This window comes from Salvia splendens, chromosome 1 (genome assembly GCF_004379255.2).
Source record: "Salvia splendens isolate huo1 chromosome 1, SspV2, whole genome shotgun sequence".
NCBI lineage: Eukaryota > Viridiplantae > Streptophyta > Magnoliopsida > Lamiales > Lamiaceae > Salvia > Salvia splendens.
In genome coordinates this window covers 38147001-38291179 of record NC_056032.1, presented here as the reverse complement: position 1 = coordinate 38291179, position 144179 = coordinate 38147001, and the positions used below count along the sequence as shown (strand labels likewise).

Sequence of the window (144179 nt, the reverse complement as noted above, 5' to 3'; positions counted from 1 at the left end):
CGGCACCCAATTTGAGTATTGTGTCAATGTTGAAGATGACAATGGTGGAGAAAACGATAAAGAAGACAACATTAAAGTCATAACACTACAACAATATTCCCCACTCCATCTGACTTCATAGTTTCATTTTCTATATTTATCACTGAACTACCTAATTCAGTTTCAAAACAATATTGTCGATTTGTGCTTTATATTCATCCACAAAAATTATTTTTGGTTTTCCATTTTGAAAAAATAAATATTAGTCTCTATTTGTTTATATTGAAAACCAGCCTCTGTTTATTTATAGGAGTTTCTCTTTTGAGTCAATATTTCACTGTTAATATTGCAATAATTTTTTTAATACTTGTTTTTTTTTACTATTTTTTAATGAAAAGAAGTAAGAACGGCGCCACGACAACTTCTCTTCCTTTTAATCGATGCTATTCGATCCGATTCGATTCCCCGTCGCACTGATATATCCCACAATGGCATATTTTGTTTTCCTTTAGACACAATTGAACCATAGTTCCAATTTTATAAGGCCATTTCCAACCATTTACACTAAACTCAAACCTATTTTTCTAGTTTTATCACATTTAACAATAATTCTACTACAATCATTTACACTAAACCCAAACCGAAACCCAAACCGAAACCCAAAAGAATATTCCATATTCACCTACTTTTTTTACCTTTTCAATCTTACCCACATATTTATTTAAACTACACATTAACCTCATTGTCAATAATTTCCAAATATAATTAAATATTGTCCTATTATTTAATTTATTATATTATAATATTGAATATTATGTTATGTATAATATCACAAATCATACAAAACAAATAATTAATATAATAATTTATATAAAATAAAATAAATATAAATTAAACTTTTTAACTAAATAATTGATAAAATCGTCTATTTCCTAATGATAACATGATATAGAAATACATATTATGATACTCCAATGCCGCTATCTTCTTCCCCTTCTCTGGTTTTTCGTATATTTCCTAATGATAACATGATATAGAAATACATATTATGATACTCCAACGCCGCTATCTTCTTCCCCTTCTCTGGTTTTTCGTTCTCTCCGTGTCTCTGCATCTCAAAATTTTCTTCACAAGTTCTTCAACCATCAACAACTCTCCATAAATTTTGAAGAACTTGTGAAGAAAATACAAAAGCATGAAGGAGACAAGCGCAATTTTCAGAAACTTCAAAAAGAGAAATGTAGTAGCTATAGTGCTACTTACTGCTTCTTTGGTGCATTACAGTTCAAATAACCGGAAAAGGACAAGTTGGGATGCGATTTGCAGTATGGTTGGAGGTGAATTCTACCCAAAGATGGGTTTTGCGTCATCGTTGGAGATGCCATAAGGCGATCTCCAATCATTTACTCCAAACTCAAATCGTCACAAAAGCATGAAGGAGACAAGCGCAATTTTCAGAAACTTCAAAAAGAGAAATGTAGTAGCTATAGTGCTACTGCTTCTTTGGTGCATTACAGTTCAAATAACCGGAAAAGGACAAGTTGGGATGCGATTTGCAGTATGGTTGGAGGTGAATTCTACCCAAAGATGGGTTTTGCGTCAACGTTGGAGATGCCATAAGGCGATCTCCAATCATTTACTCCAAACTCAAATCGTCACATCAAACAGTAATTCTACTCCAACCATTTACATCAAACTCATACTCAAAAGAATTTTCAATATTCACCTACTTTTTTTTTTACTTTTTCAATCTTACCTAAATATTTATTTAAATTACACATTAACCCCTCAACACTTTATCAATAACTTTTCAAACACAATTAAATAATTTAAATACAATTGTTTATATTATGTGGAGTATTATCTAATTTATTTTCATATAATATTAAATATCATATTGTATATAATATCATAAATTATTATAGTATAATTTAAAATGAATATTAAATATTTTTTGACTAAATAATTGATAAAAAACTGCCTATATCCTAAAACAAGTACTAATAAACACTCCATATAACATAAACTTTCGCTATTTTAAATCCATCTACATTCCTATCTACAAATACATGGAGTATAAGAATTTTTATTTTATATTTCTCTCTATCCCCGAATAGGAGTCCCGTTTTTTCATTTTGGTCTGTCCGCGAATAAGAATCCCAGTTCATAATTACTATAAGACTATCTCCATCCGTGACACTCACTCAACCCAACCCCAATCAACCTTTTAATAAAATATTCATTTCTCTATCCTCCATATACACAACCTTCCCTCAATTCAACCCCCATCAACTTTTTTACTTCCATCAGTGACCCCAACCCAATTAAATATTTTTTTTTTCATATATTTTATATTAATATTTTGATTTATAATTAATTTAGATATTTTAAATAATGTCTAAAAACTGTAATAAAAAAGTATATGATTCAAATTTAAAACAGAAAATATTAGATATTCAAATAATTAAAGCACAATATAATAATAAATTACACACATTAAAACATACAAGGCGATAACAGAAATAAACAAACCAAAATACAAATGAAGAGTGAACAAAAAGCTAGCTTAAACAAGATAAACATTAGTACATATTTAATTGTTTGTGTCAAATTTAATCCAAATGTGCTCAATCAAATCTTCTCGAAGAGTAATATGAGCTTCTCTATTGCGGAGTTGAGCTCGATTAGTCATATATTGTCCAGCCCATGCGTTAGGACAATTTTTCCACTGCCAATACATGGAGTCTATACTCCCTATCATGCCTGGGAAACCACCTTGATCTGCTACATATAGAAGTTTAGCCATATCTTGTTCAGTAGGTCTTCTAAGATATGTGGCACCAAAACATGAAATAACACCATCAACAAAATGCATTAGAGAATCTCTTGTCGCCGTTGAACTCATCCGCAAATATTCATCGACGACATCGGATGATGTCCCATACGCCAACACCCGCATAGCTCATGTACCCTTCTGTAAAGAGGACAAACTTTGTCTCCCAACAGCATCGCGTCTCTCCTGAAAATACTCATCGTTAGCAGTTACAGCTTCTACTATCCGAAGGAATACGGATTTGTGCATGCGAAATCGGCGTAGGAACTCCTCTGGTCCGTACGTCGGGTTGGGACCAAAATAGTCATTGATCAAACGCTCATCACCAATCTCGCGTTGCCTTTCACAATACCTTTTTCTGACTCTAGAAGCTTGGACCCATGCAGTTAGATTGGTAATGTCAGATAACATATTCTTAACAATTGTATAAATTTGATGATTTTGTTGAGAAACTCGTTCTTCCCATTGATTGAGTGCAATGGTATTTGAATCATCAGAACTTGAATATGATGAAAGTGATGAGTTTTCACTGGAAGACATTTTTTGGAAGTGGAGTGAGTATTTGGTGTTATCTTCAAAAAGGATTCACAAGCTATTTAAAAACTAAATAGTGTTTACAAGTGGCACGGAATTCATATTTTCACCTAGACATGTGATAGACACACTTGCAGTAATGCATGTGACATATCAATCACTTTTGTCAGAAAGTGCATGTGATAAAGAAATTACGTTTGTGACATTTCAATTACTTTTGCCAGAAAATGCATGTGATAAAGAAATTATGCTTGTGACATTTCAATCACTTTTGCCAGAAAATGCATGTGACATATTGTTTCTGACATCCCACTTAATTTTGCATGTGATAGAGAAGTAATGTTCCTGACATCTTAATAATTATTTTTACTGGTAAATGCACAGATATCAAACTCATATCTGCAAATGCATGTGGTAAAAAATGATGTTTGTGACATCCCACTTACTTTTGCAGAAAATGCATGTGACACTAATTTATATTACATAAAGTGCAAACAAAGATCCAAATGAAGCAAATTAAGATCACACAAATCTAACATTACATAATTAAAAGCACACCATACAAATATTACTACAACTAAGATCACACCAAACTAATATTACATAACTTGTTCTCACACCAAACTCATCTCAAACTAAAAGCATTCATTTTCCAAACACAATCTCCGTTAGATTGCGTTTCATGTCTTGATCTTCTGGGGACAAGTGCTCTTTCTCCAACAACTTAAGCAACATTTTTTGGTACATCTTCATAGAGGGCTTATCCAGCTTTTCACGTTCTAGCTGCAGTCGAGCCCTTGATATTTCGTTTTCATTATCTTTAGCTAGCCTAAGTGCATGAAGATCTGCAGCGCATTGTGCATTAATAGAATCAGATTGTGTTACCTTGCCTTTTCCTTTTCTTTTTGCCTTGTCTCTCTCTGCCTATAGGTCGGGAACTAGTTGAATGTCCAGATGTGGGAGTTTCCGGATTTGAAGGGATAGTATACTCGTCGGTTTCAGAAGTCTTTGTCCTCTTTGAGTTGCTACCATCCTATTCATTAGCAAAATTTTCATTGTCAGGAAATACCTGTGTTACATCATGAACACTCCACTTCTCATGTTTACTCATAACTTCATTAAACACTATCAAATCTTGAAAGTCGTTGCTTCCGTCGCCTTTGTAGATGCTATGAGCTTCATTCTCAACATCCTGGTCGCTCATTCCACTCCTCTTTCGGGCATTGGCAGCTCTGCAAGCAGCCACCCATTTGTTGTCGTTTCCGTTAAGTCGTTTCCATCGACCCTTCAAAGAGTCCATATTTCTTTTGTTAATTTCATCTGGATTTTGTGCTTGGCATTCATGATACAATTTATGGACATTTAGCCATAAGGTATCTCCCTTCTGATTTTTAACACGCACACTATCTTCGCTTGCGTAGACCCAAGAAGACATAAGTGCTATATCTTCTTTCACACCCCAGCTTACATTTTTTGAGCTCCTCTGATTTTTGTTCGCTTGTTGGACATCTCCGAACAAATTGCGGGTGATATTTCCAGACGTGGGAATTTCAGTAGATGTAGGAATTTGGCTTAGATTTGGAGAAAATTCAAGGTTTTGTAAATACTCTGGATTTGCAGAAAATTGAGAGTTTGGATATTCTTATAATTGTTGATAATTTTGGAAATTTTGATGGTTTGGGAAACAAGGACGATAGTGTGGATCCATGAAACCAAATTTATCACAACAAGAATGAAAAGAAAGTTAGTTTGTTTGTGAAGAGTTTTGCATGCTTAGTGGGATATATATAAAAAAACGAAGCACATTAAAAAAGTAGCAAATAATAAAGAAATAATAAAAAATAATAATTAATCATAAATAAAATGAACTAGTTCACGTGAATTTTTCAGAAGAGGGGCTCACATGAATGTTTGGAAGAATAATTCACATGAGTTTTAAAATGATATATAAAGATAAAAATAATAATAATTAAATAAATTAAATTAATAACTAAAAGTAATAAAAATATCATAAATTCACAATGTTCAAAATATTCAAAATTTGATTATCTAAAATATTTAGATTTCATATTTATAGTATACAATTCTCAAGTACATAATTAAATAAAGTGGTATAAATCAATAATTAATAGTAAATAAAAAAAGCAAAAACAATAATGCATTGACCCAATAGAAAATGGACATGTGTCATTTGCCCTCCACTTTAGGTTGGGCCGGTTGACAAGACCACAAAATGGGCCGGCTGACAAGACCACATGCTTTATTTTTATTTCTCTCTAGTTTGTCTTATATGCTTGCCCCCCATCACAAAGTCACCGATGGGGGTGGTCTAAATAGTAAAGAGACCCCACATTCCGCCAACTCACTCCACTCACGTATCATTTAAAACTAATATATACAAGTGGGAACTTCTTCCACCCATTTTTCTTAACATTTCTTAAAACCCGTGCCGGATAGGAATGTGACTCATATTCGCAGACGGAGAGAGTATTTAGGCCATCCACAACGCTGTTCCTATACCGTTCCTATACCGTTCCTTAAACCACTATTTGAGGGCCCCACTGTACTTTTTTACTCCATTCCTTAACTAAGGAACGGAACCTGCAACCCTCCGTTCCTTAACCGTTCCTTAAATTACTATTCATTCAATTTCATTTTTTTTTTATTTCCAACCCAATTCAATTTAAATAAACACACTTTAAAAACAAACACACTTTATTAAAAAACACACAACATTAAAAAAAATTACAACTTAAACGTAAAAAAATAAAAAGCACACAATTAAAATCCTAAAAAAATAAAAGTACACAATTTTAATAATTTCATCCGCCAAAATTTGCCCAAATGTGCTCAATTAGATCATGTTGTAGTTGGGTGTGGGCACTAGAGTCGCGTGTCCTTGCACGAATAGATAACCGTTCTTGTATAGACGGATGCGCTCCACTTCAAGGCGGACTACTTGCGGTTGAGCTTCCGGGGGATTCGTCGTCGAACCAATTTCCCGCCTCGGGTCCTTCGTCTTGGACAATCATGTTGTGCAAGATTATGCACGTATACATGATGTCGACCATGTTTTCCATGAACCACGTACGAGCCGGGGCTTTGATGATGTTGAAGCGCGCTTGGAGAACCCCGAACGCCCTCTCCACATCCTTGCGAGCAGTCTCCTGCTTCTGCGCAAAAAGAGTCTGCTTTGGGTTCGCAGACCCACTGCACGTCTTCACGAAGGTAGGCCACTTCAGGTAGATGCCATCGGCGAGATAGTACCCCATTTTATAAAGCCGGTTGTTGGCGACGAAGTTGATGGCCGGCGCTTTACCATCCAAAACTTCGGTCAAGAGGTCGGACTGGTGGAGCACGTTTACGTCGTTGTTCGACCCGGGGACCCCGAAGTACGCGTGCCAGATCCAAAGGCGGTAGTCGGCAACGGCCTCAAGTATAACGATTGGGTGGGTGCCTTTGTGGCCGCTCGTGTAGGACCCCTTCCACGCCACCGGGCAATTCTTCCATTGCCAGTGCATGCAATCGACGCTGCCGAGCATCCCGGGGAATCTGTGCACTGTTTCGTGAAGGTTGAGCAGGAACTGACAATCGGTCGTGCTTGGCCTTCGGAGAAATTCGTCGGTGAAGGCTGCCCGGACGCCTTGGCAGAATTTGAGCAAGCACATTCGCCCAGTGCTGTCTCCGATGTGGAGGTATTCGTCGAACATGTCGGCCGTTTGTCCAGTCGCAAGCTGGCGGATTGCTGCAGTACATTTCTGCAGCGTCGTGTGGCTGGGACGGCCGACCGCGTCGAACCCTTCCTGGAAGAACTCTTCCCGGGCTGCCAAAGTATTCGCGATGTGGAGAAATAACGGTTTCCCCATGCGGAAACGGCGACGGAAGTACGTATCTCCCCAAACCGGGTTATCGCAGAAGTAGTCGCGTACTAACCTTGCGGCGGCTTCCTCCCGGTTACGATGGATGTACGTACGGGAGCGTCGTTGGGGCGGCGCGGCTTCTTCCGCCTCCCGTCGTCGATCTTCTTCAAGTGATTGTTCCAATATTTGACGCATTTGTTCATAAGGATCCATTAGTTTGATTAAATTTGGGAGAAGGAAAATATAGTTGATTTGAGATGAAAATTGGGGTGGAAATAGAGAGGAATAGATGTGTGTTTGTGATTGAAATAAGTATGAAATAGGAGTATTTATAGAGTAAATAAATAAAATAAAAATTAAAAATAAAAAATAAAAAACGGATATAAAAAAAAGGTCTCATTACCGTTGCAAATTTTTTTTTTTTTTTATTAAATTCGAATTTAAAAAAAATGAATTATTGCGTCACCGGACGAAGCCCACTCGCGGGGCAGCGAGTGGGCTTCACGCGTCGAATGGGAGGCCGCCACGTCGCCTCGGCGCGTGGCGGAACGTTCCGTTCCGCGTTCCTCCGGAACGGAACGCGGCACGGCATAGGAATGGCGACGGCACGGAACGGCGACGGAACGCACCCCGCAACGCGTGCCGCCGCGGAACCGTTCCGCTGGAACGGCATAGGAACCGCAACGGCACAGCGTTGCGGGTGCCCTTACTAAAATTAAGGGCACCCGCAACGCGTGCCGCCGGCGTTCCGCGTGCCGTTCCGCCGGAACGGTTTCGCCGCGGAACGCGTTGCGGCGCACCGTTCCGCTCCCATTCCGTTCCTATTCCGTTCCGCGTGCCGACGGCACGGAACGCGGCACGGCTTGTGCCGCCACGCGCTCGGGCGACGTGGCGCTCCCCGCTTCGTGCGTGCTTCCCACTCGCCGGCCCGCGAGTGGGACACGTCAGCGATGACGCAATAATTAAATTTTTTTACAAAAATATATTTTTATAAATTTTTTTTAAACGGTCATATTACCGTTTTTTTAACTTTTTTTTAATTTTTTAATTTTTATTTTTATTTTCTTATTCTATAAATACACCTAATTTATTACATTTCACACACAACTACACATCTACTCTTCCTAAACCAACATCAATTCCTCTCCAATTTTCTATTTCAATCTCCTTCACAAAATGTCCGGCGACGGGAATTACGGCGGTGGCGGCTCCGGTGGGTGGGATCTCAACGCGTTCGGCGATTGGGAGACCATGTACAACACACTAGGTGGCACCCAGGGGTCGGCGACGCCGGGTGGGTACCAACCACCCACTTTCGATGTGGATGCCTACGCTCGACCACCCGGCTCGCGGCTTTCTCAGGGTTTGTCCCAGATTCGGGAGGATATCCCCGTAGAACCCACCCAGGGAGGAGGAGGAGGAACTGGAGGATCTGGGCCGGCATCCGTACAACAACGAAGAAACTAAGGCGGTGTACACCGCCTGGCTCACCGTCTCGTACGATCCCATCATCGGGAACCAACAAGCCGCCAAGTGCTTCTGGGAAAAGGTCCGTGATGTCTACCACCAGACTAAGCCGAAAGGCCCGGAAGCGCAAATATACAATGCTCCGTGCTCACTTTGGCCGAGTCGACGCACAGGTCAAAAAATTTTGCGGCATCTACGCGGCCGAAGCGGCGAACTACCAAAGCGGAGCTTCGGGCGCCGACATTCTGAGGGCGGCTTTGCGCGTCTTCTACCAGGACACCGGCCTACAGTTCAAATATGTTGATATTTGGCAGCTCGTCAAGGACGAGGAAAGGTGGGCCGGCGGTGTCCGCTCGAGCTCGGGCTCAACCTCAAAGCGCACGAAGCACACGGCGAGCGGCCGCTACTCATCTGGTGACACCGGTGAGGCCAGCGAGGGTACACCGCAGGTGTTTGGGGGTACGGGGGATCCAATGCCCGACGAATATGGGGGATCCAGCCGTGGGCGCCGTCGGCCGCAAGGGACGAAGGCGGCGAAGACGGCTAGAGCGAGGAAGGGCCGAGGCGAATCAAGCCAGTCGGCCTCGGGATCGGGCTCGCGGGGAGGCTCGGACACACTTATGGTGGCGTACATGACCGCCACAATGACGGACACTTCCCGCTTCTCGTACGCCCAATTCACGGCCTGGTGGAACGGAATTGTGTATATGGCATCACAACTTGGCCTTCCGACTCCCCCTCAACCTCGACCGCCTCCGGAGGATGATTCGCCGGCGGAGTAGTTTTTTTATTTTCCCACGTTTAATTGTGTGTTTTTTATGTTTTTAGGATTTTAATTGTGTGCTTTTTTTTATTTTTTTTAAGTTTAAGTTGAATTTTTTTTAATGTTGTGTGTTTTTTAATAAAGTGTGTTTGTTTTTTTATTAAAGTGTGTTTATTTAAATTGAATTGGGTTGGAAATAAAAAAAAATGAAATTGAATGAATAGTAATTTAAGGAACGGTTAAGGAACGAAGGGTTGCAGGTTCAGTTTCTTAGTTAAGGAATGGAGTAAAAAAGTACAGTGGGGCCCTCAAATAGTGGTTTAAGGAACGGTATAGGAACGGTATAGGAACAGCGTTGTGGATGGCCTAAGAGCCCAAAGCCCATTTGACCACCTATAAATGAAAACCTAAAAAAGCAGAGTCTTTTTCGCGTAAATGTTTCTGGTTCATCTTCATCAACAAATAAGTTCTCCCTTCTCCATAAATCAGGTATATCTCCACCTCTATTCGAAAATACACAGCAAGAGGGATTTATTTGCAATTATCAGAAATAATTTGCGTTTGCTACAGTGCTACTTCCACTCCATCTTCGGAGTAACACTGTTTAAAAACGCATAAAAAGGATATTTTGGGATGGGTTTTGGTGTATGGTTAGAGGTGTTTTCAGCTGAAAATTTTGGGATTTTGGGGATGGTTGGAGTAACACTGTTATGTCGGCATTTCCCCAACTCTCATTCTTTATTTAGTAGTATTCCGTTTTTATGCGTATCTATCGTGTAACAGGTAATCGCCTAATCGGCACGGTCGATGGTAGTATGAACTAACATACTTTCGTTTTGATTCGAGCTCGAACAACTTCTTATTTGAGTTTTTTTTATTGGACAAGCTCAAACCGATCACGGGTTAAAGAGTTTTTTTTGTATATAAAAAGTTGAGCTCTAACTCAAGGAAAGAAGCTTTACTCGAGCCTGCACTTACTCGTCACATTTACACGGCGTCGTCGAGAGTATAATTGTTATTTCTCTACGTCTAGTATGCAGAATATAATTGAATGCTGGGTCCATATTCCTCAACAATGAATGTAGCTGCAGTGGATCCATCTAATCTTCTTATCCAGCTGGAGGGTATTTTGGAATCTGACCCTCTCATGTAAGCTATTGCTGATGATAGTCATTTTTATTGCGTTCTCTTCTGATTGAACTAGCTAAATAATGATAGTTTGATCCAGGAATCCTGTAAGTTTGCCTCTGTGGGGGAAAATTTCCCTATTTTGTGGTTGCACCACTAGCTAGTTGTCTTGTCTACGAGATGGTTTTCGGATATGAATTTAATGATGTAGATGTAATTTTCCCTGTGTTCCATTATTTCTTCTCTCATTTGGAGATTTACAGTAACTGTTTCAACTTCCATGTAATGACAGTAATTACTATTAAATATGGATTTCACTTACCTGTACTGCGATTAATATTTCTCTCCCTCTCTTTCTATTGTGGCAGTGATGAAGTTGGGTTCATTCATCCAACACAGTTTGCTTTTTTAAGTGAGGATTTCCCTAGTTCTACCTCCTTGTCGTCTGTGGCTGATGGGTCTCTCCTAGAGGATGATACCATTAAATCAGAACCAGCACTCTGTAATAGTTCTGATACTTGCTTTTGGCATCATGAACATAAGCTGGGTATCTCTACCCTTGTTCTTGTTCAACTATATAGAGCGGCTAAAGACGCATTCATGGATTCTCATAGACAATGCAGGATGTTGAGCAGTTCTCAATGTAAGAAGGATGAAAAACTAGATGAAATTGCATCAGTGTGTTCAACTTCTTTCTTAAACATTGCTGAAATTGAAGTTATGAGACATAGCAAGGCACTTCTTCTACTAAGCTCTGATTTTGGCACAGCATGGAATTTCAGGTACATTCATGCCCCACTTTTTTGCATACGCTTATATTTCCATTTGGTCGCATTGCTCCCAACATATGTCAGACTTCTACCAAGTAGTTTAATCCCTGAAATGTAATATCCAGAAGTGGTATACGAGTTTAAGGGCTGTTTGTTCATGAAATAAAAGTTATACCTTCTGCAAGTGGTAAAATTGTTCCAAAGATTAGCTGGAAACCCGGTCCTTTTTATGTCTGGCTGTCTGCATGCTTCATAAATTTGCTCAGTGAGAGACTGATAGTATTAAATAAATATTATGAGCTCATTTCGAAAATACTTCTTCCTTCGTACTCCTTGGAGTTCTAGCGCTTAATATAAGATTTGAGGTTTGATGTTAACTTCATTTTGTAGAATCCTACTCAGCAACTACCACTTGATAATGATATTAAAACTCTCTCTTATGTTTTCCACTCCTAGGAAGTTAATTGTGTCAAAGAAGCAGCTCTTTCCGATGTTCATGGATGAACTGCTTTTATCAACTCTGGTTCTATCCTATTCGCCAAAAAGTGAACGCGCTTGGAGCCACAGGTACTAACCCTTGTGACTTGGGTGACTACTAGTTTCTTTTTGGTAATAATAATGATTATTATTGTTATTATTATTATTATTATTATTATTATTATTTTTCAGTCACTAAGTCAGAAAATTGGACATGGTAAGTAATATCTCATGATATGTAATACTCCCACCGTCCATGAAAAGTAGTCTCATTTTGCTATTTTGGGATGTCCATGAAAAATAGTCTTATTTCTAAAAATGGAAAGTTTCTCTCTCATACTTTACCCCACTTTTTCTCCTCTCTCCCACACTTCACTTACTTTACTCATTCTCTCTTACTTTACCAATTTCTCATGAAAACCCGTGTCGTCCACAAATGGGACTAATTTTTGTGGACGGAGGGAGTATCTACCTTCCGTTTTCTGTACAAACACCCATAGTTACACACTTTAGAATAGATATGAAACGCATGTGATGAATGGTGCTTCCTATGGCAAGTTTATTTTATCATGGTATTTACATAATTTTCTGAACTTGCTTCAATATTGTGTTCTCACTGGTAGGAGATGGGTGATCAAGATGATAGCTGGAAAGTCTGCAAATCTACCAGAGATTGTGGAAAGAGAATCTGAGTTAGTGAAAAAAATAGTAGAGGTTTAATTCTGTTCCAGAACTGTGAAGCGGCCATACATATAGGAGTACAACTTTTGGGTCATTATCAAAATTTAGTTGATGCATTTGCTAAAGAAAGGCAACTTTGTAGTGGTTGCTGTCATTCACTTTAGTATTCTTTCAGCTTGTGTTTTTAAAAGTGTGATGTGAAAATTTTGTGTATGTATTAAAGGTTTTCCTTTTCAAACTGTAGGGTAAGAGCTATAGTTCTTGCTGGTTCTAGTTGTAATTATGCCCATGCAGTTTCTTGGATAGCTTTAGGTATTGGACCGCTTAATCATCTTATTAGAATAAAGAAGACAGTTCAGAGATGTTTATTGTGAAAGCAGTCATTATGATTTATGGGGCAGGTAAAATTGGCAAACCTCTGGGTGTTTGAGTCCACCAAATTTAGCGTTCTACTGATTACACACTTAAGGTAGCATTCCTAGGTCAGCGCGTGTTTAAAACCAGTTTACCCTTTAGATAGATCAAACTTTGACCCTCTTCAAGTGAGCATCTTTTCTGAAACTTACTGGGAACTTACATAATTTGGCCTTGCCAGGGCCCAGGAGTACTTTTTTTTTTCTCTTAAAACAGTATTAAGATCACTGTTATTTTATCTGATGTAGCATTACCTATTTGGAAACCTAATATTGGAAGTATGGTTCCCCCTAAGTTCAAAGATTCCTGATTGAACAGAAGCATCCTGGATTTTATTCAAGTGCTTGTTGCACAATTTTCACAATATAGCTCTACAACCACCAGACACTTCCATTGTCGAATTTACTGCAGATTTGACCACAAGAATGACATATAGTTTGTGAGTTTGCTGTTGAGACAATTTTTGCCTTGTGGGTTCAGGGTTGATAGTTCTTGTTCTCTCAGTTTCTTATGTCATAAAGCGTTTCTATCGGTGCCATGCAAATTCTTTCCAGCAAAGCACAATTTACTATCCTTGAAAAAGTCATCGTGTGGAGTCGTAAAGAATTTGCTTCCTTTCCTTCTCTGTTTTTCTAACTTCTATTTGTAACTGCTCAAAATATGTCAATGTGACCACTAACTACACTTTCTGCAATTTTTAAAACATAAGCATAACTTGATTTTCTTATTTGCCTAAGTGTTGGATCTTCGTAATCTCTACCTGTGCCTTCCTTCGTATAAACCAAATCATTCTTCCCCAGATTGAGAATCATCTAGCAATCCCGCAACTTGAGTTCATTATTTTAAAATTTAAATGATATCTTATAATCCTGGCATAATGAGCATGCATGGATGGAACCATATTTATACATTTTTTATTATGTCACAGAACTCTAAGATGAATTACCGTGCTTGGAATCACCGCTGCTGGTTGGTTTCCTACATGTCAGACTCACAGGTCAGTTTGAAGTTAAAGCCCCTATCTCTTTGCCCTAACCCCTGTCATGTTAGACCAATTTCTACACAACTGTGGAAGAAAAACATTGATGTGCACCATTTTGTCCAGCAATAACATTATTTCTAATTTTCTATTACCATCTTCATTTATAGAGAATAATTAATATTTTATCCCAGTTTTGCATTATCCAATTTGGGTCTAGTACCATTTTCTGTTTTTTTTAAAAAAAATTAGTATTCTGTATGTATTTGGTGTTTCTTAATACTTCTTTGTGCTCTGTTCAGGTACTACTTGAGCTGCACAGTTCCAGAGATTGGGCTGCGCTTCATGTTGCTGATAACTCTTGTTTCCACTTCCGAGCTGTAAGTTTAAGAATCCATGTCAAGTGTGTCCAGCATAATTTGTTTCATGCTTTATGTTTTGATGTTTCTCAAAATGCAATAACATTGAATTTGAGGTCTTTTTTACCACTGAACCTAACGTATTTTATGATAAAGTGTTTCCATACGTGATGCAATGATAGCGAAAAGCAGCCAGCACTTTATCATGATGATGACATGCTAGTATATAGAGTGACGACATTGTGAATAAAGAGAAGTGACTTTGCCATTGCCTTGACTAATTTACGAAGGTGCCTATGTCTTAGATTGTTTTGATGGATAGAAGATATCTCTTGTTGACATGATGGGCCAATTCATGCATATATTTTCTGAGCCCATGCGTGTCATAGTTTCCCACATTGTATTTGTACAGGTGGTAGATCCATCAAACTAAGAGTTTGTGTATTTGCATCTAGTTGATTGAGACTTCAACCATCCCTTCTGGTTTCTCCTGCTCTTGGTCTTCTCTTAAAATAAGCGTAATATTAGAAATATGCATGTTATAATATATTTCCAAAGTACAACTTCACACACAAACTAACATGAGTAACATCTCCTATAATTTCAGCGGTTACTGGTCCAGATGATAGAGAATTCACGGCATTACAAGGATTTCAATGGTTTGTCAAATGAAGAACTTCAAAAACTATGGAAGGTGTGGTCTTGCATTTGTTTTGAAATGTTAAAGAAACTCCAAGGAAATGGTTTTTTGGTCATGTGATAAGCCATATTGTCCAAAATTATCATCCTAACTATAGTTGAGAGGTTGCTTGCATCTTGTGCATTCATCAGGCTCATGTGTTTGAAACATAACATGATAAATCGGTTTATTTGCAGAAAATAATGCATGAAACATAACAGTGATGGAATATAAGTTATGTAGTTACTTTTTGAATGTATCTCTGAAGTGCTTAGAAATGTCAACTGAAAGATTTGAAGGGTCTTTGATGTATAGTCATCTTTAGTTTGAGGTGTAAACTTATGATTGTCCACCTGATTATCTACATGTTTATACGGTGATATTTGGCAAATGGATGCATATCAGGAGGAGCTGGACTGGGATGCAATGTTGATAAGGCTGTACGTGGGAAGAGAGGTAGGCAGCCACACAGTATTTTGAAATAAAGAACATCATGACTAAGAACATAAACTTCTGAATAAATATGGCTTACACGAGACATGTAGGAGGATATTTGTATAATTAAATAGAAAAAAGTATGAATAGCATGATTATAGGAATTGAATGACATGTCTGATTTCTTTTACCTGGACTTTAGTGGCCTGTTTCTTGCATCTGCCAACAAACAAGTTAATACTTATTATACTAAAACTCAAATGTTCTCATCTTATCTTGATGTTGAAACTAATTAGTACTAGTAATAAAAACCAACTTACATTTCCATCTTGATTTTCATATATGGTTATTGATTCTTTTGTTTTTCTCGGGTACTGATTTCTTCAAGTCTCTATGGCTTCATCGTCGCTTCCTGTCACTAATATGGATGAAACATTTAGCTGTTGATGGCCAGAGTAACATGTTCGTCAAAGATGAATTAAAGCTATTCCAATCCTGCACAATTATCCCTGATAATGAATATGGGGAATATCAAGCACAAACAACCTTTTCAGCTACCTACATTACTTGGCTTGCTAAGGTAGACTAATTTTTGTACTTTTCTTGATACGACTGTTTCTCGCCTCATTGTGCTTACTCTCCTACTATTGCTGTTTGTGTAGCAAATGCCCGAGTCTTTTGGTGTGGTGCTTAAAGAAAGTTCACAGTTTGAGGCGCTCAAGCTATTACTCGACCAAGCTGAAAAGAGCTTCCTTTGGGATTCTCTGAATGCAAGCACTCAATAATTAGTTAGAAAACTAGTACACTGCTAAAGTTCTTGGTGTTTCCCATTTCTTATGAGGTGGTGAGTCAAACTTCGTCGTGCCACTGGAATTATAGATACAGACACATGATCTTGAAAAGGTTTAACGGTTCTATGTTTATTTGTTGTTTATCATATGTTGATATATTGAATTCCCTACCATTTCAAGGATTACTGGTAAGTTTGGTATTCTGAATCTCTGATGATGTTTTTCTTTCCCTGTAAATATAATTTTGTGATCATATATGGACTATGAACCGAGTTTTTTGCGGATTTAATTTTTTTTTTCTTATGAAATACCGGATTTCATTTGTTCTTGTTAAGTTGACTGATTCAATCTACAATAAAAACAATATAAAAACATCAAAACATAATGCACGAAATGACTAGTTAGATAATATTCCATCCCTTTAGGAAATTCAATTTGTTCCTTTTCAATAGATAGGTTCAAAGGAAATTCAATTTGTTCCTTTTCAATAGATAGGTTCAAAATACTCCTTAAAAAGGATAAAATAGAAACATCAAAGCATAAACACGAACCATCGCTTGATAGTTATGTCATGTTTCGATTAGACATGATACAATTTGTGATAGTTATCATAGTTTCAATTAGTTTATTTACCTTGATTGAGTGCTTAATAGCTTAAGATAATTATGCATTATTATATTTAAGTGTTTGGTAGAATAAGTTACAAATAAGAATAAAATTACGATCGTCAAAACTATCCTCATTAATTTAAGTTAATGCCTAAACTATCCTTGAGGAATAATTGCTCTCTCTTCTTCGACACTCTCTCACTCTCTCAGTCTCTCTACTGTACTTCTCCAAATTCCCAATTTCCCAAAATCACCATCTTTCTCAATATCTCTCTAATCTCTACTGTACTTCTCCAAATTCCCAAAATCACCATCTTCATAAATCTCCTCTTCACGCACCGGCAATTCTCCATGGCGCAACCACTATCGCCGCCTTCCCTTTCCCTTCTCCCTCATCTTTCTCTCTCTCTCTCACTTATGCACTGCACTACACCCACTTTATCTTAATTTTATTGAGAATTGATATTGCAAATATGAAATAATGCATTAATATAATTCGATTTTATGATAAAGATGTTAGGATTGTCGACTGCAACATTAGTTTGATATTGTCCGCTTTGGGTCAAGCCCGCACGGATTTATTTTTGGGTCACTCCCAAAAGGCCTCAAACTAATTGGGGTTGGACAGGAATTATATACACCTTCCAACTTCTCTCACTCATCCGATGTGGGATAGGTTTGTAACCCAACAAACCTCCCCTCAAACCGAGACCACATCGGGAACGCAGTCGACACAAACGTGGGTCGTTCCAACCCTTGCCCCTGGGTCATCCTGGGCCCGACTCTAACCCGAGTCCTTCAGGGCCCGACCCTAACCGGGGCTCATCCAGGCACAACCCATAGCCACCTGGGCTCTGATACCACTTGTTAGGATCGTCGACTGCAACATTAGTTTGATATTGTCCGCTTTGGGTCAAGCCCGCACAGATTTATTTTTGGGTCACTCCCAAAAGGCCTCAAACTAATTGGGATTGGACAGGAATTATATACACCTTCCAACTTCCCTCACTCATCCGATGTGGGATAGGTTTGTAACCCAACAAAAGAAATAGTAATAAAACTAATAATAAAACTTTATATATATGGATTGTTCCCAAAATCTATCTGGGTCACAATTTTTGTGAAGAAGAAAAATATGGAGGTTGTTATATTTGGATTAGGGTTAGAAAATTTGATGGGTAAAAATATATTTTGCTAAAAGTAACTAGGTATCCCAGATATGTAACCCAGCAAAATCGGTAGTTACGTATACGATTGAAACATAGATTTTTCAGTGGGCTTTATGCGGACTGGATATAAAACACGAGTTATTTAGATTGGTAACATAGCCACCAAACGCACAAATAAACCCAAATTACCCCTCTTATCTAGCCGTAACATAGCTACCAAACGGCCCTGAAGTGTCTAGTTAGATTTCTACTTTATACGTTTGACAGAAGTCTTAAAAAGTAGTTGGTGGATGTGATTTTTAAGAGCATCCATAATGGGGCAGTTTTCGTCCAGACGATCCCTTATCTGTCGCCTCGTCCGTCTCGTTCTCCCACTGCACGACGACGGGCGAGCGTCTTGCCCGAAAGTTCGACAGCGGATGACGCCGCGCCCGTGCCTCGTCCGGCCATTGCAGGCCAACAGATGAGGGCACGCGACAGACGATGCACACGTTTTCCCTTTTTTCATTTTTTAAACTTTTCAATCTATAAATATACTTCATTTTTCGCTCATTTCTCGCACACTCAAATCTCACTCACTCACTTTTTCCAAAATGAATCTCGGCGACAACTTGTTAACTGTCGAATGCCAAAATCGGGCTATAGAGCAGATAATGTTTACTTTAGCGGACCATATTCTCGATAGTATTCATGCGCAGTAAGAGCAGGTCCCGAGGCCCATCCGCCGAGAGCATGACGTAGCTCATCAACGTTTGTTCGAAGACTACTTCGCCGATGAACCACGATGGGGTCCGACAGTTTTCATCACCGATTTAGAATGCGTCGAGAACTGTTTCTCCACATTGTTCACACGTTGGAAGTGCACGACTCGTACTTCCAGATGCGACGGCTGACCCGGGCTATCCTCGCTTACGAAGTGCACGATTGCGCTTCATCATTGGCCTACGGCACCACGAAAGACATATTCAATTAGTACAACGAGTATCTTCACCTTAGGGATACAACTGGGCGGGAGTGTCTGGTGAACTTTTTCAGGTCGTGGTGGAGGCCTTCGGCACCATCTATTTGCGCAAGCCGAATACCACCGATTGCCAGTTCCTGCTGGACATGCACAAGAGGGTGCACAACTTTCTTGGAATGCTAGGGAACATAGATTGTATGCATTGTGAGTGGAAGAATTGTCCGACAGCGTGGAGAGGCCAATTCACTAGTGGGTATAAGGGTACTGTAGCACCCCGAAAATTCGTGACTTATTTTATTTTATTAATGAGGATGTTGATTGGGAATTTCAATTATGAAATTTAATTTCAATGTGAATGAGTTAATTACGCGAAAATAGTTGTTGTGAGTTACGTGAAATGATGTGATTTAATTTCCTATGTGTGAATTAAATTAAGTGGGATCATGCATAATCATTCTAGCCATTTTATTGGAATTTTCGGCGACTCCAAATTATTGGAAATGATATTATTTATCTTGGATTTAATTAATTATTTTGGGATATTTATCCAAACCAAATTATCCCTATGTTATTCTACATGATTTTCGACCCCTTGTCCACTCCTTGCGAATTTTCAAATTCTCCTATTAATGAGGAGAAGGGATTATTTTGTAGATTTAATTGGTATCTTGTTTATTCCTTCCTAGAATTAAAATCCAATTAAATCTTACCATATCTTGCCAAATCTTTCCTTATCCTATTTAAATTAGGATTTAAATTATTTCCTTGTGGAAATAATCACCATTTTCGATCCATCCCTATTTTTTAAAGGGATTAATATTTTGTTCCTATTTTGTGGGATTCTTTATATCCAAGTAAATACCAAATCAATTCCTATGCTAATTAAATAGCATGATTTTCGAGCTCTCTCTCAATACACGCCTATTTTGTTTTAATTGTGGAATTTATTCATTGATCTCTATATTTTTCTTCCACAACTTTTAATTATTTTATTTAAGTGTGGGAATAAATCCTTGAATAAATAAATATAGAAAAAAACCCTAACCCTAATCTTCTCCACTATCACACGCCCCCCCTCACTCTCTCCCTCTCTCCCACACGCCATCTCTCTCCCTCTCTCTCAAGTGCTCCAAATTGATTCTTCACAAAATTCTTCATCCTTGCCTTGATTGGAGTTGGAAACTCAAGATCCGTTGAAGAATCAAACCACTCGTCGTTTCTACCGATTATTCTCCAAGGGAAAGGTATATTTTGATCCATCTTTCTCATTCTTACCGTTTAATGCATATAGTTCAGTGGAGAATTTTAGATCTAAGAACTAAATGGTTGGGAAGGGAGTTTTGCACAAGATTATGAATGTGTGCGTGTGAGTGCGTGTATGTGTGTGCGTGTATGTGAGTGTGGATGCGTGTGGATGTACCAATTGTGAATATTATGTGTGATTAGGAAGGCATGGTTGTGAATCCGTTTTTGAAGCATGAATATGTATGTGTGGAAGTATGATAGACAAACTAAGGTTTGTGGGTGTTGAGCATGAAAACTGTTGTGTACGGGCAGTAGGTTCCGTCGACTGTTAGACCAATCAAACGATCTTATTTTGGCACGAAATTTTAACTGGATGGGGTTTTAGATGTTTTCTGTGTTGTGTCCAAATTTATAATATTTTTAACGAATGAATTTTTAACGAATGACGGATGAATTTTTAACGAATTTTACAATTGAACTGCACAGTCCTGCCAGAATCGTGTTTTGCCATGTAACAGTTTAGTGAGTTTCGACTTTGATTTGACCAATCAGAAGATATGATTTTGGTGCGAAATTTTAACTGGATAAACCCTTATGTGTCTACTGTGTGGTGACCAAATTTTAGCTTCAAATGATATCGGATAAAATTTTAATGATTTTTACAAAAGGACTGCGCTGTTCTGTCAGACTCATGTTTTGTTGTATTAGTCCTTGTTGACAAGTTTTGAATGAAGTGCATGATACATGTGTGAGTAAGGATCTGATCCTATGAAGTGGTTATGTGTTGCACGTTGATGTATGCTAAAGTGATAGTTTTCTTTCTTTATGATTGTGAACGATTATGATGGGCAATGTGAGAAAACGATGGAAGGAACGATATGGCATGCATGATTAATGTGTTGGTGGAAAACTGATTGTGTTATGTACTTATGGTGTTGACAAGGGTTATTGTGCGTACGTGAGTACGAAGAAGCAAGAGTCGTGATAAAGTTGTGAACTGTGAATTATAAGCAAGAGAGGTAGGCTTTCTTTTACTGAAACTCTTTTACGCTTTCAAAAGTATGATTATGGTGTAATAAGGGTGGTTTAAACTGTTATGTCATGCCATGTTTGTTTGATGATGAGATTGTTGCCTGATGCCTAGTTTGTCTGAGTAGGGCCGCAAACCCTATCAGGCTAGTGTACACAGGTGGGATCGTGAGCCGTCCTTGCTAGTCGGCCGGTCTCGTGGGTGAATAGTGTGGCCACACTTTCGTCGCACTATGGTAAGAGGTTGTGATTGATTGATTGTTGAGAAAAGGAGGGGATTGTTTTGACTGGTCAGTCTATGATATTGTTTTGTGTGTTCTCGATTATTTTTCTCAAGTTAAAACTCGAGTTCACTGTGGTATGGATGACATAAATTTTATCAACTGTTTTCGGCATGTGTCCACTGAGTATATTAAGTACTCAGCCCTGCATGTGTTTTCCCTATGTGCAGGTTGAGTGGTGATGTTGCGGCGGATGTTGAGTCGAGCCTTGATAAATTCCGGTTGCGTCGTGTCGTCATACATGGGCGTTATCCCATGACTCTCTAGATACCTTTATTCCACTATCTTATTTGATTTGTTTTCTAAAGTCTTCTGCTTTACCGTAGGCTTCTTTTATAACATTAACTACTTTGAGATATTAATTCTGTTGTTGACTATTTAATAGTATGAAATATTCCTTCTGAAGTTCGAGTTAAATGTTGTCTTTTATTATTTCCCCCATTTCTTCCCCGCTTCTTAGTTCCTCCCCTAGTCACGATTTCCCCGTCTTTACTATCCTTAGTAAGGGCGGTCGTGACAGGTACCCACCCGGCGATGATCTTTGATGCTTGGCTACCTACTTTGGATCTGGCATGCTCACTTCGGCGTGGCCGGGTCAAACAATGACAACAATGTGTTGAACACGTCAACTCTCTTCACCGTGCAATGCAAGGACAACGGTCCGGTTATCTTCCAACGGACGCCGACGTCCTATGAGTTACTAATTAGCCGATGGCTGATACGCTCAAATTTTGCACTGTTTTAAGGCCACTTTTTGGTCCGTTTTGAGTGTCAAAGTTCTATTACGCGTCATTTGATTGTATATTTTATCTATTTTGATATTTTGACGTATTTTGTGATAAATGTGCATATTTGAGCCTAAAAATATAGCTAAAAGTCGAAGTTGGAAATCTAGAGCTTTCGAGACGTCCAGCGGACCGCTGCAACACAGCCAGCGACCCTTGGCCGCCAACGACCGCTGAGCCAGTAGCAGTCCGCTTCGGAAAAGTTGTGCTGAAAAGAGGAACACGTTCCGCGACCGCTGGGGTGTGCGCAGCGACCGCTCCGAACGATCCAGAAGCTACGGGATGATTGTCAGCGACCGCTGAAACAACGTGTAGCGGCCGCTGTTCAAGAGGCAGAATCTACGGATCAACCCACAGCGACCGCTGGCCAAGGTGCAGCTGCCCGCTAGGAAAACGCGGCGCACAGATTTGACCTACATTCTAAGATTTACCATACTTGGCCACTGGAAGGCCTCGAGAGGGGCGCGAATTCGGACCAAGTTATATTGAAGATAACCGAACCGATTGGATCAGTTAGCAAATGTCGTTGCCACTTGATCGATTCGAACTCGCTCTCGCTCGTTTCCTACCAATGTAATTTGTAAACTCCCAATTTTGCACTACTTTAACAGTAAAGTGGCAAGTTCGGGGTCGATCCCACAGAGAAGTTGGTGTGTCGAGTGTGTGAGTAGTGAACAAGGAGGTTGGCTGCTGCCACGCTTTAACTTGGGAGTTTTTAACTATTGTTTTTACTGTAGACAGAATTAAATTTTGCTAACTTGATCAAAGGAACTTTAACTACTGGGTGCAATTGGTCAAGTGAATTGCAAGTGACAGCGGAAAAGTAAATGCGCGGATTAAAATAAAACAACTTCGATTAAAATTAAACTAAGTACAACGTAAATTTGAAACTAAGCTAGTACTTCGGAAAATAAGAAAGCAAGTAAAACCGAGAAGAATCTCGGTGGGAAATTTAGGAATACGCCAACAGATAACAAGTATTCTGCAGCGCTTATTTGATTGCCCTTTCTAACTACGCATTACTTTATCTAAGCTAAGCTATTCTAGAGAAGTGAACTAAGCTAGAGAACTAAACTAAGCTAAACTAGACGGAAAGTAAAGGATCGGTCTTCTCTTTTTTCATGTGGTGGCACATTCTCTATTTATAAGCTCGACTCGGCCTCCAGTTGGATAACGATCGTGACAGGGAATATTCACTCATGTTGAGAATGAGCGACTCATGGATTGCTACGTGCTCTTCTTCTAGAATCGACGACGCTTTTCAGTAACAAATCCGTGACTCAGCTCCGTCCTTGCCTCTCATGTATCAGCACGTGTCCCCTTCTAGAACGTTGTCCTTGATAACAGAATGCTGTGCACCATCCAGCTCATAGCCTCGCATGTCCTTCTTCTGATACCCAGTGGTCCTCTCCTTAACTGCTTGACTACTCCCCTTGATCAACTTCCCTGATTGTTGGCCTTTTATCGCCTTTTGTACTTGCTTGATCAGTTCGGCCTTGCTGCATTGGTCAAGCGGCATTTCTGCACAATTAACACTTGTTTTGCGCGATAAACCGATCAAGTAGTACACATTTTACCCTTAAACCGATGCATGAAATGAGCCTTATCAGCCACTTTTAGCCTAATTTGATGGTGGACGATTTTATGGCTATAAATACCCCCTCAAACCTCTTCAACAAGGGAGCTTCTTCTGCAAAATAATTCCATAGCATAATATTTGAGAGTTCTTCTTTGTTCTTCAAAGTTCAAGGGTTTGACGAAAGATTCAAGAGAAGATCAAGGCTACAAGGATTCAACCTTTGTGTTTTATTTGCTTTAGTCTTTATGTTTTCATTGTTTTCCCTAAAAACTATGTCTTTATATTATTGTACCATGTGTAACTAAATTCATAGAATTCTAGGGATGTGTTAGTAATGACTTTGGTTATACTATTCATTTTCTATTTAATATTCATTTTGTTCTTACTTCATTTATTTTCTAAGTGTTGGATAATTGCTTCACGTTTGAGTGACACATTCTGTGATGATTTAATAGAATTGCTACATAATCGTGAGAGGAAGTTGGCGAGTTAGATCTGCTTATTAGACACTACAATTAGCTTCCCTTAAAACGCCGCTGTTAATTGAGAGTGGAGACTTTTCAAGGGTCTTAAGAGCTGTTAGGAGTTACAAATTTAGGATTGACAATCCTAGTGAGGTAATCTACGTTTGTTTCGCATGAGCATAACTTAGGCGAGTCGTCCTACTGAAGTAAGAACTGTGCTAGGGTATTGTAGTTGGAATTTGTATAACCATAACTGTGAAAGCACATCCCTGGAATTCCCTTATCTCATATATTTGTTTATGTGTTTTATCTGCAATAGTTGTTTATTTCCGCTTTCTTAAGTTTTTATTTTCAAAATTCCAAAACTCTTTCGGTTTTCCAAATAGTGAAAGAAGCTTAGTAGATGATAGACAATTTGTGATTGTTTTCCATGTGTTCAATATCCGACACTTACCTTTAGCTATACTATTTATACCCTGTATACTTGCAGGTATTTTTAGTGCTAATAAAAAGTGCATCAATGGCATATACCCAAGATGACCGTTTTTTCTGAAGACGATCTCATGCCCAACGGATCCGAAGAGAGCTTTATTAGCAAAGGGGCAAGATGTTGCAGGGAAGGACGTGGCCCAACTCGTTCTTGGTTCAGACATCATATCGCCAATGTCATGTACGCGTGCATTATCTTACATAACATGATTATCAATGATGAAGGTCCTCGAGTTGCCGATTGGTTCGATGACGAAGCCGGACCGACCACATGTCGTAAACTTGCCGGTCAGTCGAGGTTTACCATGCAGAGTCAATGAAAGACTACGAGAAATAGGAGAATGTGCAAGCAACAAGCCATCGTGCACTCATGTCTGACATGGTTGAAGAAGTTTGAGCACGTAGAAGTCGTTGAAATTGTACTTTTTTAATTATTTCCGTTGTAACTTTTTTGTTTAATTAAGTAATGTATGTTTTGCATTTAATTTAATATTTAATTTTTCTATTTATTGTATGTGAAAAAAAAAATTAAAAGTTAAATAAAAAATGGATTTTAAAAAAGATAATCCGACCACTAGCCTGCACCACTGCAGGAGGTTAATTCGGACTAAGCCCGCACCACTGCAGGAGGTTAATTCGGACTAAGAAATGTTGATACGGCGGAATATAATTCGGCCACTAGTTCAGATCATTGTAGATGAAGGGGCAATTACTATATCCAAATATGAAGGAATAAATGAGACTTAAAAATAGAAATGTCAAAGAATGATAACATGACTCGCTGACAAGGAGAGTAATTAATTGTAGCATTAGTGAAAAGAGAAGCTGAGCATTATATTATTATATATGTGTGCCTATTTTCTTAATAATGGAATTAAATCAACCAATAATAATCGAATTAAATACAATTAACCTCCAACACATTGGGTACAATTTAACTCAACAAATTTTTTATAAAGTTCTTCATAAATAAAGAGGTCGACTCCCTGGAATCGTTTGACCCAGCCTTGTCATTTTGTAGAGTAATGATTTTTAACATTAAAGCAATACTAATATTTATTAAGGATAACAAATCTTAATATAATTTATTTTTAATCACAAATTATAATTTTTATTTCAGACGCTATAATTTTATTGACAAAAATAATAATTTTTATTTATACTAATAGTCATTTTTAATAAAAATAACTTTGATTACAAGAATACCAAATTAGAACAAAATAACGCAGTACAAAAATAGGTAGGTAACTGTTTTTTGGAGTTTATAGTTGGATACTAGTATTGCTAAGAGAGTTTTAGCCAAAATAAAATACACTCTATCCTTTAAAAAAATTCTAAAATTGAAGAAATTCCTTTTTTAATTGACCCGATGAAATTCCTTTTTTAATTCTAAAATAAACGTGTAATGTCTCTGAACTTATAACCTAATCAAATTTAAACTTTGTTTTGATCTAAAGCAATAAATGCTAGAAAGATAGTTTAAGCAGAAATTGGGGATGTGCACATGCTCTCATAGTAGAACAAAGTCAGGTAACTGATGTCGTCTATGCATTTGTTGCATTAGTTTTCTTGTTTTTTGCAGGAATTAGGGTTTATTTCCTCCATTTTGTTTTGTTTGATTCTGTTGTACGGTACTAATGTAAATTGTTTTAATCAAGATATTGAATGCTTGTAAGTCTTGTAACTTTATTCTTTCAATGTTCTAAACATAGAAATGAATTGATATGGTATGTACCTTATCCACCTTTATGTGAATTGAGAACTAAGGCCGAAGCTAAATTAAATATGGGTTTAAATATAGTAGTGATTTTTTATTTGGTTTTATCGAACTGGGACTGTTCTTTAAATTTTCATCAAAAGTTATGTGGGTACAATCTGTTAATTGGTTGCTGTTTGCGTGACTGCAAGTCAATTGATGGTTGAATTAGGTTCATGGTTAGGGTTGGAACTTCTGTATCATATCACGATCCCCCGCCTTTAAGTTGCGTATTTACTTTATTGAGGCCGTTCGCTTGTCGATTTGACATGATTATTACGATTTGGTTCCCCGTGAGTTATCTCATTCTGAATTGTACTTCTGCTTCTGAATTGTCTTGGTGCAGGGATTGTCAATCTGAGCAGCGAAGTTCATATTCTCCAGTCTGATATGTGAGTCTATTTTTTCATTCTTAGATCTTCTGCCTCGCTGGCCTATAAAGTCCTCATTGCTAATAAATCTGTTAAGACTCGATGGAATAAACTTAGAATCATATGTCATGGTAGCTTCGTAGTGACCCGTAGCGTAGCGTTATTCTTTTCAATCATCCTTGTTCGTTTTCATATATATATAGAAGGTATACTAAAATTGAAGTTCATATCACTACTTAATCTCTTAATCTCAATACAGCCTTGTGCATTCTGATCATGTGGAGTTCTTGAATTAATGAAGCTGCATTTGCTTTCAAGATATGAGTTATTTGTTAGTGTAGTAGGTAAGCAAGATTTGGAAAGTGCTGATATGTGTTAATTGGCTTCATTTTCATCTATGATCTTACTTCTGAATATCTTGCGACTCTTGGAATTTTTCTATAAATTCAGCTTCTAAATCCAATATCTGTTTGCCCTAAGATAACTAGCTTCAAGTAAATTGGTCACTACTCTTTTTTGGTAGCATCAATTTATAAGCTTTGAGAACAATGGACTTTCATCTAAACCTTGTCACTGTTTCTCAGTGGTAATGGGCACAGAACTTGTTGGACCTTGCATCAAAGACGACAGTATAGAGATTTCAATTCCCCCTGGTTTTGAGTCACTTGTGCCCTTCACTTTAAAGAGGTCAGAGGATAATCAAGATGGCAGTTACTCAAGCTCTGGCAATGCTTTTGAACAACAAAGAGTGGACTTTGACAGTAACGATGACTCGAAAGCTATGAAGTCCGTTAGGCGTAGGGTTGGGAGAAAGTACAGCCAGTTTAATCACAGTTCTGGTGATGAACACGAATCTCAGCAGGTTGATCTAGTGTAGTTCAATGTGAGATATACACTTTCTATTCTATGAATCTATAATATAAGCCGTATACTGTCTACAGCTGCAGCATGTCTTGAGTCACCAACTCCCAAAAGGGAACATTCGTGGGTGTGAATCTTGTAAGAACTGCCAAAAGGTAACTATCTCCAAAGCTATTTATTTCATTCCTAAAGAAATGTAAACTACAAGCAGTTGAGATGCAATCATGCAAATGCTTATTGTGCAACTAGCCAACTACATGTGAAAAGTTTTCCTCTCATATCATCCTTATACAAGTAAGCTTACTATATCGTTAGCAGGAAGTGGTTCCAAGTATTGACTAAATTATCACTATGTGCTGGTGATGTTTCTATTCGTATGCTTCTTGACCTAATTGGACATTTAAACTTCCTTTTTAATTTGCATCCTGCAAACGTAAACATGTTTACATGAATTTGTAACAGGTAACTGCAAAATGGAATCCAGAAGAAGCTCGCAGGCCTGATCTCGAGGAGGCTCCTGTGTTTTATCCTTCTGAAGAGGTCCTTATTGTCCCTTGAATTTCTTATTACCCACATTTTCTAAATCTCAGTGACTGTAATTGGATGTTCACCTTGTTGATTTTGATATTTACCATGCCGTTCAGTTTGCTTTCATACTTATTTTCCTTATGATAGTTGATTATTATAATTATTATTTCTATCTAATAGGAGTTTGAGGACACCTTAAAGTACATTTCTAGTATACGTGATCAAGCAGAAATCTATGGGATTTGCCGCATAGTACCACCTCCTTCATGGAAGCCTCCTTGTCCCCTAAAGGAGAGAGATATATGGGAGAAGTCCAAGTTTGCTACTCGAGTCCAAAGGATTGACAAGCTTCAGAATAGGAATGCAATGAGAAAGATATTGCAAGTTAATCATAATAAAAAGAGGAAAAAGAGAAGATGCATGAAAAATGGATTTGATAATGAAACCAATAGTGAGGAAATGAAAATACCAGATGAATTCGGACTACATGAGGCTGATAGGTTTGGCTTTGAACCTGGTTCAGAATTTACCCTGGATGCGTTCCAGAACTATGCCGATGATTTCAAGGCTCAGTACTTCCGTCAAAGTAACAATGCTTCAGACTCAGGAGGTAATGGCTCAGTGCTTCAGGGGCACAACTGGCAGCCTTCAGTAGATAATATCGAGGGGGAATATTGGCGGATTGTGGAGAGACCGACTGAGGAAATTGAGGTAATTCAATAAATTTTCTTGTGCTGCTTTTACTGTTTTAGATATAATTTTTCTTGTGAGTGAAACTTATTATCCATGAATTCAAAGTCTGATTGTTCAGCTTTCTCATTAGGTGCTTTATGGAGCTGATCTTGAAACAGGAGTATTTGGCAGTGGATTTCCTAAAACTGCTAAGCAAGTTAGTTCAGCTTCTGATATCAAGTATATTAACTCAGGATGGAACTTAAATAACTTCCCCAGGCTTCCTGGTTCTGTTCTCTCATTTGAAAGCGGTGATATATCTGGTGTTCTAGTTCCTTGGCTGTATATAGGGATGTGTTTTTCATCGTTTTGTTGGGTAAGGACTGCCTTCTCTTTATAGCCTTGAGTATAACGCTATGATTTTCTTTTCTTACAGAGAAATTTACCTATGTTGAACATACTTTCTCTTGCATTATAGTTCACATTACACTCTTTTACCAAGAACTTGTTTGTATGGGTAAGCTCAGCCAAAAAACTGAATTTGAAAATAAAGACATAATTTTCTTCATATGATAGAACTGTTTCCCTTTTCTCTTCTTTCTAGAGACACTTTTGGCTAAAATTTTCCAGTGCTTAGAAATAGGTTCAGCATTATGAATGGTTATTTTAATTGATATGGGTCAATCTGTTTGCTGGTTGTATCAAAGTTCTGTTGGCCATTAGTGCAAAGTTGATGTTCTATGGTAATTCTGGTCTTCTTCTATTCCTAACTCTTGCATGGTTAATTGGTAACAGCATGTTGAGGATCACCACTTGTATTCATTGAATTACATGCATTGGGGAGCTCCAAAACTGTGGTATGGTGTTCCAGCATCAGATGCCCTAAAACTGGAGGCAGCCATGAAGAAACATCTGCCTAACCTCTTTGATGAGCAGCCTGACTTGCTTCATAAGCTGGTATGATCTATAATTGCTCTTTGAAGATATAGAGTTAAGAACCGAGCAATGGTTTTGAGTTGTAGTCAGCAGACTGTCATCACATATTTACATGTTACAAAGAAGTAGTGTTTTGTAAGAGTTTATCCATATTATTAATTACTTCAACAATGTTAAAGTTGCTTATCCGGTGAAATATGAGCAACTGGTTTTCCTTTGCACGGAGTTCAGATGTCTTTTTATGTCTATTCCTAATTTGTTGAGGTTGATTGCTTCTGAAATCACAAACTTAGCTACTATTTGTTTTTCTTATGAATTTCAATTTGTAACACTAACACTTATAGAAGGCTTTTAACCTATTGCTAAACCGTAACACTACTAACATGAACTCAGTTTGCTGCAATTTCCCTCAAAATGGAAATTCAGCCAACTTAAACTCTCAATGACTGGTCTTCTAAAATATGGATACAACATTTTAGAATATAATTTGGCCGAATTTTTGGTGTTGGGGCAAGTTTGTGTCTATAATCCAATTGTCTTGAAAAGGCAATGAATCCAGTCACTGGAAAGCAATTTTGCTGGAAATAATTTGTTGTACGAAGACTCTACAGTTGTCGTTATTCAAAACATTGGTTTCTTGTTGATAATTAAATTTGAACTGATAAGGAGTTGCTCATTCTGTAGCAATACCATATTTCGACGATGAGTGTTGACATGCAATAACTTAAGTTCTATAATATTCAATATATTTTGCAGGTCACTCAGCTTTCCCCCTCAATCCTAAGATCTGAGGGAGTGCCTGTTTATCGGTGTGTCCAAAATGCTGGGGAATTCGTTCTGACATTCCCTCGAGCATATCATGCTGGATTTAATTCTGGCTTTAATTGCGCTGAAGCAGTTAATGTAGCTCCTGTTGATTGGTTGCCTCATGGACTAAATGCTATTGAGCTCTATCGCGAGCAAGGCCGAAAAACGTCCATTTCACATGATAAACTTTTGCTTGGTTCTGCTAGAGAAGCTGTGAAAGCAAATTGGGAATATAATTTAATGAGGAAGTCGACTGCAAATATTTTAAGATGGAAGGATGTTTGTGGAAAGGATGGGATTTTATCTAAAGCGCTGAAGGTTTGTTCAATCTTTTGGTTATGGTTGTTTATTATGTGCATGCTCGAACTTTAAAAATTTGGAGTTTGATATGAGTTGCACTTAGAAGTTAACACTATTGAAAGTACTAAGAACTGAAGAAATTTTATTTTGCTAATTATATTTTTGAATTTGTTAATATGGCTATGTTCTATTTCTGGAAGTTTCGTTGTTCAGTTCCTTTATGTTCTGAAGTTACAAATGTCAAGGGACTGCAGTTAACTAACTAGTTTAATTTCCAAAAGAAAAATATATTAACTACAAACTATAAGTTTTTGTTTTTGTTTTTTTTTTTGCTGAGGAGATGGTGTGGCATTGGCTCTTGCAATCTGCTGAAGATAAATAATGTGTTTTGATATTGTAAAGGATTAAGTATAGTTGACTGCGGTCGTTGCTCTTGTTACTCTGCTTCTGTACAATAATGTTCTCTAGGTCCTAGGAGTAACCAATTGCCTTCTAGATGGTTTTGCCACATCATGGGCATTCTTCTTAGCAAGAATTATTTCAATAGATACAAATCATGAAATGAAATTCGTAGTTAGGGTTTCTTGTGAAGGTTAGTTTCTGTTATTCATATTATGATTTGAAATAACTGATGGAGTTTTTATATTATGGCTAGGCTCGTGTTGAGACGGAGAGGGTCAGGAGGGAATTCCTTTGTAAATCCTCAACGGCACTGAAGATGGAGAGCACTTTTGATGCTACTAGTGAGAGGGAATGCAGTGTATGCCTGTTTGATTTGCATCTATCTGCTGCAGGTTGCCACCACTGTTCACCTGATAAATATGCATGCTTGAACCATGCAAAACAGTTATGTTCATGTTCATGGGGTGCTAAGTTTTTCCTTTTCCGTTATGACATCAACGAATTGAATATCTTGGTTGAAGCTCTAGAAGGGAAATTGAGCGCAGTATATCGGTGGGCAAGACTTGATCTCGGGCTTGCTCTAAGTTCTTACGTCTCCAGAGAGAATAAGCAAGTACCTGGGGTGAATGGTAAATTATCACATGCCTCTCAAGGACTGGCAGTGAAAGAGATGAGTTCTCAAGTCACTGTCCTATCTTCAAAAGAGCAGAAAGGCCAAGTAGATGGAGCTAAGTATGTTGGCAGCCCAAACTCTTCTCCAAATTCAAAGCCACCTGTAGTGGAATTGTCTCTGCAAAATACGAAGGCAACAAACTCACATTCCCAGAAAGCTGAGGTATCCAGTCTTTCTCTGGATTGCATGAAAGAAGACTCTTTGCAGTTAGCTTCCAGATACAAGGCCTCGTCAAACCAGATTCCATCCACAAAGGAAAACCTGGCTTTGGAGAAACATGAAGCAAATCCGTTGTCATGTCCTGGCAGTAACGAGGTTGTGCTTCTGATTGCTGATGAAGGAGGTGAGCCAAGTAATGAACCTTCTGTTGATAAGGAAGCATCCGACAAGCATACAGTAAGAATTCAGAAGCCAGTTTGCCCTGAAAATATGACTAGTTCTGGTCATTGTGTTGACAGACCAGCCTCAACAACCTCCATTGCTGGCCCTTCTGCAATGCTTGAAAGCATGAAGAATGGTTCTAGTTTAGAGGGTGTAAAAGTTGAAGACCGTGCAGAAGGTGAGACATGTTCTGGTACCAGTCCTCATAGTAGCCCTCTCTTTAAAAACTTCATGCCCGGTACAGATTCTAGCAGAGATGTCCCAGAAAAGGGGACTGCCAATGTAGATGGTAACCACAAACTAAAACAGATTGATGAAGATAAATCATGTACTGGAGATAGTAAAAAAAATGTGGAGTTAAATGTTGATTCAGGACCAGTTGACAGCAGGTTAACTGTGTCATGTAATCAGTCTGGCTCCCCAAATATCATGGACAGATATTATCGCCAGAAGGGGCCTCGTATTGCGAAGGTAATTAGAAGAATTACTTGCAATGTTGAACCCTTGGACTTTGGAGCTGTGTGCGCTGGAAAATTGTGGTGCGACAGTCGGGCTATTTACCCAAAGGGTAAGTGTTGTCAAAATAATGCTGAGTACTTGTTTTTTGTCGCTGCTTTTATTTTTTTTATTGAATCATAATGAACTGTCGCTCGGGTTATTGCAGGATTTAGGAGTCGAGTCAGATACATAGATGTCACAGATCCATCTAACATGTGCTTCTATGTCTCCCAAATTCTGGATGCAGGACAAAAAGGACCTCTATTTATGGTAATCAGATTTTATTCAACATATTTTGAAGTCCATTGTGTGCATCAGATCAGATTCAAAAACATTTCTGTCTGTCACCCCCTACCCCTCTTCTTAATTTCCCATTGATATGATTTCATTTCTAATTTGTTGGGCTTGTAGGTTTCTGTGGAGCATTCTCCTAGTGAAGTATATTTTCATGTTTCGGCTGCCAGATGCTGGGAGTTGGTTCGGGATAGAGTAAATCAGGAGATTGCAAAACAACATAAGTTGGGAAGACCAAACCTTCCCCCTTTGCAGCCTCCAGGGAGTGTGGACGGAATGGAAATGTTTGGCTTTTCTTCTCCAACAATTGTGCAGGCAAGCCCTTAAATTAGTTCCGTTTGCATGAATATAAATGATGTGCTTCAGTTCGAATCATGCAGTATAATCTGCTATGATTCTTGACTCACCACTCTCTCTCTCTCTCTCTCTTTCTCTGATGACGCGTGATTGTGCCATTACTTATGCAGGCAATTCAGGCTCTGGACCACAATCGCGTGTGCTCAGATTACTGGAGATCACGGCCTTTAATGCATATCCCTCAGCAATCACAATATGTAGGAAGTAGCAGAGTGAAGAGTGAGGATGAAGAAGACAGGAAAAGGAAAAGTCATGCTGCTGTTGAGAAAACACTTGACGGCCTACTAAAGAAGGCGAGCTTGGAGGAACTTCAAACCTTGTACAGTATTATGCAAAACAAGAATCTCAGTGATGAGGAGCACGGCTTATTGAACCGGCTTCTCAATGATGCGATTCACAAGCACCCGTCTTAGACTTGGCGGGGGCTGTATGTATTTGTAAATGCTGAGCTCCATTTTAGGTCGCCATACAGGTCTACTTCATTTTTTACCATATAGCCCAAGAGCAGGATTTGTTGGCTAACTATTTTTGTATCTCATTCATTCCTGTGCCAATCATATAGTAATGCCATTCTTTCAGTCGACAGTTTTTACTTGGAAATTATGGTGTTGGACACTCGATTATTAACATTTACAAAGCCTGAATTTTGTTACTCTGTGAACTAATATACCTTTTGTTCCTTTCTTGGACCAGGGTGGTCTTGCAGCTCACTCTCTGACAGCCTTAATAGATTTTTTCCTTTTTTTGCTCAATGTTTTTAAAATCTTTCCTTTTGTTTTATTCCTTCATCTAATTAAATTTGTTTTACTCAATTAGCGGGACATGACTAGAGTAATACTCCCACGTCGAAAGTATTAAAACTAAAAAGGGAAGGAAGAAATTATCCTACATCGAAATTTTTAGAAAAGAAGCATCCCTAATTTCAAAATGTTTTCATCGATTACTCCAAAATTACTTACTGTATATAATTTTTTGAAATTTAATATTTTTTTGCTATAAATGTTAATCAAAATATTTTATATAGTTAAATTTTTACGTAACTATCAGTGTTATAAAAAGGTGACCTTTTTTTTTCGTGCGACTGAGATCAAGCCACCCACAGTGTAGTTTTTCAAGATAGAATACTTTTGAAATGAAAATTCCTTGACATTATCATTTATCAATCGACATCAGCGATTTATAGAAAAAGATAAGCTTTTTGAGAGAATAAGTTATAGCTTTAAATCACAACAGAACACAACATTCTTTTTTATTTTAGGGCTAGTTCGGTGTTCATTAATTGAGCAGAAATGGTGTCAAATCATGGCAAAGTGGCTGGACGGTGTTCATTAATTATTTTTGCATGGTCCTCGATTGAAGCTCTGGCCCGCACTGTTGACATTGACTTTCGGCTGAAATAATTCACGCTGAGGACTTGATATTTGAAAACTCGTCCCCTACAATCCTCCATAATTGGTGGTGAAATCACGTCTCTGTCCCTCTACTTTTTGGGGTTCCCACCATTTACACAGTAGGCTGCATTTGAGGGTTCAAAATTTGCTAGATACTTTCTCTCACTACCTTCCTTTCCCCAAGGTCGGTGTTGAAGAAACAGTTTCGAAGATTCACACATTTGCCGGCATTTCCTCACCGGCGACGCGTACGACCATTGCCCGATATCGTTTTGTCTACACTTTTACCGCTTCCAACGTTCTTTCTATCGTTTTTCCTTGGATCTTGCCAACTGACTGGGTTGTGTTCATTCTCAGATCCGGCTACAACGGCCGCGTAGTGGAGGTGCTACACTCAAGGAGGCCAAAATTTTCAAAGGTATGCCGATGTCACTACTTTGTCACAAATATCCCCAACTGTACCGTTTAAATGTGCTACAAATTTCATTTATCGGTTACCAATTTTGCAGATCTATTGTGATTCCACTAGTATGTCGTATGTGTGTTTTGTTATGTGGTCCATTTGATGTTGGCTTAGATGAGGAACCCCGGTACTACTAACGGGATGTTGTACATGATGTTAGATGATATAATGCATATGTTGCACATAGAAACCACCACCCTTGTTCATAGGTACTTGAAATGTACTAGCCGGCGGAAAAGACGCGTTTTGGTTGAGCACGCACGCAGATACAATGTGATAAACAAAATGCCGATGCAAGTGAAGCATCTAGACCGACTGGTAAACGTCACTGACTACGACTGCATAGCAAATCTACGAATGGACCAGAACACTTTCGATCGTCTTTGTCGTGTTCTAGCAGTTCGATCTAGGTTAAAGACTGAAAAATGTGTTGGGGTGGAAGAACAAGTGGCAATGTTCCTTGGTGTATTGGCACACCATCAGAAAAACCGCGTGGTGAAATTTCAGTTTTAGAGGTCCGGGTCGACTGTATCGCATTACGTCAACAAAGTTTTGGCCGCAGTTTTAAACCTACATGGGGTTTTGTTGTCTCCTCCATTGCCGGTCGCAGGTGATTGTGTCGACTATAGTTGGAAGTGGTTCAAGGTGCGGTAAATGCATCTCACCATTGATTTGCTTATGTTGTTCTTACTTGCGATGTATACCGTTGTTCCATCAAAGTCGCTGCCAAGATTTCTTCTTCCCTGTGAGTCCATCCGAGGGGTCCGGTCACCCTTCTTAAACTTCCGTCGGGTTTTGTCGGGGTTCCCTGCAAGATGTAATAATGAGTAAACCATTAACTACAACCAAAAGCCGCAAGGTTCGCATAGCATGTCCTTTACAGAGTTACACACCGGCAGCACTGCCGGCATCAACAACCTTCAACAACCATCGATTGCGACATATTGACCTATGCACCACAACGTCTGTATTACATAACAGCAAAAAAAAATCATGACACAACCACAAACAAGAGGTGGGGATAAACTGACGTCCAAAGTTTACTCACGGTGGCTGGACCGGACACAGTTTGGAAGATGGGGTGTATGTGAAGGTTGATGATGGAGAAGCAAGGTGTATATAAGGTGTGAGTCGCCACGAAGAAAGGAAAATTTTGGAGGGTAATTCGAATGTTTCATTTTCGTGTTTGCCGCTTTAATGGAGGTGAGGGGTAGCTCAAGGAATTAAGGCAAAGTAATAGGGATACAACCGTCTGAATGCATGGATTTTGCTTGCGTGTTGTCAGACTAATATGGAACACCAAACACTCACATATATTTACGGCTTGGTGGGACTGACCGACCGACCGGCCGGATACAATTAAGTCAACATATAATTCTTCCTTTTCCAATTGGTGGTGAATCGAACGAGCCCTTAATCTGTTTGGGGTCAACTTTGCCAGAAATTTCTCCAACAAAGCTTCTTCGATCAAACAAAACCTACGTCAAAAGGTTGACAAATCTTATCACTGAATATAACTGAATTACATGATTAAACTCTACAACCGATAGAAAATTAACAGTATCCGCACAAATATAATTCTCACCACAAAGCAACATTTATTTGAGAAAGGGCAAATAAGCTTAATTCAATTATTAGGTAGTATCATTTTCTATTATTGAGTTTTGATTTTCTCGACTAGGAGTAAAAAAAAACATCACTCGGGTTAAATAACGGTCCGAGTTCCAAAATTTGTTTTTTCCTCAATTTATAGGCACTGCACTGACAATATAACAATTTTCTGCCCTAGTGAATGTCACGACCAAGCACAAATCCGTGAAAAGTGTAGGAGCTCATCGGTAGTATGAGGCTAGAATGTAGAGCATGAGCGCTGATGATGCAGTTACGAGCAATTCCTGAAAACCCATAAACCAATTATTTGTAATTTTCTCGAACACAACCATACATGATCATCTAAAGTGTAGGAAAAAGAGTAGTGGACAGATATAGTCTCACAGAAAAGCATATTCAGCAATGAAAAGTTCAAAATTAATGGGCCGGTCAAATGCCAAATTTCTTGCATGCATTTTATTATTGCTCGACCGCTATATGTCAGTCACACAATGAATTGAAGATGCTTCTGACATAGTGCATATTAGAACACGAGATTAAGTGCCACTCTGAGATGGAGTACTATATAACACTAGAACACATTAAAAAATATTATCATGAGATTTTGAGTTCATCAAAGGAATTCAATCATAAGTATACTAATCAATACAAGACAGAGTGGAGTGGCTATTACCTGGTTGTTGTACAAGAAAACAGGTACAAAGCCAGCCGCATATTCGATCACATTTAAAACACCAGTGTAGCCCTGCATGTTCACAATAGAGATATCATACAGGAAACTATCCCCCGTGAATACAGTTGAAATTTTATCCATAGGAACTAAACCACGAAACGCGCATGAGAAGACGTCTAAGCTTTCAGCAACCCATTTAACAGCGTTATATATAATCATAACTTGGATTGTTCCACTTACCAGAGAGGCAAAAGCTAAACAGCCAAAAACCAGTGAAAGAGATCGGAGCAGCCTTTTACCCATTCTCAACATCCTCCCTTCATCCTCACCACCTTCTTCCTGCAGTAAACACAAGTGTAGAGAGGTCACTTATTGAAGCTAATACTAACATTTCCAATTAGAAAAATTGAAAATCTTTCTTGAAGAAAAAGCCATTAAATTTCAGCGACCCACTTACACTAAATGTCGGAGATGAGGGAGGTTCAACTGCTTTTAACTTCTCAAATATCCGATAGACAAACACAAATGCCAAAAATTGCAAAGGTTTGTATTCAGCATATCCCCTGATAAATATCCAAGCTGTCTGCAGAATGAGCAAGGCAAATGATCTATGTTAGTGATGCTTCTCAAATGCACAAATATTGCACAGAATTATGACACCTGGCACTTTATCTTTTTATTAATCCAATGCAATAAAAATCCTAAAGGCAGAGATGTTAAGGGTTCTTATATAGCAAACATGTTCTTGTTTTTCCAGGAGCCATTATTTCTACAAGCTTAGATGGAAATTCCATGTACAAGTTTTAAAAAATGACATGACAGTATTCCGTCACTAAATGATTTTGAGCTATACCTTCATTGAGATCATCATTTTCACATATGGAGCAGGGCTGAAGTCATAATAATTGAGTCATTGACCACACTTGCATGCATAACATATCTTCAGGCAGTATCTTAAGCATGTTAGAATTTATAAAGAACATAAGACTTAAAAATTCAATTTCTAAAAGTGATAACTGACATCTTTCTCATTAATCTACTGGAATACTGCTCCAAGAAACAATGACAACAATACAGGAAAGATGAATTGAAATAATTTTCTACTTACAAAGACAGCTGATATTGCCATATTGATTTGAATATCTTTGGCCTCAGATTTGGTAAACCTGAACAATGTACCACGTAAGATCTTTCACCCCAAATGCAGAAGGAAAAAATTACAAATAAAAGGAGTTTGCAAAGGCCTGAAATAGAAATGTCAAGAAATTCAGAGAATACTTCTAATTCAGACAAGAATATCAAAACTAGCATAAAATTGATTTATTCAATTCAGTGGCATAAACACAAATAGATGAACCATAGAAATCTCAGAGATGAATTTTATGCATCCATCATACATAAACATGTGGACTGATACAAAGTTCCTTATGACAAAAATTTGATTAGTAGTATTAGCACATAGGGCGTCATAGTAGCTGCTACCTATAAGGATAATAAAGACTTGGAGACAGAAAAGAACTAATTCCATGGCAGCATAACAACATTAATTTCCACAAGTGCTGACTCTCAATTAGAAGAAATGCATACCTTGGTCCCCATGGAATGACTGGCAGTTTATCAGCATACTTTATATCTTTTGAAACCTGAAATTTAAATATATAGAAGAATGACGATCACGCAGATACATTTTTATAGAACTACCTTATTGTTACTTGACACACTTGAAGCACATTTGTTGTGCGCTCAAAACAAAGATTGCTCTTTTAATTCTTTAATCTTTAATGAAGAATTGAAGAAGAAATTGTTATAAAATGATTATACTACAAGAAGAATCAGAAATAAAGAAACTTCAATATCATGCCAGTCAAAAACAATTTCAAACCTTGTTAACATGATGAAGCTTAATGCTAAGGAATGAAAACTATGAATAATAGATTACCAGTTACTTATGATCTGTAATTTTCTGTGTCTAGGTATTATCGAATTGGTTCACATTTTCAATCCGATGGAAGGGATACTAATTCACCAGTTCCTTCGTTAAATTATTTGCGCTTCTTACGAAATTATTAAAAAAAATACAGCCTTCAGAACAGTAATGAACCAATTAATCTTTAACCCAATATAGTCAACGCATCGATGAAAACAGATGGAGTACCATAAAAAGATCTTGGCATACCTTAAATGAACCGAATGTTTCACCATGCTTCCTTTTCGTCAACTGAGACATCATGATTTTGTCATACGCTTTTTCCAACTACAAACAGGACGCGAACAACGATAAATACCAAACTCCAGCAACAAACAATGCTTAGCAGAGAAACAAACAAAATCCAATTTTAAAATAAGAGCGTAATAAGTAAGTCATACTTGAGCAGCTGCAGCGTCATCACCTCTCCTCTCGGCATCCTTGCGCTTTTTCTTGTAAGCTGCCTTGACCATATCGAATCCCTCAAGAGGGTTTACACCAAGAACCTACAAAATTTGATGAAGTTGCTCAAACAAACCCATAGCTTTTACTGTGGCGCAGAATTCTCGCTCGGGGTGGTATCGAGAATCACTTTCACCAATAACGGTTGAACAGAAAATAAAAATTACAAATTACCTCATATGGGTTTACATCGCTGCTTGAACCAGAACTTCCGGCGGCAGAAAATGCCGCGCAAATCAATCCTTTGCCGCTCCGTTGCTGCAATGTAGAAAACCTGAGGAACCAAAACACCCATTTTCATATTGAAAAGAAGAATAATGAGAAGATAAGGAAAAAAACAAAAGACGATAAAGCAAAGAGTAAAAACTAAAATTATCATCACCTAAGAAATGTAGGTTGAAGCAGAACTGAACGGGATTTTAGAAAATGATTAGTGGGCAGAAATTTAGGGGTTTTGGAGCATTGGATTAAGGACAGGGCCATCGATTTTCAGCGGAAACAACAATCAATTGAACAGGAGGACATCTGGTTAGGGTTTTGTTGGGTTTTGCTCCTTTGGCAGTGATGATTGGCTTATGTAGTATTTGAATAAATTTAGTTAATTCGATTTGGAAGACATAATGTTCGCGTGGCCTAATGGATAAGGCGCTCGCCTTCGGAGCGGGAGATTGTGGGTTTGAGTTTTTCATACATTTATTTACATTTTATTTTACATTCTGAAAATATCAAATTTTACTTAGTTACAGAATGTAGTTCTCAATCTCTAGTTAATCAGGAATACTTAAAAAAAATGCAACTAACAAATCCTATTTCCTTTATTTGGACATTGCGAAATTGACATCTCAAGTTGAAGCATACAAAATACTACTTGCATTTATTTGGACATTCCCAAGATGAAATTAACTTATTACACACATAAAGGCTACCAAATACACTAGATAGACAACATAACAACTTCAAGTTTATTTGATCAAACATAAGTAAAATTATGTAAGCTAATGTTTCTTCTCTGATATCTTGTAGTGAAATCCATCTGGAAATCTGATGATCGGCGACCGCACAATCTTGCCTCCCTTTACCAATTCCCATCTAACCAAAAAATAAAGAAGCAATTTGGATTCATGATCAGAAACTATATGGTTTCACAAAAATCTCAAAACATGCTTCTCTTTTCTTACTTGTACTTGGTGACCAAAACATGCAGAAAAGTTGCAATAAGAACTCTACTGTATTCTGCACCAGCACATTGCTTCATACCAGAACCAAATGGCATGAAACACTTTGACACTCGCTCGGTTGAATTTCCTGCAATCAAGCTCTAAATAAGTACTAGCTAGCCCACAATCTTGAAATTTATGTTCGACAGAAAAGATCTAACCTTCCATCTCCATGGGTTGAACTTAAGTGGATCCTCAAATTGGTTGGGGTTTAGATGAAGGCCGGCGGTAGCAATCATGATCACCCATCCTTGAGGAATTGTGTATCCTATATTATTCATTTATGAACAGTTAGCATAACATGGATATCCTCTATTGAGTTATAGTTTATCAGATGAGTCCATATACCGTTTACTGGGATATCTTTGAGAGCGCGACGAAAGAAGCCTGGAGCTATATTCCCCAGCCTGAGAACTTCATTGATCACCTGCAGTGTGAATGTCATTGATTTGAGGCCGGTAGCGTCTGAGTTCTCCCTCTTCTTCAAGATGGCCTCATGCTCGGCCTAATCATGGATGAAGCAAACAGATTAATTAATTAATTCTCATGAGATAGATTATAAGATGTTATGCAAATCACTCACAGTGAGTTCCTCCAGAACTAAGGGATGATCAGCAAGCAACTTGAATGCTAAAGCCAATGTGGTGGAGATGGAATCAGAAGTGACAAACAAGAGGCCGAACATGAGCTGGACTATGAAGTCGTCGTTGATGAACGAGTCCGTGCTCTTGTCTTGAATGATGTGGTCCAGGAGATCACCGTGGGGCCTCTCTGCCTTCGCCAGCCTCTTCGTCACAACCTCCCTCACCTTCTTGTGAATCTGCCAAAAACCACCAGTTATTTACTTGTAAATTTTGATCATGTTCAAAAACAGAAGAGTACCTGCAGACATTTGTGGTGTGATGTTCCAGGAATGTTGATGGGAAAAGACATCAGCCCTGCCACCAAATCCCTAAACATGTCGCTTATCTTCAACGGCGCATCCTCCAAATCGCCGCTGAAAATCTAGCCAGCCGCAAAATCAATGGACATCTGCTCAAACAATGAAAGATTACTCAGTTCAGTTTGTTGGTTGAATATACTACTTGATTCATTTATAGCTCCAGAATCATACCGTTACAGCTTGACTCTCAACTTCAACAGAGTCATGGGAAGCCCAAGTGGAGAGAACTTTCCTAGACATGGCTTCCATTTGAGGGAGGAGCCTTCACAACAAAGTGATTCAGTGTCAAGTTTCTAGTGTACTTTCTAGAAGACTGGCTAGCTTGGTCAAGGACCTCGGCAGAAGTGTCCATGGACCACGTGTCAGCTAGCTTCCCATCCTGCCGGAGGAGAAAGTAGTTGAACTCAGGATCTGCAGTGATGATCACCGGCCTCCCTGCCACGTTAGTTTTGAAGATGGGGCCATACCTGATACTCCCTCCGTCCCCAATTATGAGTCACTCTTTGATCGGACACGGGTTTTAAGGAAGTGTTTGAATGTGTGGTGTAATAAATAGAGTTGGGTAATGGAATGTGGGACCTCTTTAACTTTTAGGGTATTTTTAATGTCCAAATATAGTAAGTAGGAAGAGTGACTCTTAATCGGGGACGGACCGAAATGGAAAAGAGTGACTCTTAATCGGGGACGGAGGGGGTATATCACAAGGCGAGGTCAGCCATATATATTTTGACTTTTGAACATAGTATAAAAATAGTACTAGCATGTATAGATACTTTAATTAGTAGTGGTTCGTTCTCTTTTCTCGAATACTGACCAAATACTCCTTTAATTATTCATAAAATTTACATATCCTCAAATAATTAATCAAGAATTAAATATAAAATCAGTTTATCATTAATTTAGCTTGCTTAATCAATAATTATATATCTACTGTTTCTAGACAAAACTAATACAGTTACATTTTTAATACATTTTAATATTGTGAAAATATTTTTAGCAATTGAAGTATTTAAATTGAATAATAGAATAGTGAAACCCTTGAGCATGGGCGTGGGTGTTGTGCTCTTGCGGAAGAGCATGTAGTAAAAAATGAATAAATGTTGGTCCGAGCCCACATCCATGCTCTTGCGGAAGAGCATGGATGTGGATGCTCTAACGGAAGAGCAGGGAGTAAAAAATGAATAATTGTAGGTCCGTGCCCACATTTATACTCTTACGGAAGAGCATGGAAGTGGATACTCAACATCGAGAGAGAAGCTAAGGGAATCCACAATGGGACGCCCGATGGCACGCCCGATGCATGCCATCGTCCGCCCCATTGTAGGTGCCCGCCATCGTCCGCGGCCTACGCCCACGCCCGATGCGTCGTCCGCGGTTGAAGCGCGGACGATGGCCTATCGTCCGCGCCATCGTCCGCGCCATCGTCCGCGCCATTGTGGCCTCGGCGGACGATGAGCTATCGTCCGCGCCATCGGGCGCTCCATTGCGGGATCGGCGGGCGATGCCACGAGTTTTTTAATTTTTGTATAAATACTCCTACCCCACCTTCATTTGTAACGTTTCATTTTCACGATTTCACTCTCGAAACTCACATTTTGATTATTTCGACGAAATGGATGCAAATCCCAACAGTCCGATGTTTGGGGAGGCACGTTTGCCTGGTATAGAACCCGACGAATATCGGCCGTTCGATGCCAACGCACAGTACGATCTCGAATTCAGTACGGAATCGTACGGTTTTTGGTTTTTCTAACATGGAGCCGTCGCCAAACCGACCCGTCACCCCCTCCCGACGCGCCGCCGCCGACACCACCCCATCCGCTTCCGCCCCCGCGAAAAAGAAACGGAACCGGCAGCGCGCAGAAGTTGCCACCTCCGGTAGTATGTGAAGAGTACGCCCCCGGCGGTACAAACTACCAGCCGGATGAAATTCTCGTATTGGCGAGGTGTTGGGTAGATATATCGGAGGACCCGATATTCGTGAACAACCAGAGGCAGCAGGCATACTGGGAGCGCATCGCCGAGCGCTACTGAAGCCAAAAATTCTCCGGGGGTTGATCGATGAGTTGCGCCGGAAGTTGGGAATTGCGTAGATTAGCCAACTTGAATCGTGTAACTTTTGTGTATTTATTACTGCAATATTCGCCGGTTTTTGGTTACTCGTTGTGTTTTTCAATTAGTTTGCATTATATATTTGAAAACATTTAAATTAATTAACAAAACAATATTAAAACATATAGGGCGCGCCTTAGGGCGCCCCATTGCATGTGGGAGGGTAGGAGGATAAAACTGCTGACGTGGCGCGCCATAGGGCGCCCCTTAGGGCGCCCCATTGTGAATGCCCTAGGTTCATCATTGCAAGTGTCAAAAATCTTTGAACTAAATAGCGAAAATGATTGCAAATGTATTAGAATTAGAATAAAAAACAATGCACAAGTTGCAAGCCAATTATGGTTTTGGTAGCACAAATACCAATCTAGCAATTAGTGAGCTGTGAGCCCCCCATTCACATGCATTGTAGGGAACCCTATTGATTGTGAAGATTCACATTATGGAATTTTGGTGGGTACATGCCTTTATCAACAATTACTTTTTGTTTATTGAAGATTTATTTTGTTTATTTTCACAAATCAATTTGGTCCACTATTTTCGTGATAGTGTGATGCTTCTTTTCTAGAAATTTATTTGATGCAAAAGACTATAAAGAATAACTGAACTGAGAGGTTATTAAAAAAACTCTAATTCCTTGAAATGAAAATAATAGGAGTATTATAAAATCAAAATCGCAGTCAAAATAAAGACACTCACTATTCATAAGTGTTTAGAAAAGCCTAGAAGCTAAAAAGGTAACAAAACGAAACTAGGATTTCTAAGCTCGAGTCGCAAACACCGTGCGAATTTCAAGTCATTCTGATATAGAACGTGTTTGGCACATTTTTGGCGTCGCCGACATGGGACTGCATCACCATTTATCTCGGAATTCACTAATCACCCCTTGTTACCCAATTTCTTCTAGGTATACAGTCATGTTATATTTTCTTAGTTCGTTAGCCTCAACAAATCGTCATCATGCATCCCTTTGTGCCCCTTAGATTGAAGAAAGAAGAAATAATGAGAAAGTGAAACCCCGACTATATATTGATTTTTTGTAGTTCATTGAATATAATGTGAAATGCATGTAGACATGAATGAAATCATTACCAATTATACTTAATAAGTCGAGCAGCGGCGTATCCATGTGGAAACAAGGGGTACAGCTGTACCCAAAACTCACAGCTTAATAATAGTGTTGATGTAGCAATTCTTATAACCTCAACTAATGTGGTGGTGGTAGAGCTCTAGCATTTTCACTTAATTGGCCTGTGATCGACTCCTTCCACTATCAAGCTGTGGATTTATTCCTTTTTCTGTTCCATTTTCCCTTTTATACACTTCTTTCATTTCTCAATTTTTTCTTTCTTTATCTTATTTTTTGTTTATATGAATGTATAATTTGTACTTCTTTCTATCTCAATTTTGTACTCTTAGGCGCTTTGTCCAAATAATTTATAAGTACATGAATGAAATATTTGTCCATCATTTCTTTTTTTTTTAATCTAAATTTGTATTCTTATGTTTTCGTCAAATAATTAATTTATATGACTGAACAATTTGACGATTCTTTCTTTCATAGTATATTTTTTTTAGTTTTTGTTTAGATAAACAATATAGAATTATCTCAATTGTTATATCACATCGAATGAATATATTGTAACACAAATTGTTAGTTTAATTGTGCTATAAAACGTGTTATCTATACATATATAAAAGACGAATTTTGGTCTTAATTTTAAATTTTATAAGTTTTGGGTATAAAAATGTGTGATTTTAAATATTATATAATCTTTATTTAGATAAAAAAAAATATAAGTATCTCATTTATTATATTCAAATTAAAAAAAAATTGTTGGAACACCAATTGTTAGTTTAATTGTATAAAATAAGTGTTATTTAGTATTTTAGGATGTACACCCTCCGTCCCAGATAATTTGTCCCAGTATTCCATTTTGGTCCGTCCCAGATAATTTATCCCACTTCAAATTAACCATAAATGGCAAAAAAAAAACACTCCATTCACCCACCACACTAGGCATGCACACGGGTCGGAAACCGCCGGTTCCGGTTCATGAACCGGTGATTCACGGTTCATCATTACCATGAACCGGAACCGTCCCGCCAAGAGTCCCGGTGGTTCCAGTTCCGGTTCAAAAACCCGCCGGTTCACGAGGCGGTTTAAAACCGCCGGTTTTTGGCCTGAACCGCCTCTTCTGGGCCGGTTCGGCGGTTCTTAATTTTTTTTTTGCATTTTTTATTTGTTTATCTATGAAATGTCCGTAAATAAAATTCAAAAAAACACGATAAAAGTTGCAATTTTATTGAGATTACAAGTTACAACAATTACAAATCACAAAAAACTTGAAGTCTTGAAGTCTTAAACAAAAATTTAAATACAACGAGACTACTAGTCTACAACTACAACGAAGCTAGTTACAAATTACAAAAAAGACTTGAAGTTCTGAACAATAAATTTATAAGTATATATACACTTAGTCGGCAAAGGAGATCTTTCTACATAACTAAATTGAGGACACATTTAGCAATTCAACCTTAAATGTTGAGTTTAGTCTAACAATCAATAATTATAGTTGAATTGTCAAAAGTTTTCCGAATTTAGCCTTATAGAGAAATCTACTTCATCGACTAAAGTATATACAAATACAATTATTTAATTGTATTTGCATATTTTTAAACTAGAAACAAATGGGAAAAAAAGAAATAAAGGAAAAAGGACTTGAGCTCAACTTAACAAAAATTTCGTCCTGAAATTTGCTTACGTCCTTCGAATGGTTCGCACCTAGCTTGCTCCAAAGTTTCACGCAATTCCAAGAAAAAGTTTCATGGTTCACCTATCTTCATTCGCACTCTCGATCTCCTTGCCTCGTCATGACTTGACAAATTAGGGTTCTCCCCACACTTTCAGATTCTCGTTCGTTTTTTGTCACTCGGGAAAGTGATAGATTATTTCAACTTAAAACTACGGTTCGCGCGTACCTAGTTTAACCTACAACATAAACACTCTATGTTCGCAACATACTCCATCATCTCATAGATCAACAAATATCACATTTAAAGTCATTCATACTTCAAATAACAAGTATAATACACAACATTTTCACATCTCATATCAAAACACTTTCGCACTTCGCATTTACATTCATAAAAAATTTTGACACAAAAGTTTTCTTCAAACTCTCACTTATCTTAAAAATTTTGAACTATCTTTCTCACTTTAAAACTCAAACTCGAAATCAAACTCATAATTTCTCTTCAAAACTTGCTATTTTCTTAAACATCAGAAAATATTATTCTCAATTTGAAATCAATCCCTCACGGAAAGATTTCACTTCCTCGTTCTTATAAAAATTTTCTCCTCTTCCATTCTCAAAATTCTCTCATTTTCCTTTCTCCAAAACTTTCTCATAAAAACATTCTAAAAAAACAAGTTACCTTTTTCTCGGTTGAGTGCGATGAGTCGGGATGTTGAGCCTTCAATGCATAATTATTATCATTATTATTTTAGTCTAGCGAAACAAGTCTAGACTAAGACGGAAAAAGACTCTCAGGTCCAGAGCGAAAAGAAAAATTGCTCTGATACCACTCTGTCACGCCCGCATTTTCTAAGGATAGAAAACACGGTTGATCGCGACTAGGGGAGGATTAAAGAAGCGGGGAAGAAAGGGGGAAACAACACAACTCGACCATAGCTCGAAACAAATGGGACTAGCTTGAATAAAATCAGAGTATCTCAACAATACATTAACTCAAAAGAAGGACAACTACTTAGCGGAAGCATTTGAGAGAAGGAATATGCCACGTGTGAAGACATGACACATTTTGGACACTTAAATTTCTCCAACGGTCTTGCTCAACACCCACCGCGCCCGTCACGCTCAACCTGCAAATTTTTTAAAAGAAATGCATGGCTGAGTACTTGATGCACTCAGTGGATACATGCCAAAATAATTTTAATAAAATATTGTGTCAGCATTTAAAAGTGAACTCGGGGTTTTATAAAAGACCAAGTCACCAAAACATTTTATCGCTCAAAAGTATGGCTGCAGCCCATTTTTCTCTCTCCTCGTACCATATCTGAACCTCCTATGTGAAACGAGAACGTGGCCACATTCTCGATCACCGGACCGGCCAACTCGAAAGCTAGCGCACGATCCCCTCTGTGTACACTAGCTTGAATAGGGACTCGCTCACTAGACAAACCCGAATTCGATTAAACTCATAACTTCTAGTAGGGACTCGCTCCCCACTAGGCGATCAGATAGGCACATCCTCAAAAACAAAATACGACATGACACAATATATTTGGAATTTGATCACATAACTCGTGCTTGAAATAAACTGCTTAGGGCATAGTCCTTAATTAAAAAGAAAGCCCACCTCAAATGCTTAACTCCTCAATCACTTTCTACTTCAACCACAAACGACGTGCAGAGTTCACCCTTTTTAAACTAGCAAACACGTCTATACTCCCAGCAAACGACGTGCAGAGTCAGCAACATATATTTTTTTTAACTCCCAGCCACCTTCTTTTTAAAACTAGCAAACACATAACTTATTAAAATACTCCCACACAAACATACGTACATATTACTATAAAAAGGAAAAAAGAGAAGTGGTACTATTTAAAAGTATACTCCCACATGCATCCCTACACGTCTATACTCCCTTCCAGCAGCACACGTATATGTACAAAAAGAAACAAAAAGGAACTGCATACCCCCTACCGCCAACGTATCTCTCTCCATGTCAATTCGCCGCCGCTGCCATCTCCTTCACGCCGCTGCTGGGATTGCCATCGCCGTCTCACCCTTTTTCTCCCCTCGTCTCCCGGTTTCCTTCTCTCCAAAATTGGATGTATGATTGTTGCTAGGGTTTTGAAAGAAAGTGGGTAAAGACTGTTTATTATTGTGTGAACGTGGGATATATATATATATACGCAAAACTGATAGGTATTGATGGATTTGGTGGTTGGAGAGATTTTAGGGAGTAGAGATATGGGGAAATCGTTTGGTGATAGGGTTTGGATATCCCCAATGCTCATTTGCATTAGGGAATCAAAGCCCACGTAGTTCTCATACCTTACTTACCTATTTGGCTTAGCCGGCGGTTGACGGTTGGCCTACGATTCATTCCTGGTGAATTCTTCTTGTGATCCCTCCTGACGATCATCCCAATCATTTTCTTGTTCTCTGACGTCATCTTTGGCCCAATCATCAAGTAACATCACGGCTTCCATATTTTTCACGGAGAGCTTACTTCTTGATTCATCCAATACACGTGAGCCAACACTAAAAGTGGACTCGGCGGCGACAGTGGAAGCCGGAACAGAAAAAATTTCCTTGGCCATTGACGCAAGTATGGGAAAATCTTTCTCGTGTGTTCCCCACCAATCAAGGACGTCGATTTGGGCGGGAGGAGTAGGACCTTCATCACCAAAGGAAAAGAGTGAATCGAAATATAAATCTAACTCACTTACCATACCTGAGGTCGACCTTCCGCTGGTGCTGTAGCTGTATAGGTCGGCTAATTGGGATTGCGCGCCGGGGCGATCATAATCGACTTGAAATGCGAAGCCAAAGTTATGTTGTTGAGGAGGGGGAGGTCTTCTGACTTGGTGGGTACTGTTATACTTGGTTTCATATTCGGTGTAGAGAGCACGCAAGTTAAACTTGAAGGTTTGTTGGATAATTGACCGATCCGGGAGGTTTATTTGAAATGTTTCTGAGAGGTCTACTCCGAATTCGTCACTGGTATCTGATTGCAATGCTTTAAGTGGACTAAGATCAATAGAACTCAAATTGTTATAATAAAAATCTAAAATCCTTGAGGTACTGGCTAATTTCCATTTTGAATCCAAGACCTTTGCAATCAAAAACACCGTTGGAATCTCACTGAAATACTTAAAGCCATTTCTCAATCATATAATATAAAACACACATCAATTCAGGTGAAGAGTAAGCATTTTTCATCGCAGTTTTAAAACCAAGTGATATATACATGCAATGCTCTAAAACACGAACAGCAGTGCAATAATAAACACCCGATATTTCAACAGTTGCATTTTTGAAATATTTGAACAATTTAAATAAAGCCACGCTATGATCCCTACAACTATGCGAAAGATATAAATCAGAAACGGGATAGGTTCTAAAAAAATCACACAAAGAATCTTTATGTGTCAAAGTAGAATTCAGACAATCATAATTCCATCTATGAGACACATCCATGGTAAAATTCGTATATCTTACATTCTTTTGATGACAATACTTCTTCCAAGCTTTGCCAATAGGTGGCTTTTGATGGATTAATCTAACTGCAGTTCTTATATGACTAACATGCTTTTGCCATAATTCAATCGCATCTTGTACACATAAATTCAAAATATGACATATGCATCTTTGATGAAAATACTAACCTCCAATAACCGGAGCACAAGCCGCAATTAAGTCATTAATACTTGTAGTGTTAGCAGTTGCATTATTAAAACCAACAGAAAATATCTTATTGCATAATTGAAATTCATTCATAACTTGAATAATTAAATAAGCAATTTCAGGTGCAGTGTGTGGTGTCTCAAATTCTCTAAAACCAATTAAGCGTTTGTTCAAAGTCCAACTATTGTCCACAAAGTGAACCGTAATGCCCATGTATGAATGCCGGTTAAAACAATCAATCCATACATCTGAGCAAATGTTCACTTTGTGTCCCAAGTTTAGTAAATAACGTGATAATTCAACTTTTTTCTCCAAACATTGTCTAACGGTAGATTGTTGAACGGTCATTCGACCTACTCTTTTGATAGCTACGTTCAAACCACTTTGCATAGTAACCTCAATTTTTTTGTCATCATAAACATTAAACGGGAAATGATTCATTGCAGCTCATCTAGTCATAACGTCAGTAAATTTTTTTTGATCATATTTAAAAAGAGGCGTACCTGACGAACCTGAGCCACCGGGTTGGAAGTTTAGTTCAGTTTGGGTAGAGATAATGCCACATTCTACCGGATGCTTTGTCACCAAATGACGACGGAGGGTGCCATATCCCCCACCACTCGCAAATTTGTAGACTTTATCACAATAGTTACAATATGCATGAAACACCGATGTCTCTTCTTGAGAGTGCGGATCATGAGGACTTGGAATCACCACCGGGACCTTCTTGTAGTGTTTAACAAAAATATCAGATTTCAAAACTTTTGTAGTGTTAGTGGGTGTAGGGGGAGGAGACATGTCCTCATTTCCGCCGGTGATAGACGGAATACGAGAATGAGATCTATCATCATTGTTGTCTGAGTCCGACGATATAGACACGCCGTACTCGTCATCTTGTTGGGAACCACCGCCCCCGCCCCCACCTTGATGCATTTCAGCGAGTAGCATGACGGTCCTATGATCTTCTTCTATCTATAAATATTATATAATTTGAAGTTTAAAAAACTCAATCTTATGAAAGTATGAATTGTAAAAATAATTTTATTTTTTAGAACTTACTTGCATGCGTTCAGCCGTCACTTGGGAAACCTCTTCCATAACTTCTCGACGACTAGGTCGCCTTGATTTTGAGGGACGACTACTTTGATCTTGGGCAATTCCTTTGCCCCGATCACCACGTCTCGGTCCACCACGAGAAGAAGACATAGTGCAAAATGAAAGTAGTACGGAATGTGGAGTATTGAATAAATGGTAAATTACGAACACAACAACAAATATAGTAGTAAGTAGTAACTAGTAAACAACTTGAGCAATTAGAGAGAATGAATAGAGAATAGAGAAATTGAGATTGAGAGAAGGAAATCCTTGTTAACACAAGAATGGGGTGAGTAAATATGATGGGGGAAGTAGGGTATTTATAGGAGTAAAATTGGAAGAAAAAAAAAATCAAATTTCAAATTTGGCCGGTTTACCGCCTGAACCGGAGGTTTAGTCCACGGTTTCTGACAGAAACCGGCGGTTTCTGACCGGTTTTCAGGTCTATACACTGCCACCTATGCTCTGCCACTTGAAAAAGCACCTGAAACGTCGGAAACCGGCGGTTTACCGCTGGTTTTTCTGCACACTTAGCCGGAATCCCATCGTTGGAACCGTTGAACTGTCGGTTACAGTTCACGATATTCCCGAACCTGAACCGGCCTGCTTGAACCACCGAACCGCCGGTGCCGGTTCCGGTTTATGAACCGGCGGTCCAGTTCGGTTTGTGCATGTCTACACCACACCACCCACATTTAATCGATCACCATCCACATTCACTCTCACATCCTAATTTACTCCCACCTCTTCACATTCACTCCACATCCACCCAAATTTCCACCGCCTCTATCATTTCACCCCCACCCCCAATTTCGTCCAAAACCCTAGATTTCGAGAGCTCCATCTGCGATGGCTTCCTCAGCCGACTCATCTTCTTGTTTTTTATCGGTCGTTCTGGACATTTGGGTAGCAGATTTGGGAGTATTTGGGCAGCATCGGTCGACTCCTCTCCTCTTCCTCAGCAGATTTGGGCATTTGGGCAGTAGATTTATGAAAAATGGAAGTATTATAGGTAGCATTTGGGCAGAATTTGGGAGTATTTTGGGCAGCAGATTTGGGAGTATTTTGGATGATTAAAACATTAATTACAACAAAAAATTGAAGAATTTTTTTTAATTATACTCCAATCATCACAAATTCAATATTTCTATAAAACAAAGCAGAAAAAAAAATCAGAGTGGGACCCTTTTTCACTGCATACCTTCATTTAAATCAAAGTCAAACAACATTTCTTAAAATCCGTGTCAGGTCAAACTGTCCCAAATTATCTGGGACGAAGGGAGTACTATTTTTAATGAGTTATATAATTATTTTTCACATATTTCATACCCTGAATCAAATATCCTGGGTATATATATTTCGTATCCTGAATCAAATATCCTGGATATATATATGCCACTTTAGTCGAGTTTGATATGACCAGATATAAGCAAGTTTTCGAGTGATTAATTATTAAGGAATCAAGGGTATAAAATTGGCGTCGACAATATTTCAAAAGAAATGTTAATAAATGAAATGATTGTGTTTTGTACTCCATTCTATTTGTCGGTACAAGTATACAAATATGTTGAATAGTAGTACAATTTTGGTGCACAATCTGGCGAGCAAAAAAGTAGAATTAAAATGGCACATGTGGAAAGGATAATAAAAATATTAGATGAATTTAATGAATAACTATAAAGTAGAATTGAGTGTGGGGAGTGCAATTCTTTAAGGAAACAGCCCTCCAACCTAAACATAAAGTTGATTTGTACTCTTCTCTTTCCTATGTTATGGACACAGTATTTTGTGGTATGCAACTAGCTAGTAGTCAACTACTCTATTTTTCACATAAAATGAACAGTAAATATTTTCAATTGTAAAATTGCACCTATTCAATTTCAATCTTGCCATTCAAGTTCAGGAGGAGATGGTGCTCAATAGTCGAATGTAGTATCTCAAGCTTTAGATAAGGTGATTCCCAAAAATTCAACGTGCAAAATTCAAGTGATACATCAAGCTCTAAATGTTGACATGATTTTATACACGTATATGTAGGTCTTCAACTAATAGAATACTAGTGCTATCTGATATGGTAATGCATTATTAAAAGTACTACTTATAAAGTAGATAATAATGTATATACGCTTAAAAAGTCTAATGTGTCCTTTGGAGGAGCTTTTTCCCTAAATTATATAGGCAGGTAAAATAAAGAATAGATGCAATGTTGATTTATGGAGTAATTAAAGAATCAAATTTCGTTGGAAATTCATTAGCCATTCTTTACAATTTAAGAATAACTAGCATCACACCCGTGTTGGGGTTTGGTGCCCCTTGCACAGCGAAAGTCATGCATACACAAATAAATCAGATCTACATATCTATTTGACAGATTATGGGATCAATTTATCACATGTTAAACAATCAATTGCATGCTAGAACACACATAAATTCATGCGTAAGGAAATTAAATCCTAATTCATGAATTCCTACGATTTAGAATTATCGATCTGATTGTTCAAAGAATCGACGATTGCTTGCGCCTTCTCCACATGATGTTCTTCGTACTCAACTACGAACCTTCTAATCTGTATCCCGAACTCAGAACTTAATCTTTGAGTGGGCAAAGCTCGTCGGAATCAAAAGGACTTGATTAGAGAAGAAGACAAAAATTCAGTTCCGGAGAGAACTGGAAAACACTTTCAATCTGGAGAGAGGAAAGATCAAAAATGAATTAATTAATTAATTTGTCTTTTGTCTAATCTCCTTTATATAGAGTTATGATGGACCAGATTAGGGATCCATGGAGGTTGGACTTGAGCCAAACCTGTTGGACTTTTACTAATTAAATTGAGCCACAATTTAATACAAGTCCAAATAGAATATTATTATCACACACTATAGTATAATAATATTGACTGCCCATCCAATCCCAAATTACAAGTAATCCGGGTACCTCTTTAATTTATTATTTTTCGTGTTTAAGATATAAATATCCATTAATTAATTCAAGTCTGTTATTTGACTTTAATTAATTAATATCTTTTTCCAAGATTTGTCTAGTTCAAAATCTTTATTTATTATTCTGGAATAAATTCCAACCTGTCGGGTTTCTAAATAATAAAACCTTTTTCGGACACCTCTTGAGGATATTATCAAACTGGACTCACCAAACACACGATTCATTGCAATAACAATACTAGCACCTCTAGACATCGATCACCACTACCCAAGATATCAGGATTCTTGGATTGCGAAAAATCCGCACAATTTGATAAATCAAAGTAATGCATAATCAATATCGTATGCTCAATGCTATGTCAACAATGATTAAGAAATAACAATTACCGAGACCTCATCTTTCAGTAAATAACAATAAAGACTTATCTCAACTGTTAGATCCTTCTGTGCTATACCACACCAGTGTCGTTTATTTTATAAGGTAAGGAAACATGCAGACTGACACTGTAACCTTTCACGATATGTAGCCAAAGTCTATATAGGTTGTGAAATTCTATTTCTCTTCCACAAAGAACCGACTGCGTCACCTTCTGTGAACGTCGTTCACGACCAGTCTACTATTGCAGAAGAATTAGACTTGTTTGTTTCTTATACATTTAAATGTTTGAGAAACATCTTATAAATGTATAAGCAAACACCAATGCGATAAAATTACTTATTCTCGCCTTGGGTTAAAAGTGGATTGTAGAATTTATTGTATACAAGCAATTCTATCCGTGCAACAAACTCGAAATATGCTTTTCAGTATACCAATCCTAACAGCCCGTGCGTTGCACGACTCATATTATTTTCCTCAGTTGTAATTTTAAGTTATGAATTAATTGAATGGAGTGATAAGTAATATGATTACATATAATTTAAAAATCACAAAATACATACGCCTTATTAGACATGTTAAAACCATAAACGTAAATAAGTTTTGAAATAAATCAAATTTGATTGGGGCACTTTTAGATTTCTACAACAAATAGAGCAATCATATATAGGGAAATGATCCAAACAAAAATGCACTTAAACAAAGAAATACATGCCGATTTTGGACCATATGATTAGACAATCTGATGGCTCCATTTATTTCATAAGTATTCTTTTTTTAATCATTAAAAATTGTATAAGGTTAGTAATGTCCTTATGTGATGTCGATTGTTATGGCAATCCCTACAATCGTGCATATTTCTCTTTCCACTAACAAATCAAATCATGTGCGTGATTTATGAGTTAACAGATTCTTCAACTTCAACTCCTTCGCCACTCCTTCATCTTCTTCATCGGCAATCCCTACAATCTTCCATTATACTTCTTTCCGTGAAGATTTATTCTTCGTGAATAATTATCTTCCAGATTGTTTGTGTGTTTATGGATTCCTTTAACACTCTATCGTCTCATACGCCTCCTTCATCTGTAATTTTTTCTCCAGGTCCAATCTAACTTTTACTGAGTACTCCATAATCCATATCAATGTTTTCTCATCTCCTTCTTCACTCCATCAGTTGGTTATGCTTGTAATCTATAATTTTTTCATTTAATTTTTTTCATGGTTTGATAACTTCCATCAGTCGGTTTTTTATGGCAGATTTTTTTGTATCTACATTCCACAAATGGAAATCAGAGCACATCCTATTTCTCATGGGGACAATCAATCATCTGCTGATGACAGTGTAGATAATACATGTTCATTCCTCCTCATTTTCTCATTTCACTGGTACGACTTATTTATGGTCTTATTCACTTGCTGTGAATTTTATGTTTTTCATACTACACAACAACACTGTCTCTTTCATTTGTCTTTTATGCTTCGATTTCGCCTTTAGTATGGCCAATTGTCATTGTCAGTTGTAGGCCTTATTTTATTGAGTTGTATGACTCATTTATGCTCTTATTATGATATGTTAACTGCTATTATGCTTCGATTTTGCCTTTAGTATGACCAATGATCATTGTCAGTTATAGGCATTATTTCATTGAACTTGTATGACTCATTTTTGCTCTTGTTATGATATGTTCTCTACATGATTAGTCTACATGTCTTTAATCATCATTTTAAACTATTATGACTTGTTTATGCATGTTACATGCTCTGTAATAAGCATGTCGTACATGTTATCTTATATGACCTGATGTTTGTTAATCCGACGTAGTTTCGACCCTCGACCTAAATGGATGTTTTTCCTCCTGTCGGCGACATTAGCACGACCATCGTGCAGTGCATTTGTAAGTATATAATGACATGTTTGGAATATAGAGTGACATGTTTTACATTATAGAATGACATGTTTTTTTATGCCAATATACAGGCCTCAACAAATTATTACTAAAACGGAGAAGATACTCGCACAGATGAGGCAAAAAGTTGAGAGATGTCACGAGTTCATGTTGCAACAGAAGAAACTATCTTTATCTTACTTAAGCTGCATGATGTATATTAGAGCACATAGAATGACATGTTTAGATACATGTAACGACCATAAAGCCGATTCATATTTATATTTGTAATTATTGATCTTAATTTTTACAGTTGAATTTTTTTTCTTTCTAATTCTTGCTCGTGTTTTTTCGATTTTGCAATATTTAGTGCATACTGCTACCATCAATGTCGTTGTATTCGGTTTTGACCCTCGATCTAAATGGATGTTCATTTTTGTAATATGCATTACTACATAATGACCTAGTTTATATAATTGAAGAAATGTCAATTTTAGTTTTTTTAGAGTCCATTTCATTTGCAATGTCACGTTGTTTGAAATTACTCAGTTCGTTCAGATTTGTATTAGGCATTCTGGTACTCAATAGTTTTTTGTCATGACTCGAATATTGGATTATTATGACTCAATTTACCCATAAGTTTCCATGACCCAAATATTCATCTAGTATGACCCAAAAGAATAGATGAGGTTTTGGGCATTATAACGGTATTCTTGTACTCAATAGTTTTATGTCATGTCTTGAATATTCGATTATTATGACCCAATTTACCCATATGTTTCCATGACTCAAATATTCGTTTAGTATCACCCAAAAGCATAGATGATGTTTTTGGTTATTGTTTGTGTATTCTTCTGTCGTACTAATATTTGGTTTTTTTAATATGTTTAAAACATGAGAATAATCGTGTATTTGGTTTTTTTAATATGTTCAAAACATGAGAATAATCGTGTATTTGGTTTTTTTAATATGTTCAAAACATGAGAATATTCTTCGGTCGTACTAATATTCAGTTTGTTTGATGCAGATATTTTGATCAAATTGTATGAGACATTTTGGTATTCAGTAATTATATTCCATGCCTCGAATGTGGGTATATTATGACACAAATTAACCTAACAATGCTATGACACAAATATTCATTTACTAAGACCCAATGTATCGAGTAATGCTCATCACATGGGCTATCGTCTACAAGAAACAAGAGGAAAACATTCCAAGCTCATTGTTATGGAAGTTTATCTCATCTTACAGATGAAATAATATATAATAACAATGACATCCAACCGACATATAAACATGGTTTAAAAAATGAGAATTACAAGCTCTAAACATCGTTTCATTAAAATAGTGGTAATCAAAACATCATTTCGGTGCTTTTGGGATCGACGATATCTTCTTCTTCACCATCGTTCTCTGATACACTACGTGACATCTAACCAATTGAAGTGAAAATTTTGCCAGATTTTGTCAATTTTAAGTCAATCGTTGTACGAAATCTTACTAACCTTTTCCGTCATACCTTGCCGATCCAGAAGCTCGAGTGTCGACCATTGTTGAAGTAGGCTTTTGGTTTACCATCCTCGTCGATTTCAGAATCGTAAATTAGGATGAGGGTTTTTGTGGAGTATCCGATTTTGTGGAGTAGCCGCTTTATGTGGAGGTAGGCTTTTTCTTGATTTTGTGGAAGAAGAAGAAGAAGAAGATTTGAGGGAAAGTGGAAGAGTTTAGCGTGTGGAATAATGACTCCCAATTAATTCGCACTTAAAAAACGGAATGACAGTTCCTAGTTTTTTTGATTCCTAATTTACCCCTCACATGACACAAATCCGTCTTATTATGACCCAACAAAAACGAGGAGTCATTCCAGATCGTGGCCATTAATCTCCAAATCTAACGGCCCATATATGGTCTGTATTTCTATACTTAGGGACTTCTTTTGGTAGATGAAAACCCACCACATATATATTAGTAACACATTATTAACAACTTATACAATGGAATACTAAAACACCATTAACACTGAAATAATTAAGTCATAACTTTTATTGTTCAAAACATCAACGTCGTGAAAATGCAAAAATAAAATAATCAAGAAGAATTTGTTTTATAGATAAATTAATAAATAAAATTGATAAATAATGGCACCAAACTTTCCTCTTCATAAAGTAGGATGTGTAAAATATATTAAACATTTAACATGCGATATTATTTTTAACCTATAACAGTTTTCAAAATCAAAATATATAATTAAATGCCATTAAATAAATAAATTTAATAATGCAAATGCCAAATATAATTAATAAAGTGTAATTATTATTTGTAAACACAATACATGAATTGCCACAAATTTAATATGTGTTGCTTATTACAATACATCAGAATTAACCATTAAATTAATAATTACCACAAATAAAAATTGTAATAATAATAAAAAAGAGCGAACTACTATTGTTACCACACATTTTGACACTAAGCAAACTAATAATTAAAAGATTAAAAAAATGTCATTAATGTCAGAGATTAAAGAATATAAGAAATATATAGCACACTATAAAAGCAGATTGATTACATTGTCATGTGGCAGAAGCTAATTAATTTACGTGAGAAAATGAGGGCCGAGCAGAGGATATGGCTACAGCCTCACGTTTGTAAAATGTATAGTATTAATCCATAAAATAATTGTTGCTAAATATATAGAGCCTCAAAAAAGGCAAAATACAACATGTGGCCAAGCAATTAAAATGTAAAATCAAATCCAATATGAAGAATCTTCAAAAGAACGTAATTAGCGAGGACTAGTCAATTACAATCTTTTACTATACTAATCAATCAATGCATTTAATACTTTACCTAATATATTACTATAAAAAGTTAGAAGCTTTAGAGTTTTCCTAAAACACTTCCACCGATCTTTCACAATGGCATGCCGGCGGCGCTGTGCTGTGCAAGATAATATCTAAATGGCCTGTTATGCCACAAACGAGAACGACCTGTCTTACATATTTCACCCAACGAATCAACCAAGCTAGCCCTAAACCATAAATCAAACTTTGGCTAAAAATTTTCATAAACTGGATAATTATCAAAATTGGAACAGTGTAGCTATAGTTATAAATAAAAAAATTTAAAATTGGAACAGTGTAGCTATAGCTTCAAAACAAATTTAAAAGCACACACCTCTATAATTCTATTGTAATCTTGTTACACCTATTCTTTTCTTCTTCTCCTTGTGCAGGTTCTCCATTTGTTAATATGTAGATTGAATAGGATAAAAATACATAAACAACAAAGAAGTCTACGAAGCTTAATAAAGAATATATAACACACAGAAGGGATAGAATAAATTTTATGATTATTGAAATTGGTATTTGTAGAAGATTTTTGTAGTGTATGATATTTTTAATGACTTTTAGAGTGCTAAATGACATTTATTATAAACTAAATAATACTAGGTTATAATTTATTTGACATTTCAATATAATAACTGCAAAATTTAGATATCCATTAATAAATAATTAATTTTAAATTATGGAAAACGGTTCAATTCATACTAATTACTCTAGAAACGTTTATTAATTAATAAATAAATTTCAATCATGGAAAACGGATCAATTTATACCAATTACTTTGAAAAATCTACCGAAATTAAATTGGTTCAACTTGCAAGGAATTTAATGATTTTACTTATTCTATAATTCTATAACTAAAAGCTTATTATAAGTAATTTAATAATATGATAAATATGACAGTTACTGAAATTAAAATTTAATAATTTTCTTAATTGTATTTACAACACTTAGCATAAAATAGTTATTTAAAACTCTCCAAAACTCCTTTTATATATTGATAGATTAGGTATCGCAAATACTTTTCCAAGTAATCAACAGAATATATTTATTTATGTGAATAAAATCTGATTCTCTGTATAAAATGTGGTTAACATAATGCCCAATTATTACATATTCTGATTGGATCTTCGTGGAATAATAATATCATTGAAATAGTACAAATATTACTACGGAGTACTATATTATATTGTCTATAAAAGCTTGATATTATGAAAATGGTGTTTTATTTTTCTCTATTGAACACCATCACATTCTTGTCCCACGTCAATTTGATAATAGTCATATTTATTTATATATTATTGGATAATCATTTTATGAGGCATTTTAAGGAAATGAGTGATCTATTTTTACACAATATTAGAGCAAACTCAAGTACATCTCTACATCTGTACCTATCAAATCAAAGAGCGATGTAATATGCCAATTTATTTTATCTTATTACTTACTTAGGGTTAGTTTGATTAGATCAGTAGCAAATACAAATTTTTGAAGGGTTGTGTTGCTAAATTAATGTTTGTGGTAGTGTATATTATGCATAATGGAGTTTGGTTCGTTGAGTTGTGTTGGAACATGTAGGCAACATCAGTGTTTGGTTGGATTAGTTGGAAGCATGTTTTATTAGTTTGCATGACATATTTATCCCTAACACATTACATTAATTTCCAATTTGCCCTTTATCAAAAGTAGCATTTATAATTTGGATCTACCCCAAATTTTTCACTACCGCCTTCTCTAAAATCTGCTTAGCAGTCCCGCCAAAAGGAGACGCCCAACACCTCTTGGCCGGCAAATAATTACCGTCGAGCACAAGCCGACGTCTTTGACTGGGCACACGACCAAGGTAAATTTGCTTACTAATTCTCGTTGCATTTTTGTATTGCTTAATCAGTCATCGTCGGCTCCGGCGTATGTTCATAAATCGTCACGCCTTCCAAAGTCGTTTATGATTCATTGTCGACTACTGATTACCTTGTGCTCCCTCTGCTATTACTTCAATTTTGTCACATTATTTTTGTTTTTTGTTGGAGATTTTGTAGTCTTAGATCAAATATTCTTGTGTGAATGATGTCTGACTCTCACATACTGCCGGAATCAAAAAGCCACAACCCAAATGGTTAGTTTATGCACTGCAATTAACATGAACTTTAAGGATTAGTAATTGATGAACCTTTTATTGTTGTGAAGGTGGTGTTATTCGTGGTAAATCTGGTGGACTGAAGCCCGACAGGTCTAGGCGCTCATGGTCTCCTCGTGAGGAGGAAGTCCTCATACTAGCATTGAAGGACCTTGTGACTAACCGTTGGAAGGCCGATAATGGGTTCCAAGCAGGATTCCTCACTCGCGTTGAAGAATTTGTCCGTCGAGAAATCCCTACAACAACTGTGAGAGCCCAACCTCATATTTCATCCAAGATCAACACTTGGAAGAAATTCTACAATTCATTGAATATCGGTGTTGGGTTCAACTCAGACGGCGACTGGAAGATAGAATGCAACGACGACCAGTGGGACCAAATCGTTAAGGTTTAATCGATCCCATCCCCCCAACTCTTCTACATATTGTTGACCATCACTTTCTATTTTAATTTGAAGTTGTTGTTTTACCTTGTAGGCTGACTCTAATGCACGCTACATGAGGTATAAGTCTTGGCCATTTTACAATGACTGGAAGTACATCTACGGGAAGGATCGTGCAGCCGGTTTGCGGTGCGAGGGCATGACTCAAGCTTTTGCTAAAATGGGAGCTGCCCCTTCTCCATCTGGTGGTGTCTCTTCACCAACTGGTGGTGTTCCTTTTCCCATGCGTGAGCCTCATCCTGATGTGTACAATGTCAATCTGGAGGATTTGTACACCCAAGAGGAGATCCAAGAAAGCCTCAATCCGGATACCGGATGTGAAAGCTCTTACAAAAGCCACACTACATCGAACAAACCTAACCGTAAAAGGAAGGCAGGGTCTGCATTGGAATCAATCTTAGAGGCGATGTCAAAGATGAACGAAGACACGAACCAGCGTCTAGACACTTTAACAACCCGTATCGGGTACGAGTTTGACCTAAGTGCTAAGCGCACTGAAGTTTCAACACTGCTGCGCACCGTCCCAGGTTTGGATAGAAAGCAAAAATTCCTTGCTAGCGACATACTTGTGAAGGAGCCCGAGAGGCTTGACCTTTTTATGGGATACGACGATGATGAGAAGGCCGACTACCTCATGCATATCCTTGAGGAAAAAAATGGTAAGTGATCGCACACCAAAGGGACGACATGGTTTTGGTGGACTTCCAAAGCCTAGTAGCTCCAAGTATCCATTGATTTAAGTGGTTGTATGTAAAAGCCTTATAACTGAACCTCTCGGCAATAGCCTCGATCTCTAGCTTTTGTTATTGGATACTCATATTACTCTTTTGTTCAGGCATGTATGTCAGACTAATAGAACTATAGGCAAGGGGGTGTCTGTATTTTTTGTATGGCCGTGGGTTTGGTCCTCCACCCTCCGTCCTAAGGACGTGTTCACTACTTTAGAGATAGACAGTTTATGCTTCATTTATGGTCATATTTGGGTGTTCACTAGTCTTGATATAAATGAGGATGGCCCTGCATTTTATTAAGGCCCGCACTGTTCACTCCGTAAATAAGGCAATAGCATTTATTGACAAAATGGTGCTAATTGAAATGTCATCGAAAACCGCATCAGGAATTGGATGGCAAAAGTCGAATGGGGTGACCTGCACATCGGGAGATGTTTAGGAATCGAGGAACAGGTTGCCAGGTTTTAGCTGCTTTTGTGGTAATGTATGACTATGATCTGAATTAGGACATTTGGATGGCTAAGTCCATTGATATTTTGGCGAAATGTATGAAACTTAATTGTATGTAATGTATGACTTGTCAAATCATTTTTAATCGAAGTTTAGGATGAAAAAAGCTATTTATCGGCTTAGATTATCATTTTATAAGGTAAAAGTATCATTTTATTAAACAAAAATGTCATTTTATACACCAAAAATACCTATCATTCTATCGGCTGAAAGTATCATTCTATAGGCTGAAAGTATCATTCTATCGGGCAAAAGTATCATTTTATCAGTTTTATGTCATTTTGTCACGTTAAAGTATCATTTTTCAGCTTATATGCAATTTCTCCAGCTAAACTATCATTTTTATAAGCTAACTGTCATTTTATCCGCTTAGATTATCATTTTATAAGGTAAAAGTATCATTTTATTAAACAAAAATGTCATTTTATACACCAAAAATACCTATCATTCTATCGGCTGAAAGTATCATTCTATAGGCTAAAAGTATCATTCTATCGGGCAAAAGTATCATTTTATCAGTTTTATGTCATTATGTCACGTTAAAGTATCATTTTTCAGCTTATATGCAATTTCTCCAGCCAAACTATCATTTTTATAAGCTAACTGTCATTTTATCCGCTTACATTATCATTTTATAAGGTAAAAGTATCATTTTATTAAACAAAAATGTCATTTTATACACCAAAAATACCTATCATTCTATCGGCTGAAAGTATCATTCTATCGGCTGAAAGTATCATTCTATAGGCTAAAAGTATCATTCTATCGGGCAAAAGTATCATTTTATCAGTTTTATGTCATTTTGTCACGTTAAAGTATCATTTTTCAGCTTATATGCAATTTCTTCAGCTAAACTATCATTTTTATAAGCTAACTGTCATTTTATCCGCTTAGATTATCATTTTATAAGGTAAAAGTATCATTTTATTAAACAAAAATGTCATTTTATACACCAAAAATACCTATCATTTTATCGGCTGAAAGTATCATTCTATAGGCTGAAAGTATCATTCTATCGGGCAAAAGTATCATTTTATCAGTTTTATGTCATTTTGTCACGTTAAAGTATCATTTTTCAGCTTATATGCAATTTCTTTCAGCTTATAATATTTTGTGTTAGTTGTAGTTTTAGTTTATTTTATTATTTGATTTGATTAGTCGTGAGTTTAGATATGGTATTACTTATTTTGCATTATATAATATTATTTTTCAGCTTATGTAGATTACTTATTTTAAAGTAGTAAATCTATTCAATAGCTTTACAATTTATGCTTACATGTACGATCCACTCATCAATATGTCCAGAAAATATATAATGATTCTTTCATCCATTCCCTAAAAAAATTTCAAAGTTTGTATTAACATTCATCTAACAAAGTAACTAACTCTATGAAACATCAAGCTTCTTGAATTTAATTTTTGCCTTACATCTTATACACATCATCAACTATAATTTTAACTATAATTTTCCATTATTGCACTGTAAATAGATCTGTTTTGGTAGTATATCTTATTTGCATAACACTTCCAACTATATATAATTGTATTTTAGTGATCAAAATAAAAATAACATAGGCAAGAAAATGATGGACATGGTTCATCAAAGTCATTTATAAAATAATGAAATGAAAGCTCGTAATCAGCGATTACCAAGTACTAATGGTTTGAAGATAAAACAAATTGCACAACCTTGCAGAGTAGTACTAAACTACTAGCTAAGCTACGCATTATTCCACATAAACTCGGCTATCTCTGTCCTGGTCTGGTTCCATGCTGGAGTAGATTCAACTGCATCTACATACTCCACAGCATCTCCTTCCGCCCCTGCTGAAATGTCCCCATTTATATCTTCAAGGTCTTCAAGGTTCACATTTGCATCACTAAGTTCCAACTCAACTGGATCAACTTGCATTTGGCTCCGAATGAAATTGTGCAGAATGAAGCATGCCATTATGAGACGCGTTTGTGTTGTGATCGGGTAGAAGCTGGCACTGCGTAATATCCCCCACCTCATCTTCAATACTGCAAAAGCACGTTCGATGATATTCCGCGCCATGGTGTGCCTCATGTTAAACATTTCTGTAGGGTTTTGCGGCTTATGCGCAGAAGGTCCCCACTCCTTCAAGTGATACCGCACCCCTTTGAATGGTGTGAGGAATCCTTCGCTGTTTGCATATCCATTATCACACAAGTAATAACAGCCTGCGCGTGAAAAAATGAGAGATATCAGTTACTAACAATTGTCCATTACCGCATAAAGATCGCAGAGTGCAGCATAGATGTCGTACCTTTAGGGACTCGTAGTTTGTCAACTTCCCGTGTGACAGCATCGCGTAGAACACGAGAGTCACCTGCTGATCCCTCCCAACCAGTTAGGACATAGACAAATCGCATAAAACGATCACAGACGGCCAAAGTATTAGTAGCGATGTGGCCCTTTCGTGTTCTATACCGTGGTGCATCACCAACACTAACACGGACATCGATATATGTTCCATCCAATGCCCCTAGACAACCCTAATAAAATACGAACAACCAAGTCAATCTAAATTTAGTTATGAAATGCATTTCTGGAAAATAAATTCAGTGACGTTTTGATGAAAATACCTTGAACCATTTCCACCGGGGGTCGTCGCAATCGTCGTCCATGGGCGTGGGTTTAGCCATGAATACCTCATGAAGACCAATCACCCCTCTTAACACCTCATGAATATATCGAGAAACAGTCTGTCCGGATCGCAAATACTCAAACCCTATTATCCGATTCTTTTTGTGATGAGCGAGGATGCTTAAGAGCATAGATACTTTTGCTCCTCAACGCTTACAAATTTTCGATCTTTCAAACCCATGCGCTCACGTAGTAGTAGACACAGCCGTCCAAAGCAGTTACGGTCCATCCGAAGATTGTTCACACAGTCCGTGTCAGTTAAACGTATTAGCCTATCCATACGCCGAATTTGCTCTGGTATCTTCCACAACAAGTCAGTAACCATGGTTGTATCATCTTCGTCATCACTACTCCTCCGCCGACTAAAATACTCAGCCAAACTGAGCAGAAGAAAAGATTGTTGGCGCTGCCGACGGACCAAATCTTCAACTACAACCAATACATTTTCAATCTCCTTTCGTTTTTTATTTTCCCTATCCATGCCTGTACACAACTACAACACAGAGCAACCAACAACACTTAAGCATAACTACTTGCATTCATTTGTAACTGTTAGCTTATGCCTTTTATCTACTGGGAGATTCTCATCAAAATTCGAAGTCCTAAAAAATGAAATTTACCACATATTATACACTGCGACTAATCAAACCGCTTTAATGAACATACATTACGTAAACATACTGAGTTATCAACCTTCAAAACATCTTCCTACTAGTCAAATTTTCCCATTCAACCAAGATACAAACCAGATCGGAAAAAATTGCTAATGAAAACGGAAAAATTATTCATTTTATGTACAAATCACAAATAGACATCAAAAACGGGAATAACATAATAGAATTTAGTAACAATCCTAATTACAATTGAACTGTAGAACCTGCACCAAATAAAACACCATATAATTCAAATCTAATCTCATTTGCATGTCTAATCAAATTGGGGGTCATTCATAGATGTTGCAGACAACAACCATCTACCCACGACGGAGAGCGTCGAGCTCGAATGTCTACGCAACAACAAAAATGGTTGGATTTACTGACCTGTATGGAGTTTTCTTTGCAGCTATGGCGTATTTGCTGCGTTTTTGCAGTGGCCTTCGAGCAACAATGAGGATGGAGAGAGAGGGTAAAAGGGGAAGAAGATGGGGAGTCTTTTTCAAACAATGAAACTCTGTCTCACTAAACCTTCTTTTTGGGGGTTAGAGTTACCAATTGAATATGGGTAGCTAACATTAATTTCAAACGGGCCGTGTTTTTTTCAAACGGGCTTGATAAAAAACAACAAATGCAAACAAACGATGTTTAGAAAGGTCCACGTCAGCATTTTCCATCCTTTTCCTACTCTACTCATCTAATCAAACGAGCCCTGAATATGGGTAGCTAACATTAATTTCAAACGGGCCGTGTTTTTTCAAACGGGCTTGATAAAAAACAACAAATGCAAACAAACGATGGTTAGAAAAGTCCACGTCAACATTTTCCATCCTTTTCCTACTCTACTCATCTAATCAAACGAGCCCTTATTGTCAATAAATAGACATGAACATAGATTACAACCTTACAACACTTATTTTAGTTAAAAAGTGAAAATAGTATGTAGTACTCTTTTTTTGCGACCGTTAGCAGGTTCATTGAAATAGAGGTGATATTCGTATCTTCTAATAGAATATTAAAATGGTAATGCATTATTAATTTCTAATCTCACAAGCTTTTCAAAGGGCTCGAACCTTTATTAAATTTATTTATTTTTAATTAAAATTCATTTTCAAAACTCTTCAATTTTATTTGTTAGTATATGTAGCATGCCAAAATATGATATTCAAAATTGTAAATATATCTTGGAAAAGAATAGGAATACAAAATTTCGTCCTTTTAATATCCTGGTTTCGTTCGATACTGTGAAATTGAGTTTGCGGAATTGGAATTTGAGCTTTTAATTCTAAATCCAATGTTTGGTACCACAAAAAAAATTAGATTTGGAATTGAATTACAATTCCAATTTCTTCTAATTCCACAATTTGGATTATATATCAAAAGTAGATAATTCGAATTATAAATAGTTACTATCAAAATTAGGCACCTTCGCACAGTACACACTCTACACACACTGCACGGACCCTACTACACACTCCAACACATGATTAAGGATTTGGAATAGAATTACTTTAAATTAAATTTCATAAAATTCTATCTCCAATTCAATTTCAATTTTGTGTGCCGAATGGGTATTCCATCATTTTATAACAAATATCCATTCTTTGTGTTATCCTTTCAACTCCAAAGATGGATAATGATGTCAATATTATATCATTCTTCATTACTGAGATGAAAAAAATGACAAATAAATTATTTGTAGAAAATGATGAAAAGAATTAAGAAATTTAAGATGGATTTTTCATGATAAATTGGAAAATTGAAGAAATTATGTTATCAAAATTAAAATCTGTTGTGTCTCCATTTGATATGCGACGTAGAAGATAGTGAGAGTTGACGAAAATTGTCAAGTTTGAACATTTACAGAGCAGACGCTGAGACGACAACTTAGACCATGCCAATTGCCAACGTTCGAATATTATCATCACCAATATAATACTACCATCGAAATCGCTACATTTTTTAGTTAAATACACTGATTTCAAATCGGGAGATATTCCCTCACTCCCCAAATTTTCTCAGATCTTCATCACTAATTCGATGTCGACTACGTGGAGATTAGGGTTTATTTGTTGGGTATTAATTTTATCGATATTGATTGGATTTGATGGAGCTTTGGGATCTCAGAATTCAGATGAAGCTTACGTTACGCTTCTCTACGGTGATGAATTCCTGCTCGGCGTCCGAGTCTTGGGGAAGTCGATTCGGGACACGGGTTCTACCAAAGATATGGTTGCTTTGGTCTCTGATGGAGTTTCCGACTATGCTAAAAAGCTGCTTCAGGTCTGTCTTTGTAAACTAGATTCTGCGGTTCGTTTTTCTGGATGATCAGGGAATTAGATTGGAGCTTGCTGTATTGCTAATTTGATTTTGGTGGATTGGAATTTGATTCTAACAGCTTGGTTCAAAGTTGAACTTTCTTTTGTTTTCCCTTCTTTCTCATTTTTACCAAAAAGAAGAAATATTTATGTCTGGCCTCTACGATTTCTCAAGTTACTTATTTTAGTTCTCAGATGCTTTCCTAAATTGGAGACTGCAGTTCAGCGATGGTTTTTGTTATTTTTCGGAGCGTGTCCAGCATGTATTTAAGCGTTATTCTCTCGATTGATCAAGCTCTAAGATTTGATAATCTATATGCTTTCTTGCATGCCAGGAAAGCAAGTAAATGAGATTCCTTACATTGAGTTTGCTTGTTGAGATACTGGCTATCTAGCATGATGTTGAAGAAAAAATGCTGTTTTGATAATCTCATGTGTTGTTCTTTTTCGATCATGCAGGCTGATGGTTGGATTGTGAAAACAATTAGTTTACTGGAAAATCCCAATCAAATACGCCCAACAAGATTTTGGGGCGTCTATACGAAGCTTAAAATATTTGACATGACTGACTACAAAAAAGGTGATATTTCTGTCTAGCAAGGTTGAGTAGAGTAGATAGTGAAATTTTGGCTAATTCTCATAGTTAATGAACTATGCTGGAGTTTACTGCTGTTGGGGTTGAAATTCAGTTTGGTGTTGCGGAGAATCTGATGCAATTGTTGTTAATCCTGTACATTTTCCTCTTTACATTTTGGCAGTGGTGTACCTTGATGCTGATACAATCGTAGTGAAGAACATTGAAGATCTTTTCAAGTGTAATAAGTTTTGTGCCAACTTAAAGCATTCAGAAAGATTGAATTCTGGAGTGATGGTGGTTGAACCATCAGAAAAAGTATTCAAGGACATGTCGAGCAAAATAAACACAATGTACTCTTACACTGGAGGTATGACTCAGTTATAATATGCTTGTCTGATTTGCTTGTATTTGTTTTTCTGAAGAAGGGCGTTCCTGGTTTGCTTCTAGCATTTCCATGGTATGTTAGGTTAATATTTTATTCTTCCCCATGATTGAAATGGAACCTGATATGGCAGGCTACGCTTATGAGTTATTTCTGTGCATCCATATGAAAAATGTTGAACTTTACCATATACCCCATATGGATTAATTTGACACCTTTTCGGTGTTTAGTTTGATGGTAATGTTTAACTTTGACATTTCCTACTAGTTTGTCTCATCATTTACTGTGCAGGTGACCAAGGATTTCTGAACTCATATTTCCCCGACTTTGCCAATGCACGCCTATTTGATCCTCAGGCTTCTCCAGAGGAAATAAAGTCTAGACCCATACCTCAAATGGAGAGACTTTTTACTATATACAATGCAGATGTTGGTCTTTACATGCTTGCTAACAAGGTATCATTCTTTACCTCTTATAAGATGCATCTTATGCTTCCGTACGGTGCCATATATCTCTGTCTCTCTCTCTCTTACTTTTTTAATGTCTAAAACAGGGTTTGGAAACATTTAAATACTATATATGCTTATAAACACAAGCTGCTTCTTGAGCCTTGCTTGAGGGGTGACTACTCTCTGAGTCATAGGTCTTGCATCTTTCTTTGTGTTTAAGTATTAGTTTTCCATTTTCTCTTTGGGACACTACAGCGATGGATGACCTCTGTGTTACCCATTGCTGTTTCCTCCCCACTCTCTAAGGAAGTACTCCCTTGTCCCCCATCTTTTGTCCACTTTTGCCATTTTCGTCTGTCCCCCATTTATTGTCCACTTTCACTTTTTACCATAAATGGTAAGTAGACCCCACATTCCACTAACTCATTTCACTCACATTTTATCATACAACTAATATATAAACATTGGACCCACATTCCACTAACTTTTTCAACTCACTTTCTTTACATTTCTTAAAATCCGTGACCAATACAAAGTGGACTAAAAATGGGGGACGGAGGGTGTATGACTTTTCTGTTTTGAGGGATGGATTGAGAGTTTATCTTAAGTTTAAATATTTCTGCAGATACTATAAAATTTGAAATATAGGTTTAATGGCAAGATGGATATTTATTTATAATCAATGATTCTGAACTATTTTACAATCCCTACGACCTTTGGATTCAATCCATTTTACATTGAGGAAATAGAATTTGGAGGTTATATTCTTTTCAAGTATTTTGATGATGGATAGCAGATAAAGGTTATTGGGTCTGAGAGTTAATTTTTATGAGTTCTTTGTGGTAATCTAGAATTCCACATATGGCTGAGGTATAATTTTGGGCAATTTTTTGGGCATTTGCTACCTGACATCTGAGGACAGATAACTATGTATATTTGGACATTAAGTGCTGAGGGGACACTAGAAGTGTATACTTAAGGAAGAGAAATAGTGTAATCAATGAATTTATTGATCGAGAGCAGTAATATATTGTTGCATGTATGGTTGGGTTTTGCCTGGAGTCTGGTTTCCTTGATGTCTCTTAAGTTGTTTAAAAGACTGAAACTTTTCATATTTTAATACTCAATCTTCTTTCCAGTGGATGGTAGATGAGAAAGAACTCCGTGTTATTCATTACACACTTGGTCCCCTTAAACCTTGGGACTGGTGGACTCATTGGCTTGTTAAACCTGTTGATGTCTGGCAGGTACTAATACTGTTTCCCATTCGGTAAATCATAAATGGTTATCGCTGTTTTTGAGTGACGAGATAGTTTTTGTTGATACTGCAGAACGCTCGGGTGGAGCTTGAGGAAACTCTTCCAGGAACTGGAGGGGGTCAAAATCCAAATGAAGATCTTCTAGTCAAATTTCTTATTCTGCTTCCACTTGTATTCTTTGGTTTCTGTTATTACCGCTCATCCTCACAGGTTAGCAACTGTGGTTTTCTTCATTTTGTACAGATCTTCTTTATCAGAATTATTATGGCTGAAATTTTAAGTTTGTAACTCTAATATATTACTGCAGACACGACCACTGATTGATCATCTCAGAAACCTGTACTATAAGTTAAGATCTGGAGGTGTAATTGGCTACTCTTCTGTCACTTCCACCACCATCAGCTCAAATCAACAGGTATACTGTGGTCGCCACCTTTTTTGAGTAATTATTAATTGCTTATGAATGAAATTTTTCTTTGGATTAGAAAAACAGGAATGTTGGATACTGAATGTGTTGTTATCATATTCATGTCCTATTTCTGTTGTGAAAAACACGTCACTTATAGTAAAAGAAAAATAAATGCATAGTGGACCATCAAAATTACTGTGAACTGTTGGTCCTATCCTTTTCTCAAATAAATCTGGATTGGGAGAATTTCAATAGCATATTCAGTCTGAGCTCCAATCTCTTGACTGTGGGGGTGGTTTAGAGTAGGTTCTTAAGCAAGTTCTATTTTAACTATTCAATTAATGAATTGTTTTTATTTATTTAAGCTTTTTATATATTATTAATTTGATTACTATAGTAGTACTATTATTTAGGCTCTTCTATTGATGTTGAGGTGAGTAGGAGTTTCCTCAATTCTTTCTCCATTTTTATTGTTTTCTTTCTGGGTTGGGGGAGGCTTGAGGCCTTCCCAAATCCCACCCACTGAAAGTGGGAATGTATTCAATAAATTCACGATTACTGCCCCAAGGCCATATCTTTTCGAGATAGGAGGCTAAATAAAGTTCTTAAAACAGGCTATGGAGGTGGAGACCGTGGAGCTACATTCTCATCCATGATTAGAGAATGAAATGTTTATGGATCATATTTCTCCATCAAACTCAGTCAAGATTTATATCCTCCTTTATACAAATAAAAATATAAAGAAATGAAAAAACTACAAGAGGAATACATATAGAATGCATAGTTTGTTACAGTTATCCACATGATCCAAGCTGTTGGTTGTATGCGTTTCATGTTAGTCTAATTCTCGTATTGCTTTTAAGACTGATATTCAACCTTTTAACTTTCAGTGATCTGATATGTTTTCTATGATAATATATGGAAACACAGATTCCTAATGCAGCTCTGGGCAAAATTCCTACTTTTCTGGGTGCAATCTCGGTGGTCGTTTGCTTTATGGCTGCTCTAGTTTCCCTTGCAATTTCATTTTCGATTGTGCCTTCACAAGTTATGCCATGGACTGGTTTGCTCCTTGTGTATGAATGGACATTCACAATATTCTTCTTATTGTTCGGAAGCTATCTATACATAATCCGTCAATGGGGAAAGCATGTGGCCCGTCAATCATCTTTCCTTTCACATCCCGAATCTTCAGATTATGATTCTGGAAAAGGTATATTTTACTTCAGGAAGATTATTATAGTCGATCCTGTTTGCATCTTGCATCTTCAGATTATAATAGTTAATGTTTGGTTTCTTATTAGGTCATGTGCGACAATTGTCATCATGCGATGTTTCTACTTGGTATTATGGGTTAGGGATGGCATCTCTTGCCCTGGCAATTCCTCTGCTACCTTGTTTCCTTGGAATTACTGCTCTATTTATGAGGTATTATATTGCCTCCCCTTGCTCATTTAGATATATTTTCACTATTCTAACCAAATAAGTTGTGAAGAAATAGAGTATCCATGCAAATTCACAATATTGGGAAAAACATTTTTTTTTTTTTGGAATTTGTAGATAAAATATAGATCACTGTGTATATCTTGGTGGATGGACTATGGAGGCAACAGTCAGAAATTTTCTAACATATATCCCATAAAACAGTGACTAGTAAAGATGGATGACACCGTTTTTCCATGATGGGTGAATTATGCGGTTGGTAATAATAATTGTGGGATACATCTTAAAGGCAACAAAAATAAACACATAAATAAACAGTTCATTTCTGTAGAAATGTTGATTGAATGGACTCTCTCAATCCTACTTGATGCCATGAAGTGTCGTTGAAGGAAGTTCACAAACTCGCTCTGTTTCCTTTATTCACAAGAATAGTTTGCAAGAATTGAGCTATCACTAAAAGATGCGAAGAACTCATCCTTGCTGGACTAACCAAACTAGGATTACATGCAAGACAGTGCTGTGGCTTGTGACTTTAGTCAATTCAGCTTGTGTTGAAATTTGAAAAATACTTGAGATATTTTCAGGAGCTTGATGGAACCTACTATTGCATGTTTTCCAAGTGAAGGGTGTGAGTTTTCTTCATTTCGTAATAGATGCATGCATACCTTGTACAGGTTAGGTTTGATGGTAGCAGTAGGCATTGTATTGGCATCGTTTATGACATGTGCTTCACAACACCTTTCAATGAGAGCATTTCTGAGAGGCATTGAAGACAGGGGGGATTCACCCAGGACCACCCACAATTTTTGCTCTATCTGCTAGTCTGCCCCACTAATTTTGTTGTAAGCTAATTAGCAACAATTAGCTAGTCTTCTTATTCTTCATCATCATCATCATCTCTCTCTCTCTCTCTCTTTATAATTATGTGTTTATCATCTGTAATTTATGGCTAAAACATTCTTTCAGTTGTATATTGCACAACCTTTTTTCATTGGAGAATTAATTGCCTTTGACAAGGATTGTAGTTTCACATGAGACGTACTGTATTACCGTACTATGTAGGGCTTATTGTGCTCGTATTGTATCATGTTGGTAACAGGACGCTCGCTTTGTGCTGTGGTACCAATCGCGTCTGGTATGATAAACACATGCTCGCGTTGTGTTGTGAAATATTTATGTATTTAGCAGTTTTGGGTTTGTAGTTGTCTCTTGTCATATCTCATTTTGTTTGTGATAGCTGTACATGATCAAATATGGTTTGAGATAGATTGTGTTTTGCAAATATTATTGTTGTTTTGTGAATTCATTATTACTAGGTTGACATAAATTAAAATAGATTGTTTGTTGTATCTCGTATTGTTGTTTAGTAGTAATATTTACTCAAATACTACATCTTTTCTTTCTGTTGTTCGAAACAAGTTATGAACCATCAAAAAGTGCCTCAAGTTCGAAACTTCACCGTATAACTATATATTTATGTTGTCTTATGGGGAAATAAAATACTTCATTCCATTGCTTTTACGAACCGTTTTGTAGTTTGAATTTGTTACAGATTGTTAACATTTCTCGCTAGACTCTGTCTCTAGGTTTCTTTATTCTACAGTTGTTAAATCTCTCCGTATATACCATAGTTTATCCATTTACTCAAAAACTTTGCTAGACAAGTGTCGAGTAGATAAGACTATATTTTTATTTGATTGTGGTGACAGCACGCCTAGTTTGTCTCCTTCGTTTATCCAAAATAGAATCATAACTTTTGGACTAAAAAGTTTTGTGTGATTAATTACTTTATTTTTGAATAATCTCTAGGTTCTGAATTCTTGATTGATATGGGACTATTGTAGGTTTTGTTTTATTCCAATTTTAGTTATTTCTTTATTTTCGTTCTACTAGTTGGTAAGTACTAGTACTAGTACTAGTGTACAACTATGATGTATGGCTAAAGTTGTTCGCATAGGAAAAAAAATCAATATATGGAGAAATAACTAAATACAGGTAACTAAAGCTGAGGAATCATTTTAGTATAAGAAAGTGTAAAAGATATGATTCTTCAAGCTAACATTATACTACTACATCAATACTCATAATATTGGAGAGCTACAAGAAACAGATACTCCACAATAATTTAACGAAAGGCCGCCATGTTTTATAGGGTCACTATCAATATCAATATTTTTTCTTATCAAATAATCATATTAAATAATATAAAAAGGGGCAGTAATATACGAATGAGTAGAAAATAGTACTCCTACTATGTTATTATTGCTCCATTAGAAAAAAAAAGAGTTAGACAATTGTCATATATCATAACATGTGGCTTATTTGAATAATATCATTACCTTAATTCGTATTCGTATCAAATCCAACATCATTTCTTTCTTTCTTTTTGCCAAAACTTATCGATATGTACGATTGAATCAACGTCACTTTGCTCCTGAATAAGCACTCCCTCCGTCCCATTAAAAATGAAACGTTTTTTTTTTTGGATTGTCCCAATAAAAATGAAACATTTCCTAAAATGGAAACAACAATATCTCTACTTTTTCTTCTTTCTTCATTAACTCACAAAACAACAATGCATAAAATCCCATGCCAGAAACCAAATGTTGCATATTTATTGGGACGGAGGGAGTATATTTTTTAACGTTGAAAATACAAATGAAAAGGGAGATAATCCCACATACATCAACCCTTTCAATACGCGCTAAGATTCTTAAGTGATCATCAAATTCAATATGCCCGGTAGTATATTGTATTGTGGTGTTATTGTCACCATAGTTTGTTAACATTTTTTTGCCGTCATGTTCATATTTGTCAAATTCGTAGACAGACATAGTGAACATATTTATAAAAAAAAAATAGAACCAAAAGGATATTTGTATCTACATGCATGTGCAATTTTATAAAGTACTATAGTAATTATTTAAATCATAAATTATGATCAAAATATTAAATTATTCACAATTACTTTTTTATGTATAAACCGATATCTTTTCTTGATTACTAAACTTTGTTTCGTTAGGATAAATATTTTTTTTCTTATAATGTACTAGTATTAATTAAATACCATCATTTTGTCCGTTCATGGACGTCGTTTCGTACACAAATAATGTAATTGAGAAATTTGAAACTTAATTTAATACTCTGTTCTTATTTTATTTTAAAACTTGGTGGCATTTAAATAAATACTCCAGTATTGTATAATCGTATGTCGATACGAGTCTTCAATACATAGCAAATTAGCAATACTTAAATTAGAGTACCTATTACGTGGACCTCATATGACACGTGTTCTGAGCACGTCCTCACATTCGTACGGACAACCGCTAAGAGCATCCACAATAGGAATAGCCCAACAATAGCTCAGCCATAGCCTAGCCACAAACTCCTCCTGCCACATCATCAGCCCTAAAAATCCTTCTGACACATCATCAAGACAAGGAAATAGCCCAGCCATAGCCTAGCCACAAACTACTATAAATGATTAGGGCATGTTTGGAGTTGGTAATCATAATTGAAATATACTCCCAAGTCTCTATGACCACATTTTTAAATGACATATATTTAGATGGAGTAATTTAGTGTGATAAAATTTAGTGAAATTGTATGTGAGTGAATATTTTAATTAGAATAGGGAAGAGGCAAATTTATTTTGAATATTATAAAATGGACATTATAAGTGAAACAAACTAAAAGGAAAATATGATTATCTTATCTTGATAATCATATTTTAAAATGAGAAAAATGTTTTGATAATTAACTTCAGGAAAAAAAATTTATTCATCCGACCGTATGTGATTTTTCAGTTTGTTTTTCATTTGTTGGCCATATATATAGGTGTGTGAATTCGAAAACAATAATTGTGTATTTTTAGATAAATAACCATTTATTTTTCTAACCTGAAAGGTGTATTCAAGAATACATTATACATGCATGATTTATTTTGTGTAGTGTAAACATTTGTATGTACTTAATGGGATTTCACCTTTTCACTATTTTAATGTAAATATGCATAGTATTTTGTTGTTCTTATTTTAAATTCGCACTCTATCTACATTGTTTAAAATTCATACACGATTTATAAAATTAAACATTTGTTTAAAGTGTAATATTTTCTTAAAATAAACTCTTTCATAAAAAAATTGTTGGAGAGAAGATCCTCAAGAATCAAGGACCCGATTCCCTGCAATCACAATTAAATGAGGAGATTAGGAATTAAATTAATTGATTTTTACCTTGTATAGAAGATTAGATTTGGGAGAATGATCTTACACTGGTTTGTAATCTTTAGCCTATAAAGAGGCGTGTAGAATGTACTCATTGGTGTGAATGAGAAAAAACCTATTCCAAAAACCTACTTTTATCATGGTATCAGAGCGGGTCCCCGATTGTGGGCTAAAATTGACTGACCCAGCAGTATAACTGGGCTGAAACCGAAAAAATGACTGACCCAGCAGTATAACTGGGCTGAAAATTTGGGCCAGTGGTCCAACCGATCGGAAAAAAATTGGGCAGATTGTCCAATCGATCATAAAAAAAAAGTCCAACCCCTCCAAGATTCACCTTGAAGGGTTTGAGGGAGAGTATTGGCAATTGAAACATAAAATGAACATAAAAAAATATCCGAGGGTGTTGGCAATTGAAATATAAAATGAACATAAAAAAATATCCCACATCTTTGTACACAAAGAGCTTAATCCACTACATAAGTCTCATGGGCCTCTCCTCCTATCACCAATTAGTTTTAGGATGGAACCCACGGATTTCTATCAAAAATAAAATGAAAGTATTTCCATCCACTTCCTAGAATATTATTCCTGGCTATTTGTTCAAGCAATGAAATTAATGAATAAATTAAGATCTAAAATAAAAATCAGTGATATTATTCCTCACTTTTATATAAATGTGTGATAGAAATTGAATCTCAAATCCCGTCCATCATAATCTTAATTAAAGGTCCGATTTCCATCATGCGATTAGGCGCATATTATCTCTAAAATGTAACATCGAAACTACTAGGAAGTAAAGTGATACTGATTATAATAAAGAAATATTGTTAGTGACGAGTCTTTAATAAGTTGTCTCAAAGCATTCATAAATCGTATCATTATTCTTGTTTTTTTGATATATACACTGTAAATTATTCTAATAAAAACACAAGCTTTTAATTTGTACATGCATATATATCTATATTTTTTAATAAGAATAGATTAGAAATTAAATATATCATTATTGTGTAATTTATACAATAGATCGAAAATGATTGGAAAATTATTTGTGAGAATATCGGTTATCAATTTATATAGGGCTGTAGTCATGATGGTATCGTACAAGAGGCCAATAAGAAATTAAAACAATTGAGGTTAAGAAACATATCTCTATCACAATTGAACTTTATTTCAAGTTGCAAAGAGAACCAAACTTTAATTGGAGTAAATTAAAATTTAATAAGATTCGTGGAGCACTTTAATTGGAGTAAATTAAAATTTAATAAGATTCGTGGAGCACTAAAGGGAGAACCACGTACAGCATTTCCAACAGGTGTGCAATATCGTATTGGATATACCTGAGGTTGATTTGTTACGAAGAAAATAGATAAAATTTCAATAATATATAAATCAAATATTATCCCCTAGAAAATCAATTATTGGAGGCAAATGGTTAATCAGACTAACGTCAGAAATATTTTATTTTGTGTGTTAATTTGAGGGAGATTAGATAGATATTCACTCTACTAAGTACTGTAGTAACTAGTGGCCAAATATTAAGGGAAAGCAATAAGGCGGGCCCACCTAAAACATAAACTTAATGATAAAGAAAGGACCTGTGGTGAATATTAATTGAGTTAGATAAGATTAGGCCCACGTACTTCAAAATGTACGTTATTCATGATGAAAGTAGGCACAGAAAAATGAAAAGAAAAATACTATAGCTTAGAAAATGTGACTTATTTTTTTGTTAGGTAAACTTATTTTAGTATAATATTCTTCAACTTTATCTTAATTCTTTAGAGTATTGAAATCGGAATATTATTACTAACTTATTTTATTGTACGTCTGATTAATTGTGATGCTTTCTTCAAATCTATCATAATCCTTGTAATTTAAAACATAAAAGAGTACTACTAGTATATAGTTAAATTTTCAGTTACATATCGAAGCAGGTTTCATGCATCAGAAACGTGTATAACAAAGACTTGTATACACGTGTCTTCTACTCTTCTTCCTGGATTCACTTTCACTAACAATATTCGGCATGCAGCATGCCATATCACCTTCCTGCCACTCAAAATTTGCTTTCATAAAACTAATTGAATATAAAAGTATAATTATTTTTATAAATTGTATAGAACTTGCAATAATTAAAAATAAGCAAAAACATGATGGAAAGTTTAGGTGACCCTTATTCGTTTCACATATATCTGTGGTCCCGACTAATTAATATACTTCAGATTAATAAAATTAAAATTTAAAACTAACCCTGATTAATTAAATGTTTTAAAACAACTTAACTTGGTGGAAGCGTTTAAAGTTTAAACGACGATTCATGTGCGTTCCAAATTAATATTCGGTCAAACAAATTTCATATTCATGCATCAATATTATTAATACAAGCTAAAATATAAAAACCTATGGAGTGCTAAATTAGAAGGTAAAATACTCGTGCATTTTCCTATAATAAAGAATCTATAACTTCATGTAGTTGGATTAATCCGAAAATAAAGAATCTATAACTTCATCAGTTTTAGAATAAAGAATGAAAATATTTGAATTTATTAATTGTATTTTTAATAACATTCTCCAAAACAAATTCGGGAATTTGTTTAAAATTTTAAAAAATTGTAATTTATTCTCCAGTAAGAAATAAATTAAATAACAATCAATATTGGTTGACAAGATGACTTTGTTGTCTTTGATTATAAGTTTTGACAAAAAAAACAATAGGTGTGTACTGAAGCATGTTTTTGTGATTAAATATGAGCATCCTTCCCCTCTCACTTAATATTATAATGGCAATAATTGAATTCGGACAAAAGTTTATGCGTCAACACAATTTGTTTACATACTGATTAAGTTTTGAAACATAGACAACATAGTAGGAATACGTAGAAGCTTACGTCATGTATCATTCCTCTATGTATATTCAAGAACAACTTGAACAAATTATGAATATAAGTATGAGGTAGATTCCAGCACTTGCGGTGAAATATTTGATTTCGATGATTTAATGAAACATGGCAGTGTAATAAAAAAAAAAGACTATGAAATGTACAGCTTGCATATTAAAGCAAGTCTACAGATTCTTGTATGCATATAGAAACAAAAAAGGTAGATGTAGTGCAATTGTAAACATAAATAAAGTCACGAATTATGCACATCAAATTTTGTCTTAGACGTAGAGTTCCATCACCACCTCCACCGCCCTCTACTACAAGTCCTCAACGGCCAACCGTCCCAATATTATAAGCACAATACTGCCATTTAAATATAAAAATAATTTCAATTATTTGAACCTGATTTAACCCTGGTGGAAATCAAACCAATATCATTGGAGTATAATTAAATTAATATCCAACCAAACAATATAGGTACTATTAGTATACTTATTATCCGACACAAAAATAAATTAAACTGAATAATATGTAGTAGTAGTAGTAGGAGTAGGAGTAGGAGTAGCTAATTGAACAATAAAGAAAAATAGCAATAAAGTCAGGAAAAACAAGGGTATCAAATAATGTAATAAATGAATGTTGTTGAGGAACCTGGAACGAGGACCACCAAAATAAAACAGCTACAAACTGTCATCCTTCCTTGGTCCTACTCCTATATAACACAGTTTCCACAGAGAATATTCCGTCACATATACTCTAATATAAATAAAGGAGCAAACATAAGAATCGCCCCCAAAAACACACACACAAACATCAAACATATAATGTGCGACACCCTCAACAACGACTACCACCTCTGCGAAGAGCTCGGCCGCGGCCGCTTCGGCGTCGTCCACCGCTGCTACTCCCCTATCTCCTCCTCCTCCTTCGCCTGCAAGTCCATCGCCAAGCGCGACCTCTCCTCCGACCCCACTGACCGCCGCTGCCTCGACCTCGAGCCCAAGATCCTCCGCCTCCTCTCCGCCTGCCCCAACGTCCTCCGCCTCCACGACGTCTACGACAACGACGAATATCTCCACATCGTCACCGACCTCTGCGACGGCGGCGACCTCTACGACCGCCTCTCCTCCTCCTCCCCCCGCTTCTCCGAGCGCGACGCCGCCAGGGTCATCTCCCAGCTCATGTCCGCCGTCGCCTTCTGCCACCGCGCCGGCGTCGCCCACCGCGACATCAAGCCAGACAACATCCTATTCGACTCGCGCGGCGGGCTCAAGCTCGCCGACTTCGGCTCCGCGGAGGTGTTCGGGGCGGAGGAGATGAGCGGCGTCGTCGGGACGCCGTACTACGTGGCGCCGGAGGTGCTGATGGGCGGGAATTACGACGAGAAGGTCGATGTCTGGAGCGCCGGCGTCATCCTCTACATGATGCTCGCCGGCGTCCCCCCTTTCTACGGCGAAGGCCCCGTCGAGATCTTTGAGGCCGTGCTGCGGGAGAGGCTGAGGTTTCCGACGAAACTTTTCCGGTCGGTCTCGACGGAGGCGAAAGATCTGCTGAGGAAGATGATCTGCAAAGACGCCTACCGGAGATTCTCCGCTGAGCAAGTTCTCAGTAAGTATCGTTATCTTCTTCGATTTTGGCGGGAAAATCATCCCCAAATGTTGGATTTTGATAATTCTAACATTGCGGAATATTTATGCAGGCCATCCATGGATGATGAATGGAGGAGAGATGGAGGTTTAGTTGAAGCAGAAATGGTATGTAGAGGTGATATCTTATCACAGGCCGGTGAACCGCAGAGGATGGTGTCAAAAATTGGGGGAAGAAGATACAGCTATGCTTCGATAATTAAAAAAAAAGAAAAAGAAAAAGAAACAACATGGTCCGTGTATGTGGACCGTTGGATCTGATGTTGGTGAGGTTTTAGCGACTAAGATGTCAAATTTGGGAGTGGTTTTAATCGTGTTATTGAACACGAAGTCGATATAGAATGACCATGAATCAAATAACCCAAGTTTAGGTGTTTGTTAGTTTGATATCCATATTAAGGGGCGATGAAGAATAGAAGGATGTAAATGTCCTCAAACATACTCCTCTCCTACTAGATTATGTTGTACATTATATTAATATAAATATATGACTCTCGGTGTGCTACTAGTATTGTTGATTTCATGAGCCTCGTTTATTAATTTTATGTGATAATTGATTGATTCATCTACACTACAGTTTCACACTTCAGCAAGGCCCCAATACGGAATTGTAGAGTATTGATATTTGATAAATAAATTAGTTAAATTGTGATATTGATAATTGATAAGTTGATTGCATGTACGGGTGCCAAAGGTGATTATCGGGCCCCGCAAAATCGGTGTCAAGCCACAGCTATCAGTTTGGTAAATAGTATCAAAATTTTATCTAAATAAAGTCTCTTTCTTTCTTTGTCCAAACCACCAAATATGGCCCCACTTTTGGCAAAGCCGCACCATCGAGAGTCGTGTCACGAGTGTCCTCTCTCTCTTAAAAGCATATGAATATATATTTAATTTATAATTTAACATCACCAAATAGCTTAATTAAGTAGTCTTATAATGTAATTATAAGATTTTTAAATTTTAGTTAAAAATAATTATGATTATTAAACTCTAATAACCATTAATTAGCAATGTAGTACTATTACTTAAGTTGTGCCCATTCTTTATGAATGGAAATTGAATTACATGTACATAGCAGGACCACTAGTGAAATAAATTGCATATACACAGTAGGACCACCAACGTAGTAACTTGCATGTACATAGCAGGACCACCAACGTAGCTAGAAAGAGGTGGTCGCGGAAGTTAGATCGAAGGTCTCGTCGTATAACAGTGTTGTTCAGAACATGCTTTTAGGGTATAGAAAGTTTTGATCTAGATCTTTCATTTTGCAAGTTCATATTTTGAGTTATGTATATTTGATATCATTGAATACAACAAAATCTCTTTTAAATTTCGACTATTATACAAGATTGCTTTAGTAGCAATGAGTTTGCTAACAATATAATTAGATTGTTTGAAATTCATTTGTTGGAAAAAACTTTTTAATTTTCGTTTTATTCATATTCTAGCTTGCTAGTGTCTTTTGAATATTTTGCTATACAATTAATATTTTATTTTCTTTTTAATCAATGATTATACTTTGTTCGAAAAGGACAATTTTATTCTAGTAATTAATCAACCAAGTTTGAAATTAGGAGGGAACACGTGGAATCACGAAGCCATCGCACATGAAAAAATGGTGAAATAATTGGGAAAAGCATCCAAATTTGAGATTTGATGCTAAGTATATGGAGTATATTCCCCTTCAAAATAACCTATTTATGATTCTTCATGTCTTCCCATATCATATGTACGCGTTTGTTATTCTATTTTGGCCTTGTTTAAATTTTCAGTACGAACACGGTAGAGGATAAAGACGGCCACTTGTCTTAGTCATTTAAGTTTTGTAGTTCCATAACTAAGACGTATATACTCTCTCCACCCACTAAAAATAGAACTTTTTTCCTTTTTAGTTCGTCCTTTAAATAAAAACTTTTATTTTTAGGAAATTTCATTCTCTCTAATGAGTTAGGATCCATTTTACACTAACACAATTTTTCATCTATCTCTCTCTTACATTACTAATTTTGCATTAAAACTCGTATTATATGAAATGTTTCTATTTTTATGGGAATAAGGAAGTAGTACTACATAGTATTGCAGTAGTACTCCATCCATTACTTTACTTTTATTCATTTTAATTTTAATTACTGTATTTATTATCATTTTTTCTCTTATTTTACTTTTTATTTATTGTAATTATTTGTTTTACTTTACTTTTTATTCATTTTAATTATTTATTAGTATTATATTTTTTAGAATAAGCGTTAAAAATGAAATGTCTTACTACTCTTGAACGGAAGGAATAACATTTATTTATTTTAAACAAGTCGGCACGAGGACAAGAACCTTCCAAAAGCCAAAACAGGGAAAGCACGAAAAAAATAAAAAATAAAGATGGGAACAAGAATCAACTTTAATAAAATTTATATTTATGAATGGGGGCATATTAATGGTATATTCTTTTCAACAGTGTCAAATATATTCCGCTTCCTTCATTTAATAAACGAGGGAAATCGTTAATTTCTCTAGGATTCCAACTTTTGACTTTGAATATGAAAGGAAAAATTATATAGTGTTGCTAAATGCTGAATTCAATCTTGATAAGCAAGCCTAGTTATTCTACAAAGAGTTTGGAGTTAATATAAACAAGTCATGAAAGGTGTATTTTAATTATCAATATCAAGGCTCCATTCAATTATCTGGTCAAATTATGCATTATCAAAGAGTTGAATAATTCTATCAGAGCACAAATTTCTAATACGGAGTATTAATTGTTTCCTTTGCATGGATGTAAAATTGTAAACATTCAACATATTTGCATTATTCGGTGTATTGAGGCCTACATGTATGGTAATACACAAGCAAATTTGATGGGCCACAAGGCTAACTGGGCCCATGATATGTGGCCCAAACCTATGGACTTCATATTTTCACGTCCAGTTTTTGGTGTCGGGCTTTTATGGTTTATCTTAACTCCACAATATGCAGAAGGAAAAAATCAAATTAATTTTGCTTGTGCATGATTTAATCTTGTGTAATTTATGAATAGATGTATAAAATTTGGTGAGATTTGACACTGGAATTATGGTGCAAATATAGATAACTCGTTTTGTCATTTTGAAACGTTAAATAATATAGTACATCCTCCGTTTCATAATAAGAGTTTTGTTGTGTCATTTCGGTCTGTCCCACAATAAGAGTCGTATTTCACTGTTTTGTTTTGCCATTTCGGTCCGTCCCACAATAAGAGTCGTATTTCACTTTTACCATAAATGGTAAGTATATCTCACATTCCACCAACTTATTCCACTCGCATTTTTTTTATAAAACTAATACTCTCTCTGTTCCCTCATAATTGAAGCAAAACATTTTGGCACGGAGTTTAAGAAAAGAATGATGAGTGTGTTAAGTAAATAGATAAAAAAAGTAAGAAGGAGAAAAATGTAGAGAGAATAAAGTAGAGAGAATAAAATAAGAGAGAGTAAAGTAAGAAATAGAAAAAAGTTACTACTATATATGGAAATCACTCAGCTATGAGAGAACTTTCCGAAATGGAAAAATGACTCAACTATGAGGGAACGGAGGGAGTATATATATAAGTGTCACTCATATCTCACAAATTTTTTCAACTTATTTTTCTTTACATTTTTTAAAACTCGTACCATAATCGAATATGACTCCTATTGCGAGACATGAGTACTATTTATTGTAATTTATACTATATAGAAGTGGACCCCACAGTACAAACTTGTTATTTGCACATTCTATTACTCCCTCCGTCCCAACTAAGTTCAGTCACAACTTTGCTTTAGGGCACGAAGATTAAGAAATTGTGTTAAAAAGTAGGAGATATGAATAAAGTAGAAAAGATAAAAAGAGAGTAAAAAAGGTGATGGAATAAAGTAAGGATGATTCGATGATTTGTTTTTTGTCAAAAAAAGGAAATGACTCAACTTAGTTGGGACATTTAAAAAAAATACGTATAAAGCTATATACGTATAAAAATGAGTCTCATATTCTATTATTTTTTTTTTCAAGAGTCAGAATAATTTCTTAAAACACATATAAAATCAAAATGAATAATTTAATAGTAGACGGGTGGGAATATTTATTTTATATTTTTAGTGTTTTTTAAAAAAATAAAGAGATTGATGACATATATGCATTCGTAATCCAATCGGTTACATCATTCCACTTGGGAAGATTAGTATTTGCAGAAGTCAAATGAGAAATTTTTCAACATTGGGGTCATACTGACCAACAAAATACAAGAAACTCAGGTCCCACCAATAATTGAATCCTTTGATTCTACTTAAAATGCACCCTGTCATATCATTCAACTCCCATTTCAATCAGGTCAACACAAACATTACCATGAATTATGAGCTTGGTTATAAAAATTAAATACAGATCAGTAATTCAAACGAATTGCAGAACTGATACGACCTGTGTACACCATATTTTAATAGTGCTTGTTTGTCACAGTACAAGTGCCATATATATTTCAAAAATCAGGATTTAACATAAAAAAATATAATATTTTATGTAAATAATATTTTCATTTTCATAGCTTGCATGGCACCGTACCCTGTCCAGTTGGCAAATAAAATAAGTAAATAAATATCTCACATGTTGAAAGAGCTAAAAAATATTATCAACAATTGTTTCTAAGTTAAAATTTTATGCACTTTTATTACGACATCTGAGACTACGGATTGTGATATATACCAACCCAAGTATATTTTGGTTGAACTATATAATGCTCCAATAGAAAATTGCATGAACTTTTATTATAAGAGTATTATAACAGATTGTTGTTTCTGGATTGTCAAATAATTATCTTAAATATACGATTGATAATCAGCAGTATATATCTAACCTTCAAATTAATTCAGTAAAGTTCAACCCTTCTTCATGCATTATAAAAATTGTAGTACTCCACATTTTAGAAGAGAAGAAAATAGGAGGGAAATTAAATGACACTCCTAGTATCATTACATCATACATATATTTAAACAACCTAAGGAAGCACAATGGATCAAAAATGTATTGTCTTTCACAGTAATCGATTCAAATATGAAATTGTTTAGAGCATATATATATATATAGTTAATAGTAATAAGGAGAAGTTGAATTTTCAGACAAAGCAAGCAACTCCTCCAAATAATCCGACCCCAAATCCTCCAAAACCACGACCTCCTTCTCGGCCGCCTGCTTCTCCTCCTCCTTCTTCTTCCGCCCCGCCGACTTCCTCTGTATGGAGTGGCGCCTCTTGAGCGCCAGCACCGGCGAGCAGCCCTCCTCCACCTCGCCGCTGTACCCCATCTCCCTCAGCGACTCCCACACCACCTCCGCCGGGTAATTGAGCACCGCCGCCGCCCCTCGCATTGCGAAGGCCGCCTGGTCGTAGGCCAGCGCCGCCTCCTCCGCCGTGTCGAACGTCCCCAGCCACACCCTCACGCTGTTCCTCGTCGAGTCCCTTATCTCCGCCGCGTACTTCCCCCACGGCCGCTTCCTCACTCCCCTGTACATCACCTCCTCCGCCGCTGTCTCCGTCGCTCCCTCCTCCAGAACACCGTAGAGGAGCATCTCTTGAGAATCGTCTTCGTTGAAAGGCAGACTGCCGCCAAACGACGACGTTTCAGGAGAAAATGTGGAGGACGAATATTGGTAATGATAATTGGCTGAATAATCCATGCTATCTAGGTCGGAGTTAAAAGAAATGTGTTTAGTGTGAGGGATTTCGATGTATGTATAAATAGAGAATGTGGAATTAAAAAAGTTTGAATTTCGTAGTCGTAGGTTTGATCAGTCTTGTTAAGACAAGTGGGATTTGGTCGTATCGTACTGGTTTTGAGCTGCTGTGGGATTTATATAGAGGCGGGAAGATGTGGCAATCAAATGAAGAATAATTTAATACTAATAATAATAATAATATGTAGGGCTAAGAAAGGGATGTTTATATTATGAGCATTTTATTTGAGATTTTAGAGCTATAACATTGTGTGCACGTGGGTCAAAGCGCACGGCGGCGTTATTCTTTTCCAGTGACGTCATTAAAAAGATTTTTACACCATAAAATATAATACTAGTGGATATATACTACTATGACTTAGGAGTGATGGTGGATTTAAATTAAAGTTTAATTTAATGTTTTATATGCTTGGTATTGAATTTGGTTTATAAGGCCACCCGCAAAGCGTTACGCGGGTGGCTCGTAACCCGTCACCGGGACGAGACGGCGGCGAGACGCGTTGCAGCGTCTCGTCTCGTCCCTAGCCCGCCGAGCGTCCGGTCCTGCTGAGACGAATGGCGAGCCGTCTCGCCATGCGCTCGCGCGACGTGGCGCGCTGCGACGCCATGCGTGACGCCCACTCGCTGGTCCGCGAGTGGGCATCGTCACGCTGATGCAATAAATTATTTTTTTAAATTCGAACTTAAAAAAATAAAATAAAATAAAAAATCAAAAAAATGATAATATTACCGTTTTTTTGACCGTTTTTTCTTTTTTCTTTTTATTTTTTTACTCTATAAATACTCCTAATTCATCCTTATTTCACACACAAATACACATCTATTCTTCCCAAATCATATACATTTCCTCTCCAATTTTAATCTAACCTCTCATCACAAAATGTCCAGCGACGGAAACTCTGGCGGTGGCGGCTCCGACGGGTTTGACATCAATGCGCTCGGCGACTGGGGGGCATGTACAATGTCCTGGGTGGTTGTTCCGGTTCGTCGACACCGGGCAGCCAGGGTTCGGCGACGCCGGGGGGTACCAACCACCCCATTTTGATGTGGATGCATACGCCCGTCCCTCCGCCCCGAGGTATTCGCAGGGATTATCCCAGATTCGGGAGGATTATTCGATTGAACCCACTCCGGAAGGAGGCCTAGGCGGTGGAGGAGGCCGAGGCGGTGGAAGCTCCAGGGCGAAGGCGAAGGCGGACGAGGAGGAGGAGGTGGAGGATCTAGGCCGGCATCCGTACAGCCCCAAGGAAACGTTGGCTGTGTACAACGCCTGGATCAGCGTCTCGTACGATCCCATCGTCGAGAATCAACAATCTCGGAAGTGCTTCTGGGAAAAGGTCACCGAGGCCTACCATGAGATTAAGCCGAAGGGGTCCCGCCGCCGCACATTTAAGATGCTCTAAGCTCACTTTGACCGAGTCGACAGAGAGGTCAAAAAATTCTGCGCCATCTACAAGAGTGAAGCGCCTCATTACCAAAGCGGAGCCACGGGAGCCGACATTCTGAGGCCGGCTTTGTGAGTCTACTTCGACGACACCGCCAAATAATTCAAACATGTCGATGTTTGGGAGGTCGTTAAAGACGAGGAAAGGTGAGTTGGCAGTGTCTGGTCCAGCTCGGGCTCGACCTCGAAGCGCACAAAGCACACGGCGGGTGGCCAATACTCGTCTAGTGAGGGTGGTTCGGGCAGCGCCGCACAAGAGTTTGCCTCGCAGGAGGTTGAGGGAACGACAGACGATGTCGGGGGTCCTCCCGTGGGCGCCGTCGGCCGCAAGGGAGAAATGCGGCGAAGGCGGCTAGAGGGAGGAGGGGCCGAGCCAAATCAAGCCAGGCGGGCTCGGTCTCGGGGCACCCTCGAACTCCCTAATGTCCATGTACATGACCGCCACAATGACGGACACTTCCCGCATGACGCCTCCCTAATACTAAGCCTATCTTGCCGGAATTGAGTTTATGGCAAGATAACTTGGTATTCCGCCTCCAGGTGGCTTCAGTGCAGCTCCACCGCCTTCGGGGGATGATTCGCCGGCGGAGTAGTTTTTTTTATTTTCTATAAAATTGTATTTTAAATTATGTAATTTTATTTTTTTAGGATTTTAATTATGTGTTTTTTTTTTAAATTTTAAGTTTTATTTTTATTTTATGTTGTAATTTTATTTTATTTAATGAAGTATGTTTTTTATTAATTGAATTTGTTGAAAATAAAAACAAAAAATGAAAATGAATGAATAGTAATTTAAGAGATGGTTAAGAGACGGATAAGAGATGGAGGGTTGCAGGTTTTGTCCCTTAGAGCATCTCCAATGGCGGACGTCCGGTCGGACATCCGCGACTGGCGACCGGGACGTCCGCCATTGTGGCGTGGCAAGTAGGATACGGACGTCCCGTAAGGACGTCGGATGTCCTCGGACGTGCGGGCGACAGGAGGGTGGACGTCCGCCATTGTGGCGTGGGTCGGACGTTCGGGTCGGACGTCCGATATATATATATTTTTTAAACTCTATATATACGTAAATTTTCCCGTTCGTATTCGTGTTGAAATTTTATTTCCGTAAACGTGAATTGCTTTATTTGTGAATTTGTGATTTTTTTTTATTGCGGGAAGTCCTAGTGGGAAGGGTGATGGGAAGCGCGGATTGTGCAGGGGAAGTCCTAGTGACGTGGCAGGAGGTGTTTTTTAGAAGTCCTAGTGGATGTCCGAGTGGAACATCCGGGCATTGGAGATGCTCTTAGTTAAGAGATGGAGTAAAAAGTGCAGTGAGACCCAAGAATAGTAATTTAAGAAACTGTTAAGGGACGGATAAGAGACAGTGTCGCAGATGGCCTAAAAGGACATGGTACAGTTGAGGGAGCTGCATAGAGACAGTTTGGGTTAATTTAAAATTCAAAATCACCAAGTATTCGTCTTTATGTTTGTGTATTAAACTTGCTTAGTGTTGTTCATTTCGTTTAGTAATGCATATATCCTCGCACGTGAGCACATAATTTATTTTTCCATTGTGAATTTAACTAGAAAATGGTCCATGAACTTTAATTTGCACATTTGTGGTTTTGTACGGCTGTACCTCAAAGAATTAGAGAATTTATCTCAAATTATTAGGCATAATCACAATAGTATTAAAAATTTGAACAATGACAAATTAAGTTTTAATAATTTGACACTGTATTTTGCATATAATTTTGAGAACAACACTTTACGTGTGAAGATATTTATACAAAAATGGAGAAAATGCGTACATAATCCCTCTCCGGAATATTTAAGGTGTCAATCATGCTGGTTGATTTATTATTGGGTCAGCTTGATAACGACCTAACCCAATAAGATCTAATCTAAACCAAATATGTTAAGAAAATTTTCAACTCGAACATGAACACAATCTGTTTCCTTCAAACCCAAACATGACATGAACCGTTAGCGATAAGATGTATTATGGGTTGACAATTGACATGGTATAATAAAAATCGAGATCTTATATGCATAAACCTAGAGAATAAAAATAAAGTACTACTAGTTATTTTTTTTAATAAAAATAACAATACAATGATATTTTTAATGGTTTATCCGGACCAAATTTAACCCGAAATTATCAGGTGTTTAATGAGTCAATTCAATAAGAATAGAAAATCAATAAGACTCGATCAAAACCTATTAAACTTTTGTGTGTTAATGTCGAGTTTTCGTATAGTGCTCGTTATGTGTCCTTCCATCAGATGAATATTGGATTTAAAATGTTGGCGGTAATTAAAATATCAGTTTGATTAAACTTGTCCACTCTCGCAAGAAATGACGTTCTATGGTTAAAAATAAATTAAAATAAGATGAATTGATGGTAAAATAAAATGATTTGATGAGTGAATTTGTGGTGGTTTGACCATGTGATGGCCACAATTTTGCTATCGCCTATTACTATTTGTGGTCAAAAGTTTTGGAATGATGCATATGATGATGGTAATTGATGGCCACGTAACGGCTAAAACTGTATATTTATTTTTGTATTTACTTTTACTTTCTCTTTCACATCGGATTGGATTAATTAACCAGTGTGAATCAGACAACCGAGATTAAAATATTTAATTCCACGTAATAACTCTATGTTTGCAAAAGCAATCATGGAATTTTAGCCTTTTGATTTAGTGATTTAGTGCGTGATTATAATAATCATAGGTGAGTAAGTGTACAATTTGGATAAATGATGTATATAATAAGCTTGTGCTCTTCGTCCTATTATCTCACACTTTTTTGAACTAGGAAAATGAGAATTGAACCTCTAGTTATATCTCTTTTTTATATTCACTCTCAACGATAATCTGGTCATAAGAATTGAACCTCTACTTATACATATTTTCATATTCACTGTCGTCGTGCATTATTTTTAAAAGCTATTTTTTCCATATGCAAGAGTGTCTAGACATTTTCAAAATAAAAAGAAATTAATCATAATTAATGCAACAAGTGGGCTAAAATTCAAATCTAATATTTGACCAATAAGAGCCAGTATTCAGCTCACTCCTTTTGCTCTATATTTAAAGTATAGAGCATATTGATAGAGATTTGGGAGGGTGCATGCACCAAAATCACATTCATTTAACATGTGAGTGCGAAATTTAATGATACAATATTATCTTCTTTTAGTTATTATTAAAGATGATTCTGATTGGCTGCAAAATGTTGATAGGACCTATTGGATTCTTATACATTAGGACTACAGATATATAGAAAAGAACTCCTTAAAAACTTTACCGACAATCTTACACTAAGTATTCAGACCCTTTACTTTGCAATTATTTATTCAAAGAACAACTTATTTTTTCTTCATAACATTTGAAAATAGTTTAAGAAAAATAATTGATAAATATAGGGTATAGTATACCATTCATTAATGACAACAAGAGAGTTAATTCAATGGGATAATATATGTAGCCATGTATGTCCAAAAATTAACTGAGAAAAAATGCAGAACTAGACTTTTCTTTTAGGCCATCCACAACGTTGTTCCTATACCGTTCCTATACCGTTCCTTAAACCACTATTTGAGGGCCCCACTATACTTTTTTACTCCATTCCTTAACTAAGGAACGGAACCTGCAACCCAACCCTCCGTTCCTTAACCGTTCCTTAAATTACTATTCATTCAATTTCATTTTTTTTTATTTCCAACCCAATTCAATTTAAATAAACACACTTTAATAAAAAAAAACACACTTTATTAAAAAACACACAACATTAAAAAAAATTTCAACTTAAACTTAAAAAAAATAAAAAAAAGCACACAATTAAAATCCTAAAAAAATAAAAAACACAAAATAAAAAACACACAATTAAACGTGGGAAAATAAAAAAACTACTCCGCCGGTGAATCATCTTCCGGAGGCGGTCGAGGTTTAGGGGGAGGAGGAAGACCAAGAATTCCTGCCATATGCACAATTCCGTTCCACCAGGCCGTGAATTGGGCGTACGAGAAGCGGGAAGTGTCCGCCATTGTGGCGGTTATGTACGCCACCATAAGTGTGTCCGAGCCTCCCCGCGAGCCCAATTTCGAGGCCGACTGGCTTGATTCGCCTCGGCCCTTCCTCGCTCTAGCCGCCTTCACCGCCTTCGTCCCTTGCGGCCGACGGCGCCCACGGCTGGATCCCTCGTATTCGTCGGGCGTTGGATCCCCCGTACCCCCAAACACCTGCGGTTCACCCTCGCTGGCCTCACCGGTGTCACCAAACGAGTAGTTGCCGCTCGCCGTGTGCTTCGTGCGCTTTGAGGTTGAGCCCGAGCTCGAGCGGACACCGCCGGCCCACCTTTCCTCGTCCTTTACGAGCTGCCAAATATCAACATATTTGAACTGTAGACCGGTGTCCTGGTAGAAGACGCGCAAAGCCGCCCTCAGAATGTCGGCGCCCGAAGCTCCGCTTTGGTAGTTCGCCGCTTCAGCCGAGTAGATGCCGCAAAATTTTTTGACCTGTGCGTCGACTCGGCCAAAGTGAGCACGGAGCATTGTATATTTGCGCTTCCGGGCCCCTTTCGGCTTAGTCTGGTGGTAGACATCACGGACCTTTTCCCAGAAGTACTTGGCGGCTTGTTGATTCCCGACGATGGGATCGTACGAGACGGTAAGCCAGGCGGTGTACACCGCCTTAGTTTCTTCGTTGTTGTACGGATGTCGGCCCAGGTCCTCCAGTTCCTCCTCCTCGGGTGCCTCAGACGCAGCCCTAGAGCTTCCACCGCCTCGCCTTCCTCCCTGGGTGGGTTCAACGGGGATATCCTCCCGAATCTGGGACAAACCCTGAGAAAGCCGCGAGCCGGGTGGTCGAGCGTAGGCATCCACATCGAAAGTGGGTGGTTGGTACCCACCCGGCGTCGCCGACCCCTGGGTGCCCGGCGTCGACGACCCGAAACCACCAAGTGTGTTGTACATGGTCTCCCAATCGCCGAACGCGTTGAGATCCCACCCACCGGAGCCGCCACCGCCGTAATTCCCGTCGCCGGACATTTTGTGAAGGAGATTGAAATAGAAAATTGGAGAGGAATTGATGTTGGTTTAGGAAGAGTAGATGTGTAGTTGTGTGTGAAATGTAATAAATTAGGTGTATTTATAGAATAAGAAAATAAAAATAAAAATAAAAAAACGGTAATATTACCGTTAAAAAAAATATTTTAAAAATCAATTTTTTTTTTAAAAAAATTAATTATTGCGTCATCGCTGACGTGTCCCACTCGCGGGCCGGCGAGTGGAAAGCACGCACGAAGCGGGGAGAGCCACGTCGCCCCAGCGCGTGGCGGCACAAGCCGTGCCGCGTTCCGTGCCGTCGGCACCCGGAACGGAATGGGAGCGGAATGGTGCGCCGCAACGCGTTCCGCGGCGAAACCGTTCCGGCGGAACGGCACGCGTTGCGGGTGCCCTTAGGTCAATTACAATTTACAACACGTAATATTGGTCAATTCAACTTGGTCAAGTTATGGGACATGAAGATTACTTAATTAGTTATTTATGAAAATTAATGCGTAAATATTCAGGAATTTCGCAACTCGTATATGAATTTTGGCTTCTCATGAATGAATAAATTACATAATAAAAACACTCTGCTAATTATTTAAAATATTGTAAAGATGTACAATTCCTAATACGATTGCCATTATACTTATTTACTTATTAAATACTCTCTCTGTCGTTAAAGTCATATTCCTTTTTAGTATGTCCCAACTAAAATGAGTCATTTTTTTTGGCAAAAAATAAAACATCTAGTCACTCTTATTTTAATACATTATCTATTTTATTCTCTTTTTATCTTTCATATTTTATTCATCTCTCATATTTTTTAACACAATTTTTTAATTTTATATTCAAAAATTTTGGCTGAACTTAGTTGAGACATAAGGAGTAATTATTATTATCTTCAATGTCTCCATCTAATTAATGACAGTTTTGAGTCTTTTGACCAACTTGAAAGATGGTCAGCATATTCGGGAAGATTTTGAAATTCTTCCGAAGTTCAAAGTTTGGTAGTCAAAAGTTCTAAAATATGAATTAAAATAAAGTAATAAAATAGTGGGAGATTTGAATGGTATTGGATCCACTAAATATGATTGGAACTTTCTCATTTATTTTGTCTGCCCTTCATATAGCATATCAAACATTAAAGTGGTCTCAAAGTAGTTATATAAAATCAAACAAGGTGATCATTTAATCCAAACTTTGTTGCAAATTAGACAATTGAATACAAAGTTTTCCTAAGTTAGTGCACGTGTGGTGATCAATTCAAAATGGTGTATCATAAAAAGTGATATTTTGACCAAAATCGACAAAGTTGATTCTTGGGGCAAATTATCCAAATATCATTTATTTTGGTTAAATTTTGATATGTCCTATAGTTTTAAATTAATTATAAAAATTATGAATTTTAATATTTTTTTCTCTATTTTTTCATGTAATTTGATGAAATTGTATTTAAATTGACATCAAAAATTCAACGAAGGCAATACAACCTATGAATTTTATCATTTGCCTCAACACATAACAAATTAATTAATTATATCATAAATAGTAAATCAAGTTTATTGTCATAGGAAATTTAGGGGAAAAATACTATTAAAATTAATTGTTTTTACCACTGATTTTCGAATTGAGGATTAACCACCAAAATCTTAATTTTATCATTTATGTTATGTCCATATGGAATGTTTAGATGAGGAGTGGAGTATATATTCTATAAACATGGTAAAAATAAAAAGGTAAATATAACCTAAGGTCGTCGGTTTTACAGTACAAACCAGCGAGTAGGATGGCATCAAATTATGACTCAAATAGATACGCATCAACCCAATAAAAGTATCACTATTCTCGAAAGAAATTGTTTATTTTTTGCTACATCTTGTTAGATAGAGAGGTAATTTATTTTGGTGTTTCAATTAATCCAATTTGTAAGTTGGATTATCTTGTTCAAACTCTGTTTGAGTAGGCCATGAAATGATAAAATAATTTAGGTCTAGGCTTCTTATGTAATCTACTGCTACAGTTGTTAGAGGTGGGCTTTTGGGCTTCCAAAGCCCAATAATTTTTTAAATAAGTTTGGGTATTATGTTAAATAGTAAATGTTTGCGTCCAAAATCTAATCTTCTTTATTCGGCCTCATTGCCCATTGGTATTCAATATGTTTATGTTTATCATTATACTCTATACATATCCCCATATACTTTTTTGTTCGTCTCTGAAAAGTATGAACTTTCTAATTTTAAAAAATTCAAACAACATATTACCTTTGCACATTATTTTATTTACAACTTATATCATTACTATTAATATCTTAAATTTTGGACTCCACACTCCACTAACATTATTTTCACTACCATTTCTCTCCCTCTTTCTTATTTTTTCCCTTATTTATTATCAATACCCGTGTCGAATCCACGGTTCATACTATTTGGGGGACGGAGGAAGTAGTTTTTACGGACTTAAAATAAAATTTGGATGTTGTAAATAAGTGGCTGAATTAGCATTTATTGAGATAATTTTAATGGGGCCACATGAGTAGCATTTATGAGATGAAGATAATATTTATGAATATAAGTAATTAATATAATTTGTTATAAATATTATTCAATTTGAGGTAATTTTCTATGAACATTATTTGGATGTGAGTTTCAGTTTGAAGTTTTAATAAATATAATTAACGAATATTTTTTACATTATTTCTGCATGATTTATAACTATTGAAAAAAATGAATGAATAAGTTGTGAAGGGCGAGGAATTGGAAGGGTGGTGGACCTGGTGGTAGTGGCAACGAATTTGATTGAGCGATTGCTCGTGAAATCGAGATGTATAAAAGAAAATTAGAGATAGCTCATATCAGAGGGGTGATAGTGAGAGAAATGGGCTGGGGTGCCCGACTTTAAATAGGGTTGATTATGGACAAAATAACACAGGACTAAAATATCTTAATTATTAAAATAAAAAAAAAAAAATAAAACGATTAAAAGTGGGTAGGAGTAGTACTATCTGAAAAGAGACACATATCAAGATTAGTTGGGATGGAGAGACCATATAAAAATCCTCCCGGAAGAAAAAACTCAAACAATTAGAAGTCACAGAAATAGGTTAATACAATTTTAAATTAGTTTTAATGATATACTAGGTCTTATTAGTAGTAATAAAAAGCAGTAGAAACTAGAGAAAATGATACCATTATCATATTTGGAGAAGCGTAAGTAAATAGCGGTAGAGATCACCTAAAACATTTCCTAATACATTTTCTACTGCACAAATAAAAGAGTACATGAATAGTCTCTATAGTACTTAAAAAAGTAGACTAGATTTTCAACTTTCATGCATAATACATCTCCTACTAAACTAGTCTAAGACAAATTATTCTTTTGTATTTAAACATCATTTTAATACTCACTGTTGTTTGCTATATTAGCATTTTCAGCAAACACGTCAGTTTCAATTTGATGAAAAGGTAGAGAGAAAAATCATAACTCAAAATTCATATATTTAGATTAAAAAATAAAAGGTAAAAAAAACAAAATGTAATGAAAGTTAATGTATTTAAAAGCACATAGAAATAGGTTAATATGATTTGAATTTAGTTTTAATGAGATAGGTCAAGTAAAGAAAATAGGTCCTAATACAAGTAAAAAAGCAGGAGAAACTAGAAATATGATTATCATATATGGAGATAGTAACTAATAGTGGGATATAGTTATACTACTTTGATGGACTTAAAATAATGTTGCCTCCGCTGCATGATTGTGTTATCGTAAATAAGAGACCATCCAATCCAAGTAAGCTAGGATATTTGTTCAATTCCATCACAATACTCAGATATTTTTCCAAGCAGAGTAGTAAATTAGTACATTAGCAAAGAGGATAACGTTTCCCCCTATCAATCTATCTATCCATCACGATAGTGTCCGTCGCCGCCCCTAAACCCTTCCTCTCCACCCCCTTCCTCCCCCACCTCCACCTCCCCCTCCCCTCCCTCCCTCCACAAGTCCCCTCCCAAACCCCTCTCCAACTACAACCAGAGGCAGCCGCCGCAGCAGGAGGTCTACCAGCCCTACCGCCCTCCGCCTTCTCCCCTCCCCGCCCGCTACCGCAACCTCGACACCATGGCTCGCCTCGACATCCTCGCCAACCGCCTCGGCCTTTGGTTCGAGTACGCCTCCCTCATCTCAGAGGGCTTCATCTCCACCACCCTCAAGGAGATCACCGGCATCGCCTCCATCGAGCAGAACCTCCTCGTCGTCGCCAACCAGGTCCGCGACTCCCTCGTCGAGGCCACCGATGCCGACACCGTCTCCTACTTCAACAACCCCGGCTCCCCCGAGATCCTCTACGAGATCCGGATTCTCAACACGCCTCAGCGCGCCGCCGCGGCTCGATTTATAATCAGGCACGGATTTGACGCCAAAAAAGCGGAGGAATTGGCTAGGTCGATGAAGGATTACCCTCGCCGCTTCGAGGAGAGAGGCTGGGAGTTTTTTGATGGAAATATCCCTGGGGATTGCTTGGCTTTTATGTTTTTCCGGCAGGCGCACGAGCATAAATAGGCGTCGTCCCCGGATTGGACTATACAGGCTTTGGAGAAGGCTCTGGAGATGGCTGAGACGGAGCGGGCTCGGCTGAGAGTGCTCGAGGATTTGGAAGGGAAGGAGGATGAGGATTCAGTTGAGGATGAATTGGCACAGGCGCTGCGCGTGCCGGTGGTTCGGCTGGTGTACGGGGAGGTGGCGGAGTCGACTTCGGTGGTTGTGCTTCCCGTGTGCAAGGCGGAGGGGAGGGAGGTGGAGCTGCAGGAGGCGCCGTGGGAGTGTGGAATGGGAGGGAATTTCGGGATCGTGGAGGCCGAGAAGAGCTGGAGTGGGTGGGTGGTGTTGCCGGGATGGATGCCGATAGCAGGGCTAAACAGGGGAGGAGTGGCGGTGAGGTTTGATACGGCTAAGGGGGTGCTGCCGTGGAAGGATAAGAGGAAGAATTTGGATGAGGAGATATTGGTGGTGGTGGATAGGGGCCAGAAGGAGGTGGAAGCGGAGGATGGGTTTTATCTGGTGGTGGGCGGTGGCAATGGGAGCGGCACCGAGGCCTTGAAGGTGGAGAGAGGCGTCAAGTTGAAGGAAACAGGGGTGGAGAAGAGCCTCGGCATGGTGCTCTTGGTGGTCCGGCGCCTAGAGACGACGTTGAAGATAAATTGGTTGATGACGACTAGGTGGTATGAGATTTCATTTTTTGAAGGGGTGTCATAGCTTTGCAAGATAAGATAGATATCCATATTGTTTTGTAAAACAATGAAACCTTGTTACCACTTACAAGTGATGATAATCAAAGGAAGCTTATTGCTACCAATTTACATACAAATCCTAATAAATTAATCTTCAACAATCTGACCACAATCCTCAATCAACGGTGGAGGGCGTCCCAGCATCCCAGCATCGGAGCCAACTTTTTCCATCTCCTTGACTAGGTTATAGCCATCCACAACTTCCCCAAAACCCGACATGCTTCCCATCGAGCCACGAGGTCGTTGCTGTGGTGATGAAGAATTGGGAGCCATTGGTGTTTTTACCAGCATTTGCCATGGAGAAGAGGCCTGGCTTAGTGTGCTTTAGAGTGAAATTCTCATCGGCAAACTTGGCTCCATAAATGGATTCTCCGCCAGTCCCGTTGCAACGAGTGAAATCACCGCCTTGACACATTAACTTATTAGGGATGATCCGATGAAATGTAGATCCTTTGAAATGCAGTGGCTTCCCGCAAGATCCGATTCCTTTCTCGCCAGGGCACAGAACTCGGAAGTTCTATGCGGTTTTTGGGGTGGTGTCGGCAAAGAGCTCCATCACAATGCGTCCAGTTTTCGCTTTACCGATCAAGATGTCAAAGAAAACCTTCGGATTCTTCATTCTGATCATGAAAGAGATATTTCACAAATGAATTTGTTGATTTAGGAATTTTATAGAGTATAACACAATCTAATCGCATAAAATATCAAGCAGTGGCAAAACAACATTCTCCAAACTATCTAGGATAATCCTAAAACGATCTCAGATGCTCGATTCGAGAGTACATTATTCTCTAGAATGCAGAGATAACGATAAAAAGGTGTACAACTCAATCGCATGTGCAAATTGTACAGGAAAATGAAAATCAAATAACATTTCAAATCCATTACTATCAACGAAAAACAATGAAAATCCAATGAAACCCACAATTTAAAGATGTATATCGAGTAAAAATCCTCCAGATGATGCGATACAGATAAAGACGATAAAAAGTTACAGGACAACATTTAATGTCGCACAATTATTGAGCTCCATAGGCTTTCAATTTATGCCCTTCGATCTGTGCTTCGCTCTCTTAATACTGAAACGATAACAACGTATAATTAGCCTACAAGAAGAGAGTTTGAATTACCTGAGAGTGAAGTTTGAGACAAAAATGGGAAGGAAGATGATGACAACTGACAAGTGAGGACTCGAATGTTATATACATATACAGGAGGCGACGGCAATGGCTGCGCCATGAATTTGGGTTTAGGGTTTTAGAGTTTCTACTTTTCAAGTTACACCTTTGGCTTTCTTGTATTTTCACATTGCCCCTTCATTTTTTTTCTGAACTGAATCAATCATACAGACCAAACCAGTTTTATGACCTTGTACGGTACCGATAGAAACACTAATGATAATTTTTAATTACTTTTAAATATTAAATTAAATATTTCATTTTTTATTAATTATCTCGTCACTAGATCTTTTAATAATGAACAAAATAAATTTATTACTACATTTTTTTTAATTTCATGTACTTCATTTCTAATCTATTGATCTGAATTTGACCAAACTTATTAACCTTTCATATACTTCATTTCTTGATCCATTGAACACGATACATAGCATAACTACCCTGAGTATAACAATTGTACTACTATAATGTTCCCATCCTTTCCGAAATTTAAAACTAAAAAGGTGAGAAAATAAATAGGCTCATATTTGAGGTAAGAGAGTTGGGAATCTGATGATCCAGTTAGTATTCACGAATACATAATCTAACTCAACTACTCGCCGATTAAGAAAACAGGTGGCAATGGCATCAACCAAGCCATTGTTGACATTTACGGTCTCCGCTGCCTCCTACAGAACGCCGGATGCTGATCTTCTCGCCTGCATATTTTTGCTGGAGCCACTCGAAAGCATTCACATCCAGTTTCCCGGATACGGACTTCCCTTGCTTCCTGCGCATTTGAAGCTCCTTGATCGAACCCCAGAGTTTCTCAATCGCATCCCTTTGATGAGTGGTGAATCTTGAAATATTATCAAACGCGTGTGCTTTGCCAAGATGTCGATGGCTGTTTGGCACCTAAAAGAGAACACAAAATTCGCATCAAGCAAAAGTTTCTACATTTAGCATGGAGAGGGATCAGAAATCTTACCATGGCTTTTGGTATCTCTTTGCAGCAGTCTCTAAGCACAGAAGCAATGCTTGTCTCAGCAATTTGAGGAATCTCCCCTTCTCGTCGTCTTCATTTCCACTATGGGACGATGACTCCTTTTTCGATTTTTCATCTTTGGCAGGTGCATTTGATATAAGGGCATCCAATCCGAATGGATCAGACTCTTCCTCTACACCACCTTCCTTTTTTAGCTGTGCCTCTGCATTTACCTTCTCAGTCACATCTTTGAATGCAGCAGCTTCTTCTATATCATCTTCTTTGGTAGCAACTGGAAGAGCGGATATGGCTTCCTTTATTCTCCCAGATGCCTTCGAGAACTGTAAAATGTTCAGGATAAGTAACTATATATATAAAACTAAACATATTATCCATCCAACTCAACTAATGGGGACTATCACAAAATTCATACGATAGCCATGTATCTAGCTTATGTGGGACTGAATTGAACAAAGTTTTATGAACTCAATCACGAACACTAACTTATGTTAAAACTAGGTTAGAGCTCACCAACCACTAGCGTGGCAACATTAAGAATATTATACCTACTAAACATCTTATCGACTACAATTTGTCTGCACATATTAAAAATAGCATGGCGGTATGCAATATGCATGCTATCAACTTGCTGATTAGTTCAGTTTCCAAATGAAAGTAAGCTTTCAGATACACTCTGAACTTACAACACTAAGATGCATCCTTAAACTACTTCACTTTCCAGTTGCGCTCATAAACTAGAGGTGTTTAGGACTAGCCTCAGATATATAGTAAATTAGTACCAGGCTACTGGTTGAATAAATAGTAGCAGCAAGCGCTTTCCGTTGCTGAATGAAACACTAGAAACAATAAGGTTTTTTATCCACTACCCTCTTTTTCGTTTCATATCCTACCCTTTTGATTATGCCTCTTACTACACTAAATGTTACCTCCATTTAATCACCATGACAATCAGAGTTAAACACAACCTTCACCTCATGCTTAGACATCAATGATGACGCTGAGTAGAGTTCTACCAATGCAATGTATTGGCTATTTGTGTACAGGATGTTGTGCTCAAGGTGTAGGGGATAAGTGGCGGCATCGGAATAATGAAAGTGGTGAATGATGTCATGAAGTGCTACTGCAGGCATCTAGAATTAGTGTCATCTGAAGGCAGTGAGAACTGATAGTTAGGTAGGGAAGGGTCCAAGTTGAAAAGTCACGTAAATATAGCTTAATTGATGACCAAACTGCAAATTATGCACTGTGCTCATTTTTTTCCAACTTCATGACAAAATCTGCTAACAATAACATAGCTCTTAAATGAGGGTAAATCTTATGTTGAGTGGGAGAAAGAATCAGAAATAAATTTCATTTTATGCTATAAAATAAAATAAAATGAAGAAAAATAATAACTGAAACACTAGCATACCAAATGCTAAATGACCAATATGAGAGCATATTTGATTATAATGTCAAGTATTTCTCTACACCAAGCACAGCATTGCCACCTCGGTGAGGGAAGTAGTAAAACAGGATCAGAGGAACTAGGCAGCTACATGCAGTTATAGCAATATCTCCATCACTGATAAATGAAATCAATAAGACAAGTACATAAAAATAAAAATAAAAAGGGTCTTGCATCAACGACTGAAGTAAGGAAGTAGTACTGGAAAACAAACAAGAGCCATCTGCTCTGTGGTTACATCAAGGGGGAGAGTAACAGCAACATCAGCATCAGCATTGTTAATACTAGAAGTCTATGTGACTTTCTTCTATGGACATCAAGAAAATTAGTACATCCATGCCCTAAGGTATTGTTTTAAGAGAGATAAGAGGTGATAATTTTGTCAGGCAACTTGCCAAGAAAAAAAATTGAAATTCTAATGCGAAGTAAAATGGATTACACAAATGAGTACATAGCAATAAACTATTCTCTGTGTCATTTAAAATTATCAGTATAAGCAAATAGAGGACATGGATAAATCTTTTAAGTTTACTAACCAACATATACCCCTAAACAACCTCTTCACTATTCAGTATATCCAATCTAGCTAACCATGTCCTCAAATTTTACCTCCAACATACACAAACTAATCCTCAATCAAATATAATCTTAAATGAGGATAAATAAGCAAAATCTCCTAGGTAAACATAGATTGACATATTATCTGAATTTTTTCTGTTGGCTATACTGTTGATTATAAAAATTAACTGATATCAAACCAAAAAGAATGTTGTAAAACATAGGTATCTAACTATAAAAGGCATAAATTTAAACAATTACCACAAAACTGTCATCAGTGAACAGGTCATTTGCCCAAACAGCCCTAATTGTCCATGCAGCCAATAGGTTTTGTTGCTTCTTGTTTAGGCACTGCATGATGTAGATTCAAAATAATTTACATCATTTGCATCTTCATAAACACGTAGAGGTATATATCAGTGTATGTAAAGTCAGAGAAAAATAGATGCTTACTTCAGCTACATCCTGCGCAGCTGAGAATAATGCATGATAATCAGCACGTAAAGAGGGCTCATTGCAACTAGTTAAAGGGGCCATCGCTGCTTCAAGTACCACAAAGAAATATTCACTGGTCGCTTCCTTGATACTACCAGCCTCGATCAACTGTATAGCAAGCTTTGATGCTTTATTGAACTTTGAAGGATTCCTTATGTGCGAAGCTATCTTCTGCATAGCTTCAATTACTTGTTTTTCCGAGGCATCTGTTGTTGTCTTAAACCTCAGGCGTTTACCAGGAGCAGATGAACTTTCTGTGTTGAAAAGAAGTGCTTTTAGGATCAATTCAAAGGTTGACCAGATGATAATATTCACAGACAGGGGTTCACTTCAATAGTACTATGTTGTTTGATTGATCTCAATGGAAAAATTATGAAATCCTAAAAAAGAGTTCTAAAACCATAAACCATCACCTACTTTTTTAAGAACTTCAAATGTTATCCACACACGCAATAAAAGATGTAACTCCAAATATTGGATAGAAGAAATAGAAAGAAAAACTTCATAACCCACTACACATAAATGTTCAATCTTTACAGAGAAACAACTTGATCGCCAAGCTAAAAGGTAACAGAGGATATATATATATATATATATATATATATATATATATATATATAGGAAAATGATCAATACAAAACTTGATCTCAATACAAAATCCAGACCAAATCCTGACCATGAGATTTGACAATCCAATGGTCAATAATTAAACAAAGACACTGAGGGTCATTGTAAAGCAGTTTTAGGTCATATTATAAACTTTGGGTTTGAGGTAATGTTAAGATCATTTCATGTCATCCTTACTATAATGACGTAAAAATAAGCTTACAATGACCTAAAAATGACTTTTGTATGCTTGGTTCTGCATTTTTGTATTAAGAATGGTTTTGCATGGATCAAAACTCTATATATATATATATATATATATATATATAAGTAATAGGGGTACTGAAAAGGATTAATTATTAATCAGAAGTACCTTCAGTCTGTGACTCCGGCTGCGACTTAGGCCTTTTGAGGGCGCTCTTTAGCGCCGGAGCAAGAGGAGCCGGTGGCGCCGTGGGTTTGGGCTTAGATTTTAGAGCAGCGGTAACTGGAGAAAGTGCGATTTGTTGAGATTGTGGCGCACTTGGAGGCGGCAAATCATGGAAAAGATCACCAGCCATTATTGGGAGTGCGCGTTGCTCAAATCCTCTTTCCTCAACTTGAGTTTCAACGGAATTGAGAGAAAGAGTCGGCGTTAGAATTCAATTGCTTTTATCTGCAAAAAGGAGATATTTGAGCGTGATCCTTCCTTTCTCTTCAGACTAAAAATTAGAGAATTTAAGTAAACAATTAGCCCTAATTAATTATTTCTTTATTACACTTAAAATTTTCTTTTATTTCCCCACTCACTTCTCTAGTTCTCTTTGTTGGCTCCGATATTGGATATTGAAATTCTAATTTGATCTTCGAGCTCTAGTCTCATCCCCGCCAGATCTGTATTCGATGATGAGACATGTGATGATTCACAGATGAAGCCGCCTAAAAGCTACACAGGTCGGTACCGGTTCCAGTTCCAATTCCAAGAGAATAGGTAAAATTGGAACCGATGGTTTCTAATTAGTATTATGTTGAACTCAACTAATAAAAAAGAGAAAGATCCCTAAACTAATTCAGTATCAAGGTCACTATCGAGATTATCCTCATAACATCATGTAGTAGGGCAAACTCTATATATTGTACAAACTCTAACAGTATCAACACAACATCAACATAGTGTAAAATTTCAAGATTTTTTATGTCAAGCAAAGCCCTCACGGTTTTGCTCTTGGGGTACTTCCCAAAAGGCCTCATACTAATGGAGTTGGGGTAGCTCATTTATATACTTGCAACTCTCGTCCACTTGTCCATTCTCCGATGTGGGATATGGTTTGCTTCACCACAATTCACCAGGGCAAACTCTATATATTGTACAAACTCTAACAGTATCAACACAACATCAACATAGTGTAAAATTTCAAGATTTTTTATGTCAAGCAAAGCCCTCACGGTTTTGCTCTTGGGGTACTCCCCAAAAGGCCTCATACTAATGGAGTTGGGGTAGCCCATTTATATGCTTGCAACTCTTGTCCACTTGTCCATTGTCCATTCTCCGATCTGGGATATGGTTTGCTTCACCACAATTCACCACAATCCTCCCCTCAAACCAAGACCACATGTCTGTGCCCCATGTTACAGGTCACCAGGTCACCACAGGTCTTGGTCGAGCTCACGCAGAGACATCGGAGAACTTGCAAGCGCAACCCACCGAACCCCGAGCCACACAAGCCAAGCCCCTGAACCAGGGCTCTGATACCACTGTTGGGTCCCCAATGGTGCACACCCGAACTCCACATTAGTATGATATTGTCCGCTTTGGGCAAAGCCCTCACGATTTTGCTCTTGGGGTACTCCTCAAAAGGCCTCATACTAATGGAGTTGAGGTAGCCTATTTATATGCTTGCAACTTTTGTCCATTCTCCGATGTGGGATATGGTTTACTTCACCACAATTCACCACAGTTTGAAAATAGACTACATATGCTATGTGGTTATCATGGTGCTTGGGAAACTTGGGAAGGTTTGCTAAATTGATGGGATTTTTGAAAGGTCCCTGAGTCAGATGGAGTGTATAAGTTCCAAGTTATTAATGGACAAGGGGTTCCAAATGATGCAAGTTAGTGTTGGATATTGGCATATTTGAAAGAATTGGTGTGGCTTAATTTTGTAGAGGAAAATTTAGTAAAGAATATAATTATGAATGAGGGTGTCAAGGAAGCTAAATGAGTAGAAGGATTGGGTATAGGCGTGAGTAGAGAGCCTATCATGTTAATTCCCCTTTGCTAGCTTCTTTTGAAGGAGGTACGGTTGGTGCTTTTCGAGGAGATTTTCCGAGATTTTGTTGGAGATTGGAGGCATGGGATAGTTGCCAATATTATTATGGCTCGTTTTGTAGACTGGATAACCATGGAAAATGTTTATTATCTGAGTTAATCCTCTGTTTTGTAGCTTGGATTAATGCAAACCCAAAGCCTGAAAAAAAGCGACGGCCAGCCATGCCCGCATGAATAGTACTATGTTTCACTGTTGGACTTAGTTAATTAATCCCATAAAATTTGTGGCTTTATGCACTGTTTCCAAAGGTTTTCCCTTCTACCCTTTTCTCTTTCCTCCTTCCCCTTTCTCTTACCTCCTTTCTCTCTCAATTAGGTCTCCGCCATGGCTGCAACTTCCCCTTTCTCTTACCTCCTTTCTTTCTCTCTCAATTATGTTTTTCCGTCCCTATCCTCTCTGTGATTTCCGGCCCATCTCGCCATGGCAGCCGTCGTTGACTCTCTCTCTCTAACGCGATATGTTGTTCGTAATCTCCACGACTCCACCACTGTCAACCACGCCATGGACGCCATTGTTTGCGACATGGCGGTAGTGGCGGCGACCGGCGAATTCGTTAAACATAACTGACGATTCTCGGAGTGAGATTCGATCCCACTCCATGGCTGTCATTGTTTCCATAATTTTTTGTGTGGTTACGGATTGAGAATCAATTCTTCAATTTGCACAAATTTGAGGTTGCAAATCAATTCTAGGTTCTTCAATTATGATTTTAGAACTGAATTTCCTCTCATTTTATGAGTGAATCTAAGGATTTTGAAATTTCTAGATGAAATTTGGCTTCTGTTTTTTGTTAACTAAGGCTACAACAGTGTCTTCAAATTCAAAATAGATCTAAATGAGTAGGGTAATTATGTCATTTACATCCTGCATGAACAATAATCCAAAAAACTTATTTTTTCTACAAAACAATATGATACAATTCTTATCCATACATTATCCTACTTTTGGCCCGAAAATTTTATCCTATGTTAGTACTCTTGCTATATCCCGTCCACACTACAAAACGGGTCCTTAGTATTTATTCTATCCCGATTGTAATGATTAGTTGATTGTTCCATGGTTTATAGTTGACCCTAGAATCTCAGATGTTTCGGTGGAGAGCAATAGTTTTATTAGAGTTTCTATGATTAGGTCATCCGCATCTCCGTCTCTTAATCGTCTCATCTCTTCACTATTCATGGGTCCCACTGTATTTTTCACCACATCTCTTAACTAAGAGACAACACATGCATCCCTACATCTCTTAACCATCTCATCCTTTAACTATTCATTCAATTTTATTTTTATTTCCAACAAATTCAATTAATAAAAACACACTTCATTAAATAAAATAAAATTATAATTTAAAATCCTAAAAAAACACATAATTAAAATCCTTAAAAAATTAAAATACATAATATAAAATACAATTTTATATAAATTATAAAAACTACTCCGCCGGCAAATCATCCCCCAGAGGCGGTGGCGGTGCACTTAAGCTACTTGGAGGCGAAATACCAATTTGTCTTGTCATATACTGAATTCCGGCAAGATGGACTTGATATTGGAGAGGCGTCATGCGGGAAATGTCAACCATCGTGGCGACCAAGTACATGGACATTAGGGTGTTCGAGTACGAGCCCGCCTGGTTTGATTCGCCTCGGCCCCTCCTCCCTCTAGCCACCTTCGCCGCCTTGGTCCCTTGCAGTCGACGGCGTGAACGAGAGGAGCCCCATGTATCGATGGCCGTGCCCTCAACCTCTTGTAAGGCTTTGCCTGACCTGCCCTCACTAGACGAGTATTGGTCACTCGCCGTGTGCTTCGTGCGTTTCGAGCTCGAGCCCGTGCTGGACTGGACACCGCCAGACCACCTTTCAACGTCTTTGACCGACTCCTAAACATCGACATGTTAGAATTCTTTATTGTTGTCGTCTTTAAAGACCCGCAAAGCCGCTCTCAGAATGTCGGCTCCATTGGCTCCGTCGCCGCTTCATTCTTGTAGATCCCGCAAAATTTTTTGACATATCTGTCGACTCGGTCAAAATGACTGCGGAGCATCTTCAAGGTGCGGCAGCAGGCCCCCTTTGGCTTATTCTCGTTGTAGGCGTCGGTGACCTTTTCCCAAAAACACTTGCAGGTTTGTGGATTCCCGACGATGAGATCGTACGAGACGCTGACCCAAGCATTGAACAGAGTCATCGTATCCTTGCAGTTGTATGGATGACGGCCTACAGCCTCGTCCTCCTCCTCCTCGGCGTCGAATGAGTGACCCTCGGAGCTTCCACCGCCTCGTGCTCCTTCCGGAGTGGGTTCATCCCGAAAATTCTCCATAATTTGGGATAATCCCTGCGATTACCCATACCTCGGGGAGGAGGGACGAGAGTATGCATCCACATCAAAATATGGTGTTTAGTACGCCGCCGGCGTAGACGAGCCTTGGGTGCCCGCCGTCGACGAACCAAAACCGGAAGCACCCAAGACATTGTACATGCCCCGCAGTCGCCAAACGTGTTCAAGTCATAGCCGCCGGAGCTGGCACCTAGAGCCAGCTCTCCCTCCGGGACGGGTCAAGGGACGAGATGGAGGATTGCATCGTTGTCTCGATGCGGTCTCGTCTCTTCGACGAGACCGAGACTTCATCGAGACGCGATGCGGATGGCCTTATTTGTCTACTGACTGTCATATCGCGCTATAGCGTGGCTAGTTGTAGGATTTGGACGAAGTTGTGTTTTAGTTGTGCATATGGAAGAATTTTTGTTGCTAGTCGCATTATGTTTATAATTTCAATAGTAGAGTATACGTGTTAGAGAGTATTTCAATGGATCTCGATAGTTACTTATTGCATGATAGATTAAGTGTCTTTTATAAAATATGACTATTATGGGACAGGTGGAGTACATGCCCAACTATAAACACATACTCCCTCCGTACTTCATTTTTGTCCATTTTTGTCATTTTCGTCCGTCCCCCATTAATTGTCCACTTTCACTTTTACCATAAATGGTAAGTAGAAATTACATTCCACTAACTCATTATACTTATATTTTATTATAAAACTAAAGTATGAAAATGAACTCATATTCCACTAACTTTTTCAATCCACTTTTCTTTACATTTCTTAAAACTTGTGCCTAAATCAAAGTGGACAATTATTGGGGGACGGGATAGAGTAAAAGAGAATGGAACTCTTTCACGAGACATTCTCGTGAGAGCAATATACTGTACTAAGGAATCTGTTCGATTGATAAGTTCAAAGCTTAGAGCATCTCCAATGGCGGCGAGCGGACAGGCTAGCCGATTCCCGGCGCTGGCCGGTCCGCTCGCCGAACTATTGGAACCGGCGAGCGCCATTTCGGCGAAAAAATCGGCGACCCTACGCCGATTTTCGGGCGCTGGCCGCCATTGCAGGCTCCCAATCGGCGGGCGATCGGCCAGCTCAATTTTTTTTCGAAACACTATATATACACGATTTGCACGTCATTTTCATTCGCACGTCATTGAAATATTCCGTGATTAGTATCTTCGAAGCCCTACCCCTGAAGAGTGCCAGGATCTGATGCAGATGCACGGGGAGAAGCATGAGTTCCCCGGGATGTTGGGCAGCATAGATTTATGCATTGGGAGTGATAAACTCGTATTTTAACTGTTTTATTGGGCGTTAAACGTGATGATAATTGGTGTTTAAATACATATTACTTGAGTTTACGTCCATATTTCACTATAAAGGTGCTTTGATGAGTTTATCTAGTGTTTGAAGTTAAAATAGGTAAAAAAGAGTCAAAATGAGCCAAGACGAGGCTGGGGTCTGCTTCAAACGTTAATCTGCTTATCAAGATGGGGTCCAAATCCTATTTTGAGACTACCATTGTCTTCATCATCGAAAGAGCTTCGCGTGGGTACCTCACACGCCCCAATCGGAGTTCGGATGAGAGAGATATGGCCGATCTACGAAAGCCGCGCGGACTGCCGGGAGCTACCCGGCCGGGTGAATTTTATGTGCAATAATTCCACCCGGCCGTGTGGCCAATTTTGTTCATAAAGAGTCCAGAGACTTCTACCCGACCGGGTGGATTTTATGTGCAATAATTCCACCCGGCCGGGTCCGTCTGACTGACGTTTTTTAGCCCAGACGCGATTTTTCTGAAGGAAAATAAGAGAGAGAAGCTAGGGCAACGAAAAATCATTCTCTCCAAGCCGCAAAAACACACACTCTCTCTCTAGGAAGCACTCTTGGAAGAAGATTGGAGATTCAAGCTTCAATTCCTCCGCCAATTGTAATCCGTATCATGGTTTCCCTTGTTTTTCTTAGTTTCTTTTTGTTATCTACCTTGAACATGAGTAACTAAACCTTTTATGTAGAATTCTTGGTGAAGATGCATTGATTCATAGTTTTAATCCAATTAAGTTCGTTTTTATCTTGCTCTTGTAATTGTTTGAATTATTCTTGTGTTTTTTCCTATCAATTGCTTGATCACCAATTGGGAGTGCTGAAGGGAAATAAGAGAGAGAAGCTAGGGCAACGAAAAATCATTCTCTCCAAGCCGCAAAAACACACACTCTCTCTCTAGGAAGCACTCTTGGAAGAAGATTGGAGATTCAAGCTTCAATTCCTCCGCCAATTGTAATCCGTATCATGGTTTCCCTTGTTTTTCTTAGTTTCTTTTTGTTATCTACCTTGAACATGAGTAACTAAACCTTTTATGTAGAATTCTTGGTGAAGATGCATTGATTCATAGTTTTAATCCAATTAAGTTCGTTTTTATCTTGCTCTTGTAATTGTTTGAATTATTCTTGTGCTTTTTCCTATCAATTGCTTGATCACCAATTGGGAGTGTTAGGATTTCTTAGAGTAATCGGGAGATGAAATATTTAATCTTGAAAGAAGAATAATTCACGCCTTAATTCAATAAAACTCGGGAGAGTTGAGATTATGAGTGGGATCTTTAATCTAATCAAACCTTTGGGAGTTAGGTCTAAGATTTAGAAGGGGACTTCACTTATTACACCTAATCTACAGATTTCTCATCTCGGGAGGGGGTTTAATCTACAATTGTGATTGATTCAACAATTCTAGAGACTTTAAATGGTAAATTGGTTTTAATTGGGTTAAGCTATGAGTTGTGCATCGGATCCTTGAATTCTGCATATTTCTCCATCATCTACACAACTTGCTTTATCACTCTCTTGTTTATTTGTTCTATTTTATTCTCTGAATTTACATGCTTTTAGTAGTTGTTAGTTTCAAAACCAAATTTCCTGATTGTCTGGATAGTAGTTGAAATTTGTTCGTGGTACTTAGGTTTACACTTAATTGTCTCTGTGGGATACGATATACTCTTGCTTGCTATTTGCTACGATAACCCCGTACACTTGCGGGTATTATTTGGGTAAAATAATGTTGAGTCAAGTTTTTGGCGCCGTTGTCGGGGACAATTTTGTGTTATATAGCTTGATATCGTGATAATAATCAAGATTACTACTTCAGACTTTACTGCTTTATTTTTAATTTTATTTTTTTGTTGAGTTCTCACATTTGTGTTTCTTGTTCAGGTGTATGCACACACGTTCTAAAGGCTTGCCTCTAGAACCTTTCGATCCGGAGATCGAAGCAACAAACCGGAAGAGGAACGCCTATAGGAGACTCACACAGAAAATTCAAGCTTCTTCGCCTAACCGCATAGGAGCATCTTCAGTTCAAAGGGACCTTTCACCCATCCGATCACCAGTTCAGGGCCATATTCTGTTTGCCCCCGTCTCTCCTAGTCTGATGGAGTACGAAGGGGGTAACAACGGTCCACCACCTCCTCCTCCCAATTATGATGAGCTTCTACGACAGCTGGAGGAGTTGCGTCAACAGGTCAATCGTGGACCACCTGTGCCTGTACAGAATCAATATGTATACCAAGGCCAGGCAAATCCAACCGTCCATAGCAACATCGCGGCCAATACTTTTGAGCTAAAAAGAGGACTGATTCAGATGGCAGAGAACATTGCTTTTAGGGGCAAATCCACAGATGACCCTAACAAGCATATCACCAAGTTCATTCAGATTTGCAACACAACAAAGATGAATGGAGTGACAGATGAGCAGGTTCGACTAAGGCTGTTTTCTTTCTCTTTAGAGGATTCAGCAAAGGATTGGTTGGAGAGTTTGGAGCCAGGATCAATTAGAACATGGGATGCTATGGTGGAAAAATTCTTGGAGAAATTCTATCCCCCTAGTGAAGCTATAAAGAGGCAACACGAGATCATTGCCTTTCAGATGACTCATGCAGAGAACATAAGAGACGCATGGAGGAGGTTTAAAGCTTTGATGAAACGGTGTCCCAACCATGGGTTAACCCCAACAGTTCAAGTCATTACATTTTTCAAGGGATGCGTGCCTGAAGCACAACGGGAGTTGAACTTGAGCTCAGGCGGTAATTTTCTCAAGAAAGGAGTGAATGAAGCCATGGAAGTGATTGAGGAGCTCGCATCTAATGACGAAGGATGGAGCAACGAAAGGAGTAAGGTGCATAGGGTGGCTTCTACTACAAATCATGATCCTATGAGTGCCCTGTCCGACAAGTTGGATGCGTTGACCATGAAATTTGATTGCATGATAATGGGGAAACCGTCTCAAGATCCCCAAGGAAGTATGGAGGACGTGAACTATGTGAATCAAGGGGGCAACAACGGGTACTACAATAATTCACGCCCCAACTTTCATGGCGAAGGATATAATCAGTACGGGAACAAGGGGCATCCCAATCTCTCGTATGGGAACCCCAATAATGCTCTGCAACCACCCCCAGGGTTCACAGTCACTGATGGAGTGATTAATGATCCAAAGAAGATGACCACAGAAGACATACTCAAGTCTTTCATGCTACAGACCAACAAGCTCATGGAGCATAACAATCAAAGGATGGAGAAGGTTGAGACAGATGTGCAAAGTATGGCCACTCTTCTGAAGAACATCGACACACAGATCAGCCAGATTTCCCAGACTGTGAGTACTATTACTCAACCGGGAAAATTCCCTTCGAACACCATCATAAATCCCAAAGGATGTATGGCCATCCATCTGAGGAATGGCAAGACGTATGAAGGTCCATCTCTGCCTGAGACCACGAAGGACACTATTCTTGAGCCTAAGGCTGCCGTGGCAGAGAAGGAAAATGAGGCTGAAAAGGAGAATACTGGCACCACTTCTGGAGTAAAGGTGCCATTCCCGCAGGTACTGAATCAGAAGAAGAAGAAAGATGAGCAGTTCACTCGATTTCTGGACATCTTCAGAAAGGTGCATGTGAACATTCCTTTGATCGAGGCACTGCAGCAGATGCCTAAGTATGCTAAGTTTCTGAAGGAGGTGATAGCCCAGAAGACCAGTTGGGGGCAGGTTGATACTATTAATCTAACTGAAAATTGCAGTGCTCTGCTGCAAAGGAAACTGCCTGCCAAGCTGAAGGACCCTGGAAGTTTCACTGTCGACTGCCTCATTGGGGGCTATAAGGTGGAGAATGCTCTCTGCGATCTAGGCGCGAGCATTAATCTAATGCCACTATCAGTGTTCAAGCAACTGAACATCGGTACTTTGAAGCCCACCTCAGCCACACTACAGATGGCGGACAGATCTGTCGCGTATCCAGAGGGCATCGTGGAAGACCTACTGATTAAGGTCGGGGAATTTATTTTTCCCGTCGACTTTATGGTCTTGGACATGGAAGAAGACAAAGGAGTCCTCCTACTGCTAGGACGTCCTTTCCTTGCCACTGCTGAGGCAACTATAAACGTGAAAAATGGAGAGTTAACAATCTACATGGGAGAAGAAAGTCAAACGTTTTCCCACAAACCGAGAAGTATGGATGGAAGAATTGAGGAGTGCAAGGTGGTGCGTCTGAAGCACCAAGTGACTACTGAAGAAGGAGGATCGAGTGCAGTCAGAAAAGTGAAGCAGAAAGACTTTTATGAGCTTCACATGGAGATGATGGCTTCCATTGACTCGGAGCCAATAGCATGGATCGATGCAGACCATAGTCGCCCGTCATCGGTGCACGCGGTGATCACTACTGAACCCCCTAGGATGGGGGGTAAAATACCAACTGCTGTCGAGGGAAGAAAGATAACTGCTCCAACACTGAAGGAGCCTATCCCGAGAGAGCCTGAAAAGTGGTGGCTCACCAAGACTTGGAACGATCTATTTCCTCATGGAGGAGGAGCCAAGCGATCACCTGGAGGCAACTCTGGGATGAAAGGGGATCTCGGTTGATATTTGAAGACGTCGGGCACACGACGATAAAAAGGTGCGCTGCATGGGAGACAACCCATGGAAGGTATCTTTTATTGTTTTATGTATTTCTTTTAGTGTGTTTGCTCAGTAGGCATCACTTCTCCACCAACGTTTCAAACTTATTTCTTTGCGTAGCTTTGAATAAGTTTGGGGGGTGATATGGTGGATGGTGAACCTATGAGCATGTTTATTGTTTTCATGTTATTTTTGGGTAGTTTTAAAATTTTTTGCTTAGGATTTTAGTTTAGGATTAATAAACTCCCTTGGATGAAATTCAATGGGGTCGGAGCAATTTGAATTGAATTCAAGCATGTTTGTTGGATGAGTTGCTAATGATGCTATGTGCTAAAATGTTTGTGAAAACTTGTTGATATGACCAAGCATGCTTGTATGTCCTTATTGTGATTTGTCTAAAGTGGATTGCTCGTTGCCTTGTCCTTTGCCATAACCTTGTGAGATTTGAGCCTACAATTTTAAATGTGTGATTTATCATCAATTGTGTTATATGTTTCTAGAACTTGCTCGCGATCTTCCTTGAGTCTACATAGTGAATATATAGATAGGAAGTGACGTTAGGCCATCCATTCTAGCCTATTAAGACCTTCACCCTAAAATACAAGATTTTGATAATCCTTTGTTAGCCAAGTTTGAGCCTAAAAGCCTTTTTCTTTGATAACTTGGGGTTGTATATATGCTTGAAAATAAGTTTGGGGGAAAAGAACACTTTTTGATGATAAGAAGAGTTTAAAGATGAAGTATTGACTCGAATATCTTTGGGAAAGTGGATGTATGCTTTTAGTTGTGAAAAAAAGAGTTGTAAAAAAAAGAATAATTTGGTGGTATAAGCTAGGCGAAGCCTAGAGGGGGTATAAGCTAGACGAAGTCTAGAAGTGCGTAAGAAACCAAGTTTGGGGGAGAATTAGCAGATGAGAAGAGTCTATAAAGACTACTGAGGAGTTGAGTTGTTTAAAGAACGGAGTTATTATAGTTTCGAAAGGGATTATAAGTCACTTTGGCCAAATTTTTCTCACCTAACCAAAAAGCCTACATTACAACCTATAAATAAGACCTTTCAGATCCTTGATTTATAGTCACAAAATAGTAGAGGAGAGGTTAGATTTCGAGCAAGCCTATGGTAAACTATACATGATTGATTGATTTGAGAGCTTGTATTTTACCTATACACTTTGAGAGTGAGAGAATTACACTACATATCTATCTTGTGAGGGCAAATTGACAAGGCTGCATACGTGTTGGTAACTTGAAGCAATGATCAGTTGGTTTGCATGTGTGTGAAGTTATTGATGCATGCTATTGTTTATTAACTGAGGCAATGATGATATCCGACACACTTGTACGAATTTATATTTAATTGTCTTCTGCCTCTCGTTTGAGGACAAACAAGTGATTAAGTTTGGGGGAGTTGATAAACTCGTATTTTAACTGTTTTATTGGGCGTTAAACGTGATGATAATTGGTGTTTAAATACATATTACTTGAGTTTACGTCCATATTTCACTATAAAGGTGCTTTGATGAGTTTATCTAGTGTTTGAAGTTAAAATAGGTAAAAAAGAGTCAAAATGAGCCAAGACGAGGCTGGGGTCTGCTTCAAACGTTAATCTGCTTATCAAGATGGGGTCCAAATCCTATTTTGAGACTACCATTGTCTTCATCATCGAAAGAGCTTCGCGTGGGTACCTCACACGCCCCAATCGGAGTTCGGATGAGAGAGATATGGCCGATCTACGAAAGCCGCGCGGACTGCCGGGAGCTACCCGGCCGGGTGAATTTTATGTGCAATAATTCCACCCGGCCGGGTAGCCAATTTTGTTCATAAAGAGTCCAGAGACTTCTACCCGACCGGGTGGATTTTATGTGCAATAATTCCATCCGGCCGGGTCCGTCTGACTGACGTTTTTTAGCCCAGATGCGATTTTTCTAAAGGGAAATAAGAGAGAGAAGCTAGGGCAATGAAAAATCATTCTCTCCAAGCCGCAAAAACACACACTCTCTCTCTAGGAAGCACTCTTGGAAGAAGATTGGAGATTCAAGCTTCAATTCCTCCGCCAATTGTAATCCGTATCATGGTTTCCCTTGTTTTTCTTAGTTTCTTTTTGTTATCTACCTTGAACATGAGTAACTAAACCTTTTATGTAGAATTCTTGGTGAAGATGCATTGATTCATAGTTTTAATCCAATTAAGTTTGTTTTTATCTTGCTCTTGTAATTGTTTGAATTATTCTTGTGCTTTTTCCTATCAATTGCTTGATCACCAATTGGGAGTGTTAGGATTTCTTAGAGTAATCGGGAGATGAAATATTTAATCTTGAAAGAAGAATTATTCACGTCTTAATTCAATAAAACTCAGGAGAGTTGAGATTATGAGTGGGATCTTTAATCTAATCAAACCTTTGGGAGTTAGGTCTAAGATTTAGAAGGGGACTTCACTTATTACACCTAATCTACAGATTTCTCACCTCGGGAGGGGGTTTAATCTACAATTGTGATTGATTCAACAATTCTAGAGACTTTAAATGGTAAATTGGTTTTAATTGGGTTAAGCTATGAGTTGTGCATCGGATCCTTGAATTCTGCATATTTCTCCATCATCTACACAACTTGCTTTATCACTCTCTTGTTTATTTGTTCTATTTTATTCTCTGAATTTACATGCTTTTAGTAGTTGTTAGTTTCAAAACCAAATTTCCTGATTGTCTGGATAGTAATTGAAATTTGTTCGTGGTACTTAGGTTTACACTTAATTGTCTCTGTGGGATACGATATACTCTTGCTTGCTATTTGCTACGATAACCCCGTACACTTGCGGGTATTATTTGGGTAAAATAATGTTGAGTCAGGGAGTGGAAGAACTGCCCCGCTGTCTGGAAAGGGTTCTACACGACCGCCTACAAGGGAAAGAATCCCACGATGATCCTCGAGGCCGTAGCTGATTACCGGCGGTGGATTTGGCATGCATATTTTGGGGTAGCCGGGTCGAACAACGACCTCAACGTCCTCAACTCGTCGCCCCTTTTCAACAAGCAGTGCCGGGGTGTCGGTCCGGCCATCAGTTTTATCGCCAACGGGAACCAGCATGATATGGGCTAATACTTGGCGGATGGGATATACCCTAGGTGGCCCGTCTTTGTGAAGACGATCAGATGCGGATCAGATGAGAGGAAGACCTACTTTGCGGAACGGCAGGAGTCGGCGCGCAAGGACGTGGAGCGTGCATTTGGTGTGCTCCAGTTTCGATGGGCGGCAGTTAGGGGTCCAATGCGTTTGTGGCATGTCGACTGCATTGCTGATATAATGTACGCCTGTATTATCTTGCACAACATGATTGTCGAAGATGAAGGTGTACAACTGACTAGTTGGGCCAATGACGATGCTAATGAAGCCGGCCCAAGCCACGGCGTGGCCGAGCCCAACGTACGAAGGGGGTACCTCACGATGAAGTCGGCCGCCTCAAGGCACATACCGACATGCGCCAAGTGGATGCTCATATTCGACTTCAAAAGGATTTAAATGAAGAGTTGTGGGCGCGGAGGACTGCACGTCGTTAGATTTTTTTTAATTAATGTAATTTTTTTTAATTTAAATATTATTATTGAATTTTCCTATATCTGTGTCGTAAATTTAATCCCGTATTTTGTGTGATTGTTAATTATTTGTTTTTTATAATTTTGTTTATTGTGACTAGCCTATTGCTTGTCCAGTTGCTTGTCTTGATGATGTAATAGAAGGAGTTTGTGGTTAGTCTATGACTGGTTTATGACTGGCCTATTAGCATTGGAGATTGCTCTTACAATTTTAATTTGGTCACATTTGATTTGAAAGATACAGTCATGTTATTAACCATCCTAGTCACTCCCTATATTAAATAGCTTGGTTCTAATTTAGTCATACCATTTTGCCCTTGATATTTTTATCATCTACACAACTAGAATGTTTTTGGCTAAAAATTTTTAAATTTAAATTTAAATTTTAGGGAAGTGTTAGTTTTATTTACTAGTACGATAGCGTGGGAATATAATGTGATCATATTTGGAGAGAAATCATATTTGGTGGCAATAAATTAAGAAAGATAATACACTGGGTATTTTAATAAATTAGCAATCGTTGTAATTAAACAGATTTTTTCATTTATTTCATACATATATCATTGTAATTTGCAATATGAGCGGCACATTGACTTCAGACTTCGAATTCCTAGATGTTGTTTTGTCTTGAGATCATATTTCCATAAACAAAATATTTCTAATTACGAAGGAGGCACTAAACAAAGGAATGGTTTGGCAACTTCCAAGGGCCAAAGATCTGTCAAGGGTCAGTGCTGACTGCTGAAGAATAACAAAGAAGCACTTAAGAGCATCTGCAATTGAAGGACGGCGTCCGTCCGTCCGTGCCAGTGGCACGGCACCCGCTGTCCGCCGTTGCGCTCTCGCCGCTGGCACGGCGCTGCTCGATGCATCGAGCACGTCCGTGCCAACGAGCAGCTGACGTGTCCTCCTCTGATTGGTCAACGGCAATACCGTTGGCAATTTTCTTTTTTTTTTAAAAAAAAAATCAGATTTTAATTAAAGATTAAAAATAAAATATATATATATATATATATATTTTCCCACCTACCAAAAAATTATATCTGTTTTCTCCACTTTTAATTTATTTTTCAATTTTTTCCTCAAAAATTCACATTTTCATCTATAAATACCCCCATTTCCACACAAAACAATTTCATACCAAACTACACAATTCTCATCTAAATTCTCTCATTTTCATTCTTACAATTTTCAATCTTTATTTCACTTTTACAACAAAAAAATGTCCGGCTCCGGCGATCACCCCTCAGACTCCCGTGGTTGGAACCACGAATGTTTCGACTCGCAACCATTTCCTAGTCCGGAAACGGAATTTTCGGCCCCTCCTCAAACCCAAAGTTCGCAAGCTCCGGGTGGCTATCGGCCTTACCCGGTGAACGACCAAGATGCCCCTGAGGGACAATACGGGTGGGCACCCGAACCACCCGTACCTAGAGCGGGAGGGAGCGGCGGCTCTCAAACTCCTCATGTTCCTATTCGTGGTGTCCGCACCCCGTACACTCCGGGGGAGATGGATCAATTATTCAAAGCGTTTTTGTCTATCTCCGAAGATCTGGAGATTGGCACGAACTAATTCGGGGACCATTTTTGGTGGCGCATCTGTCGCCGATACAATCAAAACCGGGCGGCTGGAACAATCGAGCGCGTCGAAAGTATGGTGTGCAATGACATATACAGAGCCAACGAAGAAATCCAAAAGTTCCAGGGGTATTACCTCCAGGAAGACCGGTCGGCGGGGAGCGGCAGAAGCGAGGTCGACATCGTCAGTGCCGCGTTGGAGACCTACAAATCCCAACACTACAAACCGTTCAAGCACCTCAATGTTTGGCAGGAGGTGCGTGTGCATCCGAAGTATAGGGAAGGCGTATCATCCTCCTCTAGCTCCTCCAGAAAACGGTCGAGGTCGGTATCCCTATCCGACGCCGGCTCCGATGAGGTGTCCATCCAGCTCGCCGGAGCTAACTTGGGTAGCCCCGACGCCGGCCAGAGTAGTTCCCAACGCCGGCCGCAAGGAAGGAAGAAGTCGACGGCCAACCGCCGTCGCGCCGCAACTCCATCTGCCCCGATCCCGCTCCCGCTCCCGCTCCTTTTGTACCACCTCAACCCCCACCAACTCGTTGTGGGGGTTTTGGCCCAACTCAATTTGGCTGATAGGTCAACTATGACCCCCGAGCAACTTCGATCGCATGTGGCAATGCTACGGGGTCTCCAAAGAACATTGGGGCTAGAGCCGGATGAATAGTCTTCCACAGAGGTATTTTTAGCCTTTAATTATGTAATTTTTTTTTTTAGGATTTTAATTATGTAATTTTTTATTTTTAGGAGTTTAATTATGTAATTTTTAATTTTTAGAATTTTAATTATGTAATTTTTATTTTTTTTCATTATTTGTAATAGTATTCCGGGTAATATTAATGCATTTTAATATTGTGAAAATATTTTTATTTAAATTGAATAATAGAATGATGAGACCATTGAGCTTGTCCTTGCGGAAGAGCACGAATATGGGTGTTTCTTGCCTAAGGCCAAGGAGTAAAAGTGGGTCCGAACCCACATCCGTGCTCGTTGGCAAGAGCACGGATGGGGATGCTCTAACGAGTTGAGACATAACTATTTCGGGCTTACAAAGTACTATTAGCATATGTGTTATCACACTCATCACTCACAGATTCGACTACGAGTTTTTACATATATACTATACCATGACTTTCAAATACAAATTAAGAATTTCATATAGTTACCCCAACAGTCAAACTAGTACCCCTATAAACTGAATAAAGAATCCAAACTACAATAGTAGGAGTATAATAGTATACTCTACAATTATAGTCAAAAATGAAAAGGAATACGAATTGGATGAGTTGTATGTTTATCTTCATGTATTCCTAGTTACTATTTTCATCTCATATATTTCAACAGAAATAATGATAATACCGTAATAGATGAATATATGTTGACCACAAAGAATTGCTGTATTGAGTCACTTTTTTCACATTATTCTCTTTTTTTTTACTTTCTTACCATTTTAACTATTTTTACTATTATTTTTTTAAATGAAAGCAAAAAATAAGTTACTCAATTAACAAGAAACATAAGATATTAATTATAGTGCACAACTTACAAAAATCATCTCGTAGGGATACTTAGCACAACCACTACAGGAAAGACTGTTGTTTCCATATTTATAATATCTTGATTTTATTTAATTATATATAATTAACATGTGTAGTGTGACACAATCGATGAACAAATATAATAATAAATTATTCAGGTGGCCGTCAATAATAATATAAGATGAGTACTGAGAACATGCAGCCCACTTGGGGTTGTGTGAGACGAAAAGATAAACCCTAATTTTCTCACCTTCCCATTTCTCAACAAAAAAATGAAGTCATCCATCTTATTGAAACAGCGACAAAGAAAAAGACACCTAAACGAATACTTTGACGCATTCTCACCAAATTAACAAACCCCCATTATTGGCTTTGGTTTAATTTGTTTATTCAATCCTTGGGGTTGGAGTCTTCAACCTCACCTTAACCCCTTTTTCTCCCTTTCTTTTTTCTTTATTACCTTATCTTTTTCCCATCCATTTAGGGTTCTTCATTTTCTAGTACTCCACTTCTTTTCTTTTATTCCCAATTGATTGATCTTGATTAATTTGTTGGATGACGAACCGGTGGTGGGCGGAGAGCGGCGGCGGCGGTCTACCTGAGGCTGCGGGGCTGGACTCGTCGCCGGCCATCAGGAAACCGGATCTGAGCATAGGCATGAACGAGGAGAGCGAGGAGCCGAAGGAGGGGGCGGTGGAGTCGTCGGCGCGGCGGGCGAGGGGGAGGCCGGCGGGGTCGAAGAACAAGCCGAAGCCGCCGATCTTCGTGACGCGCGACAGCCCCAACGCGCTGCGGAGCCACGTGCTCGAGGTGGCCAGCGGCTCCGACGTGGCCGACTCCATCGCGCAGTTCGCGCGGCGCAGGCAGCGGGGCGTCTGCGTGCTCAGCGCCAATGGAACAGTGGCCGACGTCACCCTCAGGCAGCCCTCCGCCGCCGGCGCCGTCGCGCTGCCCGGCCGCTTCGAGATACTGTCCCTCACCGGATCGTTCCTGCCCGGGCCCTCGCCGCCGGGCTCCATGGGGCTGACCGTGTACCTGGCTGGCGGGCAGGGGCAGGTGTTGGGGGGCAGCGTGCTCGGGGCGTTGGTGGCCGCGGGGCCAGTCATGGTGATCGCCTCCACCTTCTCGAATGCGGTGTACGAGAGGCTGCCGCTCCAGGAGGAAGAGGAGGGGGAGGAGGAAGCAGCGGCGGAGCAAGGTGGGATGCAAGGTGAAGTAGGTGGACAAATGAGCAATGAAAACTATGCTAATTGGAGTCATGGGCGCAATCCATACTAGGTAAGTAATTGTTGTTAAGAGTACTTATTATGTGTGTGTGTGTGTGACTTTGATTAGTTCATAATGTAATTTGCAATCCATACTAGGCTATATTGATTGCATTGCACTGTTATACTCCATGTCATGTGTTTTGATTTGATAAATTGGAGGGGAATGTATCATAGCAATTTAGTTAAATTGAGGTTTGTATGTGAATAATTTGCCATCAAGAAACGCTTATTTGGCCTCTTTTTCGTTTTTGAGAAGAACTTCTTGGCATGCCATTATTTATTTTCTTGAAGTTTCCGCTGTATTAATCATGATTTGTGCGAAGCAAGAGTCAAGAAATCATTCCATATGTAATTAAGTAACTGGTCTATAGTTTTTATCTAGTTTCTTAATTTGGATTGTTTTAAGATTTTGTTTCGTATGAAGTCACCCATAACTTATTGTCCTTATCATTATTTTGCTGCCGTCGCGTCACTTGTATTTCATCTACTTATCTCTTTAACATTTACAACCATATCTTTTATTTATCACTTTCCTTCTTCTATTAAAGCATCTATCTCTTTTCTATTAATTTATTTATCGTATTTAGTTAAAAATAAGAAATTCATTTAATAAAGAATTACATTGTTAAAATCTTACATAATAAAAATTCTTAAAAGATAAAAATTACAAAATACTATAAAATTTTAAAAGCATATAATTAAAATCTTAGGGTATATCCAGTTATTTCTGGAATTTTTCGATGATTCTCTACTATACCTCATGTTGTTGCAGGTTCGTACTAATGTCAAAATGAGATCAAATCATTTTAAATGTGTATACGGGCTTGCCTTATGGCCGTGATGTGTTGTACGAGTCAGTAACTCTCTCCTAAAAAGTGTGACGTTTTGGTTGTGTTTGATAATCGGATCTTCGATTGTGTTGAGGTGCGCTTCAGAAATTCATTTTATTTCCTCCAGAGTGTATTGCGCTCGTATTCATCGGACCGTTTAATGACGTTCAACGCCTATAAATAGAGATTCATGTAAGGGACGTATGCACCATGGTGAGGCAGTGAGGAGGGCATTGACAACTTTGTTGAACGTGGTGGAATATTGCGTGAATGATGATGTAAAACAAATCGAGATATTAACAGATAAAATAGAGATAAAAATGATGAAATGCTGTGAAAATAAGTGTTGGGAAAAGGGTATTCATAGGATGGGTAAGAGGGGTTGGAGTTGTTAAAAAATGAAGAAAACAAAATTAGAAGAAAAAAAAAGAGAGGAAGAAATCATTACCGAACGGCTAATGAAAGACAAAATTAGTTATTTTTTTTATTTTTTAAGAGTATGCGTACATAAAATCAGCAAAAATCTCCCCTCACTAATTCGAGAAGGGACTCTCTCCTACTGGGATCCGAATTCAGTTTGAGCATTGAAGACATGCTTGAAATACATTTCATTAAAAAATCAACTATCATAATGTAGAACAATGTAAAATTTGTCCAAAAGTCAACCAAAAATAATTATTTGAGTTATAAATTTCATTAAAATTTTAATTGCATGTGACAATTACGAAAGGTAAAAGAAGTATAGAATTTTATTCGCTATTTTTGAAAGTTATGAGATTTATCCTAGGTGAACCAAAAATTGTAATTTAAATAACAATTTTCTCTTAAAAAACAATAAAGCATTATGAATAAAACACAGTTGGTTTTTAAGGACTTTACTTTGGGGGAATTAAAAGACTCGAGCATTATGAGCCGTTTTCCATACGAATAAAAGTTTACTCTTTGTATACATACTGTTTGCTGACGTCCGCTTTTTTGTTACTGACATCTACTTATATTAGCATAATCAATCAGAATATTAACTATGATAATGAATATACTCATACATATGCACTCCATCCCTAAAAAACGTACGCACTCCATGTTATCGTTTGAAAATATTAAAATTAAAAAATAAAGCATAATCGACAATTTCAATTTTCAAGTCAGTATAGTGTAATGAGGGTATTAATTGCTTAAATTTAAGCGAGAATGTATATTGTCAAAATCATGTTGTTTATTCGTTTAAACCTATAATAATTTATCTTAAACCGATACAAGATAATAATGTTACAAGATGTTATTTGGATAACGAACATTATTATTATTATTATTATTATTATTATTATTATTATTATTATTATTATTATTATTATTATTATTTTGATAATGAACGTTTGAAGTAATCCAACAAGGCATACCTCATTCATCGTTAGGCATACCAGGAAAACAGCTTAGCTGGAAACTTCCAACACTAGAAAATATATGAAATCCCAACTATTATTATCAAGTGACGCATCAATATTGAAACCAGATTTTTTTTCTGAATTTTAGTAACACCAACATTACATAGTCGAACTCGAAAGAATGATTACCGAGTACGGCAAATTGATGAGCAGCAGCAAGCTCAACTAGAACAAACATTGCCTTACTTATCGATACAAAATTCCCAGGCATTTGAGTCTCTCATGAGCAAAAAGGAGTACAGTTGGTCAATTGTAACATAATCACGAGGCAGATGAAACCACTTTCCCGGACAAAAACATCAAGCTTACATAGGATCATCGGTGGTGAAGTTGATTGCAAGATCCCAATAATGAGCAACTCCGTGATCAGAAAAGAATTTGCGTGCAGCTGCTTCACTTCTGCATTCTTGGACGAAAAATCGGTTGAAATTTGGTTTAGCTACGCTTCCCTGCCAAACAAGCTGACATTTGTTGAATGCTTTCTCATCATCATTCTCTTCCTCGTCTTCTTTTTCAACAGTAGCAGTCCAATCAATCCTCTTAAGCATGAGCTTCCCATATCTCTTGATTGCTTTGGAACCCCCCTCAACGACAACAACACTTATACCTTCTGAAATGATCGCACATCCACTCAGCCTGTTTTCCTGGGCATTAACATCAACCTTAAAACGGGCCTGGGGATGAGAAAGGTCATTGATCTTGTAAACCGAAACAATTGTATCAACCGTGCTGGGATCATCAAATAACTTTCTCTCTTTCTTTTCACGACGCTCTGCAGGCGTGAGCTTACGAGCGATGTTCCTGTCAATGTGAGCCTGCTCACGCTCAGCTGCAGCACTTCTTATTTCCATTTCAAGCTTTGTGGGATCCTGTGTTGCTTCTGATCCAAGAACTTTCATGAGGTTGCTCATTTTCACTTTAGGTTTTGGTGGCTCCAATACACCTAGTCTAATCATCTCTTGCCTATCTTTTTCCCGAGCCAACCGACGCTGTGTGCGAAGTTTCTTCTGCTCCTTCTTGGTTAGCTTTAATGGTTGAGGGGGAGGGGGAGCTGGTTCGGCCGGGGGTTCGATTGGTCGAGGATGTTCAACATATATGTTGATTTTGTCCATCTTGATATTTTCTGCGTCTATGCCACCGTCAATTATATCACCATAGCTACCAGAACGTAGAAAAGGCACATCCCTAAAAAACAAGGAAATATAGTTATATACTGCTAGCGTAACAGAGTTATTTCCTCAAAAATAGAAATAGTAATTATGTACATCCTCTACTATGAAGGCTAAGTAATAAGAGAATTAATTTTCAAATAATCTCTCTCGTGAACTGAAAGATTAAATAACTATCTTGCAGTACCACATAACGATTCTTGTTATCTTAGGTATAGGTGTGTGGTTACACAAAACTGTACTACAGTCTGTGGTAACACAAAATTAATGATTCCAGTGTCAAAATTATATGTACATGGAACTGTGTAGTAAAATTTCACCTTTATCGTTTATGACATCATAATCTCTATGTATCAAGGTAATTTCACTTCAGCTATCATACGCACACTTAATAAAATTTTCATGTACTAGAATATTTATAGATTTTCAGTAAATTATCATGCAGAGGCAGGGGCGTAGTCACCTTATGAGGACATGGGGCAATTGCCCCTCATCCACTCATTCTCTTATATATTTATACATTTTTTAATTATGTACTTTAACCACACTAAATGCCCCTTCTCAAATACATAAAATTTTCCTATGTATTATATTTTTGCCCCTTCTCCAATAAAATCCTGGCTCCGCCCCCGTGCACAGGTAATAATAAAAAATTCAAGCCAGTTGAGAAGAACAGTTGACTTACCACCACTCGACATCAGGAATTGATTCCTTGGTTTTTTCTTTGGTAATCACCCTCTCTCCTACCTCTATCAGATTCGGATTTATGTCTGGCTCTGCTTTTGCCTTTGCCAGCTGTGCTTGCTTTGCTTTAAGCTCCTTCGCTTTTGCTTCTCCAAATTGGGACTGAGAAAGACAATTAATATGATCAGCAGAATAATGCAAGCAAACAAAATATGGTATAAATGAAAGGAGACAATACCCTCAGTTTAATACTTTCTGCATCTTTTGACCACTTGCCTTCCTCGACAAACAGCATAGTCGGTCTCTTAGTCCTTAAAAGCTTATTTTTGTTAATCCCCACCCTAGGATCAAAATGTGGATTGGTTTCAGGATCCACATCCAGTTCAGGTTTGAGAATTCGGAAGGCATCTTTCTTTTGCTTGTTGATATTCACCTGAAACCAAAGAAAAAGAAAAAGAAAAAATAAGAAAAACACCAAAATGGAATGGATACAATGGCACCTTAGTCCTTACCAATGAAAGTTACATATACTGTTATTTTTTACAATATTGAAAGAGAATCCTGGATTGATACAGTATTGATAGATGTGATACCTTGAGAGTACTGAGGCTTTGGGCTTTCGGAATATCAACGACTTTCCCTTCCTCATCAATTTCACGGCCCAATGCATCCAAACGAAGAACAGGAACTTTTGAAGGTTTTTGTTGGATGGTAATATCTGGTGGCATCTGCCCTGGAAATGCATTGAAGACGGTAGCGAACTCAGGGTCTTGCCAAAATCCCATTTTTGCAGCCAATTCATGTGCACGTTTTACAGCTTCAACGTTCTGTGCTGTTAGTCCACTAATCTGAGACACACCTGCCTGTACCAAAGCAGTAGGGTTTGGCATGCTAGGCACACCTTCAGTAGGAACACTGGCAGGGGCGCTAGCCGGATTTGGCAGTATGACTGAGGAAGAAGTTTTTGCTCCCCCTTTATCAACCACTCTTTGATTACCCTCTCCTGTTGAGCCCACATCTCTATTCAGCTGCACAAGTTGAAAGTGCGAGTTTCAGAAATTAGATCCAAACAAAAATATAAAATAATGCATTTTTATCATCTCTACTACTCAGTACAGATGGTAGGAAATATTACATTTTTAAAATATTAAGTACGGGAATTAAAAAATACAATGACTTACTGAAGAAATCTTCTTCATCCTCTCTGCAAGCTCTTTTTGCTTTTGAAGAGCTAGCTTAGCTTTAGCTAAAATATCACGGGACAAGCCCCCACTTGCGCTGGCATCTGTAGTTGTCCCATCTGTACTGGATTTCCCAGGAACCTCATGAGATCTGTTAATATTAACTCCCTTATTTTCATTTGTCTTTGAAATTGAAGATACCTTAGTAGCAGGAGAATCAATACGAGCCTCAATAGTCTCAGGGTAAGTGCTAGCTGGAGCAACAATGGGTCCAGTTGCAACCCCCTGCAAGAAGAACATAGTCATATTTTTATGTACGAATCCCATTAAAAGTTTATCTTAATAGTACAATAATTATATGCACAGTTACAGAGAAAACAGCAGCAGGGTTCAGTGGAATTACAATATGAGAGCAGCCAGATTACTCTTGGACTACAATGCCAAAGTAATTAAAAACAAAGATGCCACAGAGAGTCGAGTAAAACTCACAACCATCACAAATATGTAGTAGCTCGCAAAATAGATACATGTTTTTCAACGATATAATTATTCACCAAATTGCCAAAATTAAAGTTGCGTCATAAGATCATGTCCAGAAATACAAAGACGCGAGAACTCAAATCAACTCAGATAAAACGTGAATAGGTAACTTACATTGCGAGGCTCGTGCTTAGCCCCTTTATTCACAGTGTCACCTCCAAATCCCAAACCCTCGGCATCTTTCTCACCCTCCTCGGCCATAACATCCTCAAACCTACGCCTATCCCTTCCATTGTCGTCATAAACCCTAGTTCTCTTCTCACTCCTATCCTCACTATCGCTCCGCTCCTTCCTTTTCTTCCTCTCCACCGAATGAGATCGCTCGCGGTCGCGGCGGACATCTCGATCCCTCTCCTCGCTCTCACCCCTATCCTTCCTCCTCTTCCGCTCAAGCGAATGGGACCTCTCGCGCTCTCTGCGCGCATCCCGATCCCTGCTTCCCTCTCTCTCAGCTCGGGAATCGGACCTGCGGCGATGGTGGTCATCGGATCTGTTGCGGCCGTCGTCGTGCTTGGAACGGTGATGGCGGTGGTCTTTTGATGATTCTCTATCTCGATGTGAATCGGATTCTCGCCGTTTACGGCTCGAGGTTTCCTTCTCCATGGCTAGGGTTGTGTACTAGAGAAGAGCGATTGATGTTAGGAGAGAGAAAATGCGTCTTTGGAATGTGGATGAGGATTTTATTTTATACTCCACGAAGGAGGCCGGTTGGTCCGGGTCTTTACAAACTGAACCGAGTTTGATTTCTATATAACACCGGCTCAGCCTTATTTAGAAGTTTTCATTTAGGCACGTGTAGATGAAAATGGTTAAAAATTGTACTCCATATTATCAAATTATAATTATTCATAATAGTAGAAGATAAAATAATTATTTATTAAAATTAGTTTATAAATATTAATTAAAATCTAAAAATATTGCACACACACATTAATAATACGGAGATACATAGTTTAATAGTGAAACACCTTCTTCTAGAAACAACTCAACATTGACTTTTAATTGACCATAGCAATCTAATTTATGGGTGGGGCATTATACCGAAATACCGGAATATCGAACTTACCTTACCGAAAAAATACCGAAAATATCGATTTTTCGGTGTACCGTAATTTTTGGTACAGTATGATATCGTACCGAAAGATTCGGTACGGTAACGGTATTAGATTTCTTATACTGCGGTATACCGTGGTACACCGAAGATTCGGTATACCGGTATATACCGGCATACCGAATCATCAATATATACCGACGCTTCGGTATACCGTGGTATGCCGGTACACCGATTGATTATTACATATATAAACATACATATATATATATATGGATGATGTATTCATTTTCAACATGTAAAACACTTGTTATCTATTGGATCTTATGATCTAACGGTTAGATTAATGTCACATGTCATCTAATAAAGTAGATTATTAGTCTAATAATGTAACTTAACTAATAATATACTATTTTAGTAAAATAATGTAGCATTTTAGTGTAATAATGTAACTTGACTAATAATGTAGTAGCATTTTAGTCTAATATGTAGCTTATCACAACCATCAAATCCAATGATCCAAGGGCTGTGATCTGTTTGATGCTTAACACTAAGGAGGTAGTAGAACCTTAATGTTCCCCATATATATATTTATGTTATATTTATACCAGCGGCGGATCCAGGTGGGGTCGAGTGGGGTCGGTGAAAACATGCGATCAAACACATGAAGAAGAAGAAGAAGAAGAAGAATGAAGCATACATTGTATCTAATATTCCATTGAACTCAAAATGTATTTTTTTCATGGTTTTCAATACCGCAAGATTCAACTACATATACTACACAATGGAACAATCTAGAATCATGCTTTAATCTGCCTCGTACACAACTAATCATGCTTTACATTCTTAATCTAACAAACTCTGCAAATTGTCTCTCTTCTTCATGCCATTGAGCAACACGTCTCTCCAAGTACAACGGTGGTCCTCCACCTTAGCTGGCATGCTTGGCTCAGTCACAGCTGCAGCTCGTGTGAGCTCTTGGATTGGTTCTTTTGGTGCACCAGCCTTTGTCCTTTCTTTGGTCTTATCTATCACCTTAGCTCATGTGGAGTTGATGACTTGTTTATCACGTGCATCTCGCTTTGTTGCCATACACTAATCACCACGATTAGCAATCTCAGCATTGCATGCAGCAGCTTGATCAACTTAGCATGCAGCGACTTGATCAATTTGGCATGCAGCGGCAGCTTGATCAACTCGGCATGCAATGGCTTGACCAACAGCTTGATCAACTTGGCATGCAGCGGCTTGACCATCAACTTGGCATGCAGCTTGATCAACTAGGCATGCAGCGGCTTGATCAACTTGGCATGCAGCGGCTTGACCAACTTTGTTATCACTTCCAACACACCCCCTCAACATGAGCGAGGCTAAGGACACAACACCTAATCTCTCTCTTAACTTCACGAAGGGTTGATGACTCAATGGTTTGGTGAAGATGTCTGCAATCTGATCTGCAGTAGGCACATGTCTTAACTCAAGCTCTTTTCCAAGCACTTTGTCACGAACAAAGTGTATATCCAACTCAATGTATTTAGTTCTTGCATGAAGCACATGATTTGAGGCCAAGGCTATTGCACTGAGGTTATCCACCCAAATCACTGGACTCATTTCCTTTTAATTTTCAATTCACCAAGTAGAGATGTCAACCATGACACTTCTGCCGCAGCTTGAGCTAGACTTCTATACTCTGCCTCTGTACTAGACCTAGCCACCACGGTTTGTTTCTTAACACACCAAGAAACAAGATTTCTTCCATGATATGTACAAATGTCTGTGGTGGACCTTCTGTCATCCAAATCAGATGCCCAGTTTGAATCTGAGAAGGCTGATATTTCACTAGTTGACTTCTTGATCTGAATTCCATAATCTAATGTCCCTGAGAGATACCTTAAGATTCTCTTAACAGCTCTCCAATGTGTATCTAGAGGCTCAGCCATATACTGACTTACTTTGTTCACAACAAAGTTAATATCCGGCCTAGTGATTGTTGCATATTGCAAGGCACCAACAACACTTTTGTAAAGTTTTGAATCAGTGACTGGATGTCCAGAGTGCTTGCTCAACTCAGAACTTGAAACCATGGGAGTTGGACATCCCTTAGTCCTTGTCATGTTAGCTTTCTTTAAGAGATCTTTGATGTAGTTGGATTGACAGAGATGGAGTCCTCCATCAATAGTCCTTACAACTTCAACTCCTATAAACAAGCTCACCTCCCCAAGATCTTTTAAAGAAAAGTGAGAATTAAGCTGAGAGATGATCTGTCGGATAGAGACTTGAGAGTTCCATGTTATAAGCATATCATCAACGTAGATAAGATAGATGATCTCACTACCCCTCTGTCTTATAAACATAGAAGCATCAGACTTTGATTGTGAAAATCCAAGCTTGAGGAGAACTGCATGCACAGTGAAAAACCATGCTCTAGAAGCCTGCTTCAATCCATAAAGTGCTTTATTGAGTTTACAAACCAGATGAGGTCCACCTTGTTCAAATCCAGGAGGCTGTTTCATGTAAATGTCCTCTTTGAGATCACCATTCAAGAAAGCATTATTGACATCAAGATGAATTATTTCCCAACCAAGAGAGACAGCCAGACTCAGAATGATCCTGATAGTTGTTGGCTTGACAACCGGACTGAAGGTCTCATTAAAATCAAAACCAGGTTGCTGAGAGAATCCTTGAGCAACCAATCTGGCTTTATACCTTGGAATTGCTCCAGATAAATGCAGTTTAAGTTTGAAAACCCAAGTGCAGCCTATAATGTTCTTGCCTGGAGGTAGTGTGGTTAATACCCATGTTTTATTGTTAAGAAGTGCATTAAACTCACCCAACATAGCAATTTTCCAGTTAGGAATGAGAAGAGCTTCTAAAGCTGACCTAGGCACAGAATGGGATATTGCAGAAATAGTAAAAACCTTAGGTTTGAAAATACTAGATTTTGATCTAGTAGTCATTGAGTGAGTAGGCTGAGATGAGTCTGGTGGAGGTAATATGGGAGATAAGGCAGAATGAGAAGATCCCTGAGAGCCTTATGGATGGATATCAACATGGGCATGATCTGGTGATGAAGCATCATGATCAGATGGTGATACAGAAGGTGAGTGAGGTGATGAAGTAGGTGGTGTAGACGGAGGTACATTATCTGGAATAGAAGGTGCAAGAACAGGATGTACATGTGGCAGGGAATGAGGACATGGGGAAGCTGATGAATCAGCAACAGGTGAAGCAGAAGATAGACTTTGAAAAGGGAAAATGGACTCATAAAAAATTATATCTCTAGTGACTATCACTTTCCCATCAGGTAAGAGCACCTTATATCCTTTGTGTCCTCTAACTGATCTAAACTGGAGTTTATGTCTATTATAGGGCGTAGTATAGGGAAAACAAAGGCAGCCAAACACTCTTAAGAATGAATAGTCTGACTTTTTGAGGAAGAGAGTTTCATATGGAGAAATGTTGTTTATTATCTTGGAAGGCATAAGATTGATCAAATAAACGGCTGTAACAAAAACATTATCCCAAAATCTTTAAGGAAGAAAAGATTGAGCTAACAAGGCTAGACCAGTTTCAACTATATGTCTATGTTTCCTTTCTGTTAATTCATTCCGATGTGGGGTGTATGGACAAGAGACTCTATGAATGATTCCACACTCTTTTAGGAAAGGAGCTAAACCTTGGAATTCACCTCCCCAGTCAGATTGAAGAAATTTGATCTTTGATCCCAGCAGATTCTCACTCAAGGCCTTGAATTGTTTGAAAACATAGAAGAGATAATTTTTGTGTTTCAGCAGAAAGATCCAAGTGAATCTAGAGAAATGGTCTACAAAGGAGACATAATATGAATATCCATTTCTAGATCTAACAGGAGAGGGACCCCAAAGATGACTATGAACAAGCTCAAGGGGTGATGTATACTGAGAAATGGACTGAGAGTAAGGTATCTTATGAGCCTTAGATACACAACAAAGATAGCAAAGTGAAGGAGATTTCATTGCATGATAAGAGATATTACAACTATTAAGAGCAAGTTTCACCACATCTAGAGTGGGATGTCCTAGCCTACTGTGCCACAAAGACAAATCTGAGTTACAAGACTGACTATAACTATTGCTGGATTGTGGATTGGCCAAGCTCAGAGAGTGAATAGCTGGTTTCTCTGGACAGGAAGAAGAAATGGGGACTGTGCCACGCTTGATTGGGGAATGATCTACTAGGAAGTGGTATAAGCCTCTCTCAAGTGTTCCTCTGAGCACAATTTCCTTGGTGCTCAAATCCTTAACAAAACAAAAGTTCGTGTGAAATTAAAAAAAGACAGAATTATCTTGAGCAAATTTAGAGACACTCATCGGATTTTTGGTTATGTTAGAGACATGAAATAGATTCTTGAGGTGAAGTGTTATAGAAAGGTTAGCTGAGTGAGATTTAAATGCACTTACACCAATATTTTGAATATTAACCACAACACCATTTCCAAGCAATAAACTCTTACCTCCAGCATATTTAGTGCTTATGTTGAGGTTGCTTAGATCATTGGATACATGATGTGTTGCTCTTGAGTCTGGATACCAGCTTGAGGAGGCATTGGAAGTGTAACTAAATTCTGATGGAGTTCCAGTTGAGAAGGCTGAAGGAGATCTGGGAACTGACTGCACTAGATGAACTGAAGGATTGAAAAATCCTTGACTTTGTTGTTGAGGAGAACTTCCTCTAGGCTGAAACTGAGGTGGTGTGAAGTTTTGCTCAAACCTATGCCAACACTTTGCAGTTGAATGCCCTGGCTTTTCACACAATTGACAAATGATTTTGTTGTTGCTTCCTCTGCCGTAGCTTCTTCCACCTCTTCCTCCTCTATTAGATCTACCTACAAAGCCTCTTCCACTACCTGACTCAAATCTGTTGTTGCTGAAGCCTTGTTGCTCCCTCTTTGTTCCAGGTTGCTGCTGAACCATGTTGAGTGATGGCTTAGATCTAAACATGCCCACGGTTCACGAACCGGCGGTTCCGGTTCGGAACCGCCGGTTCCGGTTCGGTCGTCTTCGGAACCGGAACCGAACCGTGAGGCTATTTCACGGTTCCGGTTCCGGTTCGGAACCGGCGGTTTTGGCGGTTCCGGTTTTCTAACCGGCGAAACCGGCGGTTCAATTTTTTTTTTTTTTAAATTTGAAATTTGGCTTTATATAATAAATTGGAACAAGATAATGCATAATTCAAGCACAAATAAGACGAATAAGGAGGAAATAAAATAAATTTTATTGATTTTGAGTTGTAACGGACAACGATACATTACAATTTACAATACATAAGTATACAATACAATACAACAACATACAACAATATAATATAATTTACAAGTGTCGTCGCCTCGTGGGACTCGGAAGGTAAATAAAAAAAAACATGAAATGAGGGGGAAAAAGGAAAAATTGAAAAGGGCTTGGGATCAACTTAAACTTTCAAAGTTAAACTTTTCAAATTTAAGTTGAGTTGCCTACGTATCCACAATTTTATTGAGGAATCAAAGCCCACGTAGTTCTCTTACCTTAGGATCAACCATTTTTTCTTGCAAAATGTTGCCCATTTTCTAAGCAAACACATATCAGCACGCCATATACACATTGCTGCATTTCTAATAGGGGCAATTTGATCTTCCAAAGCAATCAATGCATCTCGAACACACATAGTCAGAATATTATTCAAGCATGGAAAAAATTAGCACTAATAGATAGTTTGTTCTGATTTTTTCCATGATAGATGCTTGAATAATGTTCTGACCATGTGTGTTCGAGATGCATTGATTGCTTTGGAAGATCAAATTGCCCCTATTAGAAATGCAGCAATGTGTATATGGCGTGCTGATACGTGTTTGCTTAGAAAATGGGCAACATTTTGCAAGAAAAAATGGTTGATTCCGAGAAGAATTGTACTTGAAGATCATTAAAATATATTCCCCATTTGATAAATATCTTATTGGTGAAAAAATGGGTATCTTTGAGGCAGATGGTACTGGAACACAAATTTATATATGGAATCTGGATGATACTTCAAGATCATATATAAATTTGTGTTCCAGTACCATTTGCCCCAAAGATATCCACTTTTTCACCAATAAGATACTTATCAAATGGGGAATATATTTTAATGATCTTCAAGTACAACTTAGCAGCAACAACGATACATTACAATTACAAATAAAAAAACATGATGGGGGGGAAAAATAATTGAAAAGGGCTTGAGCTCAACTTAAACTTTCGAAGTTAAACTTTTCAAATTTAAGTTGAGGTGCCTACGTATCCACAATTTTATTGAGGAATCAAAGCCCACGTAGTTCTCTTACCTTGCTAACCTTTTTGGTCGGCTGTGCTCGCCGTTCACCGCCCCCCGTCGACTCATTGCTAATGTTGAGTGCTCTCGCTTCTGACCTCGTCATCGCCATCGGAAGAAAATTCTTCACCATCACTCTCTACACGGAAGTCGAAATCCGGCTCTTGTGCTCTCATGTCCGCCTTTGCCCAATCGTCAAGTAACATAGTGGCTTCCATGTTCTTGGCGGAGAGATTGCTCCTTCTGTCGTCTAGGACACAACCGCCGACACTAAAAGCTTGTTCAACGGCGACGGTGGAAGCGGGAACGGCGAATATCTCCTTAGCCATGATGGAGAGTATCGGAAACTGTTTGTCATGTGTTCCCCACCAATTAAGGACGTCAATTTGTTGAGTAGGAGGACCTGCATCTTGAAAAATAGAGCGCGATTCCAAATATATATCTAATTCACTAGTCGCTCTGGTCCTATTGGTTGTAGTACCGTATAGATCTTGCAATTGTGATACTACGTCGGGATCAATCATGATATTGGTAAAATCCCCTCCACCAAATTCAAATGTAGACGGACTAGGAGGAGCACGTACCTGGTGAGCGGTGTTATACCGCATTTCATATTTCGCGTAGAGAGAACGAAGTGCACTATCTAACCTTAGTTTGATTTCATCAACATCCGGAATACTTAGTTCGAAGCATTCTCCTCTTGTCAAGCCCATTTCACGGAGTTGGGAAAAATCCAAAGCGTGCAAACAACCATAGTACATGTCTAAAATTTTATAAACACCATGCAACTTCCACTTTGGATCCAAGCATTTTGCAATCAAAAACACATTTGGAATACGTGAAAAATATTTTAACCATTTTTCAACCATGTAAAACAAAATAGCCTTCAACTCAATGAATTGAGTATTTTTTACACAAGTTTTAAAACCAATTGCCACATACATGCAATGCTCCAAAACGCGCACAGAAGTAGGATAATAAACACCGGATAACTCAACAGTGGCATTTTTGAAAGCGCGGAATAATCGAAATAAATCCATGCTGTGGTCCCAACAAGCGGGTATCAAAATCAAATCAGAAGGAACATGAGGACAACTTCTAAAAAAATCACATAAATACTCAATGTGGTTCAAAGTCGACTCCAACATATCATATGTCGAGTTCCAACGAGTTGAAACATCCAAACGAAAGTTGGTGTACCTGCATTGCTTACCATGACAGTATCTCTTCCAAGCTCTACCAATAGGAGCTTTGTTATGAATCAACTTCACAGCAGTTCTAATAGGATCAACATACTTTTGCCACAAATCGATCGCATCTTGAACACACAAATTCAAAATATGGGCAATACATCGCACATGAAAATATTTACCATCAATAACAGGAGAACATGCACTGATTAGTTCATCTATGCTAGCAGTGTTAGCGCTAGCATTGTCAAAACCAATAGAAAAAATTTTATTGATCAATTGAAATTCATTCAAAACTTGAATGATCAATTGAGCAATTGCTTGTGCAGTGTGTGGTGCGGGAAATTCCCGAAATGCAATCAAATGTTTGTTTAAAGTCCAACTGTGATCAACGAAATGCACAGTGATGCCCATATACGAATTTTTACAAAAACAATCAGTCCACACATCAGAACAAATAGAAACTTTATGCCCTAAGTTAATAATAAACGTACATAATTGCGCCTTCTTTTCCATGCATTGTCGAACAACGGCCCGAGTCATTGAAGTTCGACTCAATTTTCTTGCAGCGGCATTATAAACTTGCCGCATACTCGACTCAAAAGCATCGTTATCAAAAGCATTGAATGGAAAATGTTTCATAACGGCAAATCTAGACATCACATTAAGAGCATTTTTGTGATCATATTTCAAAAGAGTATTGCTACACGTACCTGATGTTTGGGATGAATCCGTCCCACTCCCGGTCCCGACTCCATGTTGAAAGTTGAGTTGAGTTTGGGTTGGAGCGATACCAAACTCGACCGGATGCGCTTTCTCCATGTGACGGGTAAATGTACCGTATCCTCCACCCCTTCGGAATGTGTATACGTTTTCGCAATAGTTGCAATACACATTATAAGTGTTAGGATCGTTACTATCTTGTACCTTCTTGAAATGTTTCACCATGATGTTGGAGGTTAAAGACCTTTCAGCTGGTCTAGGAGGTTGAGGAGGTTGTCCACGACCACGCCGACTCCTTGGTGGTGGTGGGGGTGGCATTTCTTGAACCTCTTCTACCTCCTCCCCCTCCTCCTCGTCGTCATCATCATCATCGTCTTCATCAACATTCACAGGGGTTGGACTTTGTTGGGAATAGGCACCGCGACCGGGAGCACCACTACCGGTACCAACATAAGCATCGCCTTGGTATTGAGAGCGAGAGAGAGCAATAGCATGTGCCACATCTTGCTCTTCTCGAGCCTACAAAATAATATTTGTATTGTAAATACAAAATAAAATTATGAACAATAATGTAATGTAATTCAAAATTAATTAAATTAGTAGATAATAAATATTAACCTGCCACTCATCCATGTTCATTTGAGAAATTTCATCAATAACGGATCTCCGAGATGACCTCTTGGCCTTTCCCTTTCCCTTATCAACACGACCTTCTCGGGATGAAGACATATTGCTATGTAGAAATGTAGAAATATGGAATAATATTTTTTTTTTGTTTTAGCAATTGAGAAAGGAAGACAACTTATAGAACTACGGGAACAAGTATAAGTGTATAACAATGCGTAATAAGAGTAGCACTTGCGTAATTAAATGGAAGCACAATAGCACAAATGAGAATTTGGAGACAAAGAGAGAGAATTGGGAGATTGAAGAGAGAAACTCTTATTAACACAAGAGTGGGGTGAATGTAAATGAGGATAGAGGGGGGTATTTATAGATAAAAATGGGGGGGGGGGGAAATGGAAGAATTCGAATTTGAAATTTGAAAAAAAAATTGAATTTTCGCAAAAACCGGCGGTTTTGGCGGAAAACCGCCGGAACCGCCGGTTTTCCGGCCAAAACCGCCGGTTTACGGGCCGGAACCGCCGGTTCGGTCAATGAAACCGTCTGCAAAAGCTGCGTCATGTCGCCTCGTTTCTCGCACCGTATCCGGAACCCCTGAACCGGCGGTTAACCGCCGGTTTTCACGGTTAACCGCCCAAAAACCGCCGGAACCGGCCGGTTTTTCAGCTGAAAAGTTGCCGCCGGTTGCCCCATCCACATGCCTTGAAATTAGCGCCCGAACCGGCGGTTTGGCCGGTTAACCGCCGGTTCCGAACCGTCCGGAACCGCCGGTTCGGTCACGGTTCCGGTTCGAAATATCTTGAACCGGAACCGGACCGCAACCCGAATTCCGACGGTTCTGGTTCGGAACCGGTGGGCATGTTTACTTAGATCCATCTGAGCTAATGAAGTGTGATCTTGTTGACTCCATTCTTGATTCAAAGCTGAGCAAGAAGGCACTAACATCTCCAATACTCCATGGATCAGATATAGAGGTCACTGCACAAACTGCATGATCATAGTCCTGCCCAAGTCCTCCAAGTATGTGAAGGACTTGCTCTCCTTCTGAGATTCTACAGCCAAGCAAATTAAAATAGGTTCTCATTGTACCTAAGTAGTCATTCATAGACATCGATTCTTTCTTCAAATTCTGCATCTGCTGGCGATATTGCATCACTTTAGTTGTGGATCGGCTTGCAAAGTTGGTCTCCAATGCACTCCAAATGTCTCTGGCAGATCTGAGCCCTACCACCAAGGTTAGAGCATTCTCTGATAATGAGAAAAGGAGCCATCCAGCCACCCTTCTATCTCATCTCTGCCATGTTATGAAGGCAGATTTGACACCATGGACTCTCCATCTCAATCAAGAATCATCTGTGGAGGAGGTTCTGATTCTCCTGTGACAAATCCTTCAAGGCCATAGCCATACACAACAACATCAACTTGTTGCTGCCACATGAGGAAATTTCCTTCAGTGAGCTTCACTGAGATTGGAGGCAACTGTGAGAATATGGGTGGCAGTGTTGTCACGGGGATTGCTTCATTGGCTTCTGCCATTTTCTTAAAGATAAAAACAAGAAACTAAACTATGGATGGGAGAGACAAGATCACAATGAACCTGCTCTAATACCATGAAAACATGCGAGCAAACACATGAAGAAGAAGAAGAAGAATGAAGAAGACATTGTATCTAATATTCCATTGAACTCAAAATGTATTTTTTCATGGTTTTCAATACAGCAAGATTCAACTACATATACTACACAATGGAACAATCTAAAATCATGCTTTAATCTGCCTCGTACACAACTAATCATGCTTTACATTCTTAATCTAACAAACTCTGCAAACTGTCTCTCTTCTTCATGTCATTGAGCAACACGTCTCTCCAAGTACAACGGTGGCCCTCCACCTTAGCTGGCATTCTTGGCTCAATCACAGCTGCAGCTCGTGTGAGCTCTTGGATTGGTTCTTTTGGTGCACCAGCCTTTGTCCTTTCTTCGGTCTTATCTATCACCTTAGCTCGTGTGGAGTTGATGACTTGTTTATCACGTCTATCTCGCTTTGTTGCCATACACTGATCACCACGGTTAGCAATCTCAGCATTGCATGCAGTGGCTTGATCAACTCGGCATGCAGCGGCTTGATCAACTCGGCATGCAGCGGCAGCTTGATCAACTTGGCATGCCGCGGCTTGACCATCAACTTGGCATGCAGCTTGATCAACTCGGCATGCAGCGGCTTGACCAACAGCTTGATCAACTTGGCATGCAGCGGCTTGACCAACTTTGTTATCACTTCCAACAGTCGGCCGACCCCACCATCCTGCTCCGGAGTGCCGCCGGAAAGTTTCTTTCTTCGACCTTCGACCCTACGACGTTTGTGTCTCCGCTCCCACCTCATGCAGTTTGAGATAAGACCGAGCAGAGAGAGAGAAAGGAATTGAGGTAGGACGAAGTCCGAACTTGCTGCGTTATCACAACAGAGGCAGATGAAAAAATGTACAGAAGAGGGGCTTTTAGTTTTTTTTTGCCGAAGAGAGAAAAGAAAATAGGTTTCACGATGGGGGTTAGGAGAGAGAAATGAGTTGTCATTATTGTTTTTTCTTCCCAATATTTACATAGGGACCTAGAATTAAGTGGTATTCAACAAAGATGCACCCATAATTTGATCATTTTAAAAGATTAGAGATCTTGAATAATGTACAGTACATCTAATTGGAAAATTACCTTTGAATTTTTCTTTCTTTATTTGTATTAATTCTCAGCTGTCCATTAAAGGTATATTCTCATCTAATAATTTTAATTAATGTTACATATGTATTTTTTTTATAGTATATCACTAAATTAATAAACTTATCTAAAGTACTACATATAGTACTTATATGAAGTAAATATTTCTTAATTCCTTCTAATTTCAGTTTTATAATTTAAAATTTTAACCTTATTATTCATATTCAAATTATTTTTATTTTTTAAAAATTTGGAATGTTACCAAAAAAAGTATACTCATATCGTCCCATCATAAGCGACTCTTGTTCTTTTTTAACGTCCCAACTAATGTAAATCATTTTTTTCTTTGGTAAAATATATACTAACATAATTATTCTTTTACGTATCTCTTTGCTTTTGTGTTTTATATCATCTTCTACCTTATTTTTCTATTCACTTAATTCTCTAAATATCATTTTCTTAAATTCTGTACCCAAATGGTGCGACAAAGGTAGTATGTTGTTTTAAGAATATTCATACTGGTAAGAATTATTATTATTTATTTAAAAATAATTAATATAATTAAAATATTTATAATATGGTTCGACCCCACGATATTTAGTTTCTGGATCCGCCATTGATTTATACCAAAATTTAAAAAGAATGATGGTATGAACAAGATTTGATTGTGGTGAAGTTTAATTGTTTTGGACTTTTTGAAGTAGTTGAATACTAGAATTGTTTTTTTTTTAATATTTTGGGTATAATAGATTTTTTCCGGTATAACGGTATGTCGTACCGCATTTCGGTATACCGAAAACACGGTATGGTAACGGTATCAAAAACTAACTTACCGAATTTCCGGTATACCGAAAAATTTGATACGGTATCGGTATGGTGTTTTGTCATACCGAAACTTTCGGTATGGTCTACGGTATGACACTCACAGTACGGTATACCGTACCGAACCACCCTTAGGTGGAATTGTAGGTGTTTCTTCCATCTTCGTCCAGGCGAAGGAGAAACCCATGAAGCAGAAGGTCAAGGAAGGAAGATTTCTTTGCAACCACTCTCATTGCTCCCTCAATTGAGGGGACAATAAGGTCTTGCTTCTAGTGCTCCGTTACTGGGAGTTTGCTGTTCGCCCGGAAATTGAGGGGACACTGAGAGTGGTTGCAAGGAAATCTTCCTTGCTTGACCTTCTTCTTCATGGTTTCTCCTTCCCCAGGACGGAGATGGAAGAAACAACTACACTTCCACCTCCAACAGTAAGCAAACCTAAAAAACAAGTAACAATAGTTAGTGGTTTAATTTTGTAAAAAAGAAAAGGGCTTCTTCTACCCAGAGCATTCATCTTCTTCTCCAATTTTAAGTTGAAATGAAAATGAAATGCAGAGATTGTAGGGTGAACGTTTTGTACTACACAATAGTTATTGCCATTACCCTAAATATTGCGTATCAAAGAGAATAATAAAAACTTATACCTGTTCCATGATAATCTACAGGTACTTCAATATTTGCATTGAATCCTTGCCGGAGTGCTATGGGGAAGAAGATGCAGGAGAGAGAGGTGAAAGGGGTAGAGGATTAGAGACCTAGGTAACCGACACTAATAATGTACTATTTTAGTAAAATAATGTAGCATTTTAGTGTAATA

General features: G+C 38.1%; 11 protein-coding genes, 1 long non-coding RNA gene and 4 pseudogenes across 18 annotated transcripts; 7 read left to right on the top strand and 9 right to left on the bottom strand.

The window, feature by feature from the left end:
* Nucleotides 1-2941: 2941 nt before the first annotated feature.
* Nucleotides 2942-3352, bottom strand: LOC121786019. The gene has a single exon (XM_042184556.1). It carries the CDS (start codon nt 3350-3352, stop codon nt 2942-2944), a length of 411 nt encoding a protein of 136 aa, XP_042040490.1.
* A 6477-nt stretch (nt 3353-9829) lies between these two features.
* Nucleotides 9830-16349, top strand: LOC121749612 (protein prenyltransferase alpha subunit repeat-containing protein 1-A-like). 4 transcript variants are annotated; one of them, XR_006039656.1, is made up of 11 exons: nt 9830-9925; nt 10470-10585; nt 10933-11346; nt 11791-11901; nt 12435-12525; nt 13835-13903; nt 14188-14265; nt 14852-14938; nt 15329-15379; nt 15799-15938; nt 16021-16162. XR_006039656.1 is itself a non-coding variant. In XM_042144194.1 (11 exons), exons 2-11 carry the CDS (start codon nt 10488-10490, stop codon nt 16141-16143), a joined length of 1314 nt encoding a protein of 437 aa, XP_042000128.1. In that variant the 5' UTR covers nt 9830-9925; nt 10470-10487; the 3' UTR covers nt 16144-16349. The 4 variants fall into 4 exon arrangements, 3 of the variants coding, with proteins under 3 accessions (XP_042000128.1, XP_042000142.1, XP_042000136.1); XM_042144194.1 differs by having other exon boundaries at nt 15747-15938; nt 16021-16349; XM_042144208.1 differs by having other exon boundaries at nt 9886-9925; nt 10477-10585; nt 15747-15938; nt 16021-16349.
* A 9797-nt stretch (nt 16350-26146) lies between these two features.
* Nucleotides 26147-34224, top strand: LOC121749594 (putative lysine-specific demethylase JMJ16). 3 transcript variants are annotated; one of them, XM_042144174.1, is made up of 13 exons: nt 26147-26289; nt 26862-26907; nt 27471-27748; nt 27828-27902; nt 28210-28287; nt 28456-28986; nt 29099-29323; nt 29743-29904; nt 30640-31008; nt 31646-33014; nt 33111-33214; nt 33356-33553; nt 33706-34224. In XM_042144174.1, exons 3-13 carry the CDS (start codon nt 27476-27478, stop codon nt 34006-34008), a joined length of 3687 nt encoding a protein of 1228 aa, XP_042000108.1. In that variant the 5' UTR covers nt 26147-26289; nt 26862-26907; nt 27471-27475; the 3' UTR covers nt 34009-34224. The 3 variants fall into 3 exon arrangements, with proteins under 3 accessions (XP_042000108.1, XP_042000102.1, XP_042000115.1); XM_042144181.1 differs by lacking the exon at nt 26147-26289 and adding an exon at nt 26352-26430; XM_042144168.1 differs by lacking the exon at nt 26862-26907 and having other exon boundaries at nt 26159-26289.
* Nucleotides 34225-34885: 661 nt separating this feature from the next.
* Nucleotides 34886-36189, top strand: LOC121749588. The gene is made up of 2 exons (XR_006039645.1): nt 34886-35234; nt 35344-36189. It is a non-coding gene; the product is annotated as an uncharacterized LOC121749588 (long non-coding RNA).
* Nucleotides 36073-36922, bottom strand: LOC121749578. The gene is made up of 3 exons (XM_042144151.1): nt 36498-36922; nt 36343-36414; nt 36073-36257 (listed from the first exon to the last, which is right to left on the bottom strand). The coding sequence occupies exons 1-3, from the start codon at nt 36625-36627 to the stop codon at nt 36073-36075; spliced, it is 387 nt and encodes a 128-aa protein (XP_042000085.1). The 5' UTR covers nt 36628-36922.
* Nucleotides 36923-37050: 128 nt separating this feature from the next.
* LOC121749568 lies at nt 37051-40887 on the bottom strand. The gene is made up of 10 exons (XM_042144142.1): nt 40544-40887; nt 40336-40435; nt 40101-40205; nt 39910-39987; nt 39321-39376; nt 38842-38899; nt 38191-38316; nt 37974-38072; nt 37734-37805; nt 37051-37344 (listed from the first exon to the last, which is right to left on the bottom strand). Exons 1-10 carry the CDS (start codon nt 40642-40644, stop codon nt 37282-37284), a joined length of 858 nt encoding a protein of 285 aa, XP_042000076.1. The 5' UTR covers nt 40645-40887; the 3' UTR covers nt 37051-37281.
* Nucleotides 40888-41008: 121 nt separating this feature from the next.
* LOC121785935 lies at nt 41009-42811 on the bottom strand (annotated as a pseudogene).
* A 22745-nt stretch (nt 42812-65556) lies between these two features.
* LOC121785850 lies at nt 65557-66985 on the bottom strand. The gene is made up of 4 exons (XM_042184346.1): nt 66662-66985; nt 66444-66563; nt 66125-66353; nt 65557-66038 (listed from the first exon to the last, which is right to left on the bottom strand). The coding sequence occupies exons 1-4, from the start codon at nt 66983-66985 to the stop codon at nt 65557-65559; spliced, it is 1155 nt and encodes a 384-aa protein (XP_042040280.1).
* Nucleotides 66986-68986: 2001 nt separating this feature from the next.
* Nucleotides 68987-75195, top strand: LOC121749561 (inositol phosphorylceramide glucuronosyltransferase 1-like). Its single transcript, XM_042144131.1, has 10 exons — nt 68987-69440; nt 69935-70055; nt 70234-70419; nt 70726-70889; nt 72023-72130; nt 72215-72352; nt 72450-72557; nt 73482-73764; nt 73856-73979; nt 74669-75195. Exons 1-10 carry the CDS (start codon nt 69198-69200, stop codon nt 74814-74816), a joined length of 1623 nt encoding a protein of 540 aa, XP_042000065.1. The 5' UTR covers nt 68987-69197; the 3' UTR covers nt 74817-75195.
* A 6683-nt stretch (nt 75196-81878) lies between these two features.
* On the top strand, nt 81879-83259 carry LOC121749540 (phosphoenolpyruvate carboxylase kinase 2-like). The gene is made up of 2 exons (XM_042144108.1): nt 81879-82713; nt 82805-83259. The coding sequence occupies exons 1-2, from the start codon at nt 81930-81932 to the stop codon at nt 82843-82845; spliced, it is 825 nt and encodes a 274-aa protein (XP_042000042.1). The 5' UTR covers nt 81879-81929; the 3' UTR covers nt 82846-83259.
* A 4423-nt stretch (nt 83260-87682) lies between these two features.
* On the bottom strand, nt 87683-88570 carry LOC121749551 (ethylene-responsive transcription factor 1B-like). Its single transcript, XM_042144120.1, has one exon. It carries the CDS (start codon nt 88434-88436, stop codon nt 87849-87851), a length of 588 nt encoding a protein of 195 aa, XP_042000054.1. The 5' UTR covers nt 88437-88570; the 3' UTR covers nt 87683-87848.
* A 10082-nt stretch (nt 88571-98652) lies between these two features.
* LOC121785766 lies at nt 98653-100337 on the top strand (annotated as a pseudogene).
* LOC121749530 lies at nt 100223-100879 on the bottom strand (annotated as a pseudogene).
* Nucleotides 100880-101942: 1063 nt separating this feature from the next.
* On the bottom strand, nt 101943-106275 carry LOC121749521 (annotated as a pseudogene).
* A 16815-nt stretch (nt 106276-123090) lies between these two features.
* On the top strand, nt 123091-125167 carry LOC121749512 (AT-hook motif nuclear-localized protein 19-like). Its single transcript, XM_042144083.1, has 2 exons — nt 123091-124084; nt 124847-125167. Exon 1 carries the CDS (start codon nt 123362-123364, stop codon nt 124082-124084), a length of 723 nt encoding a protein of 240 aa, XP_042000017.1. The 5' UTR covers nt 123091-123361; the 3' UTR covers nt 124847-125167.
* Nucleotides 125168-126365: 1198 nt separating this feature from the next.
* On the bottom strand, nt 126366-130586 carry LOC121749506 (protein RDM16-like). 2 transcript variants are annotated; one of them, XM_042144074.1, is made up of 7 exons: nt 130038-130179; nt 129585-129668; nt 129384-129507; nt 128796-129230; nt 128441-128635; nt 128204-128364; nt 126366-127534 (listed from the first exon to the last, which is right to left on the bottom strand). In XM_042144074.1, coding segments are annotated over exons 1-7 (1881 nt in total). In that variant the 5' UTR covers nt 130040-130179; the 3' UTR covers nt 126366-126654. The 2 variants fall into 2 exon arrangements, with proteins under 2 accessions (XP_042000008.1, XP_042000006.1); XM_042144072.1 differs by having other exon boundaries at nt 129384-129668; nt 130038-130586.
* Nucleotides 130587-144179: the final 13593 nt, after the last annotated feature.

What these genes read in the sequence shown, in the direction of transcription:
- LOC121785850 (XM_042184346.1), bottom strand. Translation starts at nt 66,985, where the DNA reads ATGGATAGGGAAAATAAAAAACGAAAGGAGATTGAAAATGTATTGGTT. An exon ending in GTTTGAAAGATCGAAAATTT is followed by an intron (nt 66,564 to 66,661) that starts GTAAGCGTTGAG and finishes CGATCCGGACAG; the next exon opens with ACTGTTTCTCGATATATTCA. An exon ending in CAAACTACGAGTCCCTAAAG is followed by an intron (nt 66,039 to 66,124) that starts GTACGACATCTA and finishes TTTCACGCGCAG; the next exon opens with GCTGTTATTACTTGTGTGAT.
- LOC121749561 (XM_042144131.1), top strand. Translation starts at nt 69,198, where the DNA reads ATGTCGACTACGTGGAGATTAGGGTTTATTTGTTGGGTATTAATTTTA. An exon ending in ATTACCGCTCATCCTCACAG is followed by an intron (nt 72,353 to 72,449) that starts GTTAGCAACTGT and finishes ATATTACTGCAG; the next exon opens with ACACGACCACTGATTGATCA. An exon ending in CCATCAGCTCAAATCAACAG is followed by an intron (nt 72,558 to 73,481) that starts GTATACTGTGGT and finishes ATGGAAACACAG; the next exon opens with ATTCCTAATGCAGCTCTGGG.
- LOC121749512 (XM_042144083.1), top strand. Translation starts at nt 123,362, where the DNA reads ATGACGAACCGGTGGTGGGCGGAGAGCGGCGGCGGCGGTCTACCTGAG.
- LOC121749594 (XM_042144168.1), top strand. Translation starts at nt 26,256, where the DNA reads ATGTGCACATGCTCTCATAGTAGAACAAAGTCAG. An exon ending in TGTTTTATCCTTCTGAAGAG is followed by an intron (nt 28,288 to 28,455) that starts GTCCTTATTGTC and finishes TCTATCTAATAG; the next exon opens with GAGTTTGAGGACACCTTAAA. An exon ending in GACCGACTGAGGAAATTGAG is followed by an intron (nt 28,987 to 29,098) that starts GTAATTCAATAA and finishes CTTTCTCATTAG; the next exon opens with GTGCTTTATGGAGCTGATCT.
- LOC121749568 (XM_042144142.1), bottom strand. Translation starts at nt 40,644, where the DNA reads ATGGCCCTGTCCTTAATCCAATGCTCCAAAACCCCTAAATTTCTGCCC. An exon ending in CTTCAACCTACATTTCTTAG is followed by an intron (nt 40,436 to 40,543) that starts GTGATGATAATT and finishes TTGGTTCCTCAG; the next exon opens with GTTTTCTACATTGCAGCAAC. An exon ending in CCTCATCTCCGACATTTAGT is followed by an intron (nt 38,073 to 38,190) that starts GTAAGTGGGTCG and finishes TGTTTACTGCAG; the next exon opens with GAAGAAGGTGGTGAGGATGA.
- LOC121749540 (XM_042144108.1), top strand. Translation starts at nt 81,930, where the DNA reads ATGTGCGACACCCTCAACAACGACTACCACCTCTGCGAAGAGCTCGGC. An exon ending in CTCCGCTGAGCAAGTTCTCA is followed by an intron (nt 82,714 to 82,804) that starts GTAAGTATCGTT and finishes ATATTTATGCAG; the next exon opens with GCCATCCATGGATGATGAAT.
- LOC121749551 (XM_042144120.1), bottom strand. Translation starts at nt 88,436, where the DNA reads ATGGATTATTCAGCCAATTATCATTACCAATATTCGTCCTCCACATTT.
- LOC121749612 (XM_042144194.1), top strand. Translation starts at nt 10,488, where the DNA reads ATGCTGGGTCCATATTCCTCAACAATGAATGTAGCTGCAGTGGATCCA. An exon ending in TTGGAATCTGACCCTCTCAT is followed by an intron (nt 10,586 to 10,932) that starts GTAAGCTATTGC and finishes CTATTGTGGCAG; the next exon opens with TGATGAAGTTGGGTTCATTC. An exon ending in ACATTACTTGGCTTGCTAAG is followed by an intron (nt 15,939 to 16,020) that starts GTAGACTAATTT and finishes CTGTTTGTGTAG; the next exon opens with CAAATGCCCGAGTCTTTTGG.
- LOC121786019 (XM_042184556.1), bottom strand. Translation starts at nt 3,352, where the DNA reads ATGTCTTCCAGTGAAAACTCATCACTTTCATCATATTCAAGTTCTGAT.
- LOC121749506 (XM_042144072.1), bottom strand. Translation starts at nt 130,526, where the DNA reads ATGGAGAAGGAAACCTCGAGCCGTAAACGGCGAGAATCCGATTCACAT. An exon ending in GGATGAAGAAGATTTCTTCA is followed by an intron (nt 129,231 to 129,383) that starts GTAAGTCATTGT and finishes CAACTTGTGCAG; the next exon opens with CTGAATAGAGATGTGGGCTC. An exon ending in AAAGCCTCAGTACTCTCAAG is followed by an intron (nt 128,636 to 128,795) that starts GTATCACATCTA and finishes CTTTGGTTTCAG; the next exon opens with GTGAATATCAACAAGCAAAA.
- LOC121749578 (XM_042144151.1), bottom strand. Translation starts at nt 36,627, where the DNA reads ATGAAACATTCGAATTACCCTCCAAAATTTTCCTTTCTTCGTGGCGAC. An exon ending in CTGTGTCCGGTCCAGCCACC is followed by an intron (nt 36,415 to 36,497) that starts GTGAGTAAACTT and finishes TATGTAATACAG; the next exon opens with ACGTTGTGGTGCATAGGTCA. An exon ending in TGATGCCGGCAGTGCTGCCG is followed by an intron (nt 36,258 to 36,342) that starts GTGTGTAACTCT and finishes TACATCTTGCAG; the next exon opens with GGAACCCCGACAAAACCCGA.